At 47.3% G+C, this 144,179-nt stretch overlaps 3 protein-coding genes across 4 annotated transcripts; 1 reads left to right on the plus strand and 2 right to left on the minus strand.

Moving 5' to 3' along the window:
* Positions 1 to 22,907: 22,907 nt before the first annotated feature.
* Positions 22,908 to 59,005, minus strand: LOC138246625 (immunity-related GTPase family Q protein-like). The gene is made up of 4 exons (XM_069201335.1): positions 58,713 to 59,005; positions 47,888 to 48,520; positions 43,315 to 43,878; positions 22,908 to 27,164 (listed from the first exon to the last, which is right to left on the minus strand). The coding sequence occupies exons 2-4, from the start codon at positions 48,487 to 48,489 to the stop codon at positions 25,958 to 25,960; spliced, it is 2,373 nt and encodes a 790-aa protein (XP_069057436.1). The 5' UTR covers positions 48,490 to 48,520; positions 58,713 to 59,005; the 3' UTR covers positions 22,908 to 25,957.
* Positions 59,006 to 59,226: 221 nt separating this feature from the next.
* On the plus strand, positions 59,227 to 85,626 carry LOC138246626 (interferon-inducible GTPase 5-like). 2 transcript variants are annotated; one of them, XR_011194324.1, is made up of 4 exons: positions 59,227 to 59,477; positions 71,271 to 71,963; positions 80,501 to 83,325; positions 83,423 to 85,626. XR_011194324.1 is itself a non-coding variant. In XM_069201337.1 (3 exons), exons 2-3 carry the CDS (start codon positions 71,275 to 71,277, stop codon positions 81,684 to 81,686), a joined length of 1,875 nt encoding a protein of 624 aa, XP_069057438.1. In that variant the 5' UTR covers positions 59,227 to 59,477; positions 71,271 to 71,274; the 3' UTR covers positions 81,687 to 85,626. The 2 variants fall into 2 exon arrangements, 1 of the variants encoding a protein (XP_069057438.1); XM_069201337.1 differs by having other exon boundaries at positions 80,501 to 85,626.
* A 52,690-nt stretch (positions 85,627 to 138,316) lies between these two features.
* On the minus strand, positions 138,317 to 138,787 carry LOC138247102 (gastrula zinc finger protein XlCGF67.1-like). Its single transcript, XM_069201846.1, has one exon. The coding sequence runs from the start codon at positions 138,785 to 138,787 to the stop codon at positions 138,317 to 138,319; it is 471 nt and encodes a 156-aa protein (XP_069057947.1).
* Positions 138,788 to 144,179: the final 5,392 nt, after the last annotated feature.

Below are 144,179 nucleotides of genomic sequence, written 5' to 3' on the forward strand. Positions count from 1 at the left end.
CTCCACATCGTTTGCAAGCGTCCTCATGTCATCTATCCGACCAAGTCGTGGCCTTTTAACCATTCAGGAGTTGAGTATGTCCTGCTAAATGTACATGTGGTATGTGTGATGGGACAAACTCTCCCTGGTGCATTCAGAAGTCTGCTAGGTGAAAGCTAGATTTGGTCTTGAGTTCCATGGTTTAGGAATGTTAACCACTGTCGCAGTCTAGTGTTTCTTGGAAGGATGTGACAGAGGGCCTGTGTCCATTGGATAAGAGCACATTCACAGAGACAGGGACGCCTCGTTGGTCCCACACTTTGGACTGTGAGGCAGTGAATGTGGGAAGATTTTTCTTCACTTCAATCTTTAATTCAATAGTAAAAGACTGTGGCATGCTCGTTGTAAGTGCACTGATTTGTGATAAAAGGCAGGAATAGTTTACAGTATGCTGACGTTTCAAACAAATAATCAATATTTAAGGCTCGGCTGCTGCAGACAGTGAGAGGTGGGCGGAGGGGGACCGGGTGAGGGGAAGCTTTACAGCTAACCAGTGCTTAATTTGTGCTTGTTGTTTCCGCTGCTGAGCACCGGCACTTATTTTTGACGGCCGGGGATAAGTCTTCTGCCTCAAGCATTTCCTGCGAGAAAAAGACACATATGGGAAAGACGGAGGAAAGACGAGGAAGGGAAAAACGAAAAAGAGTCACAAAGGGAGAAAGTAGAAAGCTGCAAGAGTGAGCTGAAGGGTCAGGGAGTGGCTGTAAATGGATTGAAGAGGCCCGAGATGGCTTCAGGATTCCGCTGCCTGAGTATTCGGTCCTCGCACATTTAATTACAGAAGCCGTGTGTTTAAAAGGAGGGCTTTGGGCACTGGCACCTTTTTATTTACAAATTAAGCCTGCCGCTAACACTAACAGGAGTGAGAGCTAGAGTGGAGTAATAGAGTCTGGAGAGGAGGCAGAAGGCAACAGAGTACGGAGAGCAGGCGTAAAGTAAGGCAAGTCCAGGAGAGGAGCAGGCAGAAGGCAACAGAGTGCGGAGAACAGGCGTAAAGTAAGGCTGGCTCAGGAGAGGAGCAGACAGAAGGTAACCGAGTCTGGAGAGCAAGCGTAAAGCAGGGTTAGTCCAGGAGAGGAGCAGGCAGAAGGCAATAGAGTGCAGAGAGCAGGCATAAACTAAGGCTAGTCCAGGAGGGGAGCAGGCAAAGGTAAAAGAATCTATAGAGCAGGTGTAAAGTAAGGCTAGTCCAGGAGAGGAGCAAACAGAAGGTAACAGAATCTGAGAGCAGGCGTAAAGTAAAGCTAGTCAAGGAGAAGAGCAGGCAAAAGGCAACAGAGTGCGTAGAACAGGCGTAAAGTAAGGCTGGCCCAGGAGGGGAGCAAGCAGAAGGCAACAGAGTGCGGAGAACAGGCGTAAAGTAAGTCTGGCTCAGGAGAGGAGCAGGCAGAAGGTAAGAGAGTCTGGAGAGCAAGCGTAAAGTAGGGTTAGTCCAGGAGAGAAGCAGGCAGAAGGCAACAGAGTGTGGAGAGCAGGCCTAAAGTAAGACTAGTCCAGGAAAGGAGCAGGCAGAAGGCAACAGAGTGTGGAGAGCAGGCATAAAGTATGGCTAGTCCAGGAGACGAGCAGGCAGAAGGCAACAGAGTGTGGAGAGCAGGCATAAAGTATTGCTAGTCCAGGAGAGGAGCAGGCAAAAGGTAACAGAATCTGTAGAGCAGGCGTAAAGTAAGGCTAGTCCAGGAGAGAAGCAGGCAGAAGGCAACAGAGTACAGAGAACAGGCGTGAAGTAAGACTGGAAGGCTGGTCGAAGATAGGAGCAGGCAGAAAGCAACAGAGTGTGGAGAGCAGGTGTAAAGTAAGGCTGGCCCAGGACAGGAGCATGCTGAAGGTAACAGAGTCTGGAGAGGAGACGTAAAATAAGGCTGGCCCGGGAGAGGAGCAGGCAAAAGGTAACAGAGTGCTGAGAACAGGCGTAAAATAAGGCTAGTTCAGGAGGGGATCAAGCAGAAGGCAACAGAGTGACGAGACCAGGCGTAGAGTATGGCTAGTCCAGGAGAGGAGGAGGCAGAAGGCAACAGAGTGTGGAGAGCAGGCATAAAGTATGGCTAGTCCAGGAGAGGAGCAGGCAGAAGGCAACATAGTGTGGAGAGCAGGCGTAAAGTAATTCTAGTCCAGAAGAGGAGCAGACAGAAGGTAAAAGAATCTGTAGAGCAGGCGTAAAGTAATTCTAGTCCAGGAGAGGAGCAGGTAGAAAGCATCAGAGTGTGGAGAGCAGGCGTAAAGTAATTCTAGTTCAGGAGAGGGGCAGGCAGAAGGTACCAGAGTGTGGAGAGCAGGCGTAAGGTAAGGCTAGTTCAGGAAAGGAGCAGGCAGAAGGTACCAGAGTGTGGAGAGCAGGCGTAAGGTAAGGCTAGTTCAGGAAAGGAGCAGGCAGAAGAGAACAGAGTTTGGAGGGCAGGGGTAAAGTAATTCTAGTCCAGGAGAGGAGCAGGTAGAAAGCATCAGAGTGTGGAGAGCAGGTGTAAGGTAAGGCAAGTTCAGGAAAGAAGCACTCTCTCCTGACTTACTTTTCTCAGCTCTGTAAATATTTCCCTGACCCATTTCTCACAGCGTTTGAAACGCGGCGGTTTCGTGGCAGGGGCTTCACCGCACTCCTACCTGTATTTCAGGTTCTTCCTGTCACTCTGCCAGGACTCCAGTGAGTGAGCTCCCCTCTGACACACTCATGTACCTTGGCTGTGGGCCCAGGAAAAAGCTTTGTGTGCATATCAATGGGGACTGCTGCCCTGCGTAGCTGGGTTCAGTCGAGGCCGGTACTGTAGTAATACGCTTTATGTGCTACATGAGTGCTTTGGAAGACCCCGCCACAGCTCTACCCGTTGAAGATGAAGGCGGGAGCTCATGGTGCTTGCTTCTTTGACACAGAAATAGCAGATTACAGCCTTTTACGGTCATTGGATGAGAACCTTTTGTGTTTGTGCGGGGGAGAGGTGGAGTTTAGCCAGAACACCTGCCGTAGCGGGCTATACCGGCCATTAAAGGCCCGCTCCAGTGTTAAAGGCCCAAACCGATATAGCCCAGCTATGGTAGGCTATAATGCTATTAGAACAGGAACAGAATGTTCTAATTAGTAAAACAAAGACCGCAAGGAGCCCAAGGGGGTTGAAATCCCCTCGGGCTCCGTGAGGCCTTTGTTCACAGCACCAGCTGTGAACGTTAACATTGTAATGTTGGAGCTCCGGGCTTCTACCGGTCATTAGAAGCCCGGAGCACCATTGTCTTCTATGGAGCTCCTAACATTCCAATGTTTTAATCTATTGTCTTCAATGGAGCTCCCAACATTCCAAAGTTCTAATAGATAATATTTATTCCATGAGCCAGTCCACTACGCTCCCCTATATCTGATGTGTCCTGGGAATCCTAAGCTCGCGTAAACACAGCTCAGGATGGATAAACACAAGAGAATTATCAGTGCACATCTGTAGCCAATGAGGGCTTGAATCAGAATCTTAGGTAAGCCAGTGTTGGCGCGTCTGACCTTAATAAGTAAACTTACAAGGGGACGTGAATAGGTCGATGAACCTTCTGACTCGCAATTAAGATGATCCCACCATAACTCCAGTACATGCAGATCGATAATCAATCAGTAACATCAATAATCAATCATAATCAATGGCATTAATAATCAATGGAGTCAGTAATTGTCACACACCATGACTTTTCAGTCATGAATACCCACACCTTTAATAAAAGTTAGAATATTTATTTCCCTATATTGACAATGCTAATGTAAACACACTGAAACAATACTGGCGGACCAAAGCGGCGAAAGAACCGCAATCGAATCAAAGCTTGAACTATTACACATTCTAATGTTACAGTACAAATCAACAACAAGAATAATTGCGCAAACGATATCACATACATATAGATTCAGCTAAGGAAAGACATCAATCATGATTCCCTATTAGCAGACATTCATTAGTGAGAATCCTTAACTATCATCAGATTAGCATCAGCATGTTGGGCTTCATGCAAGACAATTTAGTAACACCAATTTCGAAAACATCTAGCTATGGCTCTTATCAAAACAGTGTGGTTGGTACCCAGAAAGAAAAAGCAAATAGGCATCACAAACACATGGGCAACAGAATACTTCTCCTCAATTGGATCGGCAAGGTAAGATAGCCTTCGTCATCAGGACATCAGTTCGGTGAGAAAGATGTCAGGATTCAGCATCAAAGTACAGAAAACGCAAAGTCTTTAAGCAGTAAAGTTAAGCACGTCGTTTGTCAAGAAACTAACGACCTTTCGGCCAGAAAGAAAATGGGCAATGGGCTGTCTTCCCTCAGTGTAATCCGGCAAAGTTAGATTCCCTAAAACTAATTCCCAAGTCCCTATTGGTCAAGGGATCGCATGTTCACACTTCGTCCAATAAAACTAAAACATCAAATCTATACTTTCTACCACTACTCTGTTCACATGTCGCTGATTGGCTTCTCTTGTAATGTGTTCATCATCCGGTTTGTCAGGTAACAATATTGTTGCAGCTTATTCTCCAGTCAGTGTCTCCATTGTTCTTCTCCTTACACATTTTACATTCATAATGTTACTTTTAGCAAGAACAGTCTCTTCTAGCAGTCGGTTCTCATGAGAAACACTTTTAGCTACGAACACATTTAGACAGTACAGTGGAAAATACAGTTTAATTCTCTGAACAGCCATTGTATTAAATGTTAGAAATACAGCTTGACATGAGGCTGTGCAACTAGGCCAAGGCCTCCAATTAATAAACTAATACATAATGCATAACCCTTAATATGACATATTACTACATTAATCAAATGTGCTCAACATTTCAAATTAATAAGCCATTAATAAGTATACTTCGTGAACATTGACGGCCACTCATCGTGATCACATTTTCAAATGCGTTCATGATTCTCTCTACATTAATACATTTTCTACACAAATGCATTACTCAGAAAACATGAATACTCATTAATATTTTTATTGGAACTCCTGCGCCAGCACCAGCAGCAACAAGTGCCCCATTCCACCCATATCATGTCATACTCTAATGCAGCACCCATAAACCTACACGCTGATCCCTGCACATCACACAGCAATAACCTCACCCACACTGGGCTCATTAGCACACACCCACCAACAGTACAAACGCTTCAACTCATGCTTAACAACAGTGAGTCCGCAGCCACCCACACACCTGACATCAGACAACGAAACCTAGATGCAATAATTTTTTTAAACCAGTTTTACTGAGTTTTGACAATAGAAGACAGTACAAAATCTAGTACCGTGGTAAGCCGCTCATAGGTACCAGATCAAAATGTCATCCTTGTCGTCATCACATGAGGAAGAATTGGTCTATCATAAAGCAAAATAGCAATAACAAACAGCCGTGGTTACGATACATTCCACTCCTCCCCATTACATTGTTCCTACCCATGAGTCATGCCCGCCGCCTCTCTCCTGTAGGCGTGTGCCTCTTACATAGGACAGTTCATCAGGTACCGTGTTGTCAAAGGAGTGAGGGATTTTATATAGTTAAAGTGCAGGTGTGTAGTCTGTGTCTTGAGAGAGTATATCAACACCCGTAAGGAATTCAGGACATCATTCTTGAAGTGCATCTTGGAGTGTGTGATATTCCTGCAGTAGGTTGTCCAATGGGGTCGCTATTGGGATCTTCCGGTGTCCGCGCACCTCTCTCTGTGAACCGCCACTGCCTTAGCCTTGCCCCATTTAATCGTTGCAGTACTCCACTGCCTTAGGCTCAGCAGCACAGTCAGGTGTCAGTGCGGATGTAACACCACAAAACAAAATAAAATGATGGACGGAGTGTTGAAACTTTTCAAACATGCACCCCCAGTCACAGATCTGGGTTTAATCCATTGTTCTTTTGCTCATGGGAACAGTCCAGCCCGAGCTGCCAAGCCAGGTCCTTACTGGACCAGAAACAAGCATCCTGGGATCGGTTTCAGGGTTTCACCCTTCATCCGCCGGGCTAGCTTGAATCCAGTGGCATAGTGAGCAAGAGACCCACGTCTGAACATACCCTTCCCACTTAGGGCAACTTTAGCAACACAAAAAGTGGTCCCGTGCTCCCCATGCCACTGGAATCAAGCTAGCCTGGCTAATGAAGGGTGATACCCTGAAACCGTCCTAGGATGCTTGTTTCCAGTCCAGGGAGGACCTGGCTTCTGTTCCCATGGGGAACAGGGTCAAGATTGATTTGCACATAGCTGAGTCCAAACTGGAACGGCATGGATGGCAAAAAACGATGGATTTAGGCCCAGATCTCTGTACTGGGGTGAATGTTTGACATTGTTCAGCATTCCGTCCATCACTTGTTCACTTTGCATCAGCAGCATAGTCACCTTCCAGTGCATAGCAATGAGATGGAAGGCAATAAGGAACGCCAGATCAATAAATTGATTATTCGCTTAAGGTTTTCTTGTGCCTGAACAGCCCCAAAAGGGCTCCCTCAGCACTCAACAAGCCCTCCCGCTCTGTTACTGTTTGCAGTGCATCAGCAGTGCATCAGGTACCTTTCTCCAGAATGTTTCTACAACTGGGCAACTCCAAAACATGGGTATCATGTCTGCATGTGTCATCAGGCACCTAGGGCAGAGGGAGTCTGAACGAAATATTTTAAGTAATCTGGCTGGGGTGAGATATGCTTTATGTAGGATACTGTGCTGAATATATTGGAACCTGGCGTTGCGGGACACTTTACGGGGATAGCAAAGAACTCTGTCCCACTCTTTGGGTGATATGTTGGGACCAAAGTCTCCCTCCCAGTGGCGCTTTATTGGGAGAAGAGGGTCCGGAGTAGTGTAGCCCAGTGCTCTATTAAGCCATGTGATTAGTTTACGAACATTCCCCATGATATGTAGGGCGTGTACTAGGGGATGTTGTTCAGGCTCCTTGTCAACTATGTACCATAGGCAGCATAGCTCCAAGAAATGGCCCACCGGTAGGTCATACTCGAGCTGTAATTGGTCAAAGGGAGAAGTTCCCTGTCGCTGAACAGTGCTCCTTGTGTTCCCATTCTGGCCTCCTCCCAGGTTTCCAGCCCGTCTCTCCCTAATAGCTCGAAGAAGGAAGAAATGTGTCGAAGGCGAATCTCAGGGAAGTATGGTGCAAGGGGAGGCATAAGCCGTAGACCTCTACGGTACCTATCATATGCTATGCGCAGTAGGTTATTTGATGTATTTGGGAGTTTAGCATTGAGACGTAATGTTTCTCCAACCATCTTTTGTACGCTGGTCACCAGTTGTGACCCCCAACTCATCTGTCAGCCTACCAGCCAACCAGCGAGCAGGCCATTGTAATTGAACTGCTAAGTAAAATTGTTCAAAATTTGGGGTACCTAAACCCCCTCTGCCAGGAGCTGGAGCTTGCGCAACAACACCCGCCACCTTCCTTTGTTCTAAATAAAGTTTTCCAGCGCAGCATGTTGCGCATCAAATGTTGAACTTGGAACGTGCACTGGCAGATTAGGAAAAAATATAGCAGACGAGGAAGCATCACCATTTTAGCCAATGGCACTCGTCCTTGCACTGTGTGAGGAAGGGTATTCCAGAAGGCCATCTGTGGGCGTAATGAGGAAACAGCTCTAGTAAAGTTTCCGTCTATAAGGTTGAAAGTTTCGTAGAATAAACGTATCCCCAGATAGCGGAACACCTAGGGTTCCGATTGTAGGGTATCGACTACCAGATGTTGCGATGGGCTTTGCGCATGTAGCGGAAATATACAAGATTTAGACCAATTAACTTCAAGTCCTGAGGCCCGCTGGAACGTGAACAGAATCTCCGCTATCTCGCTGATGGAATCCCAGATGTCTCTCACATGTAAGAGGACATCATCTGCATAGAGCGAGAAGATAGGCATCTCTTGGTACAGAGGGATTACCCAAGTCCATCCTCGTTGGTGTAGCTTTTCTGCCGAGGTCTCCATCCCAAGGGCGAATAATAAGGAGGATAAAGGGCAACCTTGCAGGGCCCCCCTACTTATTTGAAATGGGAATAGATACATTGGCCAATTCTAAAAGGTGCTGTAAATTCAGCATAGAATAATTTAATAAGGCTGAGGAGGTTGTCTGAGACACCCACTATTGGCAGGGCAGAGAATAAGTACTCCAGTCTAGGATGTCAAATACCTTTCCCAAATCTAAAACTAAGCATGCCGCAAATGGCCAGAGGGTCAGAGACGATTCCATCATCCTATGTTGTCTACGAATGTTTAGGGTGGTGGATCTGCCTGGGATAAACCGGTTTTGATCTGGGTGTACCAGTTAGGGCATTTACTACAGCAGACTGGTTGCAACTATTTTGCTGAGGATCTTATAATCCGTTCCCAAAAGTGATAACGGGCGAAAGGAGGATACTTCCAGAGGGTCTCTTTCAGGTTCAGGGAAAGACACGAACAGCGATTTCTGGAGGCAGGGTGGGAGTCAACCCTCCTCTTGGACCGCTTGGTAAAGCTCCAGGAGTTGTGGGGCCAAAACAGATTCATGAGCTTTATAGAATTGGGTGGGTAGCCCATCGAGGCCAGGGGTCTTGTGCGGGGCCACTCCTCTAATGGCCCCCCAAATTTCTTGGATTTCTTCCCTAGCCAAGGGATCAAGAGCCGGAAGTTGCAAACCTGTGAGGAAGTTGCAGATATGTTCTTGGTGGGCTATGCAGGGGGTTGTATAGTGTGTGGTAAATGCGGTTTGCGTTTCAGCTTGACTAGTGATAATGTGCATCTGAAACGTTCTGCGCATAGTGATTGGGGTGGGAGGCAATTCCGCATGCAGAAGTCATGCCAAAAGACGATCCGTCTTGTCCCCCTCTGCGTGCATTCTCTCTGGATATGCCTGGAAATCTAGGCATTTCAATTGTTCTATCAGCTGAGCGTGGAGCTCGAGAGCTGCTAACAGTGTCGGATGCTCTGCCGGGTCTGTCCTGCCCGCCACCTCTAGCACACCTAGGGAGGATTTGAGGTGTTGCAAGTCACTGTGTAGGGTTGCCCAAGCGCCTACAACAGCGTGAATTCAGTGACTGCACACTACCACCTTGAGCACCTACCATCCTATCTGCCAAGTGGTGGCAGTGCCCCAGTTTTCTCTAAAATAGTGAGAAAGTATCATCCCTGAAGAACGCATCCTCAAGCATGGCAGGTTGCAGGCGCCAGGTTGGGACTGGTGGTCTCGGTGCCTCCCACTCTAAGTGAATTTGCAATGGATTGTGGTCAGAAAAGGGCTTCCCTAAATATTCTGTGTCTGGGACGAGCAGTTGAAGGTGGCAGTGACAAAGAATGCAGTCCAACCACAAATGAAATTCGTTTGCGGATGAATAGAATGAGTACTCCCTGAGCATCGGGTGGAGCACACACCAGCTATCCTGGAGGGACTAGTGGGCTAGCCATTGTGAAAGGCAAGTGGTGACCATTATCACCAGGGCGGTAGGCAAGGGAGGATAAGCCCTAACCATCTCTGGATCCAATAGACAGTTAAAGTCCCCCCCATGACCCAGGGAAGATGTGCCCAGCGAGTGAGTATTGTGGATATGTGTGCCAGGAAAGCGGACTGTGACACATTTGGGGCATTGATGCGCCCTAGAAGCAGAGGCTTGCCTTCTAGTTGACCCCTCGCCAGGACATAGTACCGCTCCGGGTTTATTTCTTCTGTCAGGCATCTAAAGGGACCCCCAGGTCTTATCCAGATTAAAGTACCACGCTCAAACCCAAAATAGATGGTGCCATAGCATTGACTTCACCAGCGTTTTTGCAAGTGGACCTCCTCCCCCTTCATTATAAGGGTCTCCTGGAGGAGCGCTAACTGAATGTCACTCCATCCGAGATATTGCTGCATGTCTCTTGTGCGCTGGCCCCATTCCCCGGATGTTCCAGGTTAGTATGCCAAAGTGAGTCATGTTGTGTTATGGTGGGGGAAGGGGACAGAGAAGAAAGGGAGGTGGGGTAGAAACTGCTCCAGTAAGGCGGGGGGGGGTACTATGCTTAAGACCAATGGGTGCGTCAGTGTGGATTACCTCTTCTAAGGAAACATCAAAGTGGAATAGTTGATGACCTATTAAATGCACAAATCAAGTATTCCCCAGAACCCCCATCCCAGGGTAGCCCCGAAGTCATGTAGCCGCCCAAAATGTTAACTGAGGTCCCATATTGAAAGGCTCTAAACCATACAGTCTAGTGCAATACCAGCTTCTCTGGGGGGTGCATTGATTCTTGTTACGAAGTTGGGGCCAGACGCCAGACCCCCCAGCGGGGTCAGGAGCCCTGTAAAGCATATCAGCTTACATACAGCAGGCCATCGTCTCTGCTCTTGTGCACGGAAGGGGGGGGGGGGGGGGACTCTATTTTAAAGATTCGCTGTTTAAGGGGTGACCTTCAGGAGGTCCAAGAATTCAGCACTGTCCAACGATGCATGGAACTCTGTGTCCAAAGCCGTGCTCTCCGAGGTCTTGAGTAGTGGGGATTGATGGTCAGCCCACCATGAGGAGGCAGAGGACAGCGCCTGTGACTATTCCTCCCTCGCCTGTTCGGGTGTAGGAGCTCCGGCGATGTGCATGGGTCCATTGTCTTGCACACATTTTGTTCCTACAACGGTTTGGCTTGAGCCTTTCAGAGTTTTCCAGTGGGGATTGTGGGGTTACTCCCTCATTGGATCTGAAAAAAAATAAGTAGACTGGTTGACTATCACTTTCAACTTGGCTGGGAACAGCAATGAGTATTGGAGGCCTGCACGTCAGAGCTTCTTCACTCCAACAAATGAGGTTCGCCGGCGCTGCACCACTACAGTGTAGTCTGGGAAAATGTAGACACTGCCATTTTTGTGTTGAAGCGGGCCTGCGGACCATAGTGCGTTAAGTATGGTTTCCTTATCTCTATAGTTCATCAGTCTCGCCACTACTGGGTGCCATGTCAGAGACACAGACCGCGCAACACACGTCAAAGATACACATTGTGCAACATCCATGTCAGAGATACAGACTGTATCTATCTATGTATCTGTATGTATCAGCTATCTACTGATGTTAAACCCTACAGTGCTTTCGCCCTAGGCCAGGGTTACCGTGTGGCGAGGACAAGACCAGCTTGTCCTGCAACCGGGCCATGGTGGGAGTGCTAGCGCTCCCCAAATAGGCCTCCCACCCTCCCTCCCTCCCTCCCCCAACCACCCCACCCCCGGGGCAGGGATGGAAGAGGAATCGCTTCCTCTTCCACCCCCAACCCCCCCAGTGACATCTGATGACAGAGGCTGAGCTTCCAGCGCGATCGGAAGATAAATAGAAAGCATTTCTCTTCCGATCGGGGGGTGGGAATGGAACAGAGACATGAAAGGAAAGGAAAGGCCTTTCCTTTCATGTCTCTTTGAGCATTTCTGCAGACCGATCTTGAAGCGTAGTGTTTTGGGCCATTTCCTGTCGTGGGCACTGGGCCTACCCACACAAGTGAGGTACCATTTTTATCGGGAGACCTGGGGGAACGCTGGGTGGAAGGAAGTTTGTGGCTCCCCTCAGCTTCCAGCCATAGCTGGAAAAAGTAATAGAAGAAAACGTGGACAGAAATGGCTCTTTTTTTCACCTCAATTTCAATTTTGTTTTTATTTTAGCCGTTACTTTCTGTAGGAAAATGACCCCTTGCTGAATTTAGAATGTTGTCTACTTCTCAGAAATGATTAGCTGTCCGGGATCCAGTATTGGTTTCACACCCATTTCTGGCACTAACTGGAAGGAGGCTGAAAGCACACAAAAAATTGTAAAAATAGGGTATGTCCCAGTAAAATGCCAAGATTGTGTTGAAAAATGTGGTTTTCTGATTCAAGTTTGCCTGTTCCTGGACGCTGGGTAGATGGTGATTTTAGCACCGCAAACCATTTGTTGATGTCATTTTCAGGGGTAAAAATACAAGCTTTCTTCTGGAGCCCTTTTTTCCCCATTAAAAAAAAAAAATTGCTGTATTTTGGCTAATTTCGTGGTCTCCTCCAGGGGAACCCACAGACTTTGAGTACCTCTAGAATCTCTAAGATGCTGGAAAAAAAAGGACACAAATTTGGCGTGGGGGGTAGTGTTGGACCTGGCTTTTTGACGGGGTCATCCCCAAACTTTTTGCCTCCTTCCTCCTATTTTTTTTCTGACCTGTTGTTGTTGGCTTTTGACCTCTGGGCACTTTACCACTGCTAACCAGTGCTAAAGTGCATATGTTCTCTGTGTAAATTGTACTATTGATTGGTTTATCCATGATTGGCTATTTAATTTACTTATAAGTCCCTAGTAGAGTGCACTATATGTGCCTAGGGCCTGTTGATTAAATACTACTAGTGGGCCTAGCCTGTACCGTAGGGCCACCTGTTGAGGGAAGCCCCGCAGTGTCAGAAGAACTTGGGGGGGGGGTGACTGTAGCCAGCATCCCAACAGTTCTGGTGTCTGGCAGTACCACTCCTAGTGAGGGGTGCAGAAGTCCAGACATAGGGTTGAGAGGGGGTTACGGACCCCAGTGGAGGACCTGGAGAGTCAGGGGTCAGCTCTGAGAGCAGAGCCCCCCAGGAATGACCCAGATGAAACCGTTTCTGGTTTGGGGGAGTCCCAGACTCTGCCGGATGGGCAGAGGTCAGGAGACCTACGACAACCAGACTCTTGTGTGGCCCTTGGGGACGGTGTGTCCCTTGTGGGGGGTGAGAGTGCCCCCCAGGAAGTCCTGGCATGCCAGGCAAAGATTCAACCTCAGGGCAGTGACTCTGGGTTGGATACCCAGGATCAGGGGTTAAACTCTGACCTGGTGGGGGGTAGGTGTGCCTCCCAGAAAGTCCTGGTGTGCCAGGCAATTGCCCAACCTCAGGGTGGAGACCCTGGGTTGGATAGCCAGTTTCAGAGGTTAAACTCCAACCTGGTGGGGGGGTAGGTGTGCCCCCCAGAAAGTCCTGGTGTGCCAGGCAATTGTCCAACCTCAGGGTGGTGACTCTGGGTTGGATCACCGGGTTCAGAGGTTAAACTCTGACCTGGTCAACTCTGACCTGCGGTGTGCCCCCCAGAAAGCCCCGGTGTGCCAGGCAATTGCCCAACCTCAGGGTGGTGACCCTGGGTTGGAGAACCAGGTTCAGAGGTTAAACTCTGACCTGGTGGGAGGTAGATGTGCCTCCCAGGAAGTCCTGCTGTGCCAGGCAATTGTCCAACCTCAGGGTGTTGACTCTGGGTTGGAGGGCCAGGTTCAGAGGTTAAACTCTGACCTGGTGGGGGGTCAGTGAGCCCCCCAGGAAGTCCTGGCGTGCCAGGCAATTGTTCAACCTCAGGGTGGTGACTCTGGGTTGGATGGTCAAGTGCAGAGGTTAAACTCTGACCTGGTGGGGGGTAGGTGTGCCCCCCAGAAAGTCCTGGTTTGCCAGGCAGTGATCCAGTCTGAGGGTACAGACCCTAGGCTGGAAGGCCAGGTTCAGGGTGTCCCCCCGGACCTGGAGGGAGGGGCTACTGATAACAGTGCCCCTACCATGTTGTCTTCTGAGGAGGCCACTCCTAGTTGGAGGGTGCTGGACCCCAGAAGGGAGGGCAGGGGGAGGGAAGCCTCATCCCGGGCCCTAGTCCAACCTGAAGGTACAGACCCCAGGTTGGAGGGCCAGTTGCAGGTTAACAGCCCTGCACTGGTGGAGGAATGGTACAGGGCGACTTCTATACGCCCCCTGACCATGTTGGACTTTGGGGGTACCGCTCCAGGAGGGAGGGTACAGAGCCCCAGAGGGGAGGACCAGGTTCAGGCTGTCATCCCTGACCTGGTGGAAGGGAGAGTGGTTAAAGGGTGCCCAGCACCTGGGGCTACCGCCCCCCACTCTCTACAGCCACAGTGGTGGGAGAGCTTTGAGAGGCCTGGGGCCTGGCTCTCATCCCTGGCAGCTGTCAGTAACCACTGTGGCTTGCTGTCCAGGTGGACAGAGTTATCCCTGGGGAGGGGACAAGTGTCACACCCTGGGGGTAGAGTGGGCAACACCACTGTGTTAGTCCTGGTGGTACTATCCTGCTCCTGGGATACATCTGTGAGCAAAGTAAGGTTAGGTGCTGCACAGATGGGATCCGCAGGTAAGGAGAAAGGTTCCCCATGGGTTGGCTTAGTGGGCCCTGAGAGTATGGACAGAGGGATCCAATTGGAGTCAGGAAGGCGAAGAACTGGAGCATGCCCCTGCTGTTGTGGGCCTGGGTCCTTGTTCTGTCGCCTCAAACAGGGAAGTACATCAGGATAGTGATTGTCCTCCCCTGGCTTTAGGCTGGTAGGGGGTCATGTTGGACCTGGCTTTTTGACGGGGTCATCCCCAAACTTTTTGCCTCCTTCCTCCCATTTTTTTCTGACCTGTTGTTGTTGGCTTTTGACCTCTGGGCACTTTACCACTGCTAAATAGTGATAAAGTGCATATGCTCTCTGTGTAAATTGTACTATTGATTGGTTTATCCATGATTGGCTATTTAATTTACTTATAAGTCCCTAGTAGAGTGCACTATATGTGCCTAGGGCCTGTAGATTAAATACTACTAGTGGGCCTGCAGCACTGGTTGTGCCACCCACTTCAGTAGCCCCTTAACCTTATATCAGGCCTGCCATTGCAAGGCCTGTGTGTGCAGTTTCACTGCCACTTCGACTTGGCATTTAAAAGTACTTGCCAAGCCTAGAACTCCCCTTTTTCTACATATAAGTCACCCCTAATGTGTGCCCTAGGTAACCCCTAGAGCAGGGTGATGGGTGGGTAAAAGGCAGGACATGTACCTGTGTAGTTTTATGTCCTGGTAGTGTAAAACTCCTAAATTTGTTTTTACACTACTGTGAGGCCTGCTCCCTTCATATGCTAACATTGGGGCTGCCCTCATACACTGTTGAAGTGGCAGCTGCTGATCTGAAAGGAGCAGGAAGGTCATATTTAGTATGGCCAGAATGGTAATACAAAATCCTGCTGACTGGTGAAGTCGGATTTAATATTACTATTCTAGAAATGCCACTTTTAGAAAGTGAGCATTTCTTTGCGCTTAAATCTTTCTGTGCCCTTCAATCCACGTCTGGCTAGGTTTAGTTGACAGCTCCTTGTGCATTCACTCAGACACACCCCAAACACAGGGTACTCAGCCTCACTTGCATACATCTGCATTTTGAATGGGTCTTCCTGAGCTGGGAGGGTGGAGGGCCTGCCCCCACACAAAGGACTGCCACACCCCCTACTGGGACTCTGGCAGACAGGACTGAACTGAAAGGGGGCTTGGTGCATTTCTTAGACACTCTTTGAAGTCACCCCCACTTCAAAGGCACAACTTAGTATAAAACAGGGCCTCTGCCCTACCTCATCAGACACTTGCTGGAGAAGAAACCTGAACCAGAAACTACATCCTGCCAAGAAGAACTGCCTGGCTTCTCAAAGGACTCACCTGTCTGCTTTTCTACAAAGGACTGCTGCCTTGCTGTTGGCCTACTGCCTTGCTGAACTCTTGACTGGCTCTAAAAGTGCTCTCCAAGGGCTTGGATAGAGCTTGCCTCCTGTTCCCTGAAGTCTCAGGACCAAAAAGACTTCTCTCTTTTACTTGGACGCTTCGTGCGCCGATATTTTGGACGCACAGCTTGTTCCGCGGCGAGAAAAACGCCGCACACCAACGCTGATCGACGCGACGCCTTCGGGACGACAGGAACTTCGACGCACGGCCTCGCAAGGACAACGCCGCCCGACTTCCAGAGGAGAAATCGACGCGACGCCTGCCGTAAGATCGAAACTTCGACGCACAGCACAGCGGAACGACGCGCAGCCGGAAAACAAGCAGGAGAATCCACGCACAGACCCGGGACATCTGGTAATCCCCGCGACCCATAGAAGGAGACGGTCCGCATGCCAGAAAACGACGCACGTCTTCCCCGAGTGAAAAATAACGACGCAAGTTCGTGTGTGAAGGGGCGCAACCGACGCACACACCATTTTTCCTCCCGTAGAAAGACGCACGTCTCCCCGCGTGAAAAAAAACGACGCAAGTCCGTGTGTGAAGGGGCGTAACCGACGCACACACCATTTCTCCACGCATCTCCTCTTATGCGGCCCTCTGTGGATATTTTCCACTCCAAACCAGGTACTTTGTGCTTGAAAGAGACTTTGTTTGCTTTTTAAAGACTTAAGACACTTTATATCACTTTTCAGTGATATCTTTACAAATTCATATTGCATCTTTGATCGTTTTGACCTGCAAATACCCAGATAAATATTATATAGTTTTCTAAACACTGTGTGGTGTTTGTTTGTGGTGTTATATTATGGTATTGTATGATTTATTGCACAAATACTTTACACATTGCCTTCTAAGTTAAGCCTGACTGCTCGTGCCAAGCTACCAGAGGGTGGGCACAAGCTAATTTTGGATTGTGTGTGACTTACCCTGACTAGAGTGAGGGTTCTTGCTTGGACAGAGGGTAACCTGACTGCCAACCAAAAACCCCATTTCTTACATTGGTGATCAGCGGTGAGGATAGGACTTGTGTTTGTGCAGTGACATACAGTAGCTAAGTATTTCACTACCTACCCACAGTTGAAGGTCAACTTGATTTTTCATCTTTTTGCTTTTGGTTCTCTGATGTCCTCCTGGATATACTATTGATATTTTGGACTTTGGATTTTGGTTTTTGCCGGTAAGATCTTATCAGAATGGGATTGTGTACCTACTCATTCTTTGTACCTACTGACCACCTCACTAAAGCTGACCTAAGGAAGCTTTGCAGAAAATGGGGCCTTCCTGTAGCAAGGAGATCTACTAAGATGGAAATGCTACATAACTACATAGTCTGGGGGGAAGAAAGATGGGCAGAGAGAGAGGCAGCAAGAAACCAAATGACTAAGTACCCCTCAGATGAGGAGGAGGACTGCTCACATGAGAAGGAAGACTGCTCACATGAGGAGGAAGACTGCTCACATGAGGAAAGAGACCCAGAGAGAGATGAATGGCTCCTAGATCAAAAGCGGCAGGAGCAACAGTTAGAGGAGTATCTTGAAAGGGTTGAGGCAAAAAGACTCTTAGCCCTGGAAAAAGAAAGGATTGCAGCTCAAGAGCTGAGCTGTGAAGAGCTGAAACTGGAGGCCGGATGGGCTGAGTCCAGTTCAGATGGTGGCAGCAAAAATCTTGCATCCAGTACTGCTGAAGAAGGGCAAAAGCCCAGAGATGTGGTGCCCAACTTGAAGAAGGGAGTTGACACACCCCAGGTGGTTCAAGGGTATGAGGTAGTTCCCGTTATGCACAGGGTCCCTGAGAGGGATTGGGGAACTGGCACAGGGAGTCATATTCCTACTACGGGAGGGACACTTTACTGGCTCTAGCAGAGAGTGACAGAGAAAAGGGTTCCCCCCTGGTGGACGTCCTGGATATAGAGTGTAGAGACATCCCAGAAGAGTGTGGGTTGAGTGTCAGGGACAGTCAGATACTGTCTCACCAGTCTCAGAAGGGTGATGTAGAGTGCTTTTCCAAGGCTGAGTTACTGGATGGTTGGGTGAAGGGTACTGTGGTTAATACATGTGAAGGGCAGAGTGATGTAATTGCTGGAGAGCATATGTCTGGTCCTTATTTTCCAGAGCTACGCCAACACCAGGTGGAGTGTGAGTTCTCTGACCCCAGGGAACTTACAATGGAGGCAGACTTTTGGGTGAGTACCAGAGAGTCTGAAGAGGCATTTGGGGGTGCTCCTGAAGGGAGTGGTCTAGGTGGTTCCCAACCAAGTGAGGTGGGAGAGGATTGTAGTGTCCCAGGTAGGTCCCAGGTCCTAGAGGGTTCCATGAGGGAACACCAGGAGGGAAGCCTAGCCAGTACCGTAGGGCCACCTGTTGAGGGAAGCCCCACAGTGTCAGAAGAACCTGGGGGGGGGGGTGACTGTAGCCAGCATCCCAACAGTTCTGGTGTCTGGCAGTACCACTCCTAGTGAGGGGGTGCAGAAGTCCAGACATAGGGTTGAGAGGGGGTGCGGACCCCAGTGGAGAACCTGGAGAGTCAGGGGTCAGCTCTGAGAGCAGAGCCCCCCAGGAATGACCCAGATGAAACCGTTTCTGGTTTGGGGGAGACCCAGACTCTGCTGGATGGGCAGAGGTCAGGAGACCTGCGCCAACCAGACTCTTGTGTGGCCCTTGGGGACGGTGTGTCCCTTGTGGGGGGTGAGAGTGCCCCCCAGGAAGTCCTGGCACGCCAGGCAAAGATTCAACCTCAGGGCGGTGACTCTGGGTTGGATAGCCAGGATCAGGGGTTAAACTCTGACCTGGTGGGGGGTAGGTGTGCCTCCCAGAAAGTCCTGGTGTGCCAGGCAATTGCCCAACCTCAGGGTGGTGACCGTGGGTTGGATAGCCAGGTTCAGAGGTTAAACTCCGACCTGGTGGGTGGTAGGTGTGCCCCCCAGAAAGTCCTGGTGTGCCAGGCAATTGTCCAACCTCAGGGTGGTGACTCTGGGTTGGATAACCAGGCTCAGAGGTTAAACTCCGACCTGGTGGGAGGTAGATGTGCCTCCCAGGAAGTCCTGCTGTGCCAGGCAATTGTCCAACCTCAGGGTGTTGACTCTGGGTTGGAGGGCCAGGTTCAGAGGTTAAACTCTGACCTGGTGGGGGGGTCAGTGTGCCCCCCAGGAAGTCCTGGCGTGCCAGGCAATTGTTCAACCTCAGGGTGGTGACTCTGGGTTGGATGGTCAGGTGCAGAGGTTAAACTCTGACTTGGTGGGGGGTAGGTGTGCCCCCCAGAAAGTCCTGGTTTGCTAGGCAGTGATCAAGTCTGAGGGTACAGACCCTGGGCTGGAAGGCAAGGTTCAGGGTGTCCCCCCGGACCTGGAGGGAGGGGCTACTGATAACAGTGCCCCTACCATGTTGTCTTCTGAGGAGGCCACTCCTAGTTGGAGGGTGCTGGACCCCAGAAGGGAGGGCAGGGGGAGGGAAGCCTCACCCCGGGCCCTAGTCCAACCTGAAGGTACAGACCCCAGGTTGGAGGGCCAGTTGCAGGTTAACAGCCCTGCACTGGTGGAGGAATGGTACAGGGCAACTTCTATAAGCCCCCTGACCATGTTGGACTCTGGGGGTACCGCTCCAGGAGGGAGGGTACAGAGCCCCAGAGGGGAGGACCAGGTTCAGGCTGTCATCCTTGACCTGGTGGAAGGGAGAGTGGTTAAAGGGTGCCCAGCACCTGGGGCTACCGCCCCCACTCTCCACAGCCACAGTGGTGGGAGAGCTTTGAGAGGCCTGGGGCCTGGCTCTCATCCCTGGTAGCTGTCAGTAACCACTGTGGCTTGCTGTCCGGGTGGACAGAGTTATCCCTGGGGAGGGGACAAGTGTCACACCCTGGGGGTAGAGTGGGAACACCACTGTGTTGGTCCTGGTGGTACTATCCTGCTCCTGGGATACATCTGTGAGCTAAGTAAGGTTAGGTGCTGCACAGATGGGATCCGCAGTTAAGGAGAAAGGTTCCCCATGGGTTGGCTTAGTGGGCCCTGAGAGTATGGACAGAGGGATCCAATTGGAGTCAGGAAGGCGAAGAACTGGTGTTGTGGGCCTGGGTCCTTGTTCTGTCGCCTCAAACAGGGAAGTACATCAGGATAGTGATTGTCCTCCCCTGGCTTTAGGCTGGTAGGGGGTCATGTTGGACCTGGCTTTTTGACGGGGTCATCCCCAAACTTTTTGCCTCCTTCCTCCTATTTTTTTCTGACCTGTTGTTGTTGGCTTTTGACCTCTGGGCACTTTACCACTGCTAACCAGTGCTAAAGTGCATATGCTCTCTGTGTAAATTGTACTATTGATTGGTTTATCCATGATTGGCTATTTAATTTACTTATAAGTCCCTAGTAGAGTGCACTATATGTGCCTAGGGCCTGTAGATTAAATACTACTAGTGGGCCTGCAGCACTGGTTGTGCCACCCACTTCAGTAGCCCCTTAACCTTGTCTCAGGCCTGCCATTGCAAGGCCTGTGTGTGCAGTTTCACTGCCACTTCGACTTGGCATTTAAAAGTACTTGCCAAGCCGAGAACTCCCCTTTTTCTACATATAAGTCACCCCTAATGTGTGCCCTAGGTAACCCCTAGAGCAGGGTGATGTGTGGGTAAAAGGCAGGACATGTACCTGTGTAGTTATATGTCCTGGTAGTGTAAAACTCCTAAATTTGTTTTTACACTACTGTGAGGCCTGCTCCCTTCATAGGCTAACATTGGGGCTGCCCTCATACACTGTTGAAGTGGCAGCTGCTGATCTGAAAGGAGCAGGAAGGTCATATTTAGTATGGCCAGAATGGTAATACAAAATCCTGCTGACTGGTGAAGTCGGATTTAATATTACTATTCTAGAAATGCCACTTTTAGAAAGTGAGCATTTCTTTGTGCTTAAATCTTTCTGTGCCCTTCAATCCACGTCTGGCTAGGTTTAGTTGACAGCTCCTTGTGCATTCACTCAGACACACCCCAAACACAGGGTACTCAGCCTCACTTGCATACATCTGCATTTTGAATGGGTCTTCCTGAGCTGGGAGGGTGGAGGGCCTGCCCTCACACAAAGGACTGCCACACCCCCTACTGGGACTCTGGCAGACAGGACTGAACTGAAAGGGGGCTTGGTGCATTTCTTAGACACTCTTTGAAGTCACCCCCACTTCAAAGGCACAACTTAGCATAAAACAGGGCCTCTGCCCTACCTCATCAGACACTTGCTGGAGAAGAAACCTGAACCAGAAACTACATCCTGGCAAGAAGAACTGCCTGGCTGCTCAAAGGACTCACCTGTCTGCTTTTCTACAAAGGACTGCTGCCTTGCTGTTGGCCTGCTGCCTTGCTGAACTCTTATCTGGCTCTAAAAGTGCTCTCCAAGGGCTTGGATAGAGCTTGCCTCCTGTTCCCTGAAGTCTCAGGACCAAAAAGACTTCTCTCTTTTACTTGGACGCTTCGTGCGCCGAAATTTTCGACGCACAGCTTGTTCCGCGGCGAGAAAAACGCTGCACACCAACGCTGATCGACGCGACGCCTTCGGGACAACCGGAACTTCGACGCACGGCCTCGCAAGGACAACGCCGCCCGACTTCCAGAGGAGAAATCGACGCGATGCCTGCCGAAAGATCAAAACTTTGACGCACAGCGGAACGACGCGCAGCCGGAAAACAAGCAGGAGAATCCACGCACAGACCCGGGACATCTGGTAATCCCCGCGATCCATAGAAGGAGACGGTCCGCGTGCCGGAAAACGACGCACGTCTTCCCCGAGTGAAAAATAACGACGCAAGTCGGTGTGTCAAGGGGCGCAACCGACGCACACACCATTTATCCTCCCGTAGAAAGACGCACGTCTCCCCGCGTGAAAAATAACGACGCAAGTCCGTGTGTGAAGGGGCGCATTTTTCCACGCATCTCCTCTTCTGCGGCCCTCTGCGGAGATTTTCCACTCCAAACCAGGTACTTTGTGCTTGAAAGAGACTTTGTTTGCTTTTTAAAGACTTAAGACACTTTATATCACTTTTCAGTGATATCTTTACAAATTCATATTGCATCTTTGATCGTTTTGATCTGCAAATACCCAGATAAATATTATATATTTTTCTAAACACTGTGTGGTGTATTTTTGTGGTGTTATATTATGGTATAGTATGATTTATTGCACAAATACTTTACACATTGCCTTCTAAGTTAAGCCTGACTGCTCGTGCCAAGCTACCAGAGGGTGGGCACAGGCTAATTTTGGATTGTGTGCGACTTACCCTGACTAGAGTGAGGGTTCTTGCTTGGACAGAGGGTAACCTGACTGCCAACCAAAAACCCCATTTCTCCCACAGGTAGCTTATGTGGGCAAAAAGTTATGAGGGCCTAAGAGCGAACTGCCCCAAATAGCCAAAAAAAGGCCTGGCACCTGAGGGGAAAAGGCCTGGCAGCGAAGGGGTTAAAGAAATACATTTCGACCAAAACAAAGAAATTTAGAGTTCCCGGAAGTTACTGAAGACCTCAGGTAGACGCTGGTAGTAATGGGGCATCTGACAAAAATTAGGGGGTGCCCCGGTCCACAAACCTCTGGGTCTTGCGTCTGGATCTTGTGCCTGAGTCTGGCACCATATGAGCTGCACAATGGCTGGATCACGTGGTTTCAAATGACCGTCCTATGTAAGACGAGGCTTCAAAAAGCATGTCTGTACTTTACGTGTTGTCTGTCCGCACACTAGTACCAACCAGGAAAACATATGTCCCCTACGTGCTGGGACAAAACTGTCAGCCCATTAGGGACTTCAAGTTTGTTTTCCAGAACACAAATGCCTGTTTTAGGGTTCATCTTTCAGAAATAAAAAAAATGCATCGAACACCAACTTAATTTTTTTTAAATCACGTTTGCTCACACCAACATTTTTTCTTTTAAAAAACTGTGGTGATGTCACTTCAACATTCTAGGACAGAACTTAGACTTACTAGTGCCACTAGTACTTACTAGTACTAGTAGTAGTACCACAAAACACTAGTGTGTCAGCAGGGAACCCGTTTGGCGAGTTATGTAGCAACCTGGCTTCCAGGTGGCCTCTAGTCCTCTCACACACGATGCTCACTGCGCACAGATAATGTCACTTCTCTAAGATGGCCGCCATGCAGGTCAGTGTCTTGAAGGGCTTGTTTCCGGAGTGTAGGTGGTTGTAGGTCATCATACTCATCTCACAGTTCGCAAAACATGTTCATACTTTATACCCAGAGTAATCTTCAGACCCAAGCACCGCAGCCCCCCACTGTCACCCTTTAACACCCTGTCCTCGAGCACCTTGTGAGTGTCCCTCCCTACCCTGAGGCCACGAGCTGCTGATCCCTGAATGGTTGGATTCACAGACACTAATCTGGACTCAAGAAGATCTGTCCAGGCCATATGTAGAGCTTTCTATCCCCCAAACTCCTCCTCCAAGGAAAAACAATCACACACAATTATTTCCACAAGTGCACATTTTAATAAGTTCATTTAATATCACATTTAGATATACATATTAAATAGTAAAATTACAAACTCGGATCACATTGCAAGCCTCTGCACAACAGATCTGTTGTGCTACACACGGATGAGTGGCCGATGGTGGTGCGTCTGGGCCCAGCACATGCAACGGACACTAGGATAGTGCAAAGATTTACATTCAATATCAAAGTATTGGACAAACTCAATAAGGACATTTTCTTTACATTTTCAAATATGTTAACCAATGGTTTGGTGATAATAGGTAAAATGAAACTCGGAAAACGCGCCAATGGCATATTATACGGAATAAATTAGAATTTGTGTACAACACAGATTAGTTCTGGTCTGTTTCCTAAACTTAATTATGTGAGGTTTTCGAAAAGATTGGAAAAAACAATGCTTGGTGGTCTTCAGACACGAAGGAAGGCAGTGGATGTGAATCTGGGAACGCCAACTTCAGCTGTGCACCTAAGGAAAGGCCATATCCGCACATATTTGAGCCATCACACTTGTGCACAGGGGCGAACTATTGGGCATAGCTAGTGGGCTCTCAGGTTAGAAAGGGAGTGGAGCTCCCAAGGAGGGAGAGAACACAGAGTGCATCAGAGTGAAGGGTGGAAGCCAGCAAGAGAGAATCGGACCACTGTAGGGCAGAAACCGTGGGTGGCCCGAAGTTCTTTGAGAACCAGTGATGCATTGAGTGGCCACTAGAACCAGTTGGGGCAACTAAGGGGATGCATCTACTGGCCGTAATATGCGTCAGGTGGCCAGGTGGCATAATGTCTGCCGTGTCAGAAGGTGACCACATAAAGCCATTTGTGTGTGTTCAAGGCGGAGATGACCAACTTCGTATGTATGGAGCATCTACTCATCTATTGCTAAACTCATCCGGATATCACAAACCACTCATTATAAAAGGCGATGAGTGGCTCAATATGGATGCCGTCATCAACAAAGGCGAGCACGATATTTTATGTATGGAGCATCTACTCACCCATTGTTACACGGATCTGGATATTACAAACTCTACTCGTTGTAGATGCATCTCGACTCAGTGAGGGTAACATCCTTGTAAGGGCTCTTCTGCTAACTTTCGAAGACCCTTCACCCCTGACTCCACTTCGAATCACACCTCTCAGAACTCTGGAACGGTCTTCTCAAAAGTTGCAAAATTCATTCCCTCTTCTGTCCTCCCATTGTCTTTGTTCTGCTTTCCTGAATGCATTTATGTCAGTGAATATAGTTAGATCAATGGCAGAGAGCTGGGTTCCCCGGGAAGGTCACAGATTCAAGCTCAGGCAGAGCGTGCTCAAACTTTCATCCCACCAAGGTGTAGAATCCTGCAGGTCGATGGTGGTTCTAGTAACACGTTTCCATTCTGTTTAGGGCTGAAGTGGTGCAATCCTGCACCGGCTGTGCTCGTCTCATGATTTGATAAAACCAGGGAGTTACTTAGAAGCTTTGTTCATGGTGACGCCTGATAGCATATACAACCAGCTCCTACTAGTGTCCATCTTCTTCACTTCTAAGGAGGTCGGTCTCCACTCCAGTGCCCACCTAGATCCAGATTACAAGCTGCAGGATTGCAGAAATTACTGGGCCCAGAATCATTGATTCTGGCTGGTATTTCACCACTGCACAGAGCAATTACCAGAATGAGTCCCCGGAATGGGGAACAACGCCAGTCTTTCCGCCCTCAGATTTCCCATTCCTGCTGGGAGCAAGTGGAGCCGCTGTGAGACGAGGGGGTGAGGGTGTCAGGATGCATGGCATGCCTTGGGCTTGCATGGGAGAGCATTCCATTCCACCCATACCAAAGGAGAATGCTGGGTGGAGGCTGGGCTGCACTTGTGCCCAGAGCCCATGCCCAATCACACTGGATTTTGCAGGCCGATGTTCCTGCACATGGTAAATCATGGGACGGGGCACATGGAATCCGGTGACCTGGTGAGCGGTATGCTGCCCAACTCATAAGTGAGCCCCTAGTGCCAGAAACCTGGGCATTTCATGTCCCAGATGCCAATCATGACTGGACCCCACTGAAAGCCATGTTTATTAACTGTGCCAGGGTAACCAGCATCTTCAAAGCTATGAAATTAAGTTAGCCTAGCTCCATATTCCCTTGATGTACCAAATTGTGGACTTGTCTCTATTTGCAGCAAAGACATCCTATGGATGGAAATCTGTGTCCGAGCCCTAGGTATCCTCTGGCGCTCAACCAGGAGCCTTAAACTTCCCGCTGCTAGCAGTCCATCTTGGATTGACCATGTCTGCCAATGTCCACCAACAACCCATTTATGTACTAGTTCCCCCCTACACCCCCAACTCGGACCTGCCTCGCTACCAAACCACAAATGTACTGAGTATTGTCCAACTACCCAACATCATTCCTTAGTTTTTTATTATTTGTTGACAATTCACTACAAATTATTTCGATCTTCTACACTTTGAATTCTGTGTTTTATTAAAGTCCACTTTTATCTCTGGATGATTTACGAAGGTGCAAAATAAATAAATAAGCTATGGTAAGGACTATGCCTGTGTCTGAAGGACAAATACAGAGAACCAGCAGAACAGTCCTAAGTGGGACACTGATCAAGACACTCGCACAGCCAGCCAGTACACGGGAGGTTCTAGGTTGCTGGGAATTAGTTGGACGCTCGTTCACACCTGGGCGAGGAGCTTGGGATGGCCGTCAATGGTGCCATCAGGATTACAATGGGAATAACTGGACGCTCGTTCACACCTGGGCGAGGAGCTTGGGATGGCCGTCAATGGTGCCATCAGGATTACAATGGGAATAACTGGACGCTCGTTCACACCTGGGCGAGGAGCTTGGGATGGTCATTAATGGTGCCATCAGGATTACAATGGGGAACAACTGGACGCTCGTTCACACCTGGGCAAGGAGCTTGGGATGGCCATCAATGGTGCCATCAGGATTACAATCGGAATTAACTGGACGCTCATTCATACCTGGGCGAGGAGCTTGACATGGCCATTAATGGTGCCATCAGGATTACAAGACTCCTTACAGTTCTGTTTCCAAGGCCTTAATGAGAACTCGTTGGGAGTCGGCAGCCAGGTCCTCGAGGCACTGTCCCAACATGGCGTAGGTGGCCCGGAATGCAATGCTCCCAGCGGCCACTGTTCCAAAGATGGGAACCTTGTGAAGGAAGAGGTGGACCACCTCCAACCCGCTGCCAGTGGCCGTGTGCAGAAGTTTCACCACCAGGTCCCAGTCGATCTTCTTTCCCAATGGGCTGTGGATCTGCGACTTTAAGGAGTGCAGGGGCTTGCCGCTCCTCTCAGCCAAGCGAGCCAGGGAAAGGTCATCCAGGTCAAAGTCCTTCCGGTAGGTGGTCAGCCGGGCCAACAAGAGGGAGGCGTCACAGGCGAAGCCTAGGCCAGGGACAGGTACCACAGCAGCGACACTGGCCAACAAAGCCACCTTCCAGATCTCCTGGCCCAGGAGCACCTTCTTTCTCTGGATGATGTTCTGGGAGATATTGGGAAGGGAAATCAAGAATGCACGGAGCTTGTGCCCAGGGAGCTCAACCTCCAGTTCCTCCAGCAACCTTTGGAAGTCGTATTTGTCTAGCTCAAAGCTTGAAATGAGGAAAACCTTTGACCTGGGCAAGCCTGCCTTCTTCAGGTTTTTCTCACAGTCGTTCCGAATCTCCTCAAGTATGGCGTCCTCCTTCGCAGGCTGCTTCCTGTTCTTTGTTTGTGACATCACATCATTATCAATCTTGGTGCGGATGAAGTAGAAACACTTGCCTTGCTTGGCTATCTCCTTGGCCAGCACCACATGGTTCTCTTTGAATCGCTCCGAAGCCAAAATAATGAAGAAATCATAGGTATGAAAATTCACTTGCTCCAGGTAGTTTTCAGCTGTGAAATTCTGAGTTCCAATGCCAGGAAGGTCCCAAATGGTGACGTTTGAGTACTTTGGTAGAGAGTATGGTGTAGGTTTCATGGTTGTCTCAACAACTCCCACCGGGGCTGCCCCTTCATCCTCATCTTGAAGCCCGCAGAGGGAGTTAACAAACGTAGACTTCCCATTGCCTGACTCTCCGGTCACAGCGATGTTCAACTTGGTGTCCAGCAGGGCGTCCAGACTGGATTGGATGAGGCTGACCACTCCGGCCAGTCCACCACTTTCAAAGGCAGCCTGGATCTCTGCAATCTCTTTGTCACCAATGACCTCAAAGTCCGACTGGGCAGATCGCTTTAACCTGTTTGGAAGAGATAAGCAGAACAGAGAGACAAAAACAGTAAGAATTTCTTGGTTTGCTAGAAGTTAAATTTAACAAACATTTATCATCTAACCCTAAACTGTTTATCCCAGCCCCAGAACTGCAAAGGATTCTACCATGATATCCTAAAAACCTAGTTCTTTGGACAATCCCTATGACCGGAGGCTCCAAGTCTGCCTTTAGCACTAATGGCCTCCTTATATAGCAAGAGCCCAAAATCTTCCTGTAAGACTGCAAGTGACACAGTTATCATTGCGTTATACTATGTCCTATTCCAATTACGAAGCCTTTGAGCACAATAAGTTCACATCACTTTTCTCCTGTATTCTGAGCCTGTAGGCCATCTCTTTATCACAGGCTTGTGAAACCGACCCCTTTAAGTGGGGGTTACAAGCTGGCAACTAAACTCTTAACCTCTATTGTGCAGCTTGCATGAAGACAATGCAGCCCTCCTTCTTGCCCATTTTCATCCCCCACTTACCACAAAAAGAAAGGCAACTGTGGTACAAGTGTAGCACAACACCTATCTGTCAAATCATAGTAAACCACAGGGTTAGGTGCTCATACCCCCAATCACATCAGATCCCAGAAAGAAAGTTGATCCTAGCTCAGGAACTACACAAAACTCAGCAGGGGAGCTCTCAAAACGCATGCAAACATATCAAGGTTTCTAAAACGGATACCCGATCATGAATTAATGTAATCCATATTTTAGGGGGTTTGTAATCATAAACCATTCCTTTAACAATCACAAATCATCTGTGTCAACACAACTATCATTTGTTATCGAATGTACCAAGAGAAAGTAAACACATCAATTGATTATAACATTAACGCCTGGACACTGTGATTGTTAAAGGATTTATCTATAATTACAAACCTCCATAATATAGGATAGGGTATCAATTTTACAAATCTTGACATGTTTACATGCACTTTGAGTACTACACAGATGAGTTTTATGTAGTTCATCCCCCACTCCCCTGACGATCCTCTAGGCATCTCACCCCTTTTTAGGTTGAACGCGCAAGCACTGTGACGTGTTGTAATCTCTGTGGGGTTTTAACCACGCCAACTACACGCCCATCACTATCACTCGTTTGTGGGCTTGCGCTTTACGTTTGTCCCTCCGTGGGGCAGTTTTGTCACCGCCTTGGCCATCGACATTGTTACATGGATAATTGCACGCTTGCTGATACGTTTGACTGCGAGTGAACTTATTTTTCCTTTCTCTCTCCTTCGCACTCACCTCATGGTGGCGGTGGCGCTTTGAATCGTCTCGCTTATGTCAACTGTTTTACATTTCATTTTAAATTTATGTGGCAAGAAAAGTCCAGTTAGGAATTTACAACGCTAATAGCTCTAACTCGAGCAAACACAAGACCCATTGCATTGCAAATGCTTGTCTACATTCAGGCCCACAAGGCTGCTGCTAGAAAAGAAGAGGACATTTACTTTCGACTGTAAATGCTCACAGGCAATTTAGTCTAGTAGTGAACAAATAAATGCAGCAGTTAATGCTTAGTATAAAGGTGTAGAGAGGCCCAAGCTGCCGCTTGTGATAGTAACTTCCCAGAGGAAAGCAGAAGTGGATGCAGTTCTCCTGGTGGAACCCAACCTTATGTTTTCCTTGAAAAAACACAATACATTTAGAAATACTTTACTTCGGAACTGCTTTGTGCTTATTAGAACATTAAAAAGCTACAAACTGGCCCACCGAGCATCTGACGTCTACCAAGAGCTAAGCTGAGCTGGCAGATCTTGACCTAGAAACATCAATGTCGGGACTTTGGTGAGCATTGGTTCTGAAGCACCTGCAAATTGTAACTTGCAGGAATTTGCAGCCATCTAAAATTGTTTATAATGAGTATTTCCTTTGGGGAATCTCTAAGAGAATACAGAAGTTGCAATAATGAAAAAGTCTAAGAATCTGAGGGAAATTACAATAAGACGAATCAAAGGGGATCTCAGGATGGTCTACTGAAAAACACCTTGATAAAAACATAACTTTGAAGAACAATGAGAATTTAAGATTCCATATTTAATCAACTACCCAACATAACAGTACCCGTGTGGATTTGAACAATCGAAATTGTTTGGCAACTAATAACTGAGATCTGATTGGAAGACTTTGCATTTCATACTTTCAAGAAAAACCCAACAATGTAGGAGTCCTTTGTGAGAATAACTTCTCTAACCAGAAACACTACAGAAGCTCACCTCAGTTTACCTGGGAAATTAGATATGGCTGTCCACCTGCTTCATGCAATAAAAAAATAAAAAATCACAAATAAAACATACACAAAGTGAGGCACGCTGCTCAATCATTTGGTCTACTCAACTGTCATTCTCATTTTGTTTCCATCCACTGCAGCATGGGGCAATAGGTGGCCGGACCGCTTAAAACATTGCGTCTCTGACCTGATCACATGTGCACATCTGCCTAAAAATAGCATGTTCGATGGGCCAAAACTTTACTTCGACAATGCTCTTCACTTTTCCATTCTTAGCCTTTATTTTTTTTAACACCCCTGGGCATTTAACTGTCTTAAGCTTACAGTAACTGCACGGGAGAGGGAAGCTGATCGGAGGTGTCTCATTGGTTGGTGGAAGGTCATTTATTGATATATGCTTGCCCTTCGTTGTGCAGGGCCTTATAGGTGTGGGTCAGTATCTTGAACTGGCATCTCTTCAGAATCGGGAGCTGGTGTATTTTTGGAGATGGGGTGTAATGTAGGTCCTTCTGGGGAGGTTGAGTACAAGTCTTGCCGCTGAGTTCTGTATTGTCTGGAGTCTCTTCAAGAGGCGTGCTGTGATTCCTACGTAGAGTGTATTTCCGCAGTAAAGTCTGCTGATGATGAGGGCCTGTGTGACTGTACTTCTGGTGTCTGCTGGGAGCCACCTATAGATCTTGCGGAGTATGCGAAGGGTGTGAAAGCAGGTGGATGAAACTGCATCAACTTGTTTCTTCAAGGATAGCTTGCCATCCAGAATGATGCTGAGGTTGCGGGTGTGGTCTGTTGGGGTGGGGTGCTCTGCGGGCTACCATGTGTCAGCCCATTGGGACAGGTCCAGGAGGAGTTGTAACTTTCTTCTTTTCCTCAGAGAGCTACTCCCCCTCTCATTAGACACCACTTTCAACTCTATGTCATTTCAAGCCAGTGCCACCCCTTCAACGTGTGTCCACTCCTTTGACAGATGTTCCTCAATAAAGAGAAGATTTAAGGGAGGTCATATCTTGGACTCATGTTATGTGAACAAGTTCTAGAGAAAGCATGTTTGTATCTATCTAGGAAGAACGAATACCTGGGAGCTGCTAGTTCACTCTTACGAACGAACATGCAGGTACGTGAGCCTGTCAGTGGTACAGAGGGAAGGTCAGATGTAGTGTTGACTAGCCTTCAGCTAGTGGAAGGCTGGAGGAGTGAAAATGCTCCAACATTCAACCACATACACCCGGAGGTGTTTCCTGGAGGTCCATTGGGGCACTGAATTCTTAATTCACGAGACAAGAGCTGCCACCCTCTTTAAACATCTTCCGATATTCATTGAATTGGTGAAACCTGAGAAAAGTGTGGATTTCTGGCCAGAGTATAGGCTCCACCCAGTGAAACAGTTATTGCTTCTAGAAATGGACTACAGAGTTGTATCTGGAGTGTTAAATAACTCTAAACTTGATTCTGCTAATGATCTGTATTGCGGCCTAACTCTGAACCTATTCCATTGTTTAAAAGGAGTTCAGAACATTGCAGCATGACACATATTTCACCATGATACTAGAAAGTTGGCATTGCCTCTTCTGAAGTCCAAAAAATTGCTTCAAATGTAGAAGCAACGCTACTGCAAGACCCTTTGACTGACTTGCAAATGTTTGAACAATATGGCTCCCGCCTAAATACTGCCAATAAGTATAATGTTTGCAAATGCACGGGCACTTTGGTCAGAAGGCTAGTGGTGTAGGTGAGCTGCACAACCAGATGCAAAAGCCAGAGAGGTACAGAGGCAGCTCTGTTCAGGCACCTGGCCTTAGAAAGACAACCTATAGAAATGCGTTAATTCACTACTCCTATTCAGTTTACAAAGTCATCAAAAGTTGTCAGGCTCCACGAGTCATTGAGTTCTTGAGTCTGGCACCTGTTATGATGTTGAAATGCTTCTCTGTACATTGAAAGCCTCTGGCTCTTAACTTTGGTTTCTTTATGCACAACGTATAAATAATAAAAAACAAACCTTGCCCATAACTTAAAACAAGGAGGACAGCATAAACGCACGTGTCCTTTCGACACAGGGAATTGTTCGAGACCATATTTTAGCTACATTACCCAAATTCAAGCTCCGAATGTCCTGACCATCTATTGTAAGGGCACACTCACCCTTCATCACGCCCACTTAGAAGGATCATAGGCTGCGGAACGAAGAACAGTGAAAGTGATTTGACGTAAAGACTATAAGACCCAATTCTATTTTAAGTAGGCTGAAGATCCATTTTCTGAATTGTTGGAGGATCATCAACATTTCTCCCTTTGGCACAGATGTGGCCTGTCTTTATCTGTCAAAGAACATGTGAAAGAGTGAAGTCGCTCTGAAATAGACATCAACAAGACACCTGATGAGACATCAGCCTGGAACAAGTGCCTTCTTATCTAAATTTCAAGGTCAAACAAGAACAATAACCAAAACAGTGTAGTCTGAATTGTTGTACTTTTATCTTATTTGTTTACGAGAATGTGCCTTACACTAGCATCTTGATGCTGACTAGTTATTCAAATATTCCTAAGGTGATGTTGCAAATTCCATCTCAGGTAAGATATAATATAAAAGGACTGACGCTTGACCACTTGTCAGGAGAGATCCTTCGCCCCAAATTATCATGCAAGATACTGCCAGAGATGCTGCCTTATCACACTTTGTATTGAAAGCCAATATCGAGCCCGAGAAGAGCTGGTGCAATGGCTGTATGCCTTTTGCAGGGAATATTTGCTCCCTGACTACTGATAATTGCAGTGCTGGGTTGTAAAGAGGAATGGAGTGTGGACATTCTCCCTAGAAAAACTAGAAGCGTAGTGCATAGAAGTAGGTCTTAGGATAGAAATGTTCTTTTTATTCTCATTGTTTGCAACATACATTTGTGCTCTTTTAATTGTATTCTGTGTGGTTGTTTTAGATGTGTCAAGCAACAGCTTACACCTGTTAAAATAAACATGCTTTTTAGTTAGCATATTTTTTTTAGCGCAGTTTGAATGCGTGTGGTGGGGTATTGTAGAGAATAAAAGAGGTTTGTTTCTAATCACCACGGTGTTCCTGGATCCCTGTATAGGGACTGTTACTAACTCAAAAAGCATTGACACCACTTCAACTATGTATTAGGTGGGGTTCTGCAGGGCTACAAAAACTTGTCTTTCACATTCAAGTGATGGTGCATTGAACTAAGTTCACTTGTGTCACCCGTGGGCGTGGAAGCAAACCTTGTAGGGCTGAGCCAGAGACTCGGTTTACGTCACAGATTGAGAGGCATTCCTAACCGTCAGTAAGACAGCGCTGCTTCTTTTAAAACATATGCATCTTTGCAACTGACTCTATTATTGAGTAAAGACTGGAACACCCAACTCCATAGATTGGCCACAATGCAAATCGTTGCAGAAAGCACCCACAGTGACCAATGTAGCTGCAGAGGTCTCGGACTGCAACATGGATCCAGCAAGCCACCCATGCCAGTCTGGCTCAGAGTGGAATGGGCATAAAGGTCCTGGTGCATGGAGTCGCCAGACAGAATTACCACAATACACAGTGACACAGGAGGCAAGAGGAGAACTAAACTCCATAGTGTTTGACAAAGAGAAGAGGAACAGTTTTAACTTACTATTTTTCCCTCGTAGAATCTTACACCTAGACCAGAAAAGAGACTATGCAAGGAGAAAGGTAGAAAGCTTGCCTAGCTTATGTGGAAATATGACAAAAACCTCCAGCATTAAGAAAAAAAAGTTTGGAAAAAGAAGATGTTGACAAAGAATATACTTACAGTTCCAAAGTTTAAGGCATCTAGAAATTACTGTTTGGCACGGTTGAAGCAATGAGAACTAAAATGTACAACTTACAAGTCAGAATCTTGAAGTCATCAATTTGCATCACAAGAAAGGTAAAAGCAGAGTCTTTCTGTATGTGACTCTCTCCTTGAAGGGATATGCACAGTCATTCATCTCATGGCAGGAATGTGGAATGAAAAAAAGACTGAGGAGGGTTCTCTCTGTAACTCCATGAGGTGCTGTAGGAAAGTACCATCTTGCCTGGCATGTTACCCCCATTTTTCACTGTATATATGTTGTTTTAGTTGTATGTGTCACTGGGACCCTGTTCTCCAGGGCCCCAGTGCTCATAAGTGTGCCTGAATGTGTTACCTGTGTAGTGACTAACTGTCTCACTGAGGCTCTGCTAATCAGAACCTCAGTGGTTATGCTCTCTCATTTCTTTCAAATTGTCACTAACAGGCTAGTGACCAATTTTACCAATTTACATTGGCTTACTGGAACACCCTTATAATTCCCTAGTATATGGTACTGAGGTACCCAGGGTATTGGGGTTCCAGGAGATCCCTATGGGCTGCAGCATTTCTTCTGCCACCCATAGGGAGCTCTGACAATTCTTACACAGGCCTGCCACTGCAGCCTGAGTGAAGTAACGTCCACGTTATTTCACAGCCATTTTACACTGCACTTAAGTAACTTATAAGTCACCTATATGTCTAACCTTTACCTGGTAAAGGTTAGGTGCAAAGTTACTTAGTGTGAGGGCACCCTGGCACTAGCCAAGGTGCCCCCACATTGTTCAGGGCCAATTCCCCGGACTTTGTGAGTGCGGGGACACCATTACACGCGTGCACTACATATAGGTCACTACCTATATGTAGCTTCACAATGGTAACTCCGAATATGGCCATGTAACATGTCTATGATCATGGAATTGCCCCCTCTATGCCATCCTGGCATAGTTGGCACAATCCCATGATCCCAATGGTCTGTAGCACAGACCCTGGTACTGCCAAACTGCCTTTCCTGGGGTTTCACTGCAGCTGCTGCTGCTGCCAACCCCTCAGACAGGTTTCTGCCCTCCTGGGGTCAAGCCAGGCTTGTCCCAGGATGGCAGAACAAAGGACTTCCTCTGAGAGAGGGTGTTACACCCTCTCCCTTTGGAAAATGGTGTGAAGGCAGGGGAGGAGTAGCCTCCCCCAGCCTCTGGAAAAGCTTTCTTGGGCACAGATGTGCCCAGTTCTGCATAAGCCAGTCTACACCGGTTCAGGGGACCCCTTAGCCCTGCTCTGGCGCGAAACTGGACAAAGGAAAGGGGAGTGACCACTCCCCTGACCTGCACCTCCCCTGGGAGGTGCCCAGAGCTCCTCCAGTGTGCTCCAGACCTCTGCCATCTTGGAAACAGAGGTGCTGCTGGCACACTGGACTGCTCTGAGTGGCCAGTGCCACCAGGTGACGTCAGAGACTCCTTCTGATAGGCTCCTTCAGGTGTTAGTAGCCTATCCTCTCTCCTAGGTAGCCAAACCCTCTTTTCTGGCTATTTAGGGTCTCTGTCTCTGGGGAAACTTTAGATAACGAATGCAAGAGCTCATCAGAGTTCCTCTGCATCTCTCTCTTCACCTTCTGCCAAGGAATCGACTGCTGACCGCGCTGGAAGCCTGCAACACTGCAACAAAGTAGGAAAGACGACTACTACAACTCTGTAACGCTGATCCTGCCGCCTTCTCGACTGTTTTCCTGGTGGTGCATGCTGTGGGGGTAGTCTGCCTCCTCTCTGCACTAGAAGCTCCGAAGAAATCTCCCGTGGGTCGACGGAATCTTCCCCCTGCAACCGCAGGCACCAAAAAGCTGCATTACCGGTCCCTTGGGTCTCCTCTCAGCACGACGAGCTAGGCCCCTCGAATCCAGCAACTGTGTCCAAGTGGCCCCCACAGTCCAGTGACTCTTCAGTCCAAGTTTGGTGGAGGTAAGTCCTTGCCTCACCTCGCTAGACTGCATTGCTGGGAACCGCGACTTTTGCAGCTACTCCGGCCCCTGTGCACATCCGGCGGAAATCCTTTGTGCACAGCCAAGCCTGGTTCCACGGCACTCTAACCTGCATTGCACGACTTTCGAAGTTGGTCTCCGGCGACGTGGGACTCCGTTGTGTAACTTCGGGTGAGCACCGTTTCACGCATCCTCGTAGTGCCTGTTTCTGGCACTTCTCCGGGTGCTACCTGCTGCTAAGAGGGCTCCTTGTCTTGCTCGACGTCCCCTCTACCTCCTGGTCCAATTTGCGACCTCCTGGGCCACAGCAGCATCCAAAAACGCTAACCGCACGATTTTCAGCTAGCAAGGCTTGTTGGCGTTCTTTCGGCGGGAAAACACTTCTGCACGACTCTCCACGGCGAGAGGGATCCGTCCACCAAAGGGGAAGTCTCTAGCCCTTTTCGTTCCTGCAGAAACCTCAGCTTCTTCTGTCCAGTAGAAGCTTCTTTGCACCCACAGCTGGCATTTCCTGGGCATATGCCCATCTCCGACTTGCTTGTGACTTTTGGACTTGGTCCCCTTGTTCCACAGGTACCCTAGATTGGAAATCCATTGTTGTTGCATTGTTGGTTTGTGTCTTTCCTGCATTATTCCTCTATCACGACTTCTATGTCCTTGGGGGAACTTTAGTGCACTTTGCACTCACTTTTCAGGGTCTTGGGGAGGGCTATTTTTCTAACTCTCACTATTTTCTAATAGTCCCAGCTACCCTCTACAAGGTCACATAGGTTTGGGGTCCATTCGTGGTTCGCATTCCACTTTTGGAGTATATGGTTTGTGTTGCCCCTATCCCTATGTGTCCCCATTGCATCCTATTGTAACTATACATTGTTTGCACTGTTTTCTAAGACTATACTGCATATTTTTGGTATTGTGTACATATATCTTGTGTATATTTCCTATCCTCTCACTGAGGGTACACTCTAAGATACTTTGGCATATTGTCATAAAAATAAAGTACCTTTATTTTTAGTATAACTGTGTATTGTGTTTTCTTATGATATTGTGCAAGTGACACTGGTGGTACTGTAGGAGCTTCACTCGTCTCCTAGTTCAGCCTAAGCTGCTCTGCTAAGCTACCATTATCTATCAGCCTAAGCTGCTAGACACCCTATACACTAATAAGGGATAACTGGGCCTGGTGCAAGGTGCAAGTACCCCTTGGTACTCACTACAAGCCAGTCCAGTCTCCTACAGGTGCCTTTAAGCAATTCTTACGGGTGGCCCCTTGAACACATATGTCTGCGAATATGCACATAATAACATAGAGGGTCAACTAAGTGTGTTACCTTTCACCTTCAAAGGTGCATTGGCAGAACTTACCTCACCTGTCCTCTGGGGACCATATTCTTCAGGAGAGTGTTTGGAATCTAGGAAACATTCCACAAGAGACCATGGGAAGGAGCAGAACCACTGAGAGCCACAAGACACTGCAGATCAAGTGCCACCTCCACTCACATGCTTAAAGCAATGGAGCAGAGACTTAATATGGGCACATATGTGTCCTGCAGGGAGTGGGGGCAGGGATCTATTCAGGGTACTCATCAGGTCTCAACCTGTAGAGGTACACGAACATGAAGCTTGAGACTTGTAAGTGGTACACATGCCAGGGGGAACTGTAAGAAATGTAAGAAAGAGGGCAGAGCATTCTTCCCTTACCAAAACAAGAGCTTGCATTAGAGGATTGGATACCAAAGCAGTGATGCACAGCTTCTGATGATAAAGAACTTGATAAAGCAGAGAAGGGTTACACTGTAAGAGTGAACATTCAAGAGCAGGATAGATCATGGAATGGTATAGAAAACCAGGATCAACAAGGGATGGGATCAAATTCCGCAGGGGGGGTCCCAAGTCTGTAAGCTGTAAAATAAAATACAGTTTGGGGCCCTATATGGAAAACTAGGTGGTTAGGCAGATCAAATGCTTGCAACAGACCTGCCCAGTAGAGATTACCTAAAGGAAAGACTCCCCTGAAAATTCCTGAAACCATGCAAGAATGTGGACACCCAGGAGACCAGGACGAGGGCCGACTGAGAGCAATAAACTGAAGGCGACAATTGGGGAGTTAGAGATCAATTAAAAAGGTGACAATCTCTTAAACCAAGTACATAATACCAGGTAAATCAGAAGGGAAATTAGCACTGAAACTGTATCAGTACCCTGAAATGGGTTGTCTGAGAGATGGTCACAATCCACCAGTGACAAGGTGGCACCAGTAAAGAGGCGGGTGTCTGATCTCCTTCCAAAGGAATCTGGCAAACTTTGCTTTCTATATGTCAGGTGCTGCAATCCCATATCAAAGATGTCTTTACACAGATGGAGAGACTTAATCCATGGTTCTGGTAAAGATGCCTTTGCAATCTATATCATAGTCTCCATAAGGATTAAATACAGATGTGGCCCAGAGGATCGCCTATGAAATACTCGACGAAAGGCCTGGGACAAGATACAATTTTTACTCATATAAGTACCTCTTCAGGACTAGGGAGGTATCCCTGGGCCTGGTTTCCTCTTATTACAAGCAGTCTTCTGCTGATGGATATGTTTGAGCCCTTCTTTGATATCGCATCTGCTGCAGATCGTTGTATAGGCAACATCGCTGTGTTTCAGCACAGGTTAGGAAGGGGCTGATTGGAAGCAACAACTAAAGGCTGTAAAATAGTCGGAAAAAAACAGCGGAGAACTTCCTGAAACAGATGAAGCACAGCTTTAAGTTGAGCTGCAAAAGTTCAAAATACCCCAAATCAAGGTAGCTAATATGGTTTATATCACTGGTAGCAGGATACCCTGCAGGGAATATCAAAAAAGAAAACTGGAAAAGGCTAGGGAACCTGGATCTGGGTCCGAAATACATGGAGTAATCTCTCTGTTAGGCAAGTTCCTTCCAACAGTGGCAGTGGAGATACGACGAGATTACAGGTCGTTTCCAACTTTACCCTAAGTCTAGGTATGGTGGTCACTCAGTAGGCTACTTGTCCACATCACAACTGATGAACATCTGAACGCACGACACACTAGGGCCCCCCATCCATGAAGCCATATCTATCCACAACTGGGGTCCTACACCTCCGCCTACAGTGATACATCCACAGGGAGTACCATGCTTAACATGTCTTCTCAGAATGTAGAGGTGAGTGGCAGCACTGAGGGATGTCAGTCCTGAGGAAGGCGAGTTACTCGACCACCCCCAAGGAGGCCATAAGTACAGCCAAAACATGTTGACTTGAGGAACTAGGGATCAGTGATATTCCCTACGGGTCCGAATATTCTGGCTTTAATACTTCACTGTAAAACAAAACCCAGAATAACTGATAGAGCATGGGTTCTACTGGAAGGGAGTTTTTAGATTTTCACATAGAACCCCGACCTCATCAGAAGGTGAGCTCATCACGACCATCAATCCATCAATGAGCCAATGAACCCCCCCCCCCCCCCCCCCCCAAACAGGCTGTTGTGCACATTAGACAACCCTATGATGAAGCATGACATCATGGCTGGTGTGTTGGGAACGTCTTAAATGTTTAGAAATACCTTTACATACATACCAGCACTGGTGGGTATTGTCACATAGGTAATCCCTTAAGAAGCTTCCTCGATTTTGTCCCTGGGTAACCGGATGTTTGCTCATTATTCACTTGGGAGCTTGTTATGCAGGGTAACCCCATCATCTGCTTCACCCCCTTGTTTTCATTTCCGACCTTACTACATGCAGGTTAGAACTTGGAACACGAAAGCTGGATGATTCACTTTGGTCATTGGCTTCTTTGTTATACAACAAACAACCATGCAACAATGGCAAAGTAATTACCAATATGGTATGCAGGTACAACTGCCATGTTGGTCTACAGCTGGCAGTGCAAAAGATCGAAAAACTTGCATTGTGAGCAATCTATAATCTGCTCAAAATTGGGGATGTGGTTTGGGGTGTCAAGATGGCGGTCGCACTTAGAGTGCTCCAGACCCCTTCATCATCCTCCACAATCCACACCAACACTCAGCTTGCAGCAGACTCCCTACTGGCTCTACGGAGCATCCTACACCGTCTACGTACATTGAGAGGCTCGAAGGTCTCCACCGAGAAGTGAAAGAGCCAGCTCCACGGAATAAGGCGAGTGGAGGGCATTCGCTCAAAATTTCAGATGCACTCTGCAGCTACGGCTATGGCTGAGCCCGAATGTCGAAGCTCTGGAAAGGCAAAGGCCCCCATGCAAATGCTTGAGGGGCAAAGGGACTTCCCACACTGTACATTGTGTCGCCAACGGGGGAACCAAGGACTTGCTCAGAACGAGAACAAGTCGTGCCACCAGCATCCTTTGGAGGAAGGGCAGGGGTGAGTGGCTGGTACTCTCGGTTAGCTAAGCCCTCTCGGTTAGCTAAGACATCATGGGGAAAAACAACCTGGAAAAGCCCCCCACCCTCCAGTCACGCACTGACCGCTTCACCATCTCGACCAGCACACAGGGAGACTAGTCCACAGAGATGCCTGCCACGGCAGATGAAGCCACCAACAAAATTCTGCAAGCAATTCAAGCATCCCAATCCGTGGTCAAAACTAAGATAGAGGAGGACAGAGTGGATGTGGCCCTCCTGCATCAAGACCTCAAAAAACGCAAACAGCCGACTCACTGAAGCAGAGGGGAGAATTCCCACAACGGAAGATGACATTGCAGACCTCAAATCCAAAGTAAACCACCTTCTCACCCGCACTCCTGAACTCCAACAGTGGCTGGAAGACGCCGAGAATAGATTGAGGCACAACAACTTGCGCTTCATATTTTTAAAGAAGAAGTGGAAGGCGCGCAATCGACAGAATTCCCCAAGAATTGGTTGAAATCCTGGGAACCAAAGGACAAGCTCTCCCCCTGGTTCACAGTAGAAAGGGCACACAGAGCATTGACATCCAAGCCCCCTACGGGCGCGATGCCAAAGCCCATGACTGCCCGCATTCTCAACTTTAATATTCTACCGGAGGTGTGCCCACATGCATATCTTCGGTATCAAAACTCCAGGGTCCTCATTTTCCCGGACTACACCAGCGAGGTCCAAACCCGTCACTGCACCTACCAAACAGAGAAACAGAAGCTATGAGCTGTACATATATCATACATGCTCCTGTTTCCGGCCGGACTAAAAGTGATATATGAAGGCAAGGCGCAATTCTACGAGACTCCAGAAGCCGCCTAGGAATGGCTGACTGAAGAGAGGAGGTTGCATGGAGCTGACCGCGCTTCTCTTACCCCCCCAGGGCCAAATCTCACCTCGACAGGCCACAAACAGAGGCGCAATCAACAATGGGTCCAAACGAGATCGAATGAGATCCCGTAAATGAAAGGGGAGGACGCAGACACATCAAGGATCCTGGCTCCTCGGCTCCCTCCCACCCCCTCACCCCACTGACCACACAGCAGCATGAGCAATTTCTGGACTACTAGCGCCGATCAGCCGAAAGCAACCCAAGAGACAGATCGGCTCAGTAGGACACCTTCTCTTCTCTAGGTCCACCAGTGCTACCCTCTGGAAACAACAACACACTAATTGGCAATCCCGCTTATGGGAGAGTGAATCTTCTACACTTCTAAGCGGACACTAGTTGACTCAGTGATGCTAACACAATTACCAGTGCCCCACTCCATGTCACTTATTCCCTTTTGAGTTCGTATTGAGGCATTAGTTTAAGGGCAACACGTGCTTCAAAGGGTGAAGTATGGGGGGGGCGGTGGTGGGAATTGGACGGTTTGTTACGGTTTTGCTAACACAGCATGTTGTAGTTCCTGGTTTAACTGTGTTTTTTCTACGTTGTGAAATGGTCACAATAGGCATCACACATCTAGACCCCAGTTTATGCATGCCACTTGCGTTCTGAATCTCACCAAGCCCCCACATCAGTACTGTTCCTGCACGTACTCAGAACACCACTCACGTCATGGCACCAAATGCACTACTATCACGGAATGTACCTACTGGACCGAGTTAAGCGGTCAGCAGTCCTCCGATATGCACAGAAACTCCTCCCTTCCGTCTTACTACTCCAGGAGATCAGTGGATGGGAACTTCTTGACCCTTTCTGGCACGCTATGGTTTTGACTGAGTATACCACGCTGGATTTACACGCGGGGCCCGAGGGACAGCTATACTCATCCGTCGTTCCTTTCCCCTGGCGGTGCACCATTCCCAAGCCGACCCCCAAGGCCGATTTCTGGCCCTAAAAGGAATGCTAGAGGACAGACCAAAACATATTCTAAACATCTATGCCCCCCACACGGCGCTGGACGCTTTCTTCACCTCACTCTCAGAGATCATATCGGACTTTCCCGCTGGCCTCACTATCATCGGAGGTGACCTGAACGCAGTCCAATATTCTTTTCCTGCGCCTCAGCTTTAGATGCCTAGGTGTCACAGTGGCCTTCGAACCCTTCATGACGTGGCCCTCAACATAAACCCCTTGGTTTGCATGGAGAAGACAGGCCTGAAAAGATGGCAGGTGTTACCAATAAACATCATGGGGCGTATTGCTCTGTTAAAAATGATGCCCTGTCGCGCTTCTTATATGTATTCCAAAACTTTCCTCTCAGCATGCCGAAACTCTGGTTCCAGGAAATGCACTCCTTGATTGGTACCTTTCTCTGGCATGGAGGCAGGCGACGCCTGACATTTGCAAACGTCACACATACGAAGGTGGGCTCGGCTTATCGAACCTACATTATTATCCTCTGGCCTCCCAGATCCTAGTCATTAACGACTGGCTTATGGGAGGATGGGATGACTCTACATACAGACTAGAACTAACCCTCAGGGGGTTTTCCAGAGTAATGGAACTGGTATATGGGGGACCCATCCCCATCAACAATCCAGGGGTCACCAGGGTGGTGTTTCATAGTTGGAGGGCAGCATTGCGACACAGTGTGGTGGGGAAAATCAGCAAACATACCCCACTATGGCAGGGGACGTGGGTGAGGGAGGTGACTAAACTGGAGGGCTTCTCCCAGTGGGACTCTATAGGGATCTCCCTGGTCAGTGACATGTGGGTCAGTTCAAATATGATGACATTTCAAGACCTTAAGAGAAACTATTCCCTATCGACAACACAATTCCACAAATTCCTGCAGCTATGCCATTCATTGAAGGTACACATTCCTCCCGACATCTCCCTCCCTGAATTCTGCCCCATTGAGGCTAAAGTGATACCGAGGGCCATAGGCAAGGGGGAGTCCCACAGATACATCACTCAATCCTACTGAAAGGAGCTGCAGAGCTTCACGCTCTTCACCTTGGTGGATGACATGTATTCTGCTCTTTCGAGTATGGAGACTTGTCATATGCCTTAATGGTCCCCAGAATGATCACCATCTCCGCCAGATTCACACTCATACAGATGTACTATTTGCACTGTTCTTACCTCCCCCACGACAGGCTATTTCAAATGGGCCTCCATCACAATTCGAAATGCACAAGTTGCTCACATACCCCAGCAGATTTATTTGATATAACATGGGCCTATCCAATTATTCAACATTACTGGAGAGCGATGCTATCTGAACTATCCGAGGTAGTGGGTCAGACCCTGGACCTCTCTCCTCTTGCTGTGCTGCTGGGGGTAGACAAAAGGGATAGGAGGGACCACACTGGAAAATCAGTTATTGAATACAGTGATGTTAGCAGCCAAAAGAGAAATTGCTTCAAACTGGAAGGCTCCCACTCATCCTGCACGAAGAGTCGACTGGTGTGCCCAAATGGAACAGCTGGTTTACGAGTCATGGCGCTGCTCGCAGAAGCACGCCATGGTCTGGTCCAAATAGCTGGGAGGCGGGGTGGAACAGAGTGGAAGATGACTCAACCCAGGAGGGGCGAGATGGGGGACCGGACCAGAGTTAGTAGAAATACTAGCCAGGAGGGATGTTTACTGAGGGAATCTGAATAACTTGTGGCTATCGAATTCATTGTGTACCAATGATTTAATAAATACATGTGACATAGTTCAAATAAAACAAAGTTGATTATCAAAAAACAAAATCTGCTCAAATTCAGAATTTACAGAGCTTCTGGAACTGTGGTGCAAAAATCTACAAATGGGTACAGACCTTTCAAACGCCTTGGCATCTTCCATGAGACACTTCTGCAGCGAAGGACATTCAAACTTTTGGGGCTCATAGCTAGACACAAGGAAGTACTTGGGACTGGTCACACCTTGATGCTGCAGGTACTCCACCCCGATCTTCTTCATAAGTTCCAAGACCTTCTGCTGGTGATATCTAGACTTCATCTTGCGTTTGATGGTGTGAAGGTCAAGGTCTACTTTGCTTTTGACGAAGTAGACTTTTTTCCCCGTGTCTAAGACATTCATGGCTTGGTCCACCTGGCCTGCTTCAAAATTATTGCTAGTGAGGAAGACTACAATATCGGCTTCTGCCAACCACTTCTCAGGATGACTGGTGGGTCCCTCTTCAAGTTGTAGCTCCCACAAGAGGATGTTTGGGTGGTGCGGGTTCATGTAAAGAACAGGGCCATCGGTTTTTGTCTGAACTCCTCCTGCTGGATCTCTGTCTGGTAGTCCAAGGATAGCTGTGATGAGGGCTGACTTCCCAGCCCCTCGTTCCCCTGCAACCACGATGGAGACTTCTCCGTTCTCGCCTTGTTTTTCTGCTCTGTTAACAAAAGCAAAAGTTAATAATAAGTCCAACAAGAAAAGCATTCAGTTTGTTGAATTAAGAAGGGAAAAGGGCCCAGGAGAAACTGCTGGTAGCTTGGCAGCATGTGACATTAACTTTCTGCTAGAAATCCTCAAACTGCAGATCCCAAAACATGCTCCCCATACCTTACACCGCAGGCAAGCACTTTATACTGCAATGGACTCGATATTAACTGCTCACTTGCCTATTCTCACTCACTCTGGTCTCAACCCTTGAATGGCATTCCTCTCTTCATTGGTCCCACTCACTTCCCATCCATCCTGTCCGATCTGATAGTGGGGATGGTCTGCAGTTCCACTTCCCTCCCTACGCATTGTACTTTCTCATTTTGTATTAAATTCATGTTTAGCCATATGTCCCCCAACTATTCATCCCATCTAGGCTCTGCCCATCCCGTTTCTCTCTTCCTGCTAGCAGTACCCATGTCCCACCCACATTGCCTCCTTCAGCTGTCCCCTGTGCATCCTGTCCAGTTTTGACCTACATGTTGTTACCTTCTTGACGACTCAACATCTGTTCCAGTCGCCCCTTTTATCCCGACTCCGAACCATTGGTGCCACCCCATGTTTCTCATCCATATCCATCTTGCCTTTCAGTTACCCTATCCATGCTGCCCTTTCCTCATCTGCACTACCCACCCTCTCCGTAACTATACCACCCACTCTCCATCCACAGTAACTTTATCTCTCCTGCCCGTCTGTGCAACACACCATCCAACCAGCTCCCTTCCTGTCCTAGCATCCCTGATCCATCTACTTACTTCCTATGGACCCTGAGCCCCTACGCTTCCAGCCCACCCACTACCCAAGGAGGCTTTCTCCCTCTAAGTCTCGTCGGCTCCGGATCAGCCTTGAGTCCTTCGTCAGCCAGCGCTACCTTCTTAACCGCAACATCCATCCCCCTTGCTTCGTACCGTGTGAGCAGAGAGGGCAAGAGTGGGAGTGGAGACGGGTCACTGCAACAACAGCAAAAGGCCTACCAGATGTGAGGGAGGAAGAAATGAGACAGAAGGAAAGCCAAGAGGTGGGGGCACTGCCCCATGGGCACCTGAGTTGGACTCTGGAAAAATGCTTTGTGATGGTTGCAGCGCTTTACAGATGTGTATTCCATCACTTGTGTACAATATGAAACAGGTTTAAGGCAAAACAGTGGACGAAGAGCAGAGAAAGAGAGCAAGAGCCCTGAAACGTGAAGTCCACGGAGACTTTTCCAACCAGGCCCTCCTTACTACCAAGAAATCCACAAGAATTAACATCCTCAGTGTCCAAGAACCACCTCTTCACCTTTAGACAATGAAGGTGTGTCCCTCTCACCTACTATGTGCAGTGTGCCCCTGCTCCTTATAAACAGGCTTGCAGTTTCCAAATCATTGTACATGCAAATGTCCCAACTTACCAGGGGAAACAAAATAAATATGAATATTCCATCACTGACAAAAATGCCTCTAGTTACACACATATACCTACAACTACCCCACATAAGTGCAAACACCCCAGCAAACATACAAATACCCCCGCCTACCAGGAAAACTCCGTCAGACAAACATACCTTCATACATAAGTATGTACTCAAGAGTCAAGCAAACAACCCTACACTATATGCATACTAATACCCTACGCATGTCGCAAATACAGATCCAGATGTCTAAAAATACTCCTTCCTTCACACGAATACCTCAACACGTACACAAAAACACAAATAGCTCTACACACAATCACATGTAAAGCAGGAGAGGCTGGCTCATAGACACGGATGTAGTCAAACCATTCATCAAAGAGATAACCCCAAGAGTCCATTGAACTAAAACACTTGGAATCAGAGGCGGCTGGCGACATTTTAAATTGGTGATGGCGGGGCGTAAACACCTGCCGGAACTTCCACAGACCCAACGAGTGAAGCAAGGGAGCTGAACTCCTGCAAAAATCAATAAGAGGCGTAGTTCCCCTGCAAATTGATTTTTTAAGGTGAAGGATAAAATGTTACATTGTATCCCATTTTCCAACATAAAGTGGCATGTTACTGGTGAGAAGGCAACTCTGTCCTGTGCTCCCAGGTATTCTGCAGCTCCACTGCTCTTCGCTCCTAACCATCCTTATTATAGTAACCTGTGACCTGGAGAAAATGAGGGGGGAGCCGAGCGTTCACATCCAGCCAAGTAACACCCCCACTTTGTCTCCATAGGCAGGCCCTGCCCCCTGCTATTGTAAGCTACAGCAGTGGATCCCAACCTTTTGCCTTCTGTGGACCCCCACTTTATCAGTACTGGGACCCCCACTGAATCATTATGGGAATTCAGGGACCCCCCAATGAGTCATTACTGAAAGCTGGGGACCTAATCTGTTAATATTATTACATTTTCTAAGCAGTCACGGACCCCCTGAGGAGGCTTCGCGGACCCCCGGGAGTCCCCGGACCACAGGTTTGGAACCACTGAGCTATGGCACGGTGCGGACTCCGCCCTGGCCCTCATTAGTCCACACCCCAGGGCGAACAGCAGAAGCTCCCCTAAATCCATCCAAAACCACCCGCCTGACGTCACTGTGCTGGTCTGCACCTCTAGGGCGAGTGAAAGCCTTGCCCAACACACCCACACTTCTCCCCCTGAAAACATCTTGTGCCAGGTTGATATAGTTCCTCCTTCCCATCATTATTCCACCCCTGACGCCCATCCTCACCTGCCGCCACTGATGCTATGTTGAGGTGTCAGGGTTCTGAAGGCATCATAGGAAATGTAGGAGGGAAAGGGGGAACCAAACATCACCACAATGTGAATATGAATCAAATATTGTCTTATCAATCGGCGCTACAACCAAAAACACACACAAGCATGAGAATACCCCGGCATACATCCAGCCTGTGAAACGAAGGATCAAGGCCGGATTTGTACAAACAGAGGCCCTTGTGAGTTTTAATATCTAAATAATGGATAGCAAGAAATGGGGCCTTTAGAGGGAATCGTAAGTCCCTTCTTGAAAACTAAGAGCCAAGAAAAGGCTCACGGCAAAAACACAGCAATGAGACAGACTCCTGTACTCATGTTGGACTACTCATGGTAAATATTTTAAAGACCAACATGGTGAATGGTCTCCTTCCTTTGACTCATCAACTACACTTCTGTTGAACAGACGTTGGCTGCTGGTTACTGGTGAATGCCTGTAGGTATGTTTGTGAGTTTTCTAGCCTGCGAGTCTCTTCTCTGGGGCCCTTATGGGTAATGCAAGCATTGTGAATTATAGTCAGGCAAGTTCTCCCAAAGATCTCCCTTTCAAGTCACTAGTGTAATATATTTAATCATCATAACCTTATGTTGAGTTTACAATACAAACTACAACCAGGGCTTTGCGCTAAGGACGACAGTAAAAAGGAGTTTTTCAAAGACCTTGAAACAATACGTATGCCCTTTAACTTTGCTCAACTTTGTAGCCAGTCACACTTTTATTCGTCCTTATTGTGGTTCGCACTGGGAAGAGGCAAAGTCTAAGCCAGTCTACTGTGTGGGGTAGAGGCCACAAGCACAATCATTTCTACCCTACTGGTATCTATCTAGAGCAGTGGTCTCCAAACTTTTTTATGCTGCACCCCCCTCAGTTGAAAAATAGAGATCATTGGGCCCCCCCTCAGAATTCTTCACAATTATTTTATAAAGATGCCAATGTTTAAATATGTCTAGACCTATTTAAACATTGCAGTTATGTACTCTTATATTTCCTAAAATGCAATAACATGCTTCTGCTTAAAACAAAGGCCTGTTTTCTGTATAATGCTGCTTTTGGCCACACTCTGGCGCCCCCTCTAGGATTACTTGAGGCCCCCCTTTTGAAGACCTCTGATCTAGAGGCAACGTAACTCCATCTGGCCTCTGGATGGCATGAAGCCAAGCAATGGGGTTGCATGCAAGTCACCCTCTTGCATACTAAATCGCATACGGATGAGGGCACCCCATATTAAGAAAATTGTAAATTACCTGGGAAAGGCTTCTTTCTTCAGCACAGTCCACAGCTCCGGGAAGTCGAACTTGGACGGGTCTGAGAGAGAGACCAGGAAGGGCTGAAGTGAGTGCACGCTCTGTGCTATGAGGGACTCTGTGCACTCCCTTCGGATCTCCTCTACCAGCGTCTCTTGACCAAACAGGGCGCCCGTCTCATTCACGGCCAACGCCAGGTCCTGGTCTACACCTGTGCGCACCAGAAGCACACACCGACGTGCTTCCTCGATGCAGGAAATGAGGCAGATGTACTCAGGCGGCAATCTCGTCCTGAAGACCAGTATGAAGATATTGTGATCTCCGCATGGGAGCTTCTCGTTGTATGCTGCTAGATCGGACTCTGCTTCCGGCACCTCAGGGAGACGTGTGAACTGGAGGTGGAAGGACGGTTCGCATGCTGGACCTCCCACTGCTGCTCTCTTGGGGTCAGATGGACCTCCATCTTTAAAAGGCATGCTCCGGAACATGCGGAGTAGCTCCTCACTCCCAGATCCTCGTGAGCCCATGATGGCCACATTCATCGTGGTTCCAATCTCAACAGCTCCTGCTCCCTGAAGGGTGATTGTTTCAAGGGTTTCCATGGCAATGACAGGCACAGGACCCTTCTTCCACCTGAAACATAAAAAAGTAATCCAGCAGCAGTTAGCAAGGACTCTCCTCAGACGCAGTACTATCAAAAGGTCTTTGTTGACTGATTTTGGATCTAACCAATTAGACACCCCCATCCCACCTGTGTTTAGGGCCCGATGTCTCTGTTGACACATTATCCAAAAACCTCCCATTAGCTGATATCAGTTGTGTGTGTGTGTGTGTGTTCCAGACACCAGCTCTACAGCCCAAAGTTCATAAGTAAACCAACAGTCTTTAATACCAGAAAACCATGATTTTTTTTTTTTAGATTTTTGGTGTCTAAACTTCCCAGGTTTCCAAGATGGTTAGCTAGTGGTAAAAAAAAAAAAACAAGCATCTGCAATACAATGGGTCTCACTTTTGCTCGAGTTAGAGCTATTAGCGTTGTAAACTCCTAACCAGACTGTTCTTGCCTCATAAATTGAAAATAAAAAGTAAAACAGTTTCACATAAGCGAGCTGATTCGAAGTGCCACAGCATCAGTGTGAAGTAGCACAAAAAAAGGAAAAAGAAGTTTGCTCGCAGTGAAACGTATTGGCAAATGTGCAATATTCCATGTAACAGGGGTGATATCCAAGGCGCTAACAAAACCACCCCACGAAGGGACAAAGGTAAAGCATTTACCAACGAAAATAAAGGATTTTTGAAGGGCAAGCCCACGAATGAGTGATAGTGACGGGCGTGCGGTGGGCGTGGTTAAAAGCCCAGATACATACCAACACGACGGAAAAGCATCGCTTGTGGGCTGCTATGCTCGACCTAAAAACAATATGGGTCTAAGGAGCATCATGTGAGAATTAAATGGACACTCTGGGATATCAGAATGGGGAGAGACAAGGAAAGGAAATGCTCACAATGAGACATTTAATATGAGGGAGACGTGACTACTGCACCCCTAAGACTCTGCACATGTTACATGGAAGGTCTCAAGAGCGCTCAGCAGAAACTTTTCACAACTACAGACAACTTTGACAACAATCATATGTGTTAAACAATTAAAACTGCTGTGGAACCTTTGTACAACCTACAACTGCCAGACAGCTTACATGCGTTAGGTAGAAGGGTTTAAGACACAGACCCTTTCTGTGCACCACAAGAAGGTAAAACTCATAAAAAGTAGTTAACATTGATGAAGCTGAACAGGTGAGGTGGGACGGTGCACGAAAGAGAGATGCCCATAAAATGAGAAAACTTTCAACCTCACAGACACTTCTGTAACAGTGCCCAGAAGCCGAGGAACTGGTGATCCTGCGCTACACCAAGCACTTAACATAGCTCAACTGTTTGGAGATCATCTCTCCCAAAGGGTTTTGACAAATTTCTTAATCCTTCGCTAGTCGATCATCAGGTTGTATGGAAGCTTCGGTATCACCCTCTTTGGGTGTACCCAGCTCTATTTTGTCATTACAAATAAGTGAAAGCCTAGCAGGGTGTGAGGGTCCCTGGGCATTACATGGGCTGAGATCAGCATGAAGCGATATCAAAGGTGCAAAGGAGCCCCAGGACCAGGAAGAGATACAGAGGGTGCAGAGGAGCCTCCGGACCATGAAGAGATACAGAGGGTACAGAGGAGCCTCCGGACCATGAAGAGAAACAGAGGGTGCAGAGGAGCCTCTGGACTATGAGGAGATACAGAGGGTGGAAAGGAGCATCAGGCACATGAAGAGATACAGAGGGTGCAGAGGAGCCTCCGGACCATGAAGAGATACAGAGGGTCCAGAGGAGCCTCGGGACTACGAAGAGATACAGAGGGTGCAGAGGAGCCTCGGAGTCATGAAGAGATACAGAGGGTGCAGAGGAGCATCAGGACCATGAGAGATACAGAGGGTGAAGAGGAGCCTCAGCACCATGAAGAGATGCAGAGGTTGCAAAGGAGCCTCCGGACCATGAAGAGATTCACATGTCATGCACAGTGTTAGGCATTTTCTAAGAGTGCTTGGTCTAGAGAAGCACAAGCTCAGAATTCAGAACATAACACAATGGTAGTATACGCAAGCAAACCTTTATTAGCAGCATAAGGATAATGAAAGACTGGGGGAAAAAACATAACTTTCTAAACTTTCTAATTTGTGCCATGCAGTTTGCATGCAGCTCTTGGATGGCAGTTCACAGCTCACTGTGCTAGATTACTATTGTGACTTATGAACTGACCAGCAACAAAAGAATCTCTGTGAGAAAAGCAGTAACCCACTGCTATGCACATAAAATAATGTTCTTTGTATGACACATGTTCTTTGCAGCAGGCATATTAACCATCTGTGCTACCTTAGATTAGTCAAAACTGCCACTAGACAAAACTCTCATCTCTATCCAGTAGGCACATTAATATTCAGAGTTATCTTGATGCTTTTATTTTTCCCTGAAAGCTGCTGGATGTACATGGAACTTTGCTGTGCTTTTCAAACTGCTGCACAAATTAAGTAATAAATATAAAAATAAGTAGGGAGAGGCACAAGCTAGAGAAGTGCCTCCCTGCTGGCCCAGGGCTGCGCACCCCCTGAGAATGTGTCACCGACCCCCAGGGGGTTCCGCGAAACACAGGTTGGAAACCGCTGCTCTATTTCGTCCGCCAGGACAATGGCCTTGGGGTACTCGTGTAATGGAGAGTATAAAACATGGACCAGTCTATGTATGTTGGATACTGCTCTGTGCATTAGGATGAACGAGGACTGAGCCAGAAGTATCATGGCCTGGAGAGTAGGCGTGAGTAGGGTAACCAGTATCTTGCTCTCAATACTTTATGATCTACATTAAGTATTGATAGCGGTCTTCACAAGGAAACCTGGTCCTTGTCTTTGCCGCGCTTCAGCAGGGGGACAAGTAGGGCCTCTCAAAAAGTGGAAGAAAAGGAATCGCTCTCTTTGTGCAATTGTAGACTTTAGTCAGTGGGAGTGCATTATATCCAGAAAATTCTATCAGTAGCCCATCTCTACCCAGAACTTTCCCCCAGGCCAGAGATTTGATGGCCTCTCTTACGTCTTGAATCTGAACTTCTCCCCCAAGCAGAGTATCCACTTTGTGAACCAACCTGTTGGTCACAGCGATAATGACCTTAGAGTGCAGCTCTTGTTGTGGTCCGAGTGGGTCTTCCCTATATATTCCGAATGGGCTGCTTTATGCATGAGAGTCTGTTACAGAGTAGTGTGTCTAGGTGTACCAAAGGGTCATGTAACCAAGAGTGATTTGAGTATTCCCGGAGAAGGGGATTATACTCCCTCCAGGTGTCCACCAGCCCCACTCCCGCATCCAGCCTCTAAGGAATGTTGCCATGGCAATGGGTCGTATCAGCAGGCAGTGGTGGGTGGGACCTGTCCATGGTTGTGTCCGCACTGCAGCTGAAGTCTCCCTCTATGAGTAGATAGTGCAGTAGTATTGAGAGATGCAGGCAGAGTGAATGGAGGAAGATCTGCTAATCTGTGCTCGGGTCATAGAGGTTTATCAGAACAATATCCTTCCCCTCCAACCTTCCTGAAGGTCAATGTGCTCCATCTGCGGGAGAAAGTGGAGATAGGTAGGATACAGGCAAGCACGTGACAGCGGGAAGGCAGAGTAGTTCATGTCATATATACGACCCCTCATTATTTTTGCAAAGAGAGACCCTCTGCCTTGGACAGGTGCTTATCTAGCCCTGGACCCTGTATCTCTTACTCAGTGAATGAAGGCCCGTTACATTCCAGGTGAGGACTCTCACAGTGGATCCAGCATTAGCTATGACCCTCTCCTCTATCCTCGGAGACCACCTTGGCCACCTTCCCATGGTGCGTGGGGGTAGAGAGGACAGTCAAGTAGAAGAGGGTAAGTTCCTCACCCGTCGCTGAGAAAACCACAAAGCCCACCATTTCAATGATATGATCGTCTGAGAGCTAAATGGAAGATTCCATGTCTGCAAACGGAGGGGATAGCAAGCGAAGGGGGGTAGGGGAGGGGCAGCACCAATACTAGTGCCTCAGTCATGCAGGTTCATCAGCTGTGCCAGGAGTGACCTGGGGCAGAGGTACAGATGTCAGATCCCGTGCCAATCTCAGTGTTGGAGGTGTCTACCTCAGTGCCCGCCACCCCCCTGGGGCACCTCGTGAGCTGCATGATCATGGCTACCACCACGACTGCCTTGTCACAGCCAGCGCGGGCCTGTTGCTGCATGGGCGAGCATCTCCTCCCCAGTGCGGGTCGAATTTCCTGCGCTTGCAAGGTATGAGAGGGGCAGGCTCCAATTGGTGTCAGCCACTAAAGTCAGTCATCAATCCATCCGTCTGCCTCCTCCAGCGTAGTGAAGAAGCTAGATTTCCCATCCTGGTAAACTCGCAACTTAGCTCAGAACAACAGCGCATACTGAACCCCCATCTCTAGGAGTCTATTCTTCACCAACAGGAACAATACTCTCTTTCTCTGGACAGCGGCTGTGAAATTAGGGAAAATCGAGACGCGGGCATTGTCCATCTGGTAAGGGCCATTAGTGCGTACATGCCGCAGAGGAAAAAGGTCACGATCCCTATAATGTAATAACCGAGCCACCACCGGCACAAAGAAACACCAGGTGCAGGGGACGCACCGGCATCCTCGATGAGTGTTCCAAGGCGTAATGTTTGGACAGGACCTCTGGGGTGCAACCTCCTGCAACCAGTCCTTCAGAAATGTTAACATGGATAGCCCCTCGATCTGCTTCGACAGGCCCACTACTCTTATATTGTTTTGGACGGCTGTGCCCTCCTGATCTTCCATACAGGCCCCCATGATCCTGACTCCAACAGGCTGGTCTCCACCTGGCAGAAAAGGTCTGTCATTTTCCTAAAGTCATCTCTTAGGTGACCAAGGCGTCAATTTTGGTTAAAACAGCATCTCTGATGAAAATTGTGGCGGTTAAAATAGTGTCCAATTTAATGGGTGGGGGGCCTCTGTGAGGGACGGAGGGTCATCGCCTGTGGTGTCCTCCTTATGGTGGGAGCTGAATTTCCTTTGCGTTCAGAAAAAGGCTAGACCATCTACTTGTTTTAACATTCTTCAAAAGAGATCATTTGCATCTCATTCTACTTTGGCACAACTGCTCTGTCCTACTCACTATAAACTGTCACATAAAGTGTCACATATAAGGCATGGAAATGTCATACCAAAGCACGCAAAAAATATGTAAATGCAACACGTAAGCAAATCAAGAACTTGGTGCCTAGACAGTCACTGGGCTGATATGAGGCATGCAGCGATGCAGAGGGTGCCTGGAAGCACCTGGCTGATATCAGTCGATGCATAGGGTGCCTGGAAGCACCTGGCTGATATCAGTCGATGCAGAGGGTGCAAAGGCTTCTGGGATCTTTCTTGGGCAGAGATCAGTCCTTGCAGAGACGCAGAAGTCACCCTTTAGGATTGCCCTCCCGGGTGTGGGTGCCTAGGTCTATGGGCTGATATCAGTTGAGGGGTAGGAAGGGGGAGCCTGGGGCCTTACGTGAGCAGGTATCAATGATGCACACATTCGTCTAGAATAGTCTTTGTGATGTCAGCAATGTGTAGAGTGCACTGGGTTAGCGTGGGTGATATAAGTGATGCATACAGTGAACATATGCCCACCTACAAGAGTGTGATATCAGTGACACAGTGTCCACATTCCCTCATAGGACAGTGTGTGTGATGTCATGTCAGTGATGTACACACTGCCTTCAGTCCCATCTAGGCCAGTACGTGTGTGATGTCATGTCAGTGATGTACACACTGCCTTCATCCCCACCTAGGACTGTACGTGTGTGATGTCACGTCAGTGATGTACACACTGCCTTCATCCCCACCTAGGACTGTACGTGTGTGATGTCATGTCAGTGATGCACACACTGCCTTCATCCCCACCTAGGACTGACTGTACGTGTGTGATGTCACGTCAGTGATGTACACACTGCCTTCATCCCCACCTAGGACTGACTGTACGTGTGTGATGTCACGTCAGTGATGTACACACTGCCTTCATCCCCACCTAGGACTGACTGTACGTGTGTGATGTCACGTCAGTGATGTACACACTGCCTTCAGTCCCATCTAGGCCAGTACGTGTGTGATGTCACGTCAGTGATGTACACACTGCCTTCATCCCCACCTAGGACTGTACGTGTGTGATGTCACGTCAGTGATGTACACACTGCCTTCATCCCCACCTAGGACTGTACGTGTGTGATGTCATGTCAGTGATGCACACACTGCCTTCATCCCCACCTAGGACTGACTGTACGTGTGATGTCACGTCAGTGATGTACACACTGCCTTCATCCCCACCTAGGACTGTACGTGTGTGATGTCATTTCAGTGATGCACACACTGCCTTCATCCCCACCTAGGACTGACTGTACGTGTGTGATGTCACGTCAGTGATGTACACACTGCCTTCATCCCCACCTAGGACTGTACGTGTGTGATGTCATTTCAGTGATGCACACACTGCCTTCATCCCCAACTGTACGTGTGTGATGTCATGACTGTGATGTACACACTGCCTTCATCCCCACCTAGAACTGTACGTGTGATGTCATGTCAGTGATGTACATACTGCCATCATCACCACCTAGAACTGTACGTGTGTGATGTCATGACTGTGATGTACACACTGCCTTCATCCCCACCTAGAACTGTACGTGTGATGTCATGTCAGTGATGTACATACTGCCATCATCACCACCTAGAACTGTACGTGTGATGTCATGTCAGTGATGTACATACTGCCATCATCACCACCTAGAACTGTACGTGTGTGATGTCATGTCTGTGATGTACACATGGCCTTCATCCCCACCTAGGACTGTACGTGTGTGATGTCATTTCAGTGATGCACACACTGCCTTCATCCCCAACTGTACGTGTGTGATGTCATGACTGTGATGCACACACTGCCTTCATCCCCACCTAGGACTGTACGTGTATGATGTCATGTCTGTGATGCACACACTGCCTTCATCCCCACCTAGGACTGTAAGGGTATGATGTCATGTCTGTGATGCACACACTGCCTTCATCCCCACCTAGGACTGTACGTGTATGATGTCATGTCAGTGATGCACACACTGCCTTCATCCCCAACTGTACGTGTGTGATGTCATGTCAGTGATGTACACACTGCCTTCATCCCCACCTAGAACTGTACGTGTGTGATGTCATGTCAGTGATAAACACACTGCCTTCATCCCCACCTAGAACTGTACGTGTGATGTCATGTCAGTGATGTACACACTGCCTTCATCCCCACCTAGGACTGTACGTGTGTGATGTCACGTCAGTGATGTACACACTGCCTTCATCCCCACCTAGGACTGTACGTGTGTGATGTCACGTCAGTGATGTACACACTGCCTTTATCCCCACCTAGGACTGTACGTGTGTGATGTCACGTCAGTGATGTACACACTGCCTTCATCCCCACCTAGGACTGTACGTGTGTGATGTCATTTCAGTGATGCACACACTGCCTTCATCCCCAACTGTACGTGTGTGATGTCATGACTGTGATGCACACACTGCCTTCATCCCCACCTAGGACTGTACGTGTATGATGTCATGTCAGTGATGCACACACTGCCTTCATCCCCAACTGTACGTGTGTGATGTCATGTCAGTGATGTACACACTGCCTTCATCCCCACCTAGAACTGTACGTGTGTGATGTCATGTCAGTGATACACACACTGCCTTCATCCCCACCTAGAACTGTACGTGTGATGTCATGTCAGTGATGTACACACTGCCATCATCACCACCTAGAACTGTACGTGTGTGATGTCATGTCTGTGATGTACACATGGCCTTCATCCCCACTTAGGACTGTACGTCAGTGATGTACACACTGCCTTCATCCCCACCTAGGACTTTATATGTGTGATGTCATGTCAGTGATGTACACACTGCCTTCACCCCCACCTAGGAATGTAAGTTTGTGATGTCATGTCAGTGATGCGCACACTGCCTTCATCCCCACCTAGGAATGTACGTGTGTGATATTATGTCCGTGATGTACACACTGCCTTCATCCCCACCTAGGACTGTACGTGTATGATGTCATGTCAGTGATGCACACACTGCCTTCATCCCCAACTGTACGTGTGTGATGTCATGTCAGTGATGTACACACTGCCTTCATCCCCACCTAGAACTGTACGTGTGTGATGTCATGTCAGTGATACACACACTGCCTTCATCCCCACCTAGAACTGTACGTGTGATGTCATGTCAGTGATGTACACACTACCATCATCACCACCTAGAACTGTACGTGTGTGATGTCATGTCTGTGATGTACACATGGCCTTCATCCCCACTTAGGACTGTACGTCAGTGATGTACACACTGCCTTCATCCCCACCTAGGACTTTATATGTGTGATGTCATGTCAGTGATGTACACACTGCCTTCACCCCCACCTAGGAATGTAAGTTTGTGATGTCATGTCAGTGATGCGCACACTGCCTTCATCCCCACCTAGGAATGTACGTGTGTGATATTATGTCCGTGATGTACACACTGCCTTCATCCCCACCTAGGACTGTACGTGTATGATGTCATGTCAGTGATGCACACACTGCCTTCATCCCCAACTGTACGTGTGTGATGTCATGTCAGTGATGCACACACTGCCTTCATCCCCACCTATGAGTGTACGTGTGTGATGTCAGTAGGTGGCCTCTACATAGATGTAATGTGTAAGACAGTGTGGGCATCCCCTATCGCGCGCGCGTGTGTGTGTGTGTGTGTGTGTGTGTGTGTGTGTGTGTGTATATATATATATAATGTCAATGATGCACAAAGTGCCCACATACCCGTCTGGGACAGTGTGCGTTATGCCAGTGATGCACACAGAGCGGACTGTGTGGGCATCCCCTATCTAGGGAAGTGTGTGTGTGTTATGCCAGGGATACACACAGCGCGGGCAGTGTGCGCATGCTCCACCTAGTCGGAGTATCAGCGTTTGAGTCAAATAGCTCGTAACGTCCTGGCTAGAGGTGACGTCAGTGATGCAGCCACGGGTAGTACGGGTGATATCAATGATTCACACAGTGGGCACATCCCCGCCTATACGGGGTGAGGGTGTTTGTGTGTGTGAGATATCAGTGAAGCACAAAGAGCACACAGCCCGCCTAGAGGTAGTGCATGTGATGTCAGTCAGTGGTGCACAGAGAACTCCAGAAGGTTGTGTGTGTGATATCAGTTAGTGGTGAACAAGGTACAGACAGCCTGCCTAAAGTTGGCATGTGAGATATCAGTAGGTGGTCACACAGTCCCGCCTAGAGGTGGCATGTGTGATGTCAATCAGTGGTGCACACAGCCCCGTCTGGAGGTAGTGTGTGGTATCAATCAGTGGTTCACAAGGTGCACACACCCTGCCTAGGGGTAGTGTGCGTGATAACAGTCAGTGGTGCACAAGGTGCACACAGCCCGCTGAGAGGAAATGCGTGTGATGTCAGTCAGTGGTGTACACAGCCTACTTTGAGGCAGTGTGATATCAGTCACTGGTGAACACATCCTGCCTGGAGGTACGGTGTGTGATATCAGTCAGTGGTGATAAGAGCCTCGCCTAGATGTAGGGTGTATGATATCAGTCAATGGTTCACACAGCCTCGCCTAGATGTAGTATGTGTGATATCAGTCAGTGGTGCACACAGTCCAGCCTAGATGTAGTATGTGTGATATCAGTCAGTGGTGAGAAGAGCCTCGCCCAGATGTAGTATGTATGATATCAGTCAGTGGTGCGTGTATGATATCAGTCAGTGGTGCACACAGTCCAGTCTAGATGTAGTGTGTGTGATATCAGTCAGTAGTGATAAGAGCCTCGCCTAGATGTAGCATGTAAGATATCAGTCAGTGGTGCACACAGACCCTCCAGTAGGTGCTCAGTGTCACAATCTTCTTCTGGTCGAGGGGCCTGAGTGGACATAAAAATCCAGCTTGTTGAGGGGCAGTGGGTAGGTCAGGTCTGTGGCCTCTTAACAACACATCTGTCTCCCCAGAGGATGGGGGGTCCTGGGGGACATCCCTGCTGGATTATAAAGCTCTTTCCACGCAGATACATCCGCTGGGTAATACCCACTGTGGTTAGGGGGACCCCGGGGTGCCCAGGATCACTATCTCTCTAAGTGTACCTCGGGAGCAGGGACTGTATACCTGGGACCGTCTGAGCCCCACCCAGGGTGTCCCGCCTCAGGGCCTCACTTACCCCTCTGATGGGCGCAGTGGATCAGGGGTCCCTCGGCCTCACCTTCCTGGTGCCCTCCTCTTCCGGGCTCAGCCGCTCCTCCTCCTCTCTCGAGGGCCCTCCTCCACCTTCATACTCCCCTCTCTCCAGTCCGGGCTCCTCCTTTCTCCCGGGCCCTCCTCCTCTGTTGCTATGGTGCACTCCCTCTCTCCTAGATCCACCTTCTCAGACTTTGACCCTCCCTCCTTCCTCCCCACTCTCCCTCTCTCCTCGTCTCTGTCCCTCCTCCTCTATTGCTGTGCAGCCCTCTCTCCTGGTCCACCTTCTCAGACTTTGACCCTCCCTCCTTCCTCCCCACTCTCCCTCCCTCCTCATATCTGTCCCTCCTCCTCTATTGCTGTGCTGCCCTCCCTCTCTCCTGGGTCCACCTTCTCAGACGTTGACCCTCCCTCCTTCCCCCCCCCCCCCCCCCCCCACCTCTATTGCTGTGGTGCCCTCCCTCTCTCCTGGGTCCACCTTCTCAGACTTTGACCCTCCTTCCTTCCTCCCCGCACTCCCTCCTCTCAGCTCTGCCTCCCTGCTCAGTGTTGTTGTTCCGCATCAGGCCGCTCCCTCCCGCCTCCTTTCTGTCCCTCCTCCCCGGGCCCTCCAGTATTGTTGACCCGCATCAAGGCGCTCCCTCCTCCTTGACCGGCTCCTCCGGAGGGGGCAGGCTAGACCTCACCTCTGCACCGGTGACTCCCCGAGCCCCCAGACTGTGAATCCTGCACCCCGTCTCTCCCTCCGGTGAGTCCAGTGTAAACCTTGAACCGCGTCTAGCGCTGCGCACTCCGCAGGCCCAGCGCCTCTGGGCGCCAGATACCAGGTCTCCCAAGTTGCACCTCAGCTTTCAGTTCAGAGAAACAATCTTCTTAGGACCCTTTTTGACGTTACACATTTTAAGTGAGGTGGATTTGAATCGAAAAGCTGTATAGGTGAGAGGCCCTCAGTCCTGTAGCTGGACGGAACTCAAAGAGAGACTCATTCAGAGATTGAAGGGCGCATGCCATTTGGTCAAATTTTCAGGTTTTAAAGCTGAGCCTAGCTTCCGGATGAGTCAACCCTGCCAAGTTTCCCAGGTCCATATGCGATGTGCTGCTCCAGACCAGGTTTTTTCTTTGAATTCTGGGACTTGTTGTTTTGTTTATATTATTATAAAACAGGACTACAAGTCCCAGAATTCAAAGGGGGAAAAAAAAAAAAATCTGGATTGAAGCATCACATCATGCATGGACTTCAGAAACATGGCAGCTATGATGACTATGCCTTTTATTTGGGGTGGGTCTGGGTAAAGGGGGGTGGGTGTAGTTCAGTTATCCTGACTGTTGGGGGGGAGTTCAGTTATCCTACTGTATTTCCATACTCTGTTCAGACGCCACAAATTTCTGGATGGCATATGTAGGTCTCACTTACCAGACAGGAAGGCCCCTTATGGGCCATACCATAAACTTACAGTGGCCTTAGAACCTGCACATTGGTTGGCTCTGTTGCCAGTCTGTTATTTAATAGCTTGTATTCCTCTTCTCAGGTTTGTACCTCCCCTAGAACATATCCTCTTTACCATCCTTTTGATTGGCTGACTTGTAACCTTCCACTGCTCACTTTTAGGGAACTACTTTGTTTTATGTTTTAAGTACACCATGAGTGCATGCTTTTTCCAGGTTTCTTCCTTGTGTACTGTTCACCTCCCAATTATCCACTTTCCACGACAGGCATGCCGTGTTGCTCCCTTCTTCCCTCTCCTCTTCAACGTAGCTTTTTTTTTAATTTTGATTTAACCCCTCCACATCTGTTCCTTTCTCCTCTCACTCCTCGATGCTTCCTCCATCCTCTCCTTTGTTACTTTCTCCTCCCCGGGGCTCCTTAAAATACATCTTTTTACGTTTTGTGGAGTGCCTGACAGCTCCCATTTGCTGCCAGGCCTCTCTGCTTTTACAAATGCACTCTTGTGCAAGTGAAAAATAGGTTTTTGAATTTACCACTCCAAGTGGCCTCTGCCATCTTGGATATCTAAATATAATGGTGTCCAGCTCATTTAGTAAGCTCACACGTGTGGTGACCATTCCAAAGAATTTATTAAGCGCATGGCTACCCAGGACGGGCTTCCCAGCCCTAATGGTCTAACAGGCTCGATACACTGATCTTAAGCAAACAGATAGGTTTTGAGTTGTTCTCTAAAGCTGAGTAAGTTATCATTCAGCCTAAGAGCTAGAGGTGAGGCGTTCCACAATTTGGGGGCAAAGGGGCGCCCAAAGCATCTAGCTTTTTTCTCTCTTGGGATGGAGAGGAGACTCTGGTTGCTAGTTCTTAGCTCTGTTTTAGAGCGGTAAGGTCTGACTGGCTGATGAAGGATGCGAGGAGCCCTGCAATGAAACACGCAGAGTGCTTTCCACTGACTCCTCTTAATTATGGGCAGCCAATGCCAAGAAATAAGTGCCAGGGAGACAGTTTGAAATTTGTGAATGCCCAGAAGAATTCGTGCTGCTGCATTCTATATGACCTGAAGTTTTTTTGTAATCAAAAGTGGACCGCCAGATAGAAAGAGTTCCTGTAATCAGGATGGGATAGTATTAGGCCCTGATTCTATCCTCCAAACCACAACTGGTAGCCATCTAAGCGTTTTCCTGAAGGCTCTTAAAAGGCCAAAACAGCTGGATACCAGCTTCTTGGCCTGAGCTCCCATGGTGAGCTACTGTCCAGTGTGACATCCAGACTGTTCACATCTGGCTTGGGGGATAGACTGTCTCCCACCGAGGAGTGCCAGCTTAGCTAACTCCAAACCTCAGTTTTGGTGGGCATGCATACGTCATTAATTGGCTCTATGATGTCATATCACGTAGGTGCTCGTGCAGTTTGCATCATCATGTTTGTTTTTTTGCTCAGAAAGCATTGGCAAATCCAATGGGACACAAAGGCGAGCCAATGCCCGTTAACAGGGGATTGAAGCATCTGATGGTTGAGTGTGTTTCTATCCAGAATATCTTGCACATTTTTTCTGTTTTTTATGCGCTGAAAAGAATAGCTGTTACTATCACTGTTAGTAAATCAATCAATAAGGTACACTGTTCCAAAAAAGACAAGACAACACACAAAAACTCTAGGTGTTTCAGGTACGAAAAAGTTCAGAAGCAAGGGCCCTCATGTATCATCTTTGGGCTTCCTCCACGTTAGACTGGCACTGCAGTGTCTGACGGGACCCTGGTGGGAGCCACTTTGCCAGAATTTCACGAAAAGATGAAGGGTGAAGCAAGGTTAGAGAGAAAGAAAAAAGAATGTTAAAATTGGCTCTGACACTCTCTTAAAAAACAATTTTAATAGTGCAGGGAAGCGCTGGTCAAGGTTAAAAACACAAATAGAGTTATGGAAATAATGGTCCTTTACTCTAAAGAATGAGGGGCCAAAAAGGCATTGCTTTTTCCACTCCAGAAAGTCAACATGTTTCGCGCCTGCCAGCGTCCAAACTGATCACTTGGACTATCACTGTTAGGCCTGGCATCCTTCGGGTGGTCTTACCCCAGGCTTTGTGCCATTTCCTTCTGTTTTGATGCTGTATCTTTGTGTTTGCCTTAGGACTCTGAGCACTTTACTACTGCTAAATAATGCTAAAGTGCGTGTGTTTCTCCTCTAAAACATGGTAAAGTTGGTGTATCCACAATTGGTATATTTAATTATCATGTAAGTCCCTTGTGAACTGATATATCATATACCCAGGGCCTGTAAATTGAATGCTACTAGCGGGCCTGCAGCACTGATTGCAGAGGGACACACAAACTTGCCTGAACTACCATAAAGGATCTAAAGTGAGCCCCGCATAAAGTGCGCTTATTTCATACTCTTTAAAAGTGAGTATCTATTGAATGTTTTATCGTTTTGGTCGCAATTAGTTCAGATGAAGGATCTCTATTTTCTTGTACAAGCCTGTGTGGAGTCTTTTTTGTGGTGTTGTCACTGTACTCACTGTTTGCATGTTGCACAGGTTAATTTAGGTTATGTACTTGTCTTGCCCTGGCTAGGATTGTGGTTCCCACTTGGACAGGGTCATACCTCTGCCGGCTAGAGACCCACTTTCTAACAATCACCAATTAGATTTTATTCATTGTGCGGACATTGCGGTATTTAGGACAAGGTATATATAGCTTCCTTCATTCCACCCCGAGATTCTCCATTGGTCCTTTGCTGTCTGCACGGAGGAGCTATTTAACCTCATAGAGGATCTTTGCTGTTTAAGCATCTGGTATTTGTTTGCCCTCAAGCCCTGGAGGATCTGTATGACCTCAGGGAAGGCCTTTGCTGTCCGAGCCTGTAGGATCTGTATGTCCTCAGGGAAGGCCTTTGCTGTCCGAGCCTGTAGGATCTGTATGACCTCAGGGACTGTATGTCCTCAGGAAAGGCCTTTCCTGTCCGAGCCTGTAGGATCTGTATGTCCACAAGGAAGGTCTTTGCTGTCCGAGCCTGTAGGATCTGTGTGACCTCCGGCACTGTATGTCCTCAGGAAAGGCCTTTGCTGTCCAAGCCTGTAGGATCTGTATGTCCTCAAGGAAGGCCTTTGCTGTCCGAGCCTGTAGGATCTGTATGACCTCAGGGACTGTATGTCCTCAGGAAAGGCCTTTGCTGTCCGAGCCTGTAGGATCTGTATGTCCTCAGGAAAGGCCTTTGCTGTCCGAGCCTGTAGGATCTGTATGACCTCAGGGAAGGCCTTTGCTGTCCGAGCCTGTAGGATCTGTATGTCCGCAGGAAAGGCCTTTGCTGTCTGAGCCTGTAGGATCTGTATGTCCTCAGGGAAGGCCTTTGCTGTCCGAAACCTGTATGATCTGTATGACCTCAGAGACTGTATGTCCTCAGGAAAGGCCTTTACTGTCCGAGCCTGTAGGATCTGTATGTCCTCAGGGAAGGCCTTTGCTGTCCGAGCCTGTAGGATCTGTATGACCTTAGGGACTGTATGTCCTCAGGAAAGGCCTTTACTGTCCGAGCCTGTAGGATCTGTATGTCCTCAGGGAAGGCCTTTGCTGTCCGAGCCTATAGGATCTGTATGACCTCAGGGACTGTATGTCCTCAGGAAAGGCCTTTGCTGTCCGAGCCTGTAGGATCTGTAAGAAGTCTTTGCTGTCTGAGCCTGTAGGTCTGAGTTACCTCAGGGGAGATCCTTACTGTTTGAGCCTGTAGGATAGTGTGTAACCTCAGGAAAGGGTCTGCTCTTCGAGCCTGTAGGATCTGTATTGCCTTTGTTGTCTGCTCACTTTGAATCTATTTAACCTCAGGGAAGGTCTTTGCTGACCAAGTCTGTAGAATGTTTTGACCTCAAGGGAGATCTTTGTTGAGCATTTAGGATCTGTGTAACCTCAGGAATGAAGTCCACTATTTGAGTGAGCCTGTAGGATCTGTATGGCCTTTGTTGTCTGCATACTTTGAATCTATTTAACCTCACAGAAGATCTTTGCTGTCTGAGTCTGTAGGATTTTATGGCCTCAAGAAAGATGCTTGCTGAGCATTTAGGACCTGTGTGACCCCAAAAGACAGCTTTGTTGTACAAACCTTTAGGATATGTGTAACCTCAGGAAAGAAAATTGCTGTTCGATCCTGTAGGATGTTTGAGCTCAAGGAAGACCTTCAATGTCTGAGCCTGTAGGATCTGTGCACTCTCAGGGCAGTTCTTTGGTTTGTGACCCTGTAGAACCTGTCTCACTTCTGTAAAGACCTCTGAAGACATCTCTTCAAGGTCGGGCTGGCCTATAGGGAAATCTGGCAGCGCCAGAAGGTCTGGTTCGACACGTCTGTGTGTGGGACAGTTTTTTGTCTCTCTGTGGGTCTGTTTTATAGTTTAGTAGGACTTTTTTTTTTTTACTGCTGATTTCCACAATATTACACTAAAATTGGTTGCAAGATTCCATTGACAAGTGGATGCATCAGAACACATGCACGCGCGCCCACGAAGTGACCAAGGCGGCATCTCCTTCTGCTTTAATTTTTGTTTACTGGTCCAAGAAGGAAGAGGAAAAGCAGCACTTGGAGGGTGAGATAGGAAAACACAAGAGGGAGAGAACACTACAGAAGCACATGGGCAAGATAGAGCAGAACTAGCACCGAGTAGAGGGAGAAAAGCAGACAGAGAAGAGGGATCAGCATGGGGGGATAAGAGAGTGCAACAGGGAATGGGTGGGGGAGAGAAGCACACAAGGGAGGCAGCTGGAAAATACATGCAATTGTGGAGTGCTTAAGCAAAAAGAAACGAGACCTGGGGTAGAAAAGTGCATGGACGAGAGGGAGCTATACAGAGTGTGGAAAAGAAGCTTGTGAGCCAGCAGGAAAACACATGCACATTTAAAGTAGTTTCCGAAAAGTATGCAGTGGAAGGACAAAGGCAAAGAGACTATGCTCCAGCTGAGGGACGAACAAGATGGCAAGACAGTCCATTCAATAAGAAGCAAGCAAATGAGAGTGACGGTAAAGACAACCAATGGTAAGGAATGGGTGTGCCTTACGCCCACAGTAAGTTCTTGATAAGCTGACAATAGGCCTTTTGCATCCGCTGCCTGGTAAGCTTGATGTGAAAAGTGGGATAGGCTCCAGACATGGAAGTAGGACTACAAAATAGCAGTATTAGTTTAGCACTAATAACGCTCATCCGCATAGAGTTGTGGTAAGATCCAGCTCCAGAGACATAGCTGTAGTCACCTCGCCTTTAAAAATAAAAACAACAGTTCCCCACAAAAGTGAAAAAAACTTTGACATTTACATTGTAATCTTATAGTACAAAAGGTAAACTTTTCAATCCTCTTTAAAGGTTAGGTTTGTGATTTTGGGTCAAGGGAGATACTGAGCCTGTGTGTGATATCTACCTGGCCTGTAATTTCTTCGGAAAGGTGACAGCAGCTTTGCAAGCAACAAAGCAATAACATGTATTTCTAAAGTTTCCTGAAAAGGCACAGGCCATGTTGACTCTTCCCCATGCTAACTTTGGCTGTTGTCGGAGAGCTGGAAAGGGCAGCTACTGTGATGCCAGAGTGGTACCTGCTGCCCTACCTCGCTGCATGCCAGAAAGGGCCCTTTGGAGATGCAAACATGAGCAGTAGTTTATTTGTAGCTCTCAAAGTAACCTGAGTCTTGCTCCAAAACTGGGACATGTATTTCATTTCAGTAAAAGTGTTGGGATTCTTTAGCAACACGAAAGGATGATGGGCACGGTGAGCAAGGGACCCACCTCTGGGCATACCCGGGCCACTTGGGGCGAATTAGTAACACAAAAAGATGATGGACGGAGTGCTGAAACTTTTCATATACTCACCCCAGTCACCCCTGTCCCTGGGATAGGCAGTCAAAGATATAAAAATTATTGTCTGGGAAAATCCAGGGCATCTGGGCAGCCTGCTACATGGCTACATCAAGGGTCCTAATGGAGGAATAAAAGTGCAATAATTAAGTTCAAGTAGTGAAAAAAAGTAGCCAATCTTGGCACTTACGACCATGCCCCGGTGACACCAAACTTGTAACTTGCGTACGTTGCTGGCTACAACAGAATCAATGCCAAACAGTCTGAACAGGGAAAGCTGCAGAATATTTTCAAAGATGTGAAGGAGTCCAGGACCTGGAGGTAAAACTTCACTTTTTGAGGCACTCAAGTTAAGAGCACTGGACCTGTGGCTGGTGAAACTGTGCAGAACCTTCTGACCATGCAGATGTGCTCTCCAGATGAGTCAATGGTGTGTCCTCACGAGGAGCCTAAGATGTAGAATGAAAATCTGCGAGGAAGTACTCGACTCAGGGTCAACCATTGGGCGTGTCAGACAAATTCCCTCATCTTTACCCACTGTTTTCTGACCTTTTGAAAAGGAGCGACACAACTGGAGCAGATCCTGAGACAATGGACAGTGATCCCAGTTTGACCAAGAACAGGCTGTGACCCCCAAAGTCTAAGGCAGTGGAAATCTAGATGTTTTATTCTAGAAGTTGGACTTAGAAAGTAAATGTGAAATGTAACGTTTAGAAGATGAGATTCGGATCTGGAGTTGCTGGCTGGCGGGGAAGTTGCTGTTCTTGCTTACCTCGTGCTCTACATTTCAATAAATAAACCTTCTAATCACATCACAATTTCAAGACCTTTCAGAAGACACAGCAGAGAGATCACCATAGTCTCCCTTGTTAAGCACATGATCCCAGACGCTGTGTCTGTGCCACGCATGGGTCGAAGGAGAACTGGTAGTTGGCCATCAGTTTTCAACGCAGCCAACCAAACCTCATCTGCAAAGATCTACCCCAGACCTGCGGGATTGAAATTGATTTCTAAAGGAACAGAGCATCAGGTCCAAACAAACCAAGAAAGTTAGTCGCAGAACAAGCTTCATCAAGGTCAGCAAAGTCCTTTGTGGTCAAGAAGGAAGAGTAAAAACTCTAGAAGAGACAAAATAATTTGTTTTAATCCGTTGAGCGCGGGATCTCTGAATTCCAACAGTAACTGAGTGTTCAGCTTCAAACCATGCAGAAGTAAATCCGTGCCTGAGCTCTTTGCTGCCTGCAGGGCTTTGAATATTTAGAACCATGGATATAAAAATTGTCCTTCAGTTATATGCTTCCTGTAAAGGAGTCACTCCATGATAAGAGCGGCCTGCTAAAATTGGATTTCTCCAAACTTGAAGGGAAAACTGTTGTCACTGAAATTCTATATTAACAAGATACAGTGAAAAACGTGCCAGTAAAGTTAAATTACTGCTTATTAAAAACTGCCTAGACAGGGGCTGCCTCCTCGTCTTGTGGTGGTCCATCAACACATTAGGAGTCTTACTGTTACTATTACAAGCCCTTAATATAGCGCACCGCTCACTCCCGATGGAGAGTCTTGGATATTAGCGCAACTGGATAAGAGCAAACATTATCAGATAGTTTAGAGAGCAGAATTAAGCAGCCATGTTTTTAACACCTTTTTGAACTTTGTGTGCTCAACGCAAGAGCGGATGGAGAGGGGCAGTTTGTTGCAATAGAACGGCGCTAGATACGAAAAAGATCTACCACCGTATGTCACCACGCGGGATCTTTAGAGAGGCCTTGTGGGATCCCCGCAGTCTGGGGGGTGATAGTAATGGAGTTTAGGATGCAAATAGGTAGGAAGGGCCTTGTTTAGGGCTTCTGGGTCAGGCAACATCACTTAAATGTATCTGTTTTCTGAAGGGCATCCAGTGGAGGTCCTCTAGACTAGGGGCAGGTGAGGTCTGAGGGGGCAGATCACAAATTATCCGAGCCGCTGTGTCTTGCACTACTTGGGGTTTGGACAGCAAGCTGCCACTAACAGTGCATTCCCACAGTCAAGGTGTCTGGTGATAAGGGCCTGGACTAGAGTCTTTCTATATCTGGAAGTAAGCCAGGAAAGTTTTCATTAAAAGCCGCATTGTGGCTTAGCAGGTACTGCAAATAGATCTAACCTGGGATTTCATTGAAAGTGTTTGGTCGATTTTAACCCCCCAGGTTTTTCACCACCGGTTTGGGGACAGGAGCTGGGCCAAGTTCAGACGGCCACCAGTCGGCTGACCATAACTCCTGTTTTTTTGCAAAGAGCATGATCTCCGTTTTATCACCATTTAAGTAGAGACAGTTGTGAATCATCCAAGCAGCGATTTCCCTCATACAGTTTGCAAAATGAGATTGTACTTTTATTGCATGAGGCCTGAAGGAGATAAGCAACTGGGTGTCATCCATATATGATACAATCTCAAATCCTCATGATCTTGCTATTCGTGTTAACAGCACTGCATAGGTGGTAAATAATGTAGGGCTGAGGCAGGAAAGGGTCTCTCTGGTTGGAAACTGGCTTCTTGAGCACTGGCAACACTTGGGAGCATTTCCATTTCACCAGAGGTTTGGCTGATGTTAAGGAAATATTGAAAAGTGGCATAACAGACGAGGCAATATAGTTATCCTGGAGGCAGTGGGGGGTAAGAGTCCAAAGAGGAGACAGATTTTGCGAAGGAAAGCATCTTCTGCACTTGTTCCAAAGAGCATAACTCAAAATTGCTCAAGACATTGTTGGTGTTTGGAGGAGGCTGATCAAAATTAAATTGTCTCACCCGGAGTTCCGGTGTGGTAGGAAAGTTCTTGTAAATAAGATTATTTTTGTCTTTAAAAAAGTTTGCCAATGAGTCACATAGGGCATCAATATGAGTTTGGCGGACGGTTTAGGCCGTCCACTGAACTTCCGATGGGGAGGTTGCCGCCATAGTGGCTACCTCCCCATTGGGCCTATTAAGAGTTTCCTGCTAGGTCAGCGCGTGGGAACCTGAGTTTCCGCCCACTGGCCTAGCGGGAAACAGCCTACCGCATCATCTCAGGCTCGTAATTGAGCCGGCAGCAATGCTGTAGGCTGCAGGGTACACCAGCACCCTCACAATCTGAAAAGCGATGGTGCTGGACAGGGGGACCCCTGCACTGCCCATGCAGGGGGGCAAGTACAGGGGCCCCCTGCATCCATTCTCCCCAAGCCTTTTCATGGTGGTGTTACCACCATGAAATCTCTGGTGGCGAACGTGGTCGCAATCCCCAGGGCAGCACTGCTTGCAGCGCTGCCCTGGTGGATTAGGACCGCTGCTATCGCCAGACCGCCGGGATCTCTGATCCTGGCGGACCCACCATGGCACGACCTCTGTGGTCATAATGTGGCGCTCGGACCGCTGCATTGGCGGTGGTCTGACCGCTACCTCGAGTCTGGCAGTCAAGTGACCACCAGACTCCTAATGACCCCCATAATGTTTGTGAAGCCAAGATGGTACGAGCACAGGCTCGTGGTTTTATAAAACTATTCAAGGCTTTATAAAGTTCCTTAGTAGAGTTGCCCACTTGATTAACAGTTGCAATAAGATACACTTTACGAACTGTCTTAAGCTGCTTGTGGTAGCATTTCAGCAGTAAAATGAGTTTTTACCAACCAGACATTTGGTAGCACACCATCTCTGTTCAAGCCGTTTACATTTGGATTTAAACTCCCCCAGGTTTTCAGTATACTAGGGAGCATGGCTTTTCGTTGAAGAGGATGAAACTTTTTTTAACCGGGGCGATTTGATCAAATACCCTCAAAGGGAAACCATGATATTCATCCAGAGCAGACTTAATATCGGCATGAGATGAAATTGAGATGGGCCTATAAAGCTCAGAGAAGGGGGCAAAAGAGACCACCTTCCACGCGCATTTGGGTTTGTTAGGGGTTGTGCTGGTCTTGGCAGATTTATTTTTACATGGGATCTGAAATTAGATCATGTAATAGGAAGTGGAAGCTCATGTTACTTCCCCCGAACTGGTAAAAATGAGGTCAAGGGAGTATCTTTGAAATAAAGGTGAAGCGTCTATGGCCCGTACCTACAGAGGGTTAGACGAAGTGCCCAGCTACTGAGTCAGTGTCTGGGGAGCCAGTAACAAAGCATACCTGGTTAGGTGAGAATTTCAAAAGAAGCGCAGTACGAAAGCTGAGCCTCCCATCTTCATTTTTCCAGGACAACAGACTATTTGAATTGTGATCCCTTCTGGGTCCAAGGTGACAAGGACTGGACCACAGTTCTTAGTCTACAGGCTCTCGGTTAACAAAAGACAGTCCACGCCAAAGGTGTTCTGCGGTTCAAGCATGCAGCAACATTGTATCCGCAGCACAGAGTAGCCAGAGAAGACCAACGGGCCTTGGCTCCGCTGGACTGGGAATTTGGAAGTAAGGCGGACCGGTATCAGTGATGCTCATCTTTTCAAGGAGGTGGTACGCAGGGCTGATATGGAATGCACCTAGATGCAAACTGCTGGGTCCTCATTTCAACAGTATTGAACGTGCCCCAAAGTGAGAGGGTGGAGCAGAAACAATGCTGTGCTCACTTATGGAGTACAGCGACCACACCTTCAGGATCTGGTATTATGAAACGCTGAATGCTGCTCATCGCCTGCAGAAGCCCGTACAGGCTTCGCAGAGGTGCTTCCTGCCACAATGAGCCTTTCTTCCCCCTGTAGGACCTTTGGGAGCCTGTAAGGTCTTTGTAAACTCAGGGAGGAGCAATGCTGTTTGAAACCAGTAGGATTTCTGTGCCCTGAAAGTTAGCTTCACTGTCTTTCACCTGAACCTGGGACGTGTGTAGCCAGCACCATGCCTCATCTGTCGTAAGCCTGAGCAGATATGATGATCGACCTCAGTGGTACCTCTGCTCGAAGAAACCCGAGTCTATATGATTATTCTGAAAAGAGTTAGCACTGATGTCTGAAGCTTGATCCGTTACGATCTCTGTAACCCGAGGGATAGCTCTGATACCTGAATCCTGATCCCATATGATATGTGTATTGTGGGAAACCTCTTCGTCTATTGGTGCCAGCTTTTTCTGCTTTTGTGTTGTGATGGACAGTACCGTATCCTACCTGGGTCTCTAAGGCCTCTGTAATCCAAGTTATAGCGCTCTGGTACCTGGTCCATGTTTGTAGTATATTTGTAATCAGGGCTTGTTGTATGGAAAAGCTCTACTGCAGGGCTTTAATGGGTGTCTTAGCTCTAACTTGTTGATAAAGCTTATTAAAACCTCTTTTGTTTTTCAGAGCTATGTCGCGGCCGGAGATGTATGATGATGTGCTCAACGTGCTGAAGGCCCACTATCAGGAGAGAGGTTTCACCAGTGGCGTGTCCCAGGTCGAGGCCTTGCAAGCCGCCTCCAAAGCGCTCCAGTACAGCATCGCTGTGATTGGGGAGCAGGGAGTGGGGAAGTCAACCCTTGTTGATGCCCTGCGAAAGTATGAGAAGCAATATAGTGAAAGTGATCTGCCCAGTTTCTTCAGTGGTGGCACTGGGAGCTCAGAGCCAGCAGGGCATGTGTACCCAACATTCCCCAATGTTGTCATCTGGGATCTGCCAGGCTATAGCCCCTCTGTTCAACCTGCTGCGTATCTCAAGGACATCAACTTGCAAAACTACAACATCTTGCTGCTTTGTGTGGCAGGGCCCGTGACCGAAAACCACCTGCAGCTCCTCAAAGCCTTCAAGCAGAAGGGCAAGACCTGGTACGTGGCGCGCTCCCAGGTGGACCTGGCCGTGCACACATGCAAGCGGCGCTTGAGAGGTCGATATACATTAGAAGACACGCTGCAGGAACTCCGCAAGTCTTGCACCCAGGCACTGGAGAAGGCAGGCCTGGGACCTGACCGGGTCTTTCTAGTGTCAGGTCTGGAGCACGAAAAGTATGACTTTGCCAAGCTGGAAGATGCTCTGGAGAGAGACATTCTCAGCGTAAAAAGGTAAGAATAAAGCAGTGTACTTCAACACTCCAGGTAGGGGGTGGGGCTCTTGCCACAATTTTAGAACCTCATTTTCCTAGAGTGGTGTCTGGGTCATTTTAAATAAGTACACCTTGGCTGAAAGACTTGCATCATCCAGTTCATTGGAAGTTTCCATTACATGCCCTCATCCACTCCCTCCTTAGCACGTTCACGGTTGACCGTCCCCTTAAATCCAAAGGCTAACAACATGCACACGCCACATTATGCATCTTCCTTTTGTGTACATATACCAAGAAATACTTACTTAATCACATAGGTTTTGAGACAGTCCGATATGCTATCAGATAAACTGGTGGTTTCAGAATGGTATAATACAACCCACCATTTTCCACAAAAAAACATCAGTTTATTTCAGTGTAAGAGGCACTCCGTCAAGATGGAAGACTGAAATCCTTCCCTACTAAACACTTGGCACTTACATCATTCACAGACATTATTTCTGGCTGGTTATCCAATAGTTCCACTAAAACTAGAATAAACTGTGCCCTACTTCCTTCTTCTGCATCGGTCTCGTTATGTCCGTAGCTCATTCTCCTAAGGGCTCAGCCGGTAACCTTCTACACATGATGAGTGGCATTCTTACTTAGTAAACTTTCTCACTAAGAGCCTTCCACACAGCTTCTCACACATCTTTCAGTTTCTGAGTAATGATCACCCTCCAGACTTCACTTCTTATCCTTTCCTTAGTCGCCTTCTTGTACATATGCCTTATTATGGTTTTATTCCAACACTTGTCCTCCTAACTTTTCCTGGTTGAATCACTACCAGTGGAGTGTTCTGGTAATTACATCTGCACCCTAGAGTACAGATTGGCCTCAAAAGGGTAATGTCACTTTTCGCAAGCCACTGTCATCTAGAAGAGTTTTCCAAATTAATATAGGCCTGTGATAATCTGACCGCATTTAATCGCCTGGTCAATGCAGATTTGTTTTGGTTGAGGTCATCAACACTTGGGAAGGGTACAGTATTAATGTGCTATTCAAGTGTGCTTAGTCTTTCACTTTTAATTAGTTTAAACAAGATACCTTCCAGAAGAAATAACTTTTTTTTTTTTTGTCCTAGTGTACTTAGCCAAATAGTATAATTCGTCTAAACAAGATACTTTCCTGATTAAATAACTCTTTCTTGACTAACCAAAGCAGATTCACACCATTGCCCAGTCACCTTTTGTCCTTACATTTTTACTCCGAGAACCCTCAGTCTTCTAAAATTGAAACCTCCTTCACTTTCATCATTCACTCCTCTCCTGCTAGCACTCCCTCTATGACTACTTACTCCTCCTCTTCCTTTTTCATCTGCTGCCCTTCACCATCAACAGTCTAGATTGACAGTCAGCTGCCCTGTTATCCAGAAGCAACAAAAACTACTAAATGTATTTTCCTGAATGCTCATCAGCCTCTCTTTGAATAACCGCATTATTCTTTTTTGCTGTCTCCAGTGCCCTCAAATCAAACGCTAAAATGCAGCCCCTGCTGTTAAACCTTTGCACTGATTCTGCTTCTAAGCACTGTCATCTGCAATAATAAAACATCCCAAGCTATGATTGAAACACTGTAAACTCAAGCCCTTATCCTAATCTCTTTTTTTGCCCCAAATTCTTTCTCACAGTCTGAATCCCAACAAAGTTCTAGTTTTTGCTGCATATGTTGTCATAGATCGCACACTTTGCAATCATCAGATCTTGCGTTACGCTCTGACCATTATAAGTTGATTTTCTTCGAAGTGTAACTTTTGATTTTATGCATTGGACACATGATTTGTGAACATGCCACAATCATTTGCCTTCTTTTCACACTTAGTGTTTTCTGCCTTTTAATCTCAAACCTTAACTCTGCAAAGTATGTTTAAGACATCTGACATCTATTACCATTTGGAAATGTTCATCCTTATCTTTTTCATTAATTCCCAGATCAATTTGGAAAAATGTTCCTCCAAACCCTACCTCACAGTGTTACACCAGGGTAAACAGCATTCCCAAAAACAAAATGACCCATTCTGAAATAATAATGCTCTAGACTCTTAGTGCTGCTTTACATGGACATTAGCTGATGCCACGTCCAGAGTAATAAACACACATGCCTTATTTATTAACACCAATATCTCAGAAATGTTTGGCAGGGAAGAGCTTTCAACCACAACACACCCATTCAGCTCTCTCATATTAACACATAATCTGATCTCACCATCACTTTACCTGCTAAGATCATAGGTACCAACAATTCTTTTCTGATACAATTCTTTGTAACTCTTGTCTCAAACAATCTATTTAATTCTTTGACAGCTGCCTCTCTCACTGCTGTGGTTCTTTTCATAACATTACTGACAAAGGGAGATGCCCTTCTTTCAACTTAATTTATATACAAACATTCTCTCAATCAGCCTAACTTTTTCCATTATGCACTACTGAAAAAATATTTATTTGAAATCCTCACACTGTGTTCCCACCGTGCTCACTTGGACATGTAGCTCGGCATTGGGGTGTAATTAAATTTTTAACATCATCTGATGAGGGTGCATACTATCCCCTTTCACTGGCAGGTATACCCTTTGGATGTTAAACCATTCATTCAGAGTCCATCGTGCTTCAATAAAGGTTCTTGGCCCTTGGATAGTTCCCCTTCATATTTCACCTGATCTGGTACCCTTAGCTTAATGCTTAACTTGGGAACATCTTGGAAAGTTAATTTCTTCGTACATAGTTCATATTCATTTCATCTGTATTTTATATCTAATAAACTTTCGAAACACACTCCAACCCTAACAACCAAAAAAAACATTATTAATGAAATTTTTCTCTCTGTCACTAAGTGTATTCCATATGTTACCAAAAACATTTTGTCATTTTGCTCACTTCACATTAACCTGCCAATCACATGTCAAACAAAAACAAAGGTGGTGGTGGTACATCTTTTTATTATAAAAAAAGAAAGGAAATTTATGTAGATATCTTTAAAAACAAGCTTAGCACAAAGGTACATCAGGTATGGGGTAATTAATTGGGGAGCGGGGTACCTCTACCCTATTAATACATCTTTTCTGGTCAAAGCACAGGTCTGGGAGAATCTCTGCTTATCCCCTGGTAGCTATGGCACAGGCAGAAGGCAGTCCCCAGAGAACTATGTGCTAGGTTCAAGCAATACCAACAACTTCGCAGTAAAAAACACAACCGGATAAAGCTGCCAAACCAATTCAGAAACATAGAATTAATGAGCAAAAAGACATAACGATTATTTAAATGTGGTAAGGAGAACTAGAAATATGCTTTTTAATTTTGAAAGCATCAATAAAAGTAAAGTGCCAATCATAAGTCACTGTTTGGGGTTGACCAGGACCTCTGCATGATTTCAGGCCAACCGTGATGGAGCATAGGTCGGATACACCATGCGAGTCATCCCAGTTAAAGGTTTTATCTTCGGACTTAGCCTGTGAAATGCAAGTCAAAATCTTCCAGTGGGGCACAGTCCAGGGTGGTGGCTGACAAGAGTCCATCAAAGTCAGACACATCCTCATCTAGATTGTGCTGAAGCTGTTGATTTTGGCGCCAAAAGCTTAGAGCAGCACAACTCTGGATTTTGTTGCCACTGAGATTGCTTAATGGCCAGCTAGATTTGCGGCCTTGCCCTGATCCAAGGTTCTATCTTTATATGTAGTCACTTTTATGTAAATACAGATTCTCTAGTGATGTAAGGTTGGAAACTGTAGCCAGATAGGGCTCCATGAAGCCAGATACCTTCCCCTGAGGTCCAGCTGAACTAAGTTTCAGCAGGGCAAAAAGCAAAGAGTGGGAGAAACCTGGTTTTCTTGCCCACCTAGGGTGGGCCTTCCTGGGGCAAGCCTCAGTACTTTGCCCCAGTTCTCAAGAGGATGAAAAATTAATGAATTTCCAACTTTTTTCAGTGTGCTGGATAAGTTTCTCCTGGTCAGTCCTGCACCTTCTCAGGCAGGCTTTCAGGCAGCAAGCCTCTTCAGGCAGTTCTAGTGCACGGTCCGTTCATTTGTGGTCTGCTGGGTATTCTTTAAAGCAGGGGTCCTTCTGTTTTTGTCTCCTTAAAGCAGCCCCTGGGCACCAGCAGAATTCAGGAGTCTTCTTGCAGCATGATCCTTTTGGTCTTTCTCTTCAGGTTGAGTCTTCCCATGACCAGGAATGTTTCAAGGAGGTGGTGGTTTACGTGTCAAATTTATCCTGTGCTCTAGTCGGTGACCGGACGGATTATATCACCCAATCCTGTCTATTTTCTCGCGGTCCTCCTCCTCCTTTTGCACCACTTCATTTTTGCCTTAGTGTAAAATTATCCAGAAGCCCTTGTTTTAAGATTAAGACCCATCTGCCGATAGGCAGCCCTTTGAGGATAAGTTATCCTAAGGGTTTTTGACACTCTGGAGTATTTTGTTAGCTTAGAAACTGATAATACACCTATAGAGAGGTATCCCGATGCCCTTAAGACCATGCTACTCACAAACAAGACTGGCAAAGAGCCTCAATAGCGAAGGAAAAGAAGTAGTGAGAGGGGCAACACCTGTCTAGTGTCTCTAGCAGAATGAATCACATGAAATATTGCCCAGCACCTAATCATCACAGAACTTCAAAAAACACACCATTTGATGGACCCTAAAGCATTTTAGCATTGAATCTCAATTACTAGTAAAAGATATGTATCTCTTTTATGGATCAGAGATGAGTTCCCCCTAATTCTCCGAAGGTGTCCTCAAGGCAGGATGTGGCTGGTAACCAAGGTTCCCTTCCACCGGGTGACCACTTCCTGTGGAGTGTGGAATCCACATATCCCAGAATTCACCATTCTGCCCACTCCGAAGATGGCAAGACCCCTTTTTCAGTGTGCAGACCTCCCTAGCCCACCCTCAAGGTGTGGCTACCTGAGGGCTAAACGCCCTAAACTGGTTTTCCATTTCTGCTTCCCGTGCCAGGCTGTCTACCTCAACAGAGGTGCAGCCTTCCCCTCCGGTGTCCCACATCTGCTCTTCAAAGGCGGCTACACCTTTTGAAGCCTGCATTTTGGGGCTAAAGCCTAAGTGGCTTCCTGCAGGGGCGGCTCCTCCGCTTGGGTGGAGGAGCGTTGCCCCCGCCAGCAGCAGCTGCAAAACCTTTTCAAGAAAACAATAATAAACAATCGTTTGCTTGAAAAGGGGCAGGGCCACGGGGGTGATGAGCACTTGAGGGGAGTGCACAGAGCACTCCCCTAAGAGCGCATGTGTGTTTGGCCGCCGTCCCGGGCTGGCCAAACACACATGCACACTGTGGTCTCTCCACTGTGTGGCGGGTTGGAGAGAGCCTCCACGGGCTCCCAGTCTTCCTGAGAGCGCCCTGACTGGGAGCCTGTGCGTGCAGTCAGATGGAGAAGAGCAGATGTCGCGGCGTGGGAAAAAGGTACGATTTATTTATTTATTCTTTTTTATTTGGTTCTCATTACACCCTCCCCGCCACGTGCCGCCCCTCCCCTTTTCCCTCCCGGGAGCTACGCCTGTGCAGTAGGGAGGTAATCCCTCATTGTTCTCCTTCTTGAGAGTGGTTCGCACATCTGCCCAAGAGGGTTAAAAAGCTATCTCCTGGAACAGGCTCCATGTGCGCCTGGGAAGGCACAGGAATTTTAAAGGTAACAAAGTGGCAGCTTTGCTAAAGCTGCGAACTGCAACAAGTTACATTCATTTTAACTTGAGATACAAGTCGGGCTTAACGTATGAAGTTGTCTGATACCTTTGAGTGCCTAGTGTGGTCACACTGTTCAGAGTTAGCACAGCTGAGGGGGCAACGTGTAACTCTACACTCACCAGTTGGATGCCAAAGTCATTCCACAATAAAAACTGTAGTTTACCTGTTTATTGCCAGGACAGGTAAAGTACTTGTCCTGCCTGTTTCATATGTCGCACACTGCATTAGGACTTAGATGGCCTGCCAGAGGGTGACTTTCACAGATGTCCACGGGAAGTGATGGCTTTGCCGTCAGGCTAGCCATGCATGACTGCTACACCAGTCTGACGAGAGAGACTGGGGGACTTATTTTACTTGGGGGACCTCCAGTGTGGAACAACCAGCATTACAAGCCCTGAAGTACGCCTCTAACTTGCATGCCATCGGTACCAAGGTGCTCTATACTAGGGACTTACAGATAAGTTGGCAATTTCCAATTGGGTACTGCCAATTCAGCATACAATGGAGGGTGAGGCACTGGCACTGAGGCCTGGTTAACATCCACAGTGCATTTTCAGAGTAGAAAAACAGGGAGCATCACTCAAAATCCTGGGGGTGACCATTCAACAAGAGGTATTTCCTTACACCCTTTCTGTATGATCTGTTGTGTTTGAGAAGCTTGTCACTCCCCGGGCCCGTGTCATCCATAAGAGTGGAACAGTCATCAGACAACCAGAACTCCATGATGGCAAAGAAATGCAGGTCGCTGCTTTCAACTAAGGAGTTAATCGCCCCTTTACTGTTACCCACAGAGCGGCTGTGAATTAGAGCTTTGGTAAGAGATTTAGACGGGTCTGTCATAATGAAAAAGATTTTATTTCAGGACCGACAGCAAAGAAGATTTTCTTCACTAAAAGCCTTATCCAAAAAAGGGAGCACGGCGTAAATCTAAACATTGCTAAGGATTCACCGGAGGGTGTCGGGCAGCCTGGCTGGCCATGGGTCCCACCTGCGCATGGCTTTCACAGGCAAGCTTAGCTTTGGCTCGACAGCAGCACCGCTGCACATCTGACCACTTGGAACAATCTGCCGCTGCACCGTACAGGATCAAGTGACGGAAGACTACAGCGCTTCCTCAAAAAACAAAATCTGCACTCACAAGGTGACCACTGCAGTGTGCAACTAAAAGCCCAAAATAGCTTGAAATATGACTATTTGCAGCAAAGTCCATTTAATAAAAAAAATGCATCCAGTTAGTAAGTCATTAGCAGAGGCAGCAAAATAGCATACCGCTCAGTAGAGGAAAAATGCAGGCGTCGAGTAAAGTCAGTAATCGTAGGCATGCAGCGTGCCTCTGCATGGCACACTATTCAAGAAGAAAGACTAGAGCGCTTCCACAGAAAGAAAAGAACCACCCACAAGATGGCCACCGTAGAGTACAACTAAGAGCCACAAGCAAACAAAATGATGTTATTTAAAGTGCAGAAGTGCAATTTCCAAAACAAGCAGCCTACTATTAGCTGCTAGGCGAAGTGAGTCTAAAAAGCAAACGGCTGAAATAAGAACAGTTTAAAACACAGACAGGAAACTGGAGTACCACTAGGTAGAGTAACGAGAAGGTTATCGCAGGCCAATAGCCACAAAGGCTTCAAGAACTACAGGTGCTGTAGAGAATCAGACAGACTAGGATCGTGTAACTGACCGGATTAAAAGCTTTGCCTCAGCATAGCATGTTTTCATGTGAAGGAAGACTATAACCCTTCCAGGTGACTCAATATCAGTCAGTAAATCTAGGGTAACACCTATGAACGCAGAAGTAAGAAGCATAGCACTAGCACTTGAAGGAAATGTCTAAAAGCATGAAGTCCAGTCCTCACAGTAACCTACAGTTATATTTGAGGAGTTGCTAACTTGAAATAAAGTCACTTCTAAACACCCTTAGAAAGCACCCACAGCTCCCTCTAGCAATTCTCCACCTGTCGCCTCCTAAGATTCAGATGCTCAGAACACCAGTACATCATACAGAGCACGCGTGTGCCTACCTTCCACTTCCACCCACACACACATACATTTGATACTATATCACAGTCACCCAGACACAGTCATCAACCTCTTTTTGTCCCACTGAAGATCACTAAAGTGTTTTTTTCCAAGCCTGTTAAAATAGAATCCGAACTAGTGTTATTCTTCAGACACTTCCACTAGTTAGCAACCTTCTGGCTCAAAGTAGCTCCTTGAATGTTTATTAATGCATTCAATTATAGGAGTTTGCAATCCACTTCTCGCAAATCAGGAGAAGTGAGCAGTAGCAGGAGGTCCAGGAAAGTTGTTCTTTTCTGCTTAGGTCGGTTGTCGTGCAGTGTTTTAGCCGGCCATAGGGCTCCTAGGATAATTTTAAGTAGGTTAATGCGTGCCAAGGGCTGATGGTCCTGGTAATAGGAATGACTCTCATATTCAGTCCTGTAGGGCCTTCAACTGCACGAGTCTGTTTGCAAACCTATTTTCATCATCTTCCATGCTACCTCCAATTACAAATGGAGTATATTTAAAAATAGAACGGGAAAAGGTGGATCACAACCTTGCATGACAGTGGGTCACATTGTGTTCTCTAGCCCTGAGCCATGAGTGGTACAGGAGGAGAGCGCAGTTGGGCTGGATGCACTTGCAGTTGAGAGGGGATACAGTGGGTTGTCGTCGGTAGGTGTGATGCATGATGTTGGTGGTAAGATGTGTTCTGTGGCAAAACGACTTTGGAGAATGCCATGTTGAAGATAAGGAATGACTCCAAAGGTATCTGTTCTTCTGACAATGCTGCAGTGTTTCAAGGGTCTGTGATATCTCGTTTCAGAAACCTTGAAGAGAATGTGGATGGCTCCGTGTGGTGGAGTGAAGAGAGGCTGCAGCAGTTCTACACAGCGTGCGATGCCGGTGGGCTGGTCGACCTCCCTGTGCTTCTTCAGTCTGCCCTGGACATGCCGATCAATATCCGACTGGACATTGGTGTGGTTGGGGAGGTGGGATCTGGTAAATCGGCCTTCATCAATGCTGTTCGAGACCTCACGCTCACTGAGGGAGATGAGGCTGAAACGGGGGTCATTGAGACCACTTGGAAGCCCACCGCCTTCCCACACCCAGAAGTGCCGAATGTCTACATTTGGGACCTGCCAGGATTTGGGACTACAGAGCTGCCTATAGAGCTGTACCTAAAGCACCTGCACTTGGAGCGCTATGGCTTTTTTATTATTGTGGCCTCTGAGCGCTACAAGCACACCCACAGCTGCCTGGTGAAGGCCATCACCGAGCTGGGAAAGAAGTTCTTCTTAGTCCGGAATAAAATTGATTCTGACCTGGAAGCCAGCCAGAAGCAACGAGGCGCAGGCACCACTGATGCCGGGACGGTGCAGGAGAAGGTCCGGCAGAGCTACCTTGATGCTCTCAAGAAAGATGTCGTGGGAGAATCCCAGGTGTTTCTGGTTTCCAGCCTGGACCCCCACAAGTTTGATATGCCCCAGCTCCGTGGGGCCTTGGTTCAGCAGATCCCGGACCTGAAGAAGCAAGTGCTGCTGCGATCCATCCCAGCCATCATTTTCCAGGTGGTGCGATGGAAGAGGAAGAAGCTTGTGAAGGATGCTTGTGGAAAGGCCTTGCAGATCTGCTTGTATGCCATCGAGAAGCCCGGGCGGGAGGCCATTGACACAGTGGTTTCTACACTTTCTGATTATGCTGCTGGCTTTGGCCTGGATGAGAGTAGCCGAGAGGTTGTGGCCCATGCCACTGGCAAAAGTCCGGAGGACCTACAATCTGAGATACGATGCCCCCTGGTGAAGGCCATCGACCCCACCCAAATCACAAAGCTGGTGTCCGCACCTGTGCCGATCGCTTCCCTGGTTTGGAACTACATGCCTTACTGGGGAAAAGCCAGCGGCTCTGCCGGAATATCTCTTGAGCTCACTTACAAACTGCTGAAGGATACCATCTGGGACATGGCCGAAGATGCAGAGAGAGTCTTGCGGAAAGCATATGACCTGTCCTAAGCAAAGCAAGGCATACTAGTGCTATTCGGAGAACCCACTCTAGGCACTCACTCTTTAGAAGCACTTGGCTGGCCGGCAACCATAGCTCCATCATATTGCTTCCCCATTTGACAAACCGCCCCAAAAAGATGTTCTCCTTCTCTGCCTTGACCCGCCCCAGACTAAGTTGGAGTCGCAGGAAACCAGATTCTTGAGTAGAATGAAATGGGTGCCTAAGTTTAAAGGATGAACCTCCAACTTATAAAGGAGCCAAAGACTTCCTCAAAGGCTAACCATCTTCTCTACTCTCTCTCTCATCATGTACCTGATCTCCAGCCTACTGAGAAACTGCTATGGTAGGCACCCACCTCCAAGGTGTCAGCAAAATCACTACAAATATCCCTGTAGCTGATATATTAATGCTACATCATCCTTGGTCTGCCAGATGGCTGGATGGGATATGACCTTTCTCCTGCAGTCTGTTGCTGTCTTTTGATCACAAGTTCCAAACTCAGCAGGACTAACTCTGCTTTCCATCCTTTCACAGTTGAAAGACTTCTATGGATTTGTTTTCTTTGTTTAATTTAGCGCCTACACAGACGCATTTTGGGATGATCTAAATTTCCTTCTCACAAAGCAAATGTTCTATTTGAAGTGTTGTTTGAATCAGATGGTCGGAGTATTTCGATCCGTTACCGAATATTTGGGTTGTCTGCCCCGGTCATGGTCTGAGTGGGCAGTAAAATGGACATTGCTTTGTCCTCGCAGGCGGACTCCAGAGCTGCAGTTCTGAGGCGGGGTACAACTGTAGGAAGGTTATACCCACAGGGTGGTGGCGGCTTCCGAGTTGGTGGTTCTGGGCCAGCAGCGCTTGAGGGTTCTGGTGGCCCTGAGTAGTGTTGACTGACTACAGCGGCAGAACGCCCCCGTGGAAAGAGCTGGCTAGTGTGTGCTCCGCTGGCCACCAGACAGCCACCAGTGCAACAATACCCTCTGAGTCCAGTCCTAATATTGCATTGGCAGCAATGACACCTGGGCCACTACAAATAGGGCGCAACATCCTTGTTTGCGCCACGGCTCACATTTAAGCACATGTGCCGAGCGCAGACAGGGACAGTATGCCCTGTTACAACAAATGCGCTCCCCCAAAAGCAGCCACAAACGTGTGTCCTGGGGGGCAACACATTCAGTGAAATACAGAACAACTGCTTCAAAGCCGCGCTGTGTCTCGCAGTGCTGGCGCATGCCATCTGCACCGTGAAGGGGGATCAGAGGTGCCCCCGCAGGAGGGTGCAGTGAGTGACCGGCATGCCATCTGCACCGTGAAGGGAGATCAGAGGTGCCCCTGCTGGCAGGTGCAGTGAGTGACCGCATGCCATCTGCACCGTGAAGAGGGATCAGAGGTGCCCCTGCTGGCAGGTGCAGTGAGTGACCGCTTGCCATCTGCACCGTGAAGAGGGATCAGGGGTGCCCCTGCTGGCAGGTGCAGTGAGTGACCGCATGCCATCTGCACCGTGAAGGGGGATCAGAGGTGCCCCTGCTGGCAGGTGCAGTGAGTGACCGGCATGCCATCTGCACCGTGAAGGGGGATCAGAGGTGCCCCTACTGGCAGGTGCAGTGAGTGACCGCATGCCATCTGCACCGTGAAGGGGGATCAGAGGTGCCCCTGCTAGCAGGTGCAGTGAGTGACCCCATGCAGTGAGTGACCCCATGCCATCAGCACCGTGAAGGGGGATCAGAGGTGCCCCTGCTGGCAGGTGCAGTGAGTGACCGGCATGCCATCTGCACCGTGAAGAGGGATCAGAGGTACCCCTGCTGGCAGGTGCAGTGAGTGACCGCATGCCATCTGCACCGTGAAGAGGGATCAGAGGTACCCCTGCTGGCAGGTGCAGTGAGTGACCAGCATGCCATCTGCACTGTGAAGAGGGATCAGAGGTGCCCCTGCTGGCCGGTGCAGTGAGTGACCGCTTGCCATCTGCTCTGTGAAGGGGGACCAGAGGTGCAGTGAGTGCCGCATGCCATCTGCACCGTGAAGGGGATCAGAGGTGCCCCTGCTGGCAGGTGCAGTGAGTGACCGGCATGCCATCTGCACCGTGAAGAGGGATCAGAGGTGCCCCTGCTGGCAGGTGCAGTGAGTGACCGCATGCCATCTGCACCGTGAAGGGGGACCAGAGGTGCAGTGAGTGACCGCATGCCATCTGCACGGTGAAGAGGGATCAGAGGTGCCCCTGCTGGCAGGTGCAGTGAGTGACCGCATGCCATCTGCACGGTGAAGAGGGATCAGAGGTACCCCTGCTGGCAGGTGCAGTGAGTGACCGCTTGCCATCTGCACCGTGAAGAGGGATCAGAGGTACCCCTGCTGGCATGTGCAATGAGTGCCGCATACCATCTGCCCTGTGAAGAGGGATCAGAGGTGCCCCTGCTGGCAGGTGCAGTGACTGCACCCTCCTGCAGGGGCATATCCAGGGTGTCCATGGGACCCCGTTTCATCCTTTGAGGGGATAGCCCCGAGGGTTTCGAGGGGGGAGGGGACAATACCCCACTTTTTTGTGCTGTACTATCAATGTGCATCCCAAGGGCATGTTTGCCTCTGCACTCGTGTACGTAATACAGTGCACGTGCAGAGGTGAACAGAATCCCTCATTTGCATGGAGCACGCCCCATGCAAATGAGGAAACACCCTCTCTTGTTAGCGTTGGCGCTATATGTGTGCCAGTGCTATCAGTATTACAGCATTGGCAACAGCTCCTTCTGTAATACCAAAGTGCTCCACAAGGGCGCACGCGCGTTGTGTCCCCAGGGCTCTTTCCGTAATATGGCCCTGCTTTATGATGCCTGACGTGCAATCCGAGCATACCTTCGGCAGAAGTGAGTCTCGGGGTGATTAGTCAGAGTACACAGTGTTGCATCAGAGCTCATCACTCGCAGCTGCAACAGCTTTGCGCCGAATCGGAGTCTACCCGTGGAAGCTGGGAAAGCCCAACGTACAACTGGAGTATATTATTGGCAGCTGTGACAGCCTTGTGACCAATCAAAGTAAATAAATGGCAGCGGTGATGCCTGGTTTAGCAGCAGAGTGTATCACTTGCAGTTGTGACAGCGTCATACCCAATCGCAGTATATAATGAGAGCAGTGGCGTCGTGTCCCATCCAAGTATAGCGCTTGTAGCAGTGCTGTCCTGGCACGCAATCCGAGTATATACTGGCAGAAGTGATAATCTGATGCCCAGTCAAGTGTTTAATCAATTGTAGTGATAGACTATTACCCAGTCGATATATATCGCTATAATGCTCCTTGTGATCAAACCAGAGGGTATCTTTAGCAGTGACACCGATCAGCCAGTCAAACTCTGGCGCAGTGACGTGTTATTGCATAGTTTCAGAGGTGCCAGTCATTGTCTAGACGTGATAGTGGATGATGTACACGGTGGTCTCTGTTGATTTACTTTTCACAGTTGGTGTTGTTTGTTTGTGCAATGGGTGTGAGGGTTTCTCAAATCAAACGGAAGGAAAAGTGTGAGTAAAACACCTAATCTAGTGCACTTTGGTTCGTACTTCCCTTGATGGTGTTTGGTAATGCAGCCATGACCCTTACAGGAAGATCCTTAGTACTGAGGAAGCTGGGCTTTCTTCAGGAAAAGTTACAAAGAAATGAAGGGCCTGATTTAGATCTTGGTGGATGGGAAACTTCATCACAAACATGAGGGATATCCCGTCCGCTGCATTACCATCCGATGATATCCTACGGTGATCGCAATTCGGCGGACGGAGTTCAGTCACATTTGTGCTGGAGTATTCCCTCCACCAAGATCTAAATCAAGCCTTAAGTTTTTTACAATCTAGAAGTTTTTAGTAATTTAAGACATTAGGGGGCACTATTGAGAAGGTATATCTATTATTGATGAATTTAACGCTGTTTATAAATTATAATCATTGTATCAATAAAAGTGTTTGTGCATCAGCAGTAGAGTGTTTGTTGCCTAAGAACCATAAACTATGGACACCCACTCAATGTCAAGTGAGGCTCGAAGGAAGGCCTGTGGGAGCAGGTAAGCTAAAGGAAAAGGTTCTCAGCTCACTGCAGCCCAAGGTAGGTAGTCTCTGAAGAGCTGGTGTGGCCGAAGCAGTCAGTCATCTATATAATCAGCAGTCTTTGGGAGGCAGTGGGTTTCTGGAAAATAAACAGGATACCACAGCTTCTAAATGCTATTAATACCTACAACGTGCTGCCTCAAGTCTTACTGGTACTTAAACCGCTTTACCTTGATGAGTTACTAATGCCTGGAATGGGCTGTCTCAGCTCGGGTATACGTCCCACTGTTATTAATACATAGAACAGATTACCTTGATAAGTTACTAATGCCTAGAACAGGCTGTCTGAGCTCGAGTATACATCCCAGTGTTATAGTACATAGAAAGGATTACCTTGACAAATTACTAATGCCTACAATGGACTGTCTCAGCTGGTGTATGCATACCAGTGTTACTGGCACATAAAACAGATTACCTTGATAAGTTACTGATGCCTACAACGGGCTGTCTCAGCTCGGGTATACATCCCTGTGTTACTAGTACATAGAACAGATTACCTTGATGAGTTACTACCTAGAACGGGCTGTCTCAGCTCGGGTATACATCCCCGTGTTACTAGTACATAGAACAGATTACCTTGATGAGTTACTAATGCCTAGAACGGGCTGTCTCAGCTCGGGTATACATCCTAATGTTACTAGTACATAGAACAGATTACCTTGATGGGTTACTAATACCTAGAACGGGCTGTCTCAGCTCTGGTATACATCCTAATGTTACTAGTACATAGAACAGATTACCTTGATGAGTTACTACCTAGAACGGGCTGTCTCAGCTCGGGTATACATCCCAGTGCTACTAGTGCATAGAACAGATTACCTTGATGGGTTACTACCTAGAACGGGCTGTCTCAGCTCGGGTATACATCCCAGTGCTACTAGTGCATAGAACAGATTACCTTGATGGGTTACTAATACCTAGAACGGGCTGTCTCAGCTCGGGTATACATCCCCGTGTTACTAGTACATAGAACAGATTACCTTGATGGGTTACTAATGCCTGGAATGGGCTGTCTCAGCTCGGGTATACATCCATGTGTTACTAGTACATAGAACAGATTACCTTGATAAGTTACTAATGCCTAGAAGAGGCTGTCTCAGCTCGAGTATACATCCCAGTGTTATAGTACATAGAAAGGATTACTTTGACAAATTACTAATGCCCACAATGGACTGTCTCAGCTGGGGTATGCATACCAGTGTTACTGGCACATAGAACAGATTACCTTGATGAGTTACTAATGCCTGGAACGGACTGTCTCAGCTCGGGTATACATCCTAATGTTACTAGTACATAGAACAGATTACCTTGATGAGTTACTAATACCTAGAATGGGCTGTCTCAGCTGGGATATACATTCCAGTGTCACTGGTACATAGTATGGATTACCTTGACATGTTACTAATGCCTACAACGGGCTGTCTCAGCTCAGGTACACATCCCAGTGCTACTGGCACATACAGCGGATTACCTTGATGAGTTACTACCTAGAACGGGCTGTCTCAGCTCGGGTATACATCCCAGTGTTACTAGTACATAGAACAGATTACCTTGACGAGTTACTACCTACAACGGGCTGTCTCAGCTCGGGTATACATCCCTGTGTTACTAGTACATAGAACAGATTACCTTTATGAGTTACTTATGCCTGGAACGGGCTGTCTCAGCTCGGGTATACATCCCAGTGCTACTAGTACATAGAACAGATTACCTTGATAAGTTACTAATACTTAGAATGGGCTGCCTCAGCTCGGGTATACATCCCTGTGTTACTACTACATAGAACAGATTACCTTGATGAGTTACTACCTAGAAAGGAATGCTGCATCACTCTGGGAATTCAGAAAAAGACTCACAACATGGTATAACTAATACCTAGAACCGACTGTCTCAGGTCATAAATGCTTCCCAGGGTTACTTGTACTTAGCACGGGCTGCTCCAGCTCGTGTATGCTTCCTAGTATCTAGAACAGGCGGTCCGAGCTCGTATATGCTTCCCGGGGTTACTAATAGTAGGATAGACCACCTCAGCTCAGCTAAATATCTCAGTGTTACTAATACCTAGAAACGACAGCCTCAGCTCGTATATGCTTCCCAGGGTTACTAGTACCTAGAACAGGCTGCCTCAATGTATTGCTAATACCTAGAATGCGCTGCCTGAGCACATATGTTTCCAAGGGTTACTAATACCTAGTATGGGCTGCACCAGCTCATTTATGCTTCGTAAATGCACCCCAGGGTTACTAATACCTAGTATGGGCTGCACCAGCTCATTTATGCTTCGCAAATGCACCCCAGGGTTACTAATACCTAGTATGGGCTGCACCAGCTCATTTATGCTTCGTAAATGCACCCCAGGGTTACTAATACCTAGTACTGTCTTCTCCAGCTCATATATGCTTCCCAGGGTTACTAGTACCTAGAACAGGCTGCCTTGGTGTGTTGCTAGTACCCAGAATGTGCTGCCTCCGCTCATATATGCTTACCAGGGTACTAATACTTAGTACGGGCAGCTGCAGCTTTTTGAAAAAATATATTTTATTGTTTTCATTTGAAACAGACTCTCACGCATGTGCAGGTTAGGATATTATAGTACAATCTAACTAAACAGTTCCCACAACCCTCCTCACCCTCCCAAGCTGCTCGGTAGTTAGTGTAGGCTTGCAAAGTTATAAAGTCAGTTTTACCTAGGTGTTGCTGGCAATCATACCTAAAAGGTCATGAGCCCTCACGTAGCCCCCCACTGAGTCAGAGGGGTCCTGGTTCCAATGCATACACGCGCCCAATATGTCAGAGGGTTTCTGGGGGTCCTCACGGCTCTTTTACTCTCCCTCCCTGACACCTCTGGGATTATCCCCTCCATCCTGTCTCTCATCCAACTCAGTAATCCTCAGCGCCCATGACACTAAATCATCAGCTATTTGTTCATCGGACACATCACGGTGCCAATGCGCGTAGCTGGTGGCCCTTGCCTTCATCCGTTTGATAGCAATGCGCTGCTTTGCCACTAACAGGCCTAACAAAAAGAATCAGAGACTAAGGGCCTGATTACAACTTTGGAGGACGTGTTAATCCGTCCCAAAAGTGACGGTAAAGTGACGGATATACCACCAGCCGTATTACGAGTCCATTATATCCTATGGAACTCGTAATACGGCTGGTGGTATATCCATCACATTTGAGACGGATTAATACCTCCTCCAAAGTTGTAATCAGGCCCTAAGTTTCGTCTACGCTGGGGTGGAATGAGCCCTAGTACCTCTGCCCGTGGGGTACGCGGCACCACCCACCCAGTTGCCCAGTGCAAGGCGTCCAGTATAATTTTCCAGAAGGTTGTTATCTAGGGACATAGCCACACTATGTGTAGAAAACCTGCAACTGGGGCTCCACAACAAACACACTGAGCAGAACGGGTGACATACATATTGTGTACACTTTTAGGTGTAAGAAATGTCTGTTGTATGTATTTGCATTGTGCTAGTTTTAAAGCGTGCATTGGAGTTCACTGTGCGTAGGGTGAGCAGACATCCCGGATTTCCCCGGACAGTCCCGGTGTTTAGAGGACAGTCCCGGTGTCCCGACGCTTCTCTTAATTTTAAATAAATGTCCCGTTTTTTTGGACAAAGGTCAGATTATTAAATAAATGTCCCGGTTTGTGGGACAAAGGTCATCATCTAGGGAAGCATAAGTTAAAGAGGCCTACAGTGTATGAAATAATTAAAGTAATTTATCTGTTACTATCAGGCAACACAGTCCCCTGTCTGCTCCCAGCAGAGAGAAGGAGTGGGGAGCAGAGAGAGGTAGGTGGGGGCGGGTTGGGGGTGCAGGGTCGGAGGTCAAGACATAGCTAGTTTTATATATGTAGTCCTATAAATGTGTGTGTGTGTCTGTGTGTATTTGTGTTTGTATATATTTATATATGCACACGTATAGGCACACACAAAGCTACGCAAAAAAGGGACAGGCCAAATAAAAGTGAAAGTGATGTCTTCTTCCTTCTTTTATGTCTGACCTGTCCCGTTTTTTGCTCCTCAAAATCTGGTCACCTTAACTGTGCGTGAACGTTCATGAATTATTTCCCAGTCATAATGGGAGAGCTCTTCCTCCAGAATATCTTCCCGTTTTGGGGGGGCATTGGGAATGAGGGGTGGCAGGCCTGCTCTCAGTGCATGATAGAGTTGGGAAATTAGTTTAGGAACCCCGGACAGTGTGAGCAGTGACACCAATGTCCGCGAGGGACGGGTTCCCTCGGGATGCACGGCCACATCTCATGTGCGGATGCTGATATCTTGGCGTGTGTAAGTCCTGTCCGGCATTTAACGTAAATACCCCGAACGCCTCTTCCCAGGTGAGGGTCATCTGAATATAAATCACAGAAGAGTTCCCAGCCACCCTCCTCCCATTTCTGCAGGTCACGACCTCTGTTATCCAGGCAAAGGGTTCCACAGCCCGCAGAGGTGTTCACGTGGTGTGGTGCATGGTGCCCGCCCGCTCCCATGGCCCACATCCCTGCTGTACTGAAAAGGGATTTCTGCCGGTATCCGCACCTGAGCAGTTCCGAGAGCGGCCGCTTTCCGTATGTACCTTTCAGAAGATCCTTTTCCCAAGTATCTCCTACACTTAGTCAATGCACCACGTGCTGTAGGGGGCTGCCAGATGGTATCATTCCATAGTGGTGATTTCAATGCCTCCCGGACCCCAAGATTGTTTTAGCATGGGTAGCCCTAAATGCTTTTTTTTTATTGTCCCATTGCAGATCTGGTATTAAGCTACAGTATTTCCAGGGCATTTCGTACAGTGTACCCTACAGAGTGTATAAACACCCGGGGGGCATTACCAGTTTAACAATAGGTGCTTTAACCAGCAGTGACAGGGGAGGTCTCTCCAGAGTAGGTCGATGCTTTCAAGCCCTTCAGCATTCTACCTGTGTTAAGGTCTAAAAATGTTTGTTTCGTATTGGCAGTCCTGATTGCTAGATAACATATCCCTTCCGTACCCCACGGGAGCCCTACCTCCAGGAGAAAATGCAGCCACATGTCCGCTAGGTCTCCAACAGCCTGGGTTTTTGCACATTAACCAAGAGTCCCAAGACTTGACGAAAGGCCTGCATGATACGTAACATAACAGGGACTGCTTTCATGCATATATACGTGTCATCGGTGTGCAAGGACACATGTGTGGTCTCCCCTACCTGGATTCCCCAAGACCTCTTGTCGCAACTCAAGAGTTCCTCTATAGGGTCCATGGCCAGTGAGAACAGTAGGGGTGACAAAGGACACCCCCTGGCAGTTGCCCTTATGTAGCTGAAACCGCCCAGACACAACACCTCCCGTCCAGACCCTCGCTTCCGGGTTTGTGTATAATAGTTTCACCCATGCTACATAACGGGGGCCCAGCCCAGACTTTTCCACGACTCGCTAGGCAAGGTGTCTCCAACGAGTAGCTCGTGAGTGCAGCCCAGCCTACAAAAACAGGAAAGCGTATAATCAAAACAAAAATGTAAACTTGTCTGATGTGATCAGTATAAAAATTCTAATATCCGTAGCTCTGGATGATTTTCATTGAGCATTAGTTTTTACTACAGAAAAGGTTGGAGACCCTGGTACTTCCAGATAACTTAATCAAATGCTTGCTCAGTATCTAAGAGCACCAAAGCTTAGGATCCCTCTCTCGGATGCAGGGCGCGGAGAACATGAGTCAGCCTACGAACACTGAACATGGTACTTCTCTGCAGTATAAATCCACACTGATCCATATGAATCAGAGACGACGTGTGGGAGCAGGCGTACAGCTAATATACTGCTTAACATTTTAACGTTTACGTTTAGGAGTGAGATCGGTCGATAAGATAATGCCTCTTTGGTGTTTTTACCGGTTTTTGGTACCAACACTGCCTCCTTAATGGTATCCGGTAAGCGCCCCGCCAACCCACCTCCTGATAAACTCCCAATAGTTTATCAGCGATAATTTCGCATAGATGTGCTATAACTTTGCCAGAAGTCCACTGCTTCCCCGAGTTTTAGCGGTTTTGATCCACTGTCAGTTCCTCTTTGGTGATAAGGCCATCCAGGGTTGCCCTATTCTCATCGGTCAGACTAGGGAGGTCAATCCTGGCCAGAAACACTTCACCATCATCATCTGGCGCCTCACTACTTCTTGTATAGGCCTCACTAAGGTGAGCCCAGAATACCTCATTAATCTATGCTTGGGATTTAACCAGTGTTCCCTTCTGGTCCCTGATCATCACAGCGGTTCTCTGGACTCTTGCTGTTTCAGCAATCGTACCAGCATCGCCCCAGTGTTGTCCTCTTCTGCATGTAGTCTCTGATAATAGGCAGTGTTTGTGTTTCTCTAATCTGCGCCAATCGTCCAGTAGATCTTTGCAGGCTTGCTGCCAGTCACCAAGCTTCTGTTGCTGTCAGGACTGACCTCTCCATGTCCCACAATCGGGATTCCCCCTGGTCTAGATCGCGTTCCAATTGCTGCCTGACACCATTTGTCATTTTGAGGCAAACTCTTTGAAGTACCACCTTCATGGCATCCCAGTCGTGAGCTCGAGCTACGCCAACGTTTGCAAAAATAATGATAAAGTTCTTCCCATACTACCACCGCCAATTGTGGGTCTGTCAACACCTCTGCCCTCAGGCATCACAGGGGAACCGCCGGGCACTTGTGTTCCTTTCTCAAACACCTCAGTAATGGGGAATGATCAGATAGGTAACGTGCCAAGTAGATGGTGTCTTTTACCCTTGGCACCAGCCTAGCTGACACAAAACAGCTATGTGTCCCCTGAGCAGCTGTGTAACAGGAGAAAGTTCTAGTAACCGGGTTGTGTTCTCTCCAGACATCTAACAGGTGTAGGCCCTGCAATATGTCCCTCAATTGCTCTGTCACGTGAGGTTTCATGTTCCTACGTGGCGGCTCTCGATCAAGCATCCCATCAAGTACACAATTACAGTCCCCAGCCAACACCACATCTGTTGACAGGTACATCACAGATGCAGACATCATTTCACCATAGAAGGTCCCACAGTCATTGTTAGGGGCATACACATTTATCAAACATATTTCATAGCCATCAAGGTCAACACACAAGATCACATAGCATCCTTCCGGATCCATAACATGTCCTCTGTGGTGGAAGGGCACCACGGTTGCCACCCAAATCATGGTACAGCAGGCATAACCAGAATATGAGGTTGCATATAAGTGAGCTCTCCATCTCTGATGGAGATTAGGGAAACAGTCCCCCCCAAACATGCCTTTCCTGCAGAAATGCCACAGAGACACAATATCTCCTTAGGTAGGGAAAGTCTCTTCTCCAGTTGTGCAAGCTCTCTGAATTTCCACATCAGAAATTGAAATGTTTCATCCAGCATTATGTTTCACAATCAGATCAGTCTGATAATTGGACCACCTCAACACACATTTGGGTAACTTATTCGGCAGGGCTGATAGTTCCACACTCCAGCCTTACCAGTCACACTGCTGGCAGCTTGCATCTCCCCAAGCAAATTCAACAACGTCAACAATACCCTTCCCCCCCTCCCCCCCCCCACCCCTGGGCAGTAAAGCAACACATCCCTGCCAAAACCATGACCGTGCCTGAACAGACAATTCCCATCCCATTCCCACACAAACTCTATGAACTAAAAAAAAAAAAAAAAAACTCACATAAAAACTTAATAAAGCAACTATAGGCTACACTAGAGATCACTACACCAAAGGAGCCATGGGGGGTTAATCATCAAACCGCTCCACTGGGCCTGTGCCCCTTGTCTCTGTCACTCCCAATAGCCTGTTAGGTATCACATTTAGTAATGAACAGGCAACCGCACTACTGCCCTTTTAAATCTGGAAGTTCCAACAATCATTCACCCAAATATATGCAGTATCCGTAAGACCCAGCAGGGACCCGCCAGTCCCTTACTGCAATGTCATGAGGACACTGAACCGGCATTGATAGGATGGCCTCCATTCCTCATCACAGTCTGCAATGTCAGAAGGTCGGTGTCCTTGGATCGGTGCCTCTCCCAGCATTATAAGTGCACTCATGATTTGTTGGCCAGGGATCAGGCCAGACCGCTATCCATGCTCTCTGTGCCCAAATCCGAACCACCCCTATGGGTGCGAAATGCCTCCAGTGGTACTGATCCAGTTCCTGTATCTTTGAGTGTGCCACCCAGGCATAGCACTCTAAGGCTGGACAAGCCAGAAGTGCCAGCAGTCCTTTTACTTTTCCTCCATTTCCATGGGTGCACCGATTGTCTTTATTTGATCGATGTAGTTGCTCCCGTCTCCAAAGGCTTTGTGGGGGATCCCCAACACGACCACCCATTCACTGGCTTTGTCCACCGTGAAGAAAAAATGTACCTTCCCTTCGTGGAGTACTCGGAGCTTTGCCGGAAACATAAGGTTGTTTCGAAGGTTGAGGTCACGCAGCTGCTTCTTAATGTCTATATATGTTTTGTGCTGATTTTGGACTTTTTGGGTGTAGTCCAGGAAGATGGATATCTGCTTTCCCTCAAGTTCCATTTGCCCTTTAACACGCACATGTTGGGGTATTGTGGCACGATCTCTGAAGTTGAAGAGGTGGGCGATGAGGGCGTGCTGAGGTGCATCTGGTCTTGGTGGAGGTACCAACGCCCTGTGCACCCACCCAACTGTAAACGAGTTTGACCATTTTTAAGTGCGCATGACTTCAACAATCCAGTCTTTTAAAAAGAGCTCCACAGATTTACCTTCTGCTTTTTTGGGAAAACCGATGAAGCACAAATTATTTCTTCTAGAGTGCCCCTCAGAATCTTCCATCCGTTCCCCAAGCCGCAGTGTCAATTTCTCCAAGGAAGATACAGCAGCCCTGAGAGTGTTCACTTCCTGTTGTAGCTCTCCCACTGTCCCCTCTGTGGCCGTGACACAGTCTGCAATGCCACAAACGTCTGCTCGGAGGAGGATGACATCAATGGCCACCACGTCTGTCTTCACGGCCCGTTCTGTCCAGGAGCCCTTAATGGCTTCCAAAAGGTCCGACAGCATGGGACCCTCCTCTAGCAATCACTCAGATCAGGTCCCTGGTGCAGTCGCGGGTGCTTCACCCGGTCGTTCAGTTAATGTGACTGTCTGGGTATAGTTCACAATTTTGTTGGCTTTTTTGGGACTGCTTAGGCTCCTTGTCTTTCGCCATTGCATCAAAATGGAGAGGCAGGTGTACGTCTTCCTCCCAGTTGTAGGTCACTCTCTTCTGGCTAATGCCAGGGACCACCATATTGGAGGTTCTAGAGATAAGTATTAATTATGTCTTTCACAATGGGGAACGTGCTGTTTCCAACCCCCCAGAGTTGCAGGTCTCTGGAGCATCACTACCCTTCCTGCATCTCCGCTCAGCAGGACAGCCACCTCTCAGAGTGCCCCTCCTGGGCAGGACCCGGGCCCCCATCCATCCCAGTCTCTACCCCTGTGAGGGGGCGAAGGTCAGGGTGAAAACAATCCTTCTTCCGTGGGCTCTAGGTAGTTCTCCCTAACCAAAGCTTTAATGGTCCCCCAGCACCAGGTACAGGTCTCCAGTAGGCTCTCCTTTGCGATGCCACCCCCAGGCAGAGTCCCAGATGCACCCAGTAATCATCCACCATTTTGGTAGTTGGTTAGATCCTGGGGGGCAGGGCCCAGTCAATTTAGCTAGGTCTCCAGGGATCCAAGAGAGGTCAGTTCCCTCCAGTTACCACCATGCTAGGTGGGAGTGTGTGACAGTCATTGTATCGGAGGGTTAGCCGAGTAATGCCGACTAACCCACTGCCCCCTCACCTTAGCAATCCAGCCTGTCTTCAGCCTGGGCAAATACAGTACGAGCCAGCAGCGTCTATGGGTTCCCCATGTTCAGCCACTCAACACCCTGCCATCAAATAGGCCAAGGCCCACATTCATTATGAGGCAGCAGGTCACTTCCATTACACTGTCGGTAGGGCCACACAGGATCTCAGCAGTTTCTTAGGGGAAACCTTCTGTCCCCGCAGCACTACTCAGTGGACTGCCAGTCCAGTAATACCCCCAGCCAGCCGGTGAGCCGCAGGGCCTCCAAGGACTCACAGGGTCGCTCTCCACAGCAGACGCGCCCTAGGATGTGTAGGCCGAACCCCGCCTCTTGCGTGTAGTTCAGGGGCAGCCAGCGTCTCTCCGCCGACAGGCAAGTGGCTCCGGTCCAGTGGTGGCACCTTCGCTCTCCAACACACCATCCTGATCGGAGCAGTCTGGCGGGTCACCAGCATCTCTCTTGCGGATGCCTCAACCGCACTCTGGAGGCCGCGATTAGGGTCGCGTGAGCCGCATCTGGCGGCAGTATCATCCAGGGATATAGTGTCCCACTGTTCAATAGGGTCTGGGTCCCCTTGTTTTAGGGTTCAGCACAGAGCAGGTAAGCGTGAGTCCGGGCTCCAGATGGGTGTCCTTTACACAGGATTTCACTTTTAGACCATCAGGAGCTCCGTTAGGAGCATCTATGCGGCCATCTTACTTGGCCCTGCCCTTCTTCTTCAGCTTTTATATGCTTCCCAGGGTTACTAGTACCTAGAACAGGCTGCCTCAGTGTGTTACTAGTAACTACAATGCGCTGCCTCAGGTCATATATGCTTTCCATGGTACTAATACCAAGTACGGGCTGCTCCAACTTGTATATGCTTCCCAGTGTCACTAATACCTAGTACTCTCTTCTCCAGCTATTATGTGATTCCCAGGGTTACTATTACCTAGAACAGGCTGCCTCAGTGTGTTACTAATACCTACAATGTTCTGCCTCAGCCCATATATGCTTCCAGGGTACTAATACCTAGTACGGACTGCTCTAACTTGTATAGGCTTCGTATATGCTTCCCAGGGTTACCAATACCTAATACTGTCTTCTCCAGCTAGTATGTGATTCCCAGGGTTACTATTACCTAGAACAGGCTGCCTCAGTGTGTTACTAATACCTACAATGTTCTGCCTCGGCTCATATATGCTTCCCGGGCTGCTCCAACTTGTATAGGCTTCGTATATGCTTCCCAGGGTTACCAATACCTAGTACTGTCTTCTCCAGCTCACATATGCTTCCTAGAGTTACTAGTACCTGGAAGAAGCTGCCTTGGTGTGTTACTAATACCTAAAATGTACTGCCTTAGCTCGTACATACTTTCCAGGATACCAATACCTAGTACGGGCTGCTCCAGCTTTTATATGCTTCCCAGGGTTAATATTACCTAGAACAGGCTGCCTCATGTGTTACTAGTACCTAAAATGTGCTGCCTTAGCTCGAATGTACTTCCCAGGGTACTAATACCTAGTATGGGCTGCCTTAGCTCGTATATGCTTCCCAGAGTTATTAATACCTAATACTGCCTTCTCCGGCTCTTATATGCTTCCTAGGGTTACTAGTACCTAGAACAGGCTGCCTCAGTGTGTTACTAACACATAGAATGCGCTGCCTCAGCTCGTATATTGTCAGGAAAACTATTGCTGGCATTATTAAGTTCTTCCCTCAGCTAAAGCAATTCCACTTTTCCTTGTACCCACGTTAGTTGCAGCAGCGTCCTCACTCCTGGTGGCTCTTGTGGAGGCTTTTCTTAGAACTAGCTTCTTCAGGTTTAACTGCCACTCAAGATGGTGGCCACAAATCCTTATGAGGTCAGCGCTCTAGTGTTTCTACCTTAGTCTCGTGCTGAAGCTTCCCTCCAGCTGTTTCTCTCTGGGAGCCCTGCACTTCAGCTGTCATCCTGAGGAGAATGAGCAGTGTTCCTGGGGTGCTTCGTTTCATAGAGAATTCTTACAGTTTTGAGTAATTAATTATTTTTCTTGTTACGGTGTGCACACCAGCTACTTTTTCCCTTCTGGAGAAGCTGAATTATTTCCTTCTTCCAACAACTGGCTATCGTCTTTCTGAGGACGATTCATTTGGGCTTAACAGAACTTCAAGCAACTGCAGTAAGGAATCCTTTTGTATGATTTTGAGACTTGCCAATATATATATGTACATATATATTCAAGAACTCTTTGCTTTACAGACGTGTCAGTCTTAGAGACACACCTCAGTGCTCAGACTAATTCCTAGAGACTGTGATTGAGGAAACTGAACCTTGAGAAGGAGTTTTCGTTTCCTGTAAAATATGTTAGTAGTTTGTATATTTGTGAACATGTGAACTGATCTTCAGAGAACCTTGGAAACCTCTGACTCCTGGAGAAAAGAAGATAGTAAGTTAACATTGTTCTCTTAAGGAGAGGCTAGTCTCTCAAAAGATCCAGGTTAGAAGAACAATAGAATTGGATGAATGTGAATGGCTGAACAGTTGAATGTGCAGTAGGAATGTACTTATCTATGATCTTATCACTCAACTGCAGGTTTAAAGAAATCCTAATAAGAAGAAAGGTGCCGGTTACAGAAGCACACACTGAATATCCTATCTTCAAGTCGGAAACACAGGCTGGAACTGGACCTGGAGGCGGTCTCTCTTTTTCTATTCCCATTCTCCTTTCCCACTTGCGGATGCAGGGTTCAGATAATCAGTTAAAGTCTGAGCACACATCTGTTAGAGGGAGTTGGGTAAAAGGCATCTGCTCCTGTGGAAGTTTGATGTAATGGGTAATCTCCTGACAGATATGCTTCCCAGGGTACTAATACTTAGTACTGCCTTCTCCAGCTCATATATGCTTCCTAGGGCTACTAGTACCTAGAACAGGCTGCCTCGTGTGTTACTAACACATAGAATGCACTGTCTCAGCTTGTATATGCTTCCCAGGGTACTAATACCTAATACTGCCTTCTCCAGCTCATAAATGCTTTCCAGGGTTACTAGTGCCTAGAACAGGCTGCCTCCGTGTGTTACTAACACATAGAATGCACTGTCTCAGCTCTTAAAGGCTTCCCATGGGAACTAATACCTAGGATAGAACGCCTCAGCTCGGCTAAATATCTTGTTGTTACTAATACCTAGAACCCGCTGTCTCAGCTCATATATGCTTCCCATGGTACTAACAACTAGTGCGGTCTTCTCCAGCTCGTATATGCTTCCCAGGGTTACTAGTACCTGGAACACGCTGCCTTGATGTGTTACTAATACCTAGAATGCACTGCCTCAGCTCCCAGGGTTACTAATATCTAGTACGGGCTACTCCAGCTCGTATATGCTTTCTATATGCTTCCCAGGGTTACTAGTACCTTGTACTGTCTTATCCAGCTCATATATGCTTCCCAGGGTTACTAGTACCTAGAACAGGCTGCCTCAATATATTACTAATACCTGTAATACGCTGCCTCAGCTCACATATGCTTCCAAGGTTACTCATACCTAGTACTATCTGAGCTTGTATATGCATGCCAGGGTTACCCATAAGTAGTATGGGCTGATCCAGCTTGTCTATGCTCCCCAGGGTTACTAATACCTAGAACGGGCTGTCCGAGCTCGTATATGCTTCCTGGGGTTACTAATACCTAGGATTGACCGTCTCAGCTCGGCTAAATATCTCAGTGTTACTAACACCTAGAACCGTCTGTCTCAGCTCATATATGCGTTCCAGGGTATTAATACCTAGTACAGTCTTCTCCAGCTTTTATATGCCTCCCAGGGTTACTAGTACTTTGAACTGGCAGCTTTGGTGTGTTACCAATACCTAGAATGTGCTGTCTTAGCTCATTTATGCTTCCAAGGGTACTAATACCTATTACGGGGTGCTCCAGCTCATATATGCTTCCTAGGGTTACTAGTACCGTATCTAAAACGGGCTGTCTGAGCTCCTTACTGCTTCCCAGGGTTATCCATATGTAGTATGGGCTGATCCAGCTCATCTATGCTCCCTAGAGTTACTAATACCTAGAACAGGCTGTCCGAGCTTCTATATGCTTCCCAGGGTTACCCATCTGTAGTGTGGGCTGATCAGCTCGTCCATGCTCCCTAAGGTTACTAATACCTAGAACGGGCTGTCCGAGCTCCTATGTCCCTCCCGGGGTTACTAATACCTAGGATAGACCGCCTCAGCTCGGCTAAATATCTCAATGTTAATAATACCTAGAACCAGCTGTCTCAGCTCATATATGCTATTAGTACTTTTGAATGGGCTGCCTTGGTGTGTTACTAATACTTAGAATGGGATGCCTCAGGTCATATATACCTTCCAGAGTGACTAATACATAGGATTGGCTCTCCAGCTGGGATATGTGTCCCAAGGTTAGTAACCTCTAGAAAGGGCTTCCTGGTTAAGGTATGCATCCCAGGGTTAATAATACATAGACACAGCTGCCTCAGCATGAATATTTTTCCAGGGCCATGTTTACAACTGTTTGCCTGAGCTCTGGTGTACTCAGAACCTTGAATGAATGGATTTGGGTTGCAAATGTATTAGGGCTACAGCAAGAATATAAGCTGCCACATCTATGTGGGTGAAGCCTTTCCGTCCATAAACACCTGATGTTTCTGTAATTCTTGGGAGCTCTGGTCCTCATAGTTAGTGATTAGGGAATCCTTAGGCAGTCCATTCGAGTTACTTCGTACTGCCGTACCCTGGTGTTAAGTTAGTTCAGCAAGTGGAGGCTGTAGGGCAGGGTATTGGTCCTCTACCTCTCCTCTGTACGGTGAGGATGGATGATGTACACTGTGCCGGCCTCTAGGGCATTAGAAATAACCATTGATCCCAACTATCCTAACAAGATGTTGTGTGTTGATGACAGAAACTATTTGTAAAAAGGAGTAAAGAAGGGGATGCTCTCTTTTTCTGGGTAGACTATTTCATGGGTTTGAAGCACCAGAGTGGCAAGCTACTGTGGTGCTGGCATGTAAGGCTAATGGGAAACTGTGCAAGTGTGTAGATGTCTGTGAACTTATTGATGGCATCTGGGTAGACTGACATCCCCTGATAAACATTATTAATCAAGGGGGTAACAGTGTTTTCCACGCTCAAGTTGTTCTCAGCATATCACAAAATTGCATTTTACAAATATTCCAGCCACTTAGCATGCGTCATAATTCTGTAAATGACATACAGGTTCTGTTGCATGCCCTTCAGGTTTGCATCAGCAATGCTCCCTAAGGGTTGTGCACCAGTTGGGTGCTCCAGGGAGGTCATCCGGCAGGGAACGGGAAGGGGCGCTGCTACCACCAGCTGAACACCACCAGGCCGTATCACAGGTCATGATACGGCTGGCGGCGTTCAACTGGTGTGACGGTGCTGGTGGTAGCAGCGCCAGCTTACCACCGTCCGCCAGTCTGATCACTGCCAGATTTACAACCTTCTTGTGTCAGAAGTCCGGCAGCGCTCATAGTCTGGTGGACGGACGGTAGCCGCGGTGGCGTTCTTTGGGCATCCGTCACCGCAGCGGTAGGCGGCTTTTACCGCCAATGTCTAAATGACCACCTTAGATCGTATCGCTCTTGCAGTATTTCTAGATTGTCTGTTATCCATAAATAAACCAGGGTTGCCTCTGGTCAGCCCACTGGAAAACGTTCGGAGGCATTGGACTTTGCTCCACATGGAGCCAAGTCCAATGCCATTGCACAGGGGGCCCCCCAGCACTCTCGTAATGATCACTGTCTGCACATCAGACATTGTGCATTCAGACGGTGCAGGGGAGAGTGGCCTCTGCACTTGCTCTCTGCCAGCCTTTTTATGGCGTTTGAACCAGCATGAAAAGACTGGCGGACAACATGGTTGTAATCAGCACAGCGGTGTCGACTTCAGCGCAGCCATGTCTGATCACAACTAGGACCGCCGCCATCCTGTCGGGATCAGAGATCCTGGTGGATACAGTTGTCTTTTGGCGGCACCTATCTCCAATCTCATAATGTGGCAGTCGGATCGCCACAGACGCGGAGGCCCGACCTTCATCGCAAGTCTGAATGGTCCGAAGACCGCCAGGCTCGTAATCAGGCCTATAGTCTCTCAACTGCTTGCTAATAAAGATGTGGTCACTGGTGAAGCGCAGGACAGAGCTCTGCGACCTTCTAACCGGAAAAGACATCGACTTACTATTGCTCACTGAAACCTGGTTTAAAACACTCTCAAACTCTGACACTACAGCCATCCATAAGATCCTATGATGCAACCGCTCGAATGGGAGGGATGTGGCATAGCAGTGATTTTTAAAGAGACTATGCAAGTCCTTCTTCTTGGTACATCTATGGATACTGGAGCAAAATACATGTTTACAGTCTCCATTGAGCAGCAGATGTATATCATTAGAATGATCGAGAAACAGTATTCCAGTGGTCCAACTCTCTCATCCAGTGAAATGCCCATTTAGTCAAATGAAGTATGGACCAGTTCACCTCAACGAAGATTCTTAAGACTGCAAAGGATTGATAGACCCACCATAGATCCAGTATATCTGTTCGAATCTTTCACCGTCACCAAATTATGTTTTAAAATTGATACTCTGAGTCGAGACAGTAAGTCCAAAGGATATTTATTAATGCACACTTGGAGGACAGCAGCCGACGCGTGTTTCCCCCCTCCTAGGGTATATCTACCTGGGGCTTTCTCAAGGCTATCAAATATCACAGGGCTGTGTCCATTTTCTCATTTTTTCCAAGAGAACATATTGGATGACCAGAATACACAATCGGTCAAGGGATAAAATGTTATACTGAGAAGAAAGGCTCGTCCTGGGTTGAATCCCTCACAGCGGCCTGCGGTGCAAGATTCAAACACATATACTGGATCTAGGGTGGGTCTAACAATCCTTTGTAACCATTAGAATGATTTTAATCTACTGCCCTACTTTGCCCAACCCTTACTTCATACCACCCTGCTAGCGCTTTTAACCTCACTATCAATCATATGATTACCCTAGAATATGTTAATTTACACCCTGACAATCAGCTAGCTGAGTCCTGTAATCCCTTGTAGGCACACCCTTACCCTACCACAGTTTGATAAATGTGTGAACAATTTAAGTGACCATTGTAGGAGGCTGTCCCTCTATGTAGTGTGCAAAGCTAGGTACACTGTGCAGGGGGTCCAGACAACCACACAATGGTTTAAAGAAACTAGATCACCTAATGCTCTAATTTTTAAGGTAGCTTGGTTGAGCAGTTAGGCCAATCCTGGAGAAGTGCAAAGCATTTGTTGTACTTACAGTATCAATCATGCAACTAACACACTCAAAGAAATAACCGGAGACCAATTTTTGAAAATACTTCAGATTTCTATGTATTTTTTTGGGACCAAGATTATCAAAATTGGTTAAGTACTTTTTGAGATATTAATTTTTGAAGTTTCATAAAAATAGTCTTGTTGTTTGTAATTATGCACCATAGTAATCAATGGACAGTGACATTTAAAAAAAAAAAAAAAAAATCATACAGTTGGTTTAACCAAGTTTTTTAGCCGATTGGTTGAGGTAATCGGTGTGCAGGCTGTACCAGTTGGAAAAGTTCAGGCGGCTCCCGGTTCCGGCGGGAGCAGCGATGAAAGGTCTCTGGAGCTGATGCAAGGCCGCTGTGAGAGACCATTTCGAAACGCACTGCACAGGCAGGTTTAAAGGTGGTTCTTTGGGGGTCCCCTTGGAGTGTCGAGGTTGCAAGGGGTGGGGGACCCTTAGAGCACAGCAGGTTCTTCGGTGTAGGGCACAGGGCCTCCGGGTGCAGAGGAAATCGGTGAGCCAGAAGCTGTGTGCAAGGATGCCCTCCGGAGCTGAAGGTGAATCGGTTCAAGGGTCGTTTGCAGGACAACAGGGGCATTCTGGTGGGAGATCTGGAGTGTTCTTGAAGTTCCTTGACTGGGGCTTTCTCCTGGTCCATTTTCAGTCCTGGGCGGGCTGGTTTTCCTGGTGTCTGATGCTAGCTGAGCAATATCCAGGATATTGGAATGATTTTACCAGTGGAGAGGGCAATGCCACCAAACTTAGCACACTTGCAGAGTTTGTCCTCGCAGTCATCGGTGTGTCATCGGGTCTAGCTGTGACTTCCGGTTTGGGAGTTAGCGGCTGGTCAGCGAAGTGACTCTCATTGGTTTGCTTGTTTCTTCTTGTTCCAGAGTGGAGTTCTTGGGTGATTTTCGAAGCCTAGAGGTCCTCTGGGGTTCTTTAGAGTTTTTCCAGTTGCCCAGCAGCTCCTCAGCGGTGGTTGTCAGGTCCTAGTTGCAGCAGGCAGGGTTTGGCACCTTTTCTGTGTTCCAGCAGGTCCACAGTTTTCGTGCCTTTGATCTTTTCGTGCTGGTCTTCTTTTGTTTGTCGGATCTGATTACCTGGTCTAGGCATGCCCACTAAATACTGAATTTAGTAGTCGTTTTAGGGGGAACCTGGTAGGGACCAATAGGACACCTACCTTTGGGTGGCTACATCCACTGCAGTGACCACTTCATGTGGGAAGGGTCACTTCATTATCCCTGATCATTTTATTTTCCTCCATCTTAGATGGAAGGAAAATAGCTAAAGTGCCCACCTCGCAGGCAACACCTTACGGTGGTTCATGCCAGGTGGGGCCACTCACCATACTCTTTGTGTAGTTTCCCGCCTTTGCTGCCACCAAAAGTGGGGGTCAGCAAGGGGGTTGAACATCTGCTGCTAGCAGCAGGCCTGGGGGGTCGAGTTTCAAAGGTGGTAAGCCCTTTAAAGCTCGCCGCCAGGGCAGTGCACATTCCTGAAGGAGGGGGTGTTAACATTGTTCTACAAACCAGAGGGACAGATCTCTTCCCCAAGGTTTCTAGATTGGGTGTCTGGAGGTGGTAGGCTGGATAGGACCAGTCAGCAACCATGCCAGGGTAGTTAGCTTTTGCAGGGGCACCTCTAAAGTGACCTCTGGGTACATTTAAGGATAAATCCAATACTGGTACCAGTTTGTATTTATCATTCTGAGTTGTTCAATAGCAAACAACCTAGGGTTCAGAGTGGCCTTCATGTAGCTGGGAAACCTGTGTTGACCAATGTCCAGCATATGTATTAAAAGTGGTTGTTCTGTTCACAAACTGTGTCCCAGGTTTGGCAAGGACTCAGTGGGGGCATATTGCTCGTGCAGCTATGCCCTCACATATAATATGGTGCACCCTGCCTTAGGGCTGGAAGCCTGCCAGAGGGTGTCTTATCCATAGTGTATGCAGTGTATGGTGGACAGGGCACACAGGCAGTGTGCCATGTCAAGGTTGTGTTTTAGGTTTGCACCAGGACTCTCAGCCTGCAATGGCAGTGCTGGGTGCATCAGGATGCATGGACCTAGAGGGTGGCACAATCAGTGCTGCTGCCCCCAGAGGCATACCCTTAGTACCCCATGCCCTGGGCACCTAAGTACCTTTTATTAGGGACTTATCGTGGTAGCTAAAGGTGTGTCCAATTGTGCTGGAAAGAACTCCTGGGAACCTGGTTTGCAGAGGCTCTGGGCACTACAATTTCTAGGCTATATCATACATCAGCCAAAATGTAGGGGCTTAACCATGTCAAAAAGAGGCCCTTTTCTCACAACTACGCATTGGATTTAGTCTTTTCCACTCCCCATCTAATTGAATGCAGTTCCACCTGCCCCGTGGCACGGACACACCACTCGGCTATTCTGTATTCATTAGTGAACATATCCACCATCATCGACCAAACCGCAACCGCCATGTTGCTGAAGCCCTGCAGGACACTACATTACCAGTAGGTAACAACCGCTCGGTCGTATACACTGTTGCATATATATTCCTTGGGACAGTCACACTTTTTCCCTAGTGGTGGTTGAAAATACCCATGTCCCAAAGCATGCCAAACATTGCATAGAAAGATAATGTATACGTTGGGGTGGTAGGGGATTTAAGGTACGTGACCTTGTCAGGCTAGTCGCTCTCTCAATGGATGTAGTATTAGTGTAGGGGTGCAGGGCTGTGCTGGTCCCAATATGTAAGGGAGGTTCCCCACATCCTCTCAAATTCCTCTATTTGATCATTTATCCAGTATATGACCCGTTCGTAAGTTGCCATTTCGCGCATTATTTGATGCCAAGTAGGAATACTCAGAGCAAACCGAAATCTCCACAGCCTTAGTATGCAGTTTGGCCACAGCTAATGCCATGGCAAACCATCATTTACATTGATGGGTGACCTCCGGGTAAGGCACATCACTGTGTCTGTTCTGTCAGTTGTTACTGGATACCCAGATGGTTGTTTAAAGCATCCCAGACATCTGTCCAATATGAGGCTATAATGGGGCGCTCAAACTGAATGTGCACAATGTCACTGCCAGGGTGAGCATCTTCAGTACCTTTCCCCCAGCAGAATGCCTGTGCAGTGTAAGCATTTAAGAGACCCGTGCCCCCTATGTTTGATGATGTAGTAACTCAGTGTCATGCATGATTCATTCAGCATCCTCTTGTGTTCTGCCAGGAGCTCCTCCCACTCATCGTTTGTGTACTCGAGGTGGAGTCACAGAGACCACCATTCCCCTAGCTGTCAGGATACAGGGGCTGAGTGTACATGTTCAGTGAGTATGTTACAGATCCCTGGCACCACCGTTGTAGATGTGCCCCATTTTTTGCAACTACTGCGGCAAAGTGGAATCAGGCAGGGACATTGATGTGTGTGTGTGTGAACAGGGCGGCCAGGCAATGTGGCAGTCTTTGAAGGTCCCAACAGCTCGTTTGTTCCAGTCAGAACTCCGTGTGTACCTCTGCAGATGTTTTTAAGCGGACTGCAGTGAGTAAGTGATCCAAGATTAGGATACCTCTGGCTCTGAACCATGTCCAATTTGGTTCCTCCTCTCCAATACATACAAAACGTGTAAATCATTGTATTATCCGGATGGTGGCACCCTGCCAGTCCTTTTACCTGCAGAGAGTGGATACAAAGGTCCTGCCACAGGATCCCTTCAGGAATACCCACAGCGGGGTGTCTAGAGAAGTGTGGATCACGTAAGGCAGTGGTTCCCAACCTGTGGGCCGGGGACCCCTGGGGGTCCGCGAAGCCTTCTCATGGGGTCCGTGACTGCTTAGAACATTTTATAATATTAGGTTCCAACTATCAGTAATGACTCAGTGGGGGTCCCCAGATTCCAATAATGATTCAGTGGGGGTCCCCGGGCTCCAGTACTGATAAATGGGGGTCCACAGAAGTCAAAAGGTTGGGAACCACTGACGTAAGGTATTTGTGCTAGGTGAGAAGCTGGCAGTAATGCTCCACATGGGGAAAGAAAGCCCCCTCCCCTCATTCCGTAACCACATGTAGCTTGGCTAGTTTCAGTCATGTTTTCCTCCCCGCCCATAAGTTTGCTTTTAGGAGTCGGTTAATGTTGTGTAGTGTACGTGTTAGAATGCAGATGGACATCATGAAGAATACTTAGTTCAAGGGGGATGATGTTCATCTTCAGAGTTTGTACTCTACATTGAGATGTTGAGAGAGTTCGTTCAGGTGAGATCCGATTGTATTGTGGCTATCAGTGGGTTTAAGTTGACGTCCATCATGTTTTGGAGCCCTGGGCTGACATGCATTCCCAAGTATTTAGGCGGGAGTTCTTCCAGGTGAAGGGATGGCAGGGGAAGAGCCTCACATGTATCCCAGTTAAATCTGTACCCAGAAAACTGGGCAAAATGAGAGATTGTTTGAATTAGGTAAGGATTAATTAAATGATGTGGGGTAGAAAGTGTGAGTAGGACGTCATCAGCACTGAGGAAGAGTTTTTGCTCTCCAGCTGGAATCTGGATCTCTGATAGCCTCGTTCTGATGAATGGTTGGTGCCAGGGGTTCCAGGGCGAGGACGAATAGTCACGAGTAAAGTGAGCATCTTTGCCCATTGCACCTGACCACAGCTGTAGGCGAGGTACATACCCGTTTCAGTGCCAGGCCCATGCCAGTCAGGGTTAGAGGATAAAAGAGATGAGGCCACTCCATTCTAGAAAACGCGTTCTCTGCGTCCAGAGAGAGTGCTGCTTCCTCACCCGCATTACCACAATGTGTATGCCAGTGCCCGTAGATGGGATGCAGAGGAGCGGTGTGGAAGAAACCCCACTTAATCCCTGTGGACCAATAGGGGGACAACCAGTTTGAGGTGGTTTGCCAGAATCTTTGCTAACAGGTTTGTGTCTGCATTCAGTAAGGAGACTGGCTGCTACCTGGCATAGTCCAAAGTGTCTTTGCTATGTTGCAGGAGCAGGGTGATTTTGACCTTGTTCATTTCCGGAAGTGGTGGGGTGCTGTCAACTATGTCACTGACTTTTTTGCATAGTGTTGGGGGGTACTAACTTGGGTTTGTTAGTCCACAGAATTTAGACGGGTATCTATCTAGGCCCAGTGCTTTATTATATGGTAGGTCTATAACTTGCCAAATTTCAACTTCTGTGCAAGCTTGGTTTAGAGCGTCCAACTGAGCAGGTGTTTGAAGACTGACTTCTAAACCCTGCTGTTGCTGCTCTGCTCCCCATTTGGGTATGGATGAGTCCAACATAAACTCCCCTCTGACTCCTGCTTTGGCTGCCACCCATAGTACCTGTGCAGACGGTACTCAGCAAAGAGATCAGCCTATGTTTGTTGGTGGGAGTTGATAATAAGACATGGCATGGGAGTACAGGAGACGGAAAATGCATAGGAAAACATGTCAGATGCATCAAACTGTAATAAAGTATTTCTTAGGGCTAATCCCTTTTATGACAAATTAACCAAACTAAACAAACATAGGTCGCTGGTGCTGGAAACTGGAATGAGTAAGTCCTCTGTTCAGGCTGCAGCGAGAGCCCCTTACGATGGCAGTTCTAGAGGTGATCAAGATTTGTCACTTGGTGGTTTTGGTTTCTTTCCGTCTTCCCATTGGCGGGTGACCTCTTCCAATATGTCACTTTCCGTCCCATTAAAGATGATGGTGGTTCCATCCTGTAGTTCTCAATGCTGAGGTGATCCCGAATGTTGGGTCCCAGTGGCAGATTTGCCCATGTTTGTGTCCACCATGGTATACAGGCAGCCCTCCAGCTGGCCCGGGTCATTGCGTTTCAAGCGTCCATTGTCATGCGTAATCACCATCATGGCTGGCTCCAGAAGACCATTCTGTATGCCCAGTTTTTTAAGCCTAGAAGAGAAGGCTGGAAACCTTTTTCTGCGTTGTACCGGGTTATGGGAGAAGTCTTGTGAAATCGAAATGTGCATGCCTTGGCATAGTATGGACCAGGACCTGGAGTACCTGATCAGGGCAAAGGAAGCGTGAATGTTCTGAAGGGCCCCTCTGATGTTGCTGATCATCTGGTTCTTATTCTGTGCTCTGCCTGGAATTCTAAGGGTGGAATAAATTGTAGGGCAGTGAACTCTGTCAGAAAGGAGGCCAGGAATGCCACTGTATTGATTCCGTCCATTTGGTCTTTTATTCCAGAGAAGCGGAGGTTGTCTCAACAGCTTCAGTCTTCCAGTTCTGTAAGGTTACACTGGGGAAGCCAATAGCCCTGATCCCTGTCAATGGACGATGCTACCTTTTGCTCAAGCATGTGGAGTCTATCCTCCGCCGATGTCAGGTGGGTGCTGAAGGAGGTAATGCCCGTGCAGACAGTGAGGATGTCCGCAGTGGTTTTTGTAGCAGTCTCTTCCCCGTGACCCCTGAGAGTCGGGGAGCAGAGAGTTCTTGTAGCATGGCCTCCATGGTGGATTCTGCCGATGAGGCAGTATGTTTCATTTACATCTTGGGTGTTTCCACAGCCCCTGTCTCTGTAAAGAGCAATTTCTGTGCTGGCATGGACATAGTCCAAGTTGCGCTGTGCCATGTGGCTGCAGCGTTTGCCAGGAGGGGTCCAATGGCTCAGACTCCTGAAGTGCGTGGAAGGTGGGGGAACAAGCTCTCCGTCGGTTGGCCTGCGAGTGGGTAAGTTGTAGGTTCACTGGTCCTCTAGAGAGACCACAACTGGGCCCCAGGATGCGCTGCAGTCGAGTCGTGGCCGGGGTCTCAGTACACTGTGCTGGGCAGACCCTTGTGATAGTGCTTGCTTACCTTTCAGAGCAGCCACTACCCCCACCACCTCTCAATGCACCCTTAGAATGTGTTAGATAACATTAAAATATTTTTCCCGCCCACTATGCCTTCCATTGTATTTGAATGTTTCACTTGTCCATTAGAATGTTTAATCTAAACCCCTCCTCTAACTTAAGAGCAGTCTTGTCGTTATGTTTCCCACTTCAGCGGGCATCACATGGCAACAGTAGCTTGTAACATACAGTGGGCTCCAACATACAATGTTATGATGTCACTGCTGCATCTGTCTTGGAAGATGTCCCATTTCAATCAGACAAGTGCCCTCCACCTTGAACCACAGTTCCTGCAGACTCAACTTGTTTCTATCATCTGGAGGTTTCTTCAGCACCTCTTGCCCTGCGTAAACTCTTTAGTGCATAAACCTCTGGTGACTGCGATTGCGGGAGCCAGGCTGGACTGAAAATGTGCTGTTCCTGCCTTCCAACAGCACTCCAGGCAAAACCATTAATGGTGCAGCGTATGTCGATGCTCCTGATTTTCAGGCGCCAGAAAATATATTCATGTGTCTCCGATACTGAGGTTCCATTACGGACTGGTGGAAGCAAGTGTGCAGGTCCCACATGTGCTGCATTGCAACAAACCCTGGATAAACCAAACCTGCAAATTCTAGGCTTTCCTTTCTGAATCATAACACCATCTTGTGGTTCCTCAATACCATTGAACATTAGTGTGGGCAAGCTTTAAAAAAATAAAATAAAATAGCCCTTATTTGATGGAACAAAATTCTTCTTGTTTTAGGATCTGAAGAAGTTCTATTTAAATTTAGGAAAAAAATACATCTTTGTTATTGTCACTCATTGAACCTTTTTGACAGGTTATTGAAATCCACGCTACTCCTGACCGGGAAAGCCTTTAGGGGCAGTATGCATGACACAATGCAATGAAAAGATTTCCAACCATTCGTGTCAAGAATTTTCAATTCTGTTAACAACATGGCGACAAGGATTATGCTTTTGTAACACTACTGCAATCTGTTTCAGCAGCCAATTAAAAGAGTGAAACTGAAAATATACAAACTTCCTCCCTCTGTATGACGCTTGTCCGTCTAGTTCTGGTCGGCCCAGGTTCCTGAGGAGCACTTGGGCACCTCTGGGGCATCCAGTGCTTCAAGAACATTTGGTGTTGATGGAACTTTGTATTTTTTGCAAAGGAAGAGGAGGAGTCATTCTGGGCAGCATCTGAAATAAGGGGTGGCATGCCCTTATTGGTTAATTGGTTTATGGGAAGAGTGGTTTGTATATTTTGTTTTACTGTTTTAATTGGCTGCTGAAAAACTGGAGAAGCACAATCTGAGCGTCCACTCCTGACATAGAATACGGAACAACATGCAGTTTGATGCCACCTCTCTCTATGGCATTCGTGTTTCTGACGCTCATCGATTAAAGCACAAACAAAAATAAGGGAAAGAAAAGTAACATAAGCATTTCATTTTGGCGATGGCAAATCCACACTTCTTAAGGTGTTTCTCTTTCTTCCAAATGGTTTCACCTTTTAACCTAGGGCTCACATATTCATATTTTCTGTATAATTTCAACATTGTCACAACTCAGTGAAACAGTGCTACATTTTATTTACCTAATTCCTCTGAAATATAAACAAATGAATGTTCGCTCTGTGAATTAGTTGCCATCCATGACTCCGCACGGGGACTGATATCCTTTCTCTTTCAAGGCACCAGACTGGCCGTGCTCTGAAGTAGGCACACTACAAAAAAGGGAGCTTAACTGAACTAAATAAATACATATAGAAATAAATAGTAAATAAATGTTGTATAACCTCCAGATTATGATCGGCAAAGAAAACCTGCAATGGTATTCTGTAAATTCAATATAAATGCATGCTCAATTTCCTTAAGAATAACTCTTGCAAACTGTGCTGTTATCCTTTTTCATGCTGCAAGGTACTGCAGATATGCACCATATTCTGGGGCATGTGATATACATCTGTGTGTGTGTGTGTATATATAAGTATATATACACACACATATATATATATATGTTCAATGGCATGTGTAGCTGCAGATACACATGCTGTGCATATATCGCCATCTAGTGTTGGGCTTGGAGTGTTACAAGTTGTTTTTCTTCAAAGAAGCTTTTTTCGAGACATGAGATCGAGTGACTCCTCCTCTCGGTGATAGTGCACATCCGGTCGTCGTCGTCGTCCGGTTCAGACGTGTTCCCTATCGCTCTGGTAGATTTCGGTTCGGTACCATCTGAACTTCTTTATCTTTTTTGACAACTTCAGTATCGGTTTCGAATGAGTTTCTGACTACACTTGATCCGATTGTACCGTCGCTATCGATTAAATGCCCTTTTGGGCGCCCGCGACCTTCTCGGGCCTACTGGGTCACAGGCTCAAGGATCGGACTCCATTTTGAAACTGTCCTCGGTGCCACGCCAAGTTCCCCTACACCGACCAGCATTTGGTGTGTAACCTCTGCCTCTCTCCAGACAACAAAGAAGAGACCTGCCAGGCATGCCAATCCTTCAAATCCAAGAAACCCTTACGGGATCGACGAGCAGGAAGGTTAAACATGGCATCGAAGTCCACAGAACAAACGCCCAACATCTTTGGTGAGGAACAGGCAAAAAATGCAGTCTCCATCCGAGACTCCGATTCAGACCGTGATTCAGATGAGGACAGCCAGATATTTCCTGCAGTGCAGGACGTGAGTACACCAGCCCCTTTCTATCAGAAACAAATAAAAGAAATCACAGAAGGCCTTGGGTCGACAACTGCTTGCTGGCCATGGTTCGACCCAAAAACAACATATCGACGACCGGCCCTCGGGTTCAGTACCGAAAAAGATCAAGACTCACTCCAATGAACAGACTGCCACGCCTGATTCGGCTTTAAGGCGAAAAATTGAGGCTTTTACTTCTGAACCGAGATGGCTACATACCACATCAGAGCCGAAACATCCATGCCACTCTTCGGAGCTGAAACATCAAAGCTCCTCTTCGGAGTCGAAAAAACATTCGCCTCCTGAACAGACTATTTTGTCGGCCCATACAAAGCATACTACTACCAAGCTTTCAGGGCATTCATTAATGGGAAGCAAACAGGTTTCATCTTCAGAACAGGAAACATATGAAACAGACATTACACCAATTCTTGAGGTCATGGACCAAAGGCAAAGGAGAATTCAAATTCAAAAAGATACAGGGAAGATCATTGCTTCTCCGCCTCCTATAACAAAGAGGAAATTGACATTCCAACAAGACTTGGAAACTGGACCTTCACCAGTGAAGATTTTTAAACAGAAGGGGAAGCCAAAGACTGTACAACAGCCTTCTCCACCACATTCGCCTTATCTTCCCTTTTTTCCACCACCTCATACTCAACCACCACCCCCTTCACCCACACAATTCTCCACACATTCCCCAGTGTCTTCACATGGGAATTATATGGGTGACAATATTTACAGCATGGATCCATGGTATATATATGATTCTGATCCAATACCATCCAATGACCCTGATTTGTATCCCACAACACTGTCTCCACCTGAGGATACAAGGGCCTATAACCGGGTCACTTCCAGAGCAGCCACATATAACAATGTACAAATGCACTCTGAGCCTATAGAAGAGGATTTCCTATTTAACAGTGTTTCCTCAACTCACAAACAAGATCAATGTTTGCCAATGTTACGAGGTATGTTAAAACATGCTGATGACATTTTTAAAGAACCAGCAAAGGCTAGGGGGTTAACACCTAGGGTAGATTAAAAAAAAATATAAACCTGCACCATCTGACCCAGTCTTCATATCACAGCAATTGCCACCTGATTTCATCGTAGTCCGTGCAGCCAGGAAAAGGGCAAATAGCCAGCCCACAGGGGATGCTCCTCCCCCTGGTAAAGAGAGCCACAAATTCGATGCAGCAGGCAAAAGAGTGGCAACTCCGGCTGCAAATCAGTGGAGAATTGAGAACTCCCACACTCTTTTAGCCAGGTAAGATAGGGCACATTGGGATGAGATGCAGGAGTTCCTTCAATCAATACCTCCCAAAAGAACACCAAAAAAGAGCACAGCAAGTAGTGGCAGAAGGACAAGCCATTGTGAATAATCAACTTAGGTGAGCACTAGACTGAGCTGACACAGCAGCTAGGGAAATTAACACTAGTGTTAGGATTAGAAGGCATGCTTGGTTGAGATCCTCAGGATTTAAACCAGAAATACAACAAGCGGTCCTTAATATGCCTTTCAATAGACCGCAACTTTTTGGACCTGAGGTGGCTACAACTATTGACAAATTAAAAAAGTACTCTGAAACAGCAAAGGCCATGGGAGCCCTTTACACAACACCTTTCTGAGGCTCATTTCATAAACCTCACTTTAGAGGAGATTTTTTAAACCACAGACTTCAGAGGCCTCTACGCCCCAACAAAAACACGGACAACAATGTTATCCCAGGGGATCTTTCAGGGGCTCTTATAGAGGACAAACTTTCAGATCTAGGGGCAAATTCGCTGCCACAAGAGGTGCCTTCGCCTCATCAAAGCAGTGACTTTCCATGCATCCCCACAGAGCATATGTCTCCTGTGGGAGTAAGACTGCAATATTTTCATCCTTACTTGCAACAAATTACATCAGATCAATATGTACTGTCAATTATCCGCAGTGATTATTGCCTAGAACTTATCTCCACTCCACCAAACATTCCACCCCATTCACACAGGCTTTGTCTCGAACACATTGCTCTGTTAAAACAAGAGGTAGAATCTCTTCTACTCAAAGGGCAATATAGATGGTTCCCATGAGTCAACAAGGAACAGGGGCATATTCTCTATAATTCCTCATACCAAAAAGGGATTGCACTCTCAGACCAATTAACCAATATATCCTCTCAGGGCATTTTCACATGGTCACTCTACAGGATGTCATTTCCTTGTTACAAAAACAAAGACTACATGACAGCATTAGATCTAAAGGATGCTTACTTCCACATTCCTATACATCCAACACACCAAAAGTACTTAAGGTTTGCGATAGCGGGCAAGCACTATCAATTCAAAGTCCTACCCTTGGAGTAACAACAGCACCAAGGGTACTCACAAAATGCCGAGCAGTCATAGCGGTATACTTCAGAAGACAGTACATACATGTCTTCCCGTATCTGGACGACTGGCTAATGAAAGCCAGCACCATTCAAAACTGTCAACAGCATACACAATAGATACCCTACACAAACTAGGGTTCACAATCAGTTACCAGAAATCTCACCTTCAGCCAGCACAAATTCAACCATATCTACGAGCAATTCTGAACACTCAGTCAGCATTAGCCTACCCAAATCCACATCACATTCAAGTGTTTCACACTCTTATATTCCAACTACAAGTCAATCAAACCTACTGTAGGAAAGTACCATCTTGCCTGGCATGTTACCCCCATATTTCACTGTATATATATGTTGTTTTAGTGTATGTCTCACTGGGACCCTGCCATCCAGGGCCCAGTGCGCATAAGTGTGCCCTGTATGTGTTCCCTGTGTGATGACTAACTGTCTCACTGAGGCTCTGCTATCCAGAACCTCAGTGGTTATGCTCTCTCATTTCTTGCTGGCCATGGTTCGACCCAAAAACAACATATCGACGACCGGCCCTCGGGTTCAGTACCGAAAAAGATCAAGACTCACTCCAATGAACAGACTGCCACGCCTGATTCGGCTTTAAGGCGAAAAATTGAGGCTTTTACTTCTGAACCGAGATGGCTACATACCACATCAGAGCCGAAACATCCATGCCACTCCCCTGACCTGCACCTCCCCTGGGAGGTGTCCAGAGCTCCTCCAGTGTGCTCCAGACCTCTGCCATCTTGGAAACAGAGGTGCTGCTGGCACACTGGACTGCTCTGAGTGGCCAGTGCCAGCAGGTGACGTCAGAGACTCCTTCTGATAGGCTCTTACCTGTGTTGCTAGCCTATCCTCCTTCCTAGGTAGCCAAACCTCCTTTTCTGGCTATTTAGGGTCTCTGCTTTGGGGAATTCTTTAGCTAACGAATGCAAGAGCTCATCAGAGTTCCTCTGCATCTCTCTCTTCACCTTCTGCCAAAGGATCGACTGCTGACTGCTCAGGACGCCTGCAAAACCGCAACAAAGTAGCAAAGACGACTACTGCAAACTTGTATCGCTGATCCTGCCGCCTTCTCGACTGTTTTCCTGGTGGTGCATGCTGTTGGGGTAGTCTGCCTCCTCTCTGCACTAGAAGCTCCGAAGAAATCTCCTGTGGGTCAACGGAATCTTCCCCCTGCAACCGCAGGCAACAAAAGACTGCATCACCGGTCCTCTAGGTCCCCTCTCAGCACGACGAGTGTGGTCCCTGGAACTCAGCAACTCTGTCCAAGTGACTCCCACAATCCAGTGACTCTTCAGTCCAAGTTTGGTGGAGGTAAGTCCTTGCCTCCCCACGCTAGACTGCATTGCTGGGTACCGCGTGATTTGTAGCTGTTCCGGCTCCTGTGCACTCTTCCAGGATTTCCTTTGTGCACAGCCAAGCCTGGGTCCCCGACACTCTAACCTGCAGTGCACAACCTCCTGAGTTGTCCTCCGGCGTCGTGGGATCTCCTTTTGTGACTTCGGGTGAGCTCCGGTTCACTCCTCTTCGTAGTGCCTGTTCCGGCAGTTCTGCGGGTGCTGCCTGCTTCTGTGAGGGCTCCTTGTCTTGCTGTGCGCCCCCTCTGTCTCCTCACGCAAGTGGCGACATCCTGGTCCTTCCTGGGCCACAGCAGCATCCAAAAACCCTAACCGCGACCCTTGCAGCTAGCAAGGCTTGTTTGCGTTCTTCTGCGTGGGAACACCTCTGCCAGCTTCTTCACGACGTGGGACATCCATCCTCCAAAGGGGAAGTTCCTAGTTCTCCTCGTTCTTGCAGAATCCACAGCTTCTACCATCCGGTGGCAGCTTCTTTGCACCCTCAGCTGGCATTTCCTGGGCATCTGCCCAATCTCAACTTAGTCGTGACTCTTGGACTTGGTCCCCTTCTTCCACAGGTACTCTCATCCGGAAATCCACTTTGGTTGCATTGCTGGTGTTGTTCTTCCTTGCAGAATTCCCCTATCACGACTTCTGTGCTCTCTGGGGAATATAGGTGCACTTTACACCTACTTTTCAGGGTCTTGGGGTGGGCTATTTTTCTAACCCTCACTGTTTTCTTACAGTCCCAGCGACCCTCTACAAGCTCACATAGGTTTGGGGTCCATACGTTATTTGCATTCCACTTTTGGAGTATATGGTTTGTGTTGCCCCTGTACCTATGTGCTCCTATTGCAATCTATGTGACTCTACATTGCTTGCATTACTTCCTTTGGCTATTACTGCATATTTTTGGTATTGTGTACATATATCTTGTGTATATTTGGCATCCTCATACTGAGGGTACTCACTGAGATACTATTGGCATATTGTCATAAAAATAAAGTACCTTTATTTTTAGTATATCTGTGTATTGTGTTTTCTTATGATATTGTGCATATGACACCAGTGGTATAGTAGGAGTTTTGCATGTCTCCTAGTTCAGCCTAAGCTGCTCTGCTATAGCTACATTCTATCAGCCTAAGCTGCTAGAAACACCTCTTCTACACTAATAAGGGATAACTGGACCTGGTACAGAGTGTAAGTACCCCCTGGTACCCACTACAAGCCAGGCCAGCCTCCTACATTGGTTGTGCAGCGGTGGGATAAGTACTTGCAACTACTTACCACTTTGTCATTTTGTACTTTTCATAAGAGAAAAATATACAAAACAAGTTCAGTGTATGTACACCTAACCAAAAAGTTTAGCTTTTCTTCTCTTACTCTATTGCTAAGTGCTGAAAAGTACCTCTAAACTTTCAAAAAGTTTCTAAAAAGTTGAAAAAGTTTTTATCTGTTTCCTTAAAAAGTCCTGAAACATTTGTTTTCTTTTTTCTGTCCCTAAACCTTTTTCTATCATGTCTGGTACAGGTCCTACTCTTGATCTGGTCAGCTCTGCTTATGACCACCTTAGCTGGAAAGGTGTGAGGAGTCTCTGCATTGATAGAGGTTTAGGGGTAGGGAAGAATCCCTCTAGAGAATTGTTAATTAACATGCTCATTGAAAATGATAAGGCCTTAGCTGGCACATCAGTTGAGAAGTTAGGAGATGGTTCACACTCTGATTCTGGGGCACCCCCAGTAAGAATGTTAGATGGTATTCCTTCCAACTTGCCCCTTAGCAGACCACCTAGCATAACTGGTACTAATGTGAGCTCTCATCACAGTAGGGATGTCATTCCTGCAGGCCAAGTTGTTAGAGTGGCAACTGTTAGGGACAATTCTCCCTCTGTTCATTCACACCATTCTTCTGTGTCAAAGCATGCCCAACCCACCCACCCTGATGACAGAATGTTAGAAAGGGAGCTCAATAGATTGAGAGTGGAAGAGTCCAGGCTGAAGCTTAAACAGCAACAGCTGGCTCTAGACAGTGAATCTTTAGACTTAGAAAAAGAAAGACAGAGGTTGGGGTTAGGACCCCATGGTGGCAGCAGCAGTATTACAGATAGTAATCCTGTGAAATAGCATGATTCTAGGAATCTGCATAAGATAGTTCCCCCTTACAAGGAGGGGGATGACATTAACAAGTGGTTTGCTGCACTTGAGAGGGCCTGTGTTGTACAGGGGGTCCCTCAAAGGCAGTGGGCTGCTATCCTATGGCTATCTTTCAGTGGAAAGGGTAGGGATAGGCTTCTTACTGTGAAGGAAAGTGATGCCAATAATTTTACAGTTTTGAAGAATGCACTCTTGGATGGATTTGTCTTAACCACTGAACAATACAGGATTAAGTTCAGAGAAACCAGAAAAGAGTCCTCACAAGTCTGGGTAGACTTTGTTGACTATTCAGTGAAGGCCTTGGAGGGGTGGTTACATGGCAGTAAAGTTTCTGACTATGAAAGCCTGTACAATCTAATCTTGAGAGAGCATATTCTGAATCACTGTGTGTCTGATTTGTTACACCAATATCTAGTGGACTCAGATCTGACCTCTCCCCAAGAATTGGGAAAGAAGGCAGACAAATGGGTCAGAACAAGAGTGAACAGAAAAGTTCACGCAGGGGGTGACAAGGCTGGCAAGAAGAAGGATGGTAAGTCGTCAGACAAGGGTGGGGACAAATCTAAAAATTAGTCTTCATCAGGCCCACAAAAACACTCTGGTGGGGGTGGTGGGTCCAAATCCTCTTCTAATCAAGTAAAGAAACCATGGTGCTATTTATGTAAAGTAAAAGGCCATTGGACAACTGATGCCAGTTGTCCAAAGAAAAGCACCAAGCCTCCCACTACCACAACCCCTACTGCTACACCTAGTGCCCCTAGTAATAGCAGTGGTGGTTTGAGCAAACCTACTAATGGCCAATCCAAGGGAGTAGCTGGGCTCACTTTTGGTAATTTAGTTGGGGTTGGTCTTGTTAGGGAGACCACAGAGGCTGTGTTAGTCTCTGAAGGTGCCCCTGATTTGGCCACCTTGGTTGCTTGTCCCCTTAATATGGATAAGTACAAGCAACTTCCCCTAATAAATAGTGTTGAGGTTCAGGCCTACAGGGACACAGGTGCCAGTGTTACCATGGTAATAGAGAAACTGGTACACCCTGAACAACGCCTACTTTGTCACCAGTACCAAGTAACTGATGCTCATAACAACACTCTTAGCCACCCCATGGCTGTTGTGAATCTCAACTGGGGGGGTGGGGGGGTTACTGGTCCAAAGAAAGTTGTGGTTGCCTCAGATTTACCTATAGACTGTCTACTAGGGAACGATTTAGAGACATCAGCTTGGGCAGAAGTGGAGTTGGAGGCTCATGCAGCAATGCTGGGCATTCCTGGGCATATTTTTGCTTTAACCAGGGCTCAGGCCAAAAAGGACAGGGTGACTTGGATCCTGGAACAATGGACCAAGTGCTCCCTAAAGCTAGGGTTAGTAAAGGTAAATCCCTACCTACTACCCCTCCCTCTACAGATGATTCAACTTCTGAGGAAGAAGAATTTCCCCCCTGTGCAGAACCTTCACCAGAGGAGCTGGAAGCACACACTGCTGAGCTTTTGGATGGAGGGGGGCTGCCAGGGAGGGGCTGAGTGTGGCACAGCAAACCTGTCCCACATTAGAGGGTCTAAGACCGCAAGCTGTCAAACCGCAAAATGGGGATGTCAGTGACTCACATAGAGTTTACTGGGAGGACAACCTCTTGTATACAGAGGCAAGGGACCCTACACCTGGAGCAGCCAGGTGATTGGTTATTCCCCTGCAATAGAGAGAGGTCCTCCTAACTCTAGCCCATGACATTCCCTTGGCTGGACATCTAGGGTAAATTAAAACATGGGAAAGGCTTGTCCCCCTGTTTCATTGGCCTAGGATGTCAGAGGACACAAAATATTTTTGTAAGTCCTGTATCACCTGTCAAGCCAGTTGCAAGACTGGTGGCACCCCAAAGGCTCCCCTTATTCCACTGCCTGTGGTTGGGGTTCCCTTTGAAAGGGTAGGGGTTGACATAGTTGGCCCCCTTGACCCTCCTACTGCTTCAGGCAATAGGTTTATCTTGGTGGTAGTGGACCATGCTACAAGATATCCTGAAGCAATTCCTCTAAGGACCACCACAGCACCTGCAGTGGCAAAAGCCCTCCTGGGAATCTTTTCCAGGGTGAGTGTCCTAAAAGAGGTGGTATCAGACAGGGGTAGCAACTTTATGACTGCATACTTGAAGGCCATGTGGAAGGAATGTGGTGTAACCTACAAATTCACCACACCTTATCATCCACAAACAAATGGACTGGTTGAGAGGTTTAACTAAACTCTCAAAGGAATGATAATGGGACTCCCTGAAAAACTCAGGAGGAGATGGGATGTCCTGTTACCTTGCCTCCTTTTTGCTTACAGGGAGGTACCCCAGAAAGGAGTGGGCTTCAGCCCCTTTGAACTCCTATTTGGGCACCCTGTAAGAGGTCCTCTAACACTTGTAAAGGAGGGTTGGGAACAACCTTTAAAAGCTCCTAACAAGACATAGTGGACTATGTACTTGGCCTAAGATCCAGAATGGCTGAGTATATGAAAAAGGCCAGCAAAAACCTTCAGGCCAGCCAAGAGCTCCAAAAGCAATGGCATGACCAGAAGGCTGTTCTGATTCAGTACCAACCAGGGCAGAAAGTGTGGGTCTTGGAGCCTGTGGCCCCAAGAGCACTCCAAGACAAATGGAGTGGACCCCACATCATTGTTGAAAAGAAGGGAGAAGTCGCCTACTTGGTTGACTTGGACACTGCCAGGAGTCCCCTTAGGGTGCTCCATGTCAATCGCCTAAAACCCTACTATGACAGGGCTGATCTCACCCTGCTCATGGCAACAGATGAAGGACAGGAAGAAGAGAGTGACCCTCTCCCTGATCTCTTCTCTTCCACAGAACAAGATGCTCTAGTGGAAGGTGTAATTCTAGCAGATTGTTGTACTGCTGAGCAGAAAGACCACTGCATAAATCTCCTGGGTCAGTTTTCTGAACTCTTTTCTACTGTGCCAGGTACCACTTCTTGGTGTGAGCACACTATAGATACTGGAGACAGCATGCCTGTCAAAAGTAAAATCTATAGGCAGCCTGACCATGTCAGGGACTGCATAAAACAAGAGGTTCAGAAAATGCTTGAACTGGGAGTGGTTGAGCACTCTGAAAGTCCATGGGCCTCTCCTGTGGTACTTGTACCAAAGCCTCATTCCAAAGATGGGAAAAGGGAAATTAGGTTTTGTGTGGATTACAGAGGTCTCAACCAGGTAACTAAAACTGATGCTCACCCTATACCCAGGGCAGATGAGCTAATAGATACACTGGCATCTGCCAAGTATCTAAGCACCTTTGATTTGACTGCAGGGTATTGGCAGATCAAGTTATCGGAGGATGCTCAAGCAAAAACTGCATTTTCGACTATTGGAGGGCACTACCAATTCACAGTAATGCCCTTTGGTTTGCAAAATGCACCTGCCACTTTTCAGAGGTTGGTGAATACAGTCCTGCAAGGATTGGAGGCTTTTAGTGCAGCATATCTAGATGATATAGCTGTCTTTAGCTCCACCTGGGATGATCACCTGGTCCACCTATGGAAAGTTTTGGAGGCCCTGCAAAAGGCAGGCCTCACTATCAAGGCTTCAAAGTGCCAGATAGGGCAGGGGAAAGTGGTTTATCTGGGACACCTTGTAGGTGGAGAACAGATTGCACCACTTCAGGGGAAAGTCCAAACTATCATAGATTGGGTTCCCCCTACAACTCAGACCCAGGTGACAGCCTTCTTAGGCCTCACTGGGTATTACAGGAGGTTCATAAAGAACTATGGCTCCATAGCAGCCCCTCCTAATGACCTCGCATCTAAGAAAATGCCTAAAAAGGTATTGTGGACAGCTAGCTGTCAGAAAGCTTTTGAGGAGCTGAAACAGGCCATGTGCACTGCACCTGTCCTAAAAAGCCCATGTTACTCCAAGAAATTCATTGTTCAAACTGATGCATCTGAATTAGGGTTAGGGGCAGTCTTATCACAACTCAATTCTGAGGGCCAGGATCAACCTGTTGCTTTTATCAGCAGGAGGTTGACCCCTAGAGCAAAGTGTTGGTCTACCACAGAGAGGGAGGCCTTTGCTGTGGTCTGGGCACTGAAGAAGTTGAGGCCATACCTGTTTGGCACTCACTTCACTGTTTAGACAGACCACAAACCTCTACTTTGGCTAAAACAAATGAAAGGTGAAAACCCTAAATTGTTGAGGTGGTCCATATCTCTACAGGGAATGGACTATACAGTGGAACATAGACCTGGGAGTGCCCACTCCAATGCAGATGGACTCTCTAGATATTTCCACTTAGACAATGAAGACTCATCAGGTCATTGCTAGTCTTATTGTCCTTCGTATGGGGGGGGGGGGGGGGTTGTGTAGGAAAGTACCATCTTGCCTGGCATGTTACCCCCATATTTCACTGTATATATGTTGTTTTAGTTCTATGTGTCACTGGGACCCTGCCAGCCAGGGCCCCAGTGCTCATAAGTGTGCCCTGTATGTGTTCCCTGTGTGATGACTAACTGTCTCACTGAGGCTCTGCTAATCAGAACCTCAGTGGTTATGCTCTCTCTGCTTTCCAAATGGTCTCTAACAGGCTAGTGACCAATTTCACCAATTCACATTGGCATACTGGAACACCCTTATAATTCCCTAGTATATGGTACCTAGGTACCCAGGGTATTGGGATTCCAGGAGATCCCTATGGGCTGCAGCATTTCTTTTGCTACCCATAGGGAGCTCTGACATCTCTTACACAGGCCTGCCACTGCAGCCTGAGTGAAATAACGTCCACGTTATTTCACAGCCATTTACCACTGCACTTAAGTAACTTAGAAGTCACCTATATGTCTAACCTTCACCTGGTGAAGGTTGGGTGCTAAGTTACTTGGTGTGTGGGCACCCTGGCACTAGCCAAGGTGCCCCCACATTGTTCAGGGCAAATTCCCCGGACTTTGTGAGTGCAGGGACACCATTACACACGTGCACTATACATAGGTGTCAAAGCCCAGCTCACCTGAGTTCTTGTTCAGTTCTGATGGAGGTTGAAGACAATCCGACCCCACCCTGAAACTGCTTGTTCCAGCACACTAGTTTTTAAAACAGTGCACTAAGAACAGAAGCTCAAGGGAAGGGGGGAAGTGGATAAAATAAAAAAAAGAGAGACAACACCGTTCTTGCGTTTCCACTGTTGAAGTGCTGCACAAATCTGCGGCCCTTTCTGACTTCTGTAGAAACTGGTGCCTAATGAAACATAAACAAAGAACAGATAAGTGCAACCTATTCCTAAATGGGTTCCTGACTATCCCTTTATTTATTGGAAATTCTCTTCTAAAAGTACCTCTTGGATCCTGGTCTCTAGTTTCCAGGTTTGGAATGTGTTACTGCTCTGGGATGTGTTTTCTATTACTGTAAAGCTTCTAAAAAATTAAACAAATACCGTTATCAGAATTACCAATATCAAACATTCATCATAATATAACTAAAGCCTAAATTCCCAATAGCAGACTCACTTTTCGCATATTTCCAGAATCTTTTATAAAACAAATACTGTACTTTTACATCAAAATACAGCATGTAATTTGTGCAAGTCCTTGATTTACTGTTTTCCTTGCTGTCAATGGTTTCCACTGTTCGATTCCCAAAAGTTCCATGAAAAAAAACAATGTCCGCTTCACAAAGTCCTGCAAAATAATCCTGCAACAAAGAGCCTTAATCACAATGCTCGTGGAAGGCACTTCGCCTCAAACTGTCTATACACGAATCCAGAAATTGCCGTCAAAGCTCCCTCAGGTAATAAAAAGTTTTGCACTTACTTGTTGCTGGCAAGAGATACTGATCAGTCTAACCTTGTCTTCTTTCTCTTTTGCAGGTTACTCGTAGGAGAGAGGCTGAGGCAAGGAGGAACCGGAAACCGGAAGAAGGAAGAGCCAGCAGCTGCGCCAATTGAAGTCAAAGAAAGTCTGTAAAGAGCAGGAGTGCCAGCGCCGAGGGATCTGTTCTCAGGTAAGCGGGAGGTAGACGAGCACAAGCACTGGGTGAGGCTCGGGGGATGCCTTTTATAGACAGGGCTGGGTGTGGTTCGAAGAGCTGGGTGTGGTTTGAAGGGCTGGGTGTGGTCCTCACATGCTGCACATGTTCTTGGAATGTGTGCAGAGCTGGGTGTGGTTTGAAGAGCTGGGTGTGGTCCTCACATGCTGCACATGTTCTTGAAAGGTGTGCAGAGTTTCAGTTATTATGCAAATGAGTTGGATTAACACATGGCCTAGGGAGGAGTGTTTTAAAGAAGCCTTGGTAAAAGCAAGGCCCAATGTGTAAACAAAACAGCACATTAAACAACATACACAGAAGCCTAGGGGGGGGGGGGAAGGTGAGATAACAAGAAAGGCTTTGAATAGTAAGTTTAAAAGGGAGCTATTACAGAACCCACTAGTGCAGTGAGAGGGGACATGCTCTTTGCTGTGTACAAACCCTAACAATAGGTCACTACCTGTGTATAGCGTCACAATGGTAACTCCGAACATGGCCGTGTAACATGTATAAGATCATGGAATTGTCACCCCAATGCCATTCTGGCATTGGGGAGACAATTGCATGATCCTCCGAGTCTCTAGCACAGACCCTGGTACTGCCAAACTGCCTTTCCCGGGGTTTCACTGCAGCTGCTGCGTCTGCCAACCCCTCAGACATGTTTCTGCCCTCCTGGGGTCCAGCCAGGCTTGGCCCAGGAAGGCAGAACAAAGGACATCCTCAGAGAGAGGGTGTTATACCCTCTCCCTTTGGAAAAAGGTGTCAGGGCTGGGGAGGAGTAGCCTCCCCCAGCCTCTGGAAATGCTTTGATGGGCACAGATGGTGCCCATCTCTGCATAAGCCAGTCTACACAGGTTCAGGGATCCCCCAGCCCTGCTCTGGCGCGAAACTGGACAAAGGAAAGGGGAGTGACCACTACCCTGACCTGCACCTACTTTTCTGGCTATTTAGGGTCTCTGCTTTGGGGAATTCTTTAGCTAACGAATGCAAGAGCTCATCAGAGTTCCTCTGCATCTCTCTCTTCACCTCCTGCCAAAGGATCGACCGCTGACTGCTCAGGACGCCTGCAAAACCGCAACAAAGTAGCAAAGACGACTACTGCAACATTGTATCGCTGATCCTGCCGCCTTCTTGACTGTTTTCCTGGTGGTGCATGCTGTGGGGGTAGTCTGCCTCCTCTCTGCACTAGAAGCTCCGGAGAAATCTCCTGTGGGTCGAAGGAATCTTCCCCCTGCAACCGCAGGCAACAAAAGACTGCATCACCGGTCCTCTGGGTCCCCTCTCAGCACGACGAGCGTGGTCCCTGGAACTCAGCAACTCTGTCCAAGTGACTCCCACAGTCCAGTGACTCTTCAGTCCAAGTTTGGTGGAGCTAAGTCCTTGCCTCCCCACGCTAGACTTCATTGCTGGGTACCGCGTGATTTGTAGCTGCTCTGGCTCCTGTGCACTCTTCCAGGATTTCCTTTGTGCACAGCCAAGCCTGGGTCCCCAACACTCTAACCTGCAGTGCACAACCTCCTGAGTTGTCCTCCAGCGTCGTGGGATCTCCTTTTGTGACTTCGAGTGAGCTCCGGTTCACTCCTCTATGTAGTGCCTGTTCCGGCACTTCTGCGGGTGCTGCCTGCTTCTGTGAGGGCTCCCTGTCTTGCTGGGCGCCCCCTCTGTCTCCTCACGCAAGTGGCGACATCCTGGTCCTTCCTGGGCCACAGCAGCATCCAAAAACCCTAACTGCGACCCTTGCAGCTAGCAAGGCTTGTTTGTGGTCTTTCTGCATGGGAATACGTCTGCAAGCTTCTTCACAACGTGTGACATCAATCCTCCAAAGGGGAAGTTCCTAGTCCTCTTCGTTCTTGCAGAATTAACAGCTTCTACCATCCAGTGGCAGCTTCTTTGCACCCTCAGCTGGCATTTCCTGGGCATCTGCCCAATCTCGACTTTGTCGCGACTCTTGGACTTGGTCCCCTTGTTCCACAGGTACTCTCGTCTGGAAATCCACTTTGGTTGCATTGCTGGTGTTGTTCTTCCTTGCAGAATTCCCCTATCTCGACTTCTGTGCTCTCTGGGGAATATAGGTGCACTTTAAACCTACTTTTCAGGGTCTTGGGGTGGGCTATTTTTCTAACCCTCACTGTTTTCTTAAAGTCCCAGCGACCCTCTACAAGCTCACATAGGTTTGGGGTCCATACTTTATTCGCATTCCACTTTTGGAGTATATGGTTTGTGTTGCCCCTGTACCCATGTGCTCCTATTGCAATCTATTGTGACTATACATTGCTTGCATTACTTCCTTTCGCTATTACTGCATATTTTCGTATTGTGTACATATATCTTGTGTATATTTGGCATCCTCATACTGAGGGTACTCACTGAGATACTTTTGGCATATTGTCATAAAAATAAAGTACCTTTATTTTTAGTATATCTGTGTATTGTGTTTTCTTATGATATTGTGCATATGACACCAGTGGTATAGTAGGAGCTTTGCATGCCTCCTAGTTCAGCCTAAGCTGCTCTGCTATAGCTACCTTCTATCAGCCTAAGCTGCTAGAAACACCTCTTCTACACTAATAAGGGATAACTGGACCTGGTACAGAGTGTAAGTACCCCTTGGTACCCACTACAAGCCAGGCCAGCCTCCTACATTGGTTGTGAAGCGGTGGGATAAGTACTTGCAACTACTTAGCACTTTCTCATTGTGTACTTTTCATAAGAGAAAAATATACAAAACAAGTTCAGTGTATGTACACCTAACCAAAAAGTTTTGCTTTTCTTCTCTTACTCTATTGCTAAGTGCTGAAAAGTACCTCTAAACTTTCAAAAAGTTTCTAACCAGTTGAAAAAGTTTATCTGTTTCCTTAAAAAGTCCTGAAACATTTTCTTTCTTTTTTCTGTCCCTCAACCTTTTTCTATCATGTCTGGTACAGGTCCTACTCTTGATCTGGTCAGCTCTGCTTATGACCACCTTAGCTGGAAAGGTATGATGAGTCTCTGCATTGATAGAGGTTTAGGGGTAGGGAAGAATCCCTCTAGAGAATTGTTAATTAACATGCTCATTGAAAATGATAAGGCCTTAGCTGGCACATCAGTTGAGAAGTTAGGAGATGGTTCACACTCTGATTCTGGGGCACCCCCAGTAAGAATGTTAGATGGTATTCCTTCCAACTTGCCCCTTAGCAGACCACCTAGCATAACTGGTACTAATGTGAGCTCTCATCACAGTAGGGATGTCATTCCTGCAGGCCAAGTTGTTAGAGTGCCAACTGTTGGGGACAATTCTCCCTCTGTTCATTCACACCATTCTTCTGTGTCAAAGCATGCCCAACCCACCCACACTGATGACAGAATGTTAGAAAGGGAGCTCAATAGATTGAGATTGGAAGAGTCCAGGCTGAAGCTTAAACAGCAACAGCTGGCTCTAGACAGGGAATCTTTAGACTTAGAAAAAGAAAGACAAAGGTTGGGGTTAGGACCCCATGGTGGCAGCAGCAGTATTACAGATAATAATCCTGTGAAAGAGCATGATTCTAGGAATCTGCATAAGATAGTTCCCCCTTACAAGGAGGGGGATGACATTAACAAGTGGTTTGCTGCACTTGAGAGGGCCTGTGTTGTACTGGGGGTCCCTCTAAGGCAGTGGGCTGCTATCCTATGGCTATCTTTCAGTGGAAAGGGTAGGGATAGGCTCCTTACTGTGAAGGAAAGTGATGCCAATCATTTTACAGTTTTGAAGAATGCACTCTTGGATGGATTTGGCTTAACCACTGAACAATACAGGATTAAGTTCAGAGAAACCAGAAAAGAGTCCTCACAAGACTGGGTAGATTTTGTTGACTATTCAGTGAAGGCCTTGGAGGGGTGGTTACATGGCAGTAAAGTTTCTGACTATGAAAGCATGTACAATCTAATCTTGAGAGAGCATATTTTGAATAACTGTGTGTCTGATTTGTTACACCAATATCTAGTTGACTCAGATCTGACCTCTCCCTAAGAATTGGGAAAGAAGGCAGACAAATGGGTCAGAACAAGAGTGAACAGAAAAGTTCACACAGGGGGTGACAAGGATGGCAAGAAGAAGGATGGTAAGTCTTCAGACAAGGGTGGGGACAAATCTAAAAATGAGTCTTCATCGGGCCCACAAAAACACTCTGGTGGGGGTGGTGGGTCCAGATCCTCTTCTAACCAAGTAAAGAAACCATGGTGCTATATATGTAAAGTAAAAGGCCATTGGACAACTGATGCCAGTTGTCCAAAGAAAAGCACCAAGCCTCCCACTACCACAACCCCTACTGCTACACCTAGTGCCCCTAGTAATAGCAGTGGTGGTGGGAGCAAACCTACTAATGGCCTATCCAAGGGAGTAGCTGGGCTCACTTTTGGTAATTTAGTTGGGGTTGGTCTTGTTAGGGAGACCACAGAGGCTGTGTTAGTCTCTGAAGGTGCCATTGATTTGGCCACCTTGGTTGCTTGTCCCCTTAATATGGATAAGTACAAGCAACTTCCCCTAATAAATAGTGTTGAGGTTCAGGCCTACAGGGACACAGGTGCCAGTGTTACCATGGTAATAAAGAAACTGGTACACCCTGAACAACACCTACTTGGTCACCAGTACCAAGTGACTGATGCTCATAACAACACTCTTAGCCACCCCATGGCTGTTGTGAATCTCAACTGGGGTGGTGGGGGAGTTACTGGTCCAGAGAAAGTTGTGGTTGCCTCAGATTTACCTATAGACTGTCTACTAGGGAACGATTTAGAGACATCAGCTTGGGCAGAAGTGGAGTTGGAGGCTCATGCGGCAATGCTGGGCATTCCTGGGCATATTTTTGCTTTAACCAGGGCTCAGGCCAAAAAGGACAGGGTGACTTGGATCCTGAAACAATGGACCAAGTGCTCCCTAAAGCTAGGGTTAGTAAAGGTAAATCCCTACCTACTATCCCTCCCTCTACAGATGATTCAACTTCTGAGGAAGAAGAATTTCCCCCCTGTGCAGAACCTTCACCAGAGGAGCTGGAAGCAGACACTGCTGAGCTTTTGGGAGGAGGGGGCCTGCCAGGGAGGGGCTGAGTGTGGCACAGCAAACCTGTCCCACATTAGAGGGTCTAAGAAAGCAAGCTGTCAAACCGCAAAATGGGGATGTCAGTGACTCACATAGAGTTTACTGGGAGGACAACCTCTTGTATACAGAGGCAAGGGACCCTAAACCTGGAGCAGCCAGGAGATTGGTTATTCCCCTGCAATAGAGAGAGTTCCTCCTAACTCTAGCCCACGCCATTCCCTTGGCTGGACATCTAGGGCAAATTAAAACATGGGAAAGGCTTGTCCCCCTGTTTCATTGGCCTAGGATGTCAGAGGACACAAAAGGTTTTTGTAAGTCCTGTGTCACGTGTCAAGCCAGTTGCAAGACTGGTGGCACCCCAAAGGCTCCCCTTATTCCACTGCCTGTGGTTGGGGTTCCCTTTGAAAGGGTAGGGGTTGACATAGTTGGCCCCTTTGGCCCTCCTACTGCTTCAGGCAATAGGTTTACCTTGGTGGTAGTGGACCATGCCACAAGATATCCTAAAGCAATTCCTCTAAAGACCACTACAGCGCCTGCAGTGGCAAAAGCCCTCCTGGGAATCTTTTCCAGGGTGAGTTTCCCAAAAGAGGTGGTATCAGACAGGGGTAGCAACTTTATGTCTGCATACTTGAAGGCCATGTGGAAGGAATGTGGTGTAACCTACAAATTCACCACACCTTATCATCCACAAACAAATGGACTGGTTGAGAGGTTTAACGAAACTCTCAAAGGAATGATAATGGGACTCCCTGAAAAACTCAGGAGGAGATGGGATGTCCTGTTACCTTGCCTCCTTTTTGCTTACAGGGAGGTACCCCAGAAAGGAGTGGGCTTCAGCCCCTTTGAACTCCTATTTGGGCACCCTGTAAGAGGTCCTCTAACACTTGTAAAGGAGGGTTGGGAACAACCTTTAAAAGCTCCTAACAAGACATAGTGGACCATGTACTTGGCCTAAGATCCAGAATGGCTGAGTATATGAAAAAGGCCAGCAAAAACCTTCAGGCCAGCCAAGAGCTCCAAAAGCAATGGCATGACCAGAAGGATGTTCTGATTCAGTACCAACCAGGGCAGAAAGTGTGGGTCTTGGAGCCTGTGGCCCCAAGAGCACTCCAAGACAAATGGAGTGGACCCCACATTATTGTTGAAAAGGAGGGAGAAGTCACCTACTTGGTTGATTTAGGCACTGCCAGGAGTCCCCTTAGGGTGCTCCATGTCAATCGCCTAAAACCCTTCTATGACAGGGCTGATCTCACCCTGCTCATGGCAACAGATGAAGGACAGGAAGAAGAGAGTGACCCTCTCCCTGATCTCTTCTCTTCCACAGAACAAGATGCTCTAGTGGAAGGTGTAGTTCTAGCAGATTGTCGTACTGCTGAGCAGAAAGACCACTGCATAAATCTCCTGGGTCAGTTTTCTGAACTCTTTTCTACTGTGCCAGGTACCACTTCTTGGTGTGAGCACACTATAGATACTGGAGACAGCATGCCTGTCAAAAGTAAAATCTATAGGCAGCCTGACCATGTCAGGGACTGCATAAAACAAGAGGTTTAGAAAATGCTTGAACTGGGAGTGGTTGAGCACTCTGAAAGTCCATGGGCCTCTCCTGTGGTACTTGTACCAAAGCCTCATTCCAAAGATGGGAAAAGGGAAATTAGGTTTTGTGTGGATTACAGAGGTCTCAACCAGGTAACTAAAACTGATGCTCACCCTATACCCATGGCAGATGAGCACATAGATACACTGGCATCTGCCAAGTATCTAAGCACCTTTGATTTGACTGCAGGGTATTGGCAGATCAAGTTATCAGAGGATGCTAAAGCAAAAACTGCATTTTCGACTATTGGAGGGCACTACCAATTCACAGTAATGCCCTTTGGTTTGAAAAATGCACCTGCCACTTTTCAGAGGTTGGTGAATATAGTCCTGCAAGGGTTGGAGGCTTTTAGTGCAGCATATCTAGATGATATAGCGGTCTTTAGCTCCACCTGGGATGATCACCTGGTCCACCTATGGAAAGTTTTGGAGGCCCTGCAAAAGGCAGGCCTCACTATCAAGGCTTCAAAGTGCCAGATAGGGCAGGGGAAAGTGGTTTATCTGGGACACCTTGTAGGTGGAGAACAGATTGCACCACTTCAGGGGAAAGTCCAAACTATCATAGACTGGGTTCCCCCTACAACTCAGACCCAGGTGAGAGCCTTCTTAGGCCTCACTGGGTATTACAGTAGGTTCATAAAGAACTATGGCTCCATAGCAGCCCCTGCTAATGACCTCGCATCTAAGAAAATGCCTAAAAAGGTATTGTGGACAGCTAGCTGTCAGAAAGCTTTTGAGGAGCTGAAACAGGCCATGTGCACTGCACCTGTCCTAAAAAGCCCATGTTACGCCAAGAAATTCATTGTTCAAACTGATGCATCTGAATTAGGGGTAAGGGCAGTCTTATCACAACTCAGTTCTGGGGGCCAGGATCAACCTGTTGCTTTTATCAGCAGGAGGTTGACCCCTAGAGAAAAGCCTTGGTCTGCCATAGAGAGGGAGGTCCTTGCTGTGGTCTGGGCACTGAAGAAGTTGAGGCCATACCTGTTTGGCACTCACTTCATTGTTCAGACAGACCACAAACCTCTACTTTGGCTAAAACAAATGAAAGGTGAAAACCCTAAATTGTTGAGGTGGTCCATATCTCTACAGTGAATGGACTATACAGTGGAACATAGACCTGGGAGTACCCACTCCAATGCAGATGGACTCTCCAGATATTTCCACTTAGACAATGAAGACTCATCAGGTCATTGCTAGTCTTATTGTCCTTCGTTTGGGGGGGGGGGGGTTGTGTAGGAAAGTACCATCTTGCCTGGCATGTTACCCCCATATTTCACTGTATATATGTTGTTTTAGTGTATGTGTCACTGGGACCCTGTCAGCCAGGGCCCCAGTGCTCATATGTGTGCCCTGTATGTGTTCCCTGTGTGATGACTAACTGTCTCACTGAGGCTCTGCTAACCAGAACCTCAGTGGTTATGCTCTCTGTGCTTTCCAAATTGTCACTAACAAGCTAGTGACCAATTTCACCAATTCACATTGGCATACTGGAACACCCTTATAATTCCCTAGTATATGGTACTGCGGTACCCAGGGTATTGGGGTTCCAGGAGATCCCTATGGGCTGCAGCATTTCTTTTGCCACCCATAGGGAGCTCTGACATTTCTTACACAGGCCTGCCACTGCACGTTATTTCACAGCCATTTACCACTGCACTCAAGTAACTTATAAGTCACCTATATGTCTAACCTTCACCTGGTGAAGGTTGGGTGCTAAGTTACTTAGTGTGTGGGCACCCTGGCACTAGCCAAGGTGCCCCCACATTGTTCAGGGCAAATTCCCTGGACTTTGTGAGTGCGGGGACACCATTACACACGTGCACTATACATAGGTCACTACCTGTGTATAGCGTCACAATGGTAACTCTGAACATGGCCATGTAACATGTCTAAGATCATGGAATTGTCACCCCAATGCCATTCTGGCATTGGGGAGACAATTGCATGATCCTCCGAGTCTCTAGCACAGACCCTGGTACTGCCAAACTGCCTTTCCCGGGGTTTCACTGCAGCTGCTGCGGCTGCCAACCCCTTATACATGTTTCTGCCCTCCTGGGGTCCAGCCAGGCTTGGCCCAGGAAGGCAGAACAAAGGACGTCCTCAGAGAGAGGGTGTTACACCCTCTCCCTCTGGAAAAAGGTGTCAGGGCTGGGGAGGAGTAGCCTCCCCCAGCCTCTGGAAATGCTTTGATGGGCACATATGGTGCCCATCTCTGCATAAGCCAGTCTACACCGGTTCAGGGATCCCCCAGCCATGCTCTGGCACGAAACTGGACAAAGGAAAGGGGAGTGACCACTACCCTGACCTGCACCTCCTTTTCTGGCTATTTAGGGTCTCTGCTTTGGGGAATTCTTTAGATAACGAATGCAAGAGCTCATCAGAGTTCCTCTGCATCTCTCTCTTCACCTTCTGCCAAAGGATCGACCGCTGACTGCTCAGGACGCCTGCAAAACCGCAACAAAGTAGCAAAGACGACTACTGCAACATTGTATCGCTGATCCTGCTGCCTTCTCGACTGTTTTCCTGGTGGTGCATGCTGTGGGGGTAGTCTGCCTCCTCTCTGCACTAGAAGCTCCGAAGAAATCTCCTGTGGGTCGACGGAATCTTCCCCCCTGCAACCGCAGGCAACAAAAGACTGCATCACCGGTCCTCTGGGTCCCCTCTCAGCATGACGAGCGTGGTCCCTGGAACTCACCAACTCTGTCCAAGTGACTCCCACAGTCCAGTGACTCTTCCGTCCAAGTTTGGTGGAGGTAAGTCCTTGCCTCCCCACGCTAGACTGCATTGCTGGGTACCGCGTGATTTGTAGCTGCTCTGGCTCCTGTGCACTCTTCCAGGATTTCCTTTGTGCACAGCCAAGCCTGGGTCCCCGACACTCTAACCTGCAGTGCACAACCTCCTGAGTTGTCCTCCGGCGTCGTGGGATCTCCTTTTGTGACTTCGGGTGAGCTCTGGTTCACTCCTCTTCGTAGTGCCTGTTCTGGCACTTCCGCGGGTGCTGCCTGCTTCTGTGAGGGCTCCCTGTCTTGCTGGGCGCCCCCTCTGTCTCCTCACGCAAGTGGCGACATCCTGGTCCTTCCTGGGCCGCAGCAGCATCCAAAAACCCTAACCGCGACCCTTGCAGCTAGCAAGGCTTGTTTGCGGTCTTTCTGCGTGGGAATACCTCTGCAAACTTCTTCACGACGTGGGACATCCATCCTCCAAAGGGGAAGTTCCTAGTCCTCTTCGTTCTTGCAGAATCCACAGCTTCTACCATCCGGTGGCAGCTTCTTTGCACCCTCAGCTGGCATTTCCTGGGCATCTGCCCAATCTCGACTTTGTCGTGACTCTTGGACTTGGTCCCTTTGTTCCACAGGTACTCTCGTCTGGAAATCCACTTTGGTTGCATTGCTGGTGTTGTTCTTCCTTGCAGAATTCCCCTTCACAACTTCTGTGCTCTCTGGGGAATATAGGTGCACTTTACACCTACTTTTCAGGGTCTTGGGGTGGGTTATTTTTGTAACCCTCACTGTTTTCTTACAGTCCCAGCGACCCTCTACAAGCTCACATAGGTTTGGGGTCCATACTTTATTCGCATTCCACTTTTGGAGTATATGGTTTGTGTTGCCCCTGTACCTATGTGCTCCTATTGCAATCTATTGTGACTATACATTGCTTGCATTACTTCCTTTGGCTATTACTGCATATTTTTGGTTTGTGTACATATATCTTGTGTATATTTCTCATCCTCATACTGAGGGTACTCACTGAGATACTTTTGGCATATTGTCATAAAAATAAAGTACCTTTATTTTTAGTATATCTGTGTATTGTGTTTTCTTATGATATTGTGCATATGACACCAGTAGTATAGTAGGAGCTTTGCATGTCTCCTAGTTCAGCCTAAGCTGCTCTGCTACAGCTACCTTCTATCAGCCTAAGCTGCTAGAAACACCTCTTCTACACTAATAAGGGATAACTGGACCTGGTACAGAGTGTAAGTACCCCTTGGTACCCACTACAAGCCAGGCCAGCCTCCTACACCTACACAGTAAGGTTTGTCATGAGGCTAATGGGAATGATGGTGTCATGCATAGCAATAGTGCGCAATGGACGCCTAAACATGAGACCACTGCAACCGTGTCTCTCGCAACAATGGTCTCTGGAACAGGGTCAACTACAGGATCTAGTATTGTTAGACCGCCAAACTTACAAATTTCTGCAATGGTGCACCAACTTATTAAAGGGCGGCCATTTCAGGATCCTGTGCCACAGACTATAATCACAACACATGCATCAATGACAGGTTGGAGAGTCCATCTCAACAATCTTAAAATACAGGGACAATGGGACTCAGTACAACAGACTTACCACATAAACCACTTGGAATTGCTAGCAAAGTTTTTAGCACTCAAAGAATTCCAGACACAGATCACTCACAAAACAGTGTTAATAAGAACAGACAACATGGCAACAATGTATTATCTGCAAAAACAGGGGGGACACACTCATCCCAATTGTCCTTTTTAGCACAGACAATATGGAAATGGGCAATTCACAATCACATTCAACTACTAGCAGAGTATATCCCAGGGACACACAACCAACTTGCGGACCTCTTAAGCAGGACACAGCAACAAATACATGAATGGGAGGTTCACCCACAAGTAATTCAACAGTACTTTCACATGTGGGGAACACCACACATAAACATTTTCGCAGCAAGCGAAAATGCAAAATGCCCAAACTTCGCATCCAGGTTCCCACACCCTCAATCCAAGGGCAATGCACTATGGATCAATCGGTCAGGGATATTTGCTTATGCTTTTCCCCCCTTCTCCCACTAATTCCATTTCTGGTCAACACAATCCGTCACACCTCTCTCACTATGTTACTCATAGCTTCCACGTGGGCACGTCAATACTGGTACACAACATTGTTAGAACTGTCGGTATTATGACATCACAAGCTCCCAAACAGACCAGACCTATTGACTCAAAACAAGGGTCAGATCAGGCATCCCAATCCCATTATGCTTAACCTGGTGATTTGGCTCCTGAGGTCCTAGATGATACCTACAGCTTCCATCGAAATGTATGGACATTTTCAGACAAGCACGTAAACCTACAACCAGGCAGTGCTATGCAAATAGATGGAAACGTTTTGTGGATTACTGCCAACCTAAAAACATTGATCTACTTCAAGCATCAGTACAGGATATTGAATGTTATTTGTTTCATTTACAGAAAGCAAATCTTGCATATTAATCTATTAAAATTCCTCTGACAGCAATATCATCGTACCTCCAAAACAGACAACATACCTCTTTGTTTAGAATTCCTGTTACAAAAGCTTATATGGAAGGCCTTAAAAGAGTTATCCTACCTAAAGTTCCACCATCTCCTGAATGGAATCTTAGCATTCTGCTCACAAGGGTTATGCGTCCACCATTTGAACCTATGCATCCTTGCGCTCTTCAATTTCTCTCATGGAAGGTTGCTTTCCTGGTAGCAATTACTTCCTTAAGAAGAGTAAGTGAAATTTAAGCATTTACTGTAGAAGAACCCTTCTTCCAAGTACACAAACACAATATAGTACTTAGGACAAATCCAAATTATTTACCCAAAGTGGTTTTACCATTTCACATTAATCAGTCAGTGGAATTGTCAGTCTTCTTTCCACAGCCAGATTCAGTTGCTGAAAGATCTCTCCACACTCTTGATCTAAAAAGAGCTCTCATGTATTATATAGACAGAACAAAAGACTTTAGAAAATCTAAACAACTTTTTGTGGCTTTCCAACAGCCTCATAAAGGTAATCGTATTTCCAAACAAGGATTGGCCAGATGGATAGTAAAGTGTGTTCAAAAGCTAAAAGGCAACTATTAGTAACTCCTAAAGCACATTCTACTAGAAAGAAAGGAGCTTCAATGGCATTCTTAGGAAATATACCAGTGGCAGATATATGTAAAGCAGCCACAAGGTCCACACCACACACATTTACTAAACACTACTGTGGGGATGTCTTATCTGGCCAACAAGCAAATGTTGACAAAGCAAAAACAACTAGTGATGGACGGAATGCTGAACATTGTCAAACCCATGGGAACAGTCCAGCCAGAACTGCTAGGCAGGTCTTCCCTGGACTGGAAACAAGCATCCTGGGACCGGTTTCGAGGTTTCACCCCTCATCAACCAGTTACACTATCCCACAGTGTTTGTGTTTTGCTTTTGCCGCCATAAGTGCACCGGGTATGCCCAGACGTGGGTCCCAGGCTCACTGTGCCACTGGATTCAAGCTAGCCTGGCTGATGAGGGGTGAAACCCCGAAACCGGTCCCAGGATGCTTGTTTCCGGTCCAGGGAGAACCTGGCCTGGCAGTTCGGGCTGGACTGTTCCCATGAGGAACAGGGTCAAGACTGATTTGCATATGGCTGGGTTCAAACTGGGGTGGCATGGTGAGCAAAATAACGGATGGATTAAACCCAGATCTGTGACTGGGGGTGAATGTTTGATTGGTTCTGCATTCCGTCCATCCAGTTACGCTATCCCACAGTGTTTGTGTTTTGCTCAACAAGCAAATGTTGGTCAAGCAGTACTTAAAACACTATTTCAAACTACTCCAACTCCTACAGGCTAGCCACCGCATATTTAGAAGAGAGACTGCTTTTCAGTCTACGCACAGCATGTGTATCTGCAGCTACACATGACATCGAACGGAAAATGTCATTTACCCAGTGGACATCTGTTCATGGCATGTAGTGCTGCAGATTCACATGCGCCCTCCCACCTCCCCGGGAGCCTGTAGCAGTTGTAGTACTTTATTATGTAGATATGTATATAGATTGCATGGACATCTTATTTACTTTCTATATATTTGTACATATACAATTCTTCTCTCCTTACTTCACCCTCCTGTTGGAAAACAATCTAACAAAGGACTCAATGCCCATGTGCACTATCACAGAGAGGAGGAGTCACTTGATCTCATGACTCGAAAAAAGCTTCTTTGAAGAAATACAGCTTGTAACACTCAGAGCCCAACATTAGATGGAGATATATGCACAGCATGTGAATCTGCAGCACTACATGCCACGAACAGATGGGTAAGTGACATTTTCAACATATATATATATATATATATATATATACAATATATATATACATATACACACACACACTGAGATCAACAGTTAACATGGGAGAAACATCCACATTTTGAAGGATGAAGAGGGAGAAACAAGACATTTAAACTTGGATTCCCAAATAAATAAAATATGAGGGGATATAAAATTGTACACACCAGGTGGTCCTGGCCCATATAATATGTGCTGTTATAGTGAGCTGCATTATATAATAGAAGAGTGTTCACTGCTTGTGTATAATCGATGCACAGAGTGAGGAATGGCTCTATTATGGGGCGCAGGGAGAGGAATGTCCTGGTCAGCAACAGAGCTCTCCTCTGGCATGCAGAATGTAGTGTTCATGCGGTGCTGTCTCGTGGTGGAATCCCGCTCCACGCTCAGTGTATTCATACCTTCCTACATCAGTCTGCAGCACACCCGCTCCACCTCTGTGGACCTGTTGGTGCTGGCGAAAGTTGGAAGGCTGGCTAAAGCTCTTGCCACACTCGTGGCAATGGAAGGGAAGTCTTCCCATGTGGATCTGCTCATGCCACTGGTAGTTGGCACGTTGGTTGAAGCACTTGGCACATTCTGCGCATCGGTAAGGCTGCTCACCAGTTTGCACACGCAAGTGTCGCTTGTAACGTGATGAAAAGAAGAAGGTCTTGCCACACTCCTGGCAAGCATATGACTTGTGCCTGTGGAGGAGTTGATGCTTCTGGAAGGTCTTTGCGCTGTGGAAGCCTCGTTGACAATCATTGCATCGGTATGGCTTTTCATCACTGTGCATCCACTGATAAACCTTAAGTGTTTCCAACTGGGTGAACCCCTTTTCGCAGATTAGGCAGGTGTAAGTTCTCCCTCCAGTATGGGTACGCTGGTGGCGGCTCACTTCTGTGGTGCAGCTAAATGTTTTGCCCCACCAGCCACACACATGGTCCTTGTGGTGTGCCACCTGGTGCTGTGGGAAAGATGCATAGTTTGTCTGCTGTTTCACACACTCTGCACACTCGTACTGTTTCTCCCCTGGGTGAATCTTGTGAGGCTGATGGAGGGCCAGCAGTCACCAGAATCAGTGACCACATTGGCGCAACGGTAAGACCTCCCACCTCTGTGGACTACGTTGTGCCTATTGGTGTACAACGCTTCTGCAAAGGCCCGCTTAAGCGCAGTACACCTGAAGGATTGATCTGCTGCATGTTTACGATGGTGCATACTTAGGGCCCTAGGAGTCTTAAACTTCTTACCATAAAGGTTGCAAATAAGTCTGCTGCCTTTGAGTGAGTTGAATATTGAGGAGCGGTTTAATGGTGGGATTGTTTTGTTCACAAGGTCCAGCCCTTCATCATCCACACGAAGTATGTGCTCACCTGCCAGAAGGAAGAAGCAAAAAGTGGGACTTCACAGAGCATTATTCAGAAATAGTTGCACCCCTTGTGCAACTAATCATACAAATGCAACTCATGCTTAAAATTCACTGACAAACATAAAAATCCACTGTCCTTTTAACATAAGTAAGAAGTCAGGCGAGCTACCCTCACATACAAGTAAATTGAGCTTTTTCTTAAAAGTACAGTAAGGATGGAAAAAAGGACAAATTGACTCTGCCCCATCCCTCAAGGGCACATGCCCCTCAGAAGGTTTTAAAATTGATCAAGTGAAGGTCAGTGCAACCCATGATTAGCACCACACATGCTAAATTTACTGGTCTGACACACCGATGTGGTTTTGCTTCAAATCTTTGCTACATTTACCCTTATATGAACCACAACATTTGTCTGATTTGGGAATGTGAGGGAAATCAATGGTGCTACAAAGACACAACAGCCCTCTCTAATGTAACCAGCTACAAAGTAGCCATCCTTATGCTGTAGGAAACACCACCCCTCAGATATGCAGGACTTTCTGTCCGGGAACTAAGGCACACACAGGCTTTTTTTTTCATATGAATCCCGCACTTACTGAAATGCAAGTGCATTCAAATTAAATGAAAAGCCTTCAATGTGTTACCCTGTCTATTTGTGAAGAGCTGCACGGTCTACGTATCTGGTAATATACTATAAAGTTAGAACCAATGTTTATGCCTTCAGTCCTGACTTAGTTCGTTCAATTACAAAAGACACCAGAGCAGTGATTAGAATTGTAAATGCTGGACCATTAACCTTACAAGGGATTTACACATATCTGGGCCTAATAAAACACTAAAGGCTGTGTGGTAGCACAAGGTGCAACAATTCTGGATTAACCACAACAAGCTGGTTTGGCTATTAAGTTATATCCTTGAGAGGTGTTGGTGGGGTGGGGTAGGGGTGTGCGTGTGTATATATATATATATATATATATATATATATATTTTATTGGATTATATTTTATTTTTTAGGTGGTCATCTTCAGAGACCCCATCCACTTCAAGTGCACAGACAAAGTGACTGAGAATCTTTATTTCTACATTCTGTGTTGGCAACCAAACATAAATTCCAGAATAGTCCCTCATCACTTAGTTACAGAAGAACACAGCATGTTTAGCACACACTGTGGGGACTTGTCCTCAGTGTCCGGAATCTCTGACAAAGTCTGACAAGCACCAGCTCTGTGAAGGCTGTTATACTTCGGAAAGCCATCCCTGTGGTGTGTTTAGGTTGTTCTGATTTGCAGTGGTAGTAGGGCTTTGAGCATCCTAAGCCTTCAATTATGGGGTAACCTTCCCATTTCTCTATGCCTAATCAATGATTTTTGCAACTTTTAGAAAGTGTTAACGATTCATCTTTTTTTACTAATTTGTCTGCAGTGTCTCTTTGATTGGGTCGGTTTCTTTCTTTTTTGTGAACCGCCTTAGCACCAGTATGGCCCACGGCAACAGCTGAGCTTTGCAAATAAATGTATAAATAAATAACATTCAATATTTGAAGACCAATATTTTTTAAATAAATATGATTCTGATGTGGCTAATAAAAAGCAGTGAGAACACATTTCTGAGTTAAAGTAGGGTATATTGATTTCAGAATAATTTAGCAAATGTTTCAGCTCTGTACAAGTAGTCCTTATATTTTTAGCCTAATACGCTTTTAGCGTCATTGCTCACGACAACAGATATCACCACAAGTAGAGATATCATAAATGTGTTATATGCTTGTCTGACACCGCCTTGCTGAAGCTGAGAAGGACACTTTGCAGAGGCAAGAGCATTTTCATTTTATAGATATTGAAGGGTCTAACAGAATGTATGGGATGAACAGGACATACATGTCACCTCCAGTGATGTAGACATAAGCTTCACTATACTCCAGAGGTCTTCAGTCGTTGGGAGGCGACCCCCAGCGAGGCCATGAAGTCATAGGAAGGGGGGCCCACATTGCCCAGCCTCACTTCTGCCTGAATTCCAAAATGGTTGCTCATCGTTTTGGGAAAAGACACCGTCCCGGGACGATTAATAGGTAAAAATGCTTTAGGTGGAGCGTCATTCAGGGAGTGTCTTGTGCTGTGAAATTGAAGCCCAGTCAGGGCACCTGTTTGCCTGAAAGAAATACAAATGTGCGCTACAAGTTAATCTGCAAATGTAAAGGATGCTCGGAAGCCAGTATTGATCAACTTCCTGGGAGCTTTGTGATGAGAAAGATTTATTTGTTTTGAATAGTAGTGCAAAGAGTTAAAAACTGAGCTGTGAAGTGTGTGATTTTAATTGTATTTACATAGCATTTACAGCCCCTGAAGATGTGTTGAAGGGACAGTTAAGTAAAAAAAAAAAATGCATTATGTACGGAGTGCGTATTACTAAAATCTATTATTTTTGGAAACACCATTTGATCGTAAAACATTTTGCACATTTTGTAGCAGTCTATCTTATACTGTGTGTAATGCAAGTATAAAATAATGACTTACATATCCACAGTGCTTCCGGTCACAGGCTGTGTGTGACCTCGTGGCACTAAAAATACACAAGTCACTATTCTCCACTGCACCAACCCATATTTAATTCTGTGGCTCTCTGGTTACACACAGCCCTCTGCAGTACATTAAATAATAGAGGTTTCATAATGTACTATAGTGCATTTCCCACTTAGGAACAACATTTTTTTTATTTTTTTTTCATGTATTTGATGGTGAAAGACCTAAAACAGAAGTCAACAACAGCACCAAACTAATATAACCAGGAGTCAGTTTTTGCTGAAATAGAAGGGTCTGTTTTCATAATGTTAAAAATAAAAACCTTTTTTTAGAAAAACAGTGTGGAAGGAGAACAAGGAATGACTTCCTCCCCTGAGATTAAAGAAAGCATCTTACTTGGACCTCACAGTTCATCATTAATGATTGTAAATGGCATGTTTTAATTATGATGAATGATGTTCAGCAACCTCCAGTTCCATGCAGCTGTAAAAGCCAAGTCGTCAGCATCCCATGAAGTATAGTATGGTTCCCCTCGGATGCTGTGCACTTAAATTGCAGCTCATGCATCACAGCCATTATACCCAGAACCAAAGGAATTATGAGACTGCACGGCTTCAGCAATTTATGCATAGCTATATAGATTTGCCGCAAATGCCACATAATCCATCATCTGCTACATAATCTATTGATTTTAACAAAAAAAATGTGTTTATATCTCAAACGGTTCAAATGTTAGTAAAAAAGTAGCAACACATGTCGCCGCACCATAGGGCGCCCTTTGCAAAGCTGGACTGGTCACATTTTTGTTGCTTGTTACTGTGTTTGGGTGTTAACTGGCACTAATAAGGTGAAACTACAGATTGACCGTCTCTCTGGAGAACACCAGGCACACCCATCACATTAGTTCAGGAAGGTGTTATCAACTAAATAGGTTATGTTTGTGAAAAATAAAGTACCATTGTGCATTTTTGGGTAATTAATTTTGGAGAATTTTTGTTTGAACTGTGTGGTAAGCCTCTTACACCGAACCACAGTCACCCACTAACATTTGGTTTGCTAAACACGGTTTAATATTATTTCCCCACCATAAAAATGATTTGTCATGAGAACTGGGGGCATTAATGGTTGGTGAGGATGAGAAGTACAAGGTTCTAGTATTTTTTGTCAGGACGGGGTCCTTATGCCTAAAACATTTTGACAGGGTGGTCTCGGCATCATAAGGTTTGTTTCCTCTGCCCTTCTCCTTTTCTCCTACCAGAATCTCCTTCTGCAGACCCGGCCAGGTCTCTTTTGAAAGTGGCTCATCATGCAAGTACTCCTCACAAGATGTGGACATCATCAGTCGGGGGCTTTGAAGGCCTATCAGAGGAGAAAACAAAACAACTTAAAATCTGCATCAAATGGGTTCACAAGTAAAGGGGAGACATTCACCTTCATCAGTATGATAATCGGATCACCCCCAAAACTCGCCTTGTCGCAGGTGAAAAGGAGAGTTTGTACAAACAAGAAAATGGCCGCTAAGTACAGGAGCCTGGCGCTATCCAGAGAATTTTCATCAAATAGAAGCAATCATTTTTCCGTTTGTATTGTGGAGAGGCTTTCCAAAGCTTCATCAACATATAAGCTACATACAGCAAGGCCAGCAGCAGTGGAAGTTTCCCTTGCACCCACACATACATAAAAATACCACATATAGAATTGCAGAGATGGGCTTCGAGCGATGACTTGTGGCACAATTCACTTAACAGCTTAAATTAAAAAGCCTTCTTCCATCATGAACTGGATTACACAGTCAAAGACAAGTATATTATTTGTGATGGCACTTTAATGGAGAGGGATGTAGGAAGCTGGCCTGGTGTGTACCTATGGTATTTTCACCTTATACCAGGTCCAGGTAGCCCCTATTAGTGAGGAGCAGTCAGTGTCTAGGAAGCCAGGGCTCTCTAGAGGTACCTGCGGATGAGCAGCAAAGACTTATCTAGGAGACATGCAAAGCTCTTGCAATACCACTGTAGTCACACAGCACTCACAAACATGAAAGAACCACACAGTGTTACAAAAATAAAGGTACTTTATTTTAGTGGCACAAATATAAAAAAAAACAATATAGATAATACCCCAACTAGAGGTAAGTAAATACACTATATATGTACAGTAGCAATCAGAAATAGGCATACAGAGCAATAGAAAACAGTGAAAAGCATTAGGCAATACTGAAGGCCTAACGGGGGACCAAAACATATACTAAGAAAGTGTAAGGCGAAAGTCGGGCCCCCACCCAAGGAAGTGGAATCGGT

The sequence above is a fragment of the Pleurodeles waltl genome, chromosome 7, assembly GCF_031143425.1.
Source record: "Pleurodeles waltl isolate 20211129_DDA chromosome 7, aPleWal1.hap1.20221129, whole genome shotgun sequence".
NCBI lineage: Eukaryota > Metazoa > Chordata > Amphibia > Caudata > Salamandridae > Pleurodeles > Pleurodeles waltl.

What these genes read in the sequence shown, in the direction of transcription:
- LOC138246625 (XM_069201335.1), bottom strand. Translation starts at nt 48,489, where the DNA reads ATGGAAACCCTTGAAACAATCACCCTTCAGGGAGCAGGAGCTGTTGAG. An exon ending in AAGAAAGAAGCCTTTCCCAG is followed by an intron (nt 43,879 to 47,887) that starts GTAATTTACAAT and finishes TTTTGTTAACAG; the next exon opens with AGCAGAAAAACAAGGCGAGA. An exon ending in GATGCCAAGGCGTTTGAAAG is followed by an intron (nt 27,165 to 43,314) that starts GTCTGTACCCAT and finishes TCTTCCAAACAG; the next exon opens with GTTAAAGCGATCTGCCCAGT.
- LOC138247102 (XM_069201846.1), bottom strand. Translation starts at nt 138,787, where the DNA reads ATGCACAGTGATGAAAAGCCATACCGATGCAATGATTGTCAACGAGGC.
- LOC138246626 (XM_069201337.1), top strand. Translation starts at nt 71,275, where the DNA reads ATGTCGCGGCCGGAGATGTATGATGATGTGCTCAACGTGCTGAAGGCC. An exon ending in GACATTCTCAGCGTAAAAAG is followed by an intron (nt 71,964 to 80,500) that starts GTAAGAATAAAG and finishes ATCTCGTTTCAG; the next exon opens with AAACCTTGAAGAGAATGTGG.